This window comes from Lathyrus oleraceus, chromosome 3 (genome assembly GCF_024323335.1).
Source record: "Lathyrus oleraceus cultivar Zhongwan6 chromosome 3, CAAS_Psat_ZW6_1.0, whole genome shotgun sequence".
Lineage (NCBI taxonomy): Eukaryota > Viridiplantae > Streptophyta > Magnoliopsida > Fabales > Fabaceae > Lathyrus > Lathyrus oleraceus.
The window spans coordinates 244,339,642-244,454,971 of NC_066581.1; the positions used below are offsets into that span (position 1 = coordinate 244,339,642).

The window sequence follows — 115,330 nt, forward strand, 5'->3', positions numbered from 1 at the left end:
CATGGAAAAGGGTTACATTGAATACAAATGACCACTAATCCTTCTACCAACTCTTGATATCCGATGTGCTTTTGGCCGCTACCGGGGATGATGAATTGATGTCAACCCTTGTGCTCAAAGTTTCTCCAAATTGATGATCAGCAGAATGCAGTTACTTGCCATAATCCCTAATTTTTGCATAAGTTTCCCCAAGGTGGGGTACTCAACTTATCGGGAAATTTCTTTCTGTTTTATGTCTCTAACTTTTGCCTGGATCGCCCTTTCGGGTTTTCAATCCACCGAGACGCTCATTTTTGCCTAAGCCGCCCTTTCGGGTTTTCAACTTAGTGAGTTGTTCTTTCCTTTTTTAGGCGAAGTATTTCTTGACTACATCTGTGTTCACAGGATGAGTGAACTCTTCACCATCCATAGTTGTAAGAATCAAAGCACCGCCTAAAAAGGCTCTCTTAACAACATATGCGCCTTCATAATTAGGAGTCTATTTGCCTCTAGAATCTAGTTTGAAAGATAAAATCTTCTTGAGCACAAGGTCACCTTATCTGAACACACGAGGTTTGACCTTTTTATCAAAAGCTTTCTTCATTCTTTGCTGATATAACTGACCATGACACATGGCAGTTAATCTCTTCTCTTCAATTAAATTCAACTGATCAAACCTAGTCTGACACCGTTCAGCCTCAATCAACTTGGCTTCCATGAGCACACGCAATGAAGGGATCTCAACCTCTACGGGGAGTACTGCTTCCATACCATACACAAGAGAGAAGGGGGTTTCCCCTGTTGAAGTGAGGATGGATGTTTGATACCCGTGCAAAGCAAATGGGAGCATCTCATGCCAATATTTATATGTGACAACCATCTTCTGAATAATCTTCTTGATGTTCTTATTCGCAGCTTCAACAACCCCATTCATCTTGGGTATGTAGGGAGAAGAATTATGATGTGCAATCTTGAAGTCTTTGCAAAGAGCTTCCACCCAAATTATTATTCAAGTTTGATCCATTGTCAGTAATGATCTTACTTGGCACACCATAACAGCATATGATCTGATTCTTGATAAACCCCATAACCACTTGCTTGGTTACGTTCGCATATGATGCCGCTTCAACCCACTTTGTGAAGTAGTCAATTGCCACCAAAATGAAACGATGTCCATTCGAAGATTTAGGCTTAATCATGCCAATCATATCAATTTCCCACATGGAGAAGGGCCATGGGGAAGAGATAACATTCAATAGTGTCGGAGGAACATGAATCTTATCAGCATATATTTGACATTTGTGGCATTTCTTCACAAACTTGCAACAGTCAGATTCCATTGTCAGCCAATAGTAACCTGCTCGCAATATCTTTTTCGCCATCGCGTGTCCATTGGAATGAGTACCAAAGGAACCTTCATGCACTTCAGTCATTAACAAGTTTTCTTTGTGTCTATCCACGCATCTGAGCAGAACCACGTCGAAGTTTCTCTTGTACAGAAAATCACCATTCAAGTAGAAATTGTCGGCTAATCTTCTCAAAGTCTTTTTATCTTTCAAAGATGCCCCGGATGGGTAAATCTGACTCTGGAGGAAACATTTGATGTCGTAATACCATAGCTTCTCGTCTTTGATTTCTTCAATAGCAAACACATGAGGTGGTCTATCAAGACGCATCACAGATAAGTTGGGAACTTAATTCTAATACTTCACTACAATCATTGACGCCAATGTTGCAAAAGCATCTGCCATCCGGTTTTCATCTCGAGTGATATGATGAAACTCAACTTTTTTAAATAAAGTTGAAATCCTCCTCGCATAATCTCTATATGGTATCAAACCGGGTTGATTTGTCTCCCGTTCACCTTTGATCTGATTTACAATCAAAGCCGAGTCTCCATAGACGTCCAAATACTTGATCATGAGATCAATGGCCTCTTCGAGCCCCATAATGCAAGCTTCATACTCTGCCATATTGTTTGTACACTTGAAAGTCAATCTAACTGTAAATGGAAAATGTGTGCCTTGAGGAGTAATAATTATTGCCCCAATGCCATTACCATATTGATTAACAGCTTCATCAAATACCATGTCCCAATGGGAACCAAGTTTTGGCCCTTCTTCAAGCAATGGTTTATCACAATCTTTCATTTTTAAGTACAAGATCTCTTCATCAGGAAAATCATAATGTACTGACTGGTAATCTTCAATTGTTTGGTGAGCCAAATAGTCAGCCAAGATACTACCTTTGATCGCTTTCTAAGATCGGTATTCGATATCATACTCTGATAATAACATCTGCCAATGGGAAATTCTCCTAGTTAAAGCAAGCTTCTCAAATATATACTTGATTGGATCCATTTTGGATATCAACCAAGTGGTATGATTTAACATATATTGACGCAAACGCTTAGCAGCCCAAGCCAATGCGCAACAAGTCTTCTCAAGCATAGAATACCGAGTCTTACAGTCGGTGAACTTCTTACTGAGGTAGTAAATTGCAAATTCTTTCTTTCCAGTCTCATCTTGCTGACCTAGAACACAACCCATACTGTCTTCGAGCACAGTCAAATAAATGATCAATGGTCTTCCTTCAACAGATGGAGACAAAATCGGAGGTTCAAGCAAATATTCCTTGATACTATCAGAAGCTTTCTGGCAGTCTTCGGTCCAATCACAAGACTGATTTTTCCGAAGAAGCTTGAATATTGGCGCGCATATGGTAGTCATGTGTGAAATGAATCTTGAGATATAATTCAAGCAGCCGAGAAACCCTCTGACTTGCTTCTCATTTTTGGACGCAGGCATCTCTTGTATTTCTTTGACCTTGGTAGGATCAACTTCAATACCCTTCTCGCTGACAATAAAGCCCAACAACTTACCGGAACGAACACTAAAAGTACACTTATTGGGATTCAAGCGGAGTTTGTACTTCCTCAAACGCTGGAATAGCTTCAACAAATGCTCAACATGTTCCTCTTCATCAATTGATTTAGCAATCATGTCATCGACATAAACTTCAATCTCTTTATGCATCATATCATGAAAAAGAATAGTCATTGCTCTTTAGTAAGTTGCACCAGGATTTTTTAAACCGAAAGGCATCACTCTATAACAGAATGTTTCCCAATGTGTAATGAATGTGGTCTTCTCCATATCTTTGGGTGCCATCTTGATCTGATTATATCCGGAAAATCCATCCATAAACGAAAAGACTTTGAATTTAGCAGTGTTATCTTCCAACATATCAATGTGTGGCAGAGGGAAATCATCTTTCGGTCTGGCTTTATTCAAATCTCTATAGTCGACACACATGCGGACTTTTCCATCTTTCTTTGGAACAAGCATAATATTGGCCACCCATTGCGGATACTCGGCAGTCACAAGGAAGTCGGCGTCAATCTGCTTCTGCACTTCTTCTTTGATCTTCACTGCCATATTAGGATGCGTTTTTCTCAATTTCTGCTTGACTGGCGGGCATTCTGACTTCAACGATAATCTATGCTCCACAATCTCATAATCCAACCCAGGCATGTCTTGATAGAACCAAGCAAACACATCTGAATACTCTCGAAGAAGATCAATCAATCCATTCTTCGCATCTGGACACAGTCGAGACCCAATCTTGACTTCCTTCACATCATCCTCAGAACCCAAGTTGACTAACTCAATCTGCTCTTCAAACAACTGAATGGCTTTTTCATCATGCTCAAGAAGACGAGATAATTCATCACTTACTTCTTCCTCACTTTCCTCCTCGGCCTCAAACATGGGGAATTCAAAATTTGGAGAAGGAGAAGGATCATTGTATTCAATGGGGTTAGGAACCAGCCTGCATAATGATTTGATATTTTGATTTTAGAGAAGTGAATTTGTGACCAAATATTATGCAGATGGACAATTATATTGTTTATTTATGTTTTTTGTGATTACCATTTTCAGAATAAAGCAAAAAGTAAAAACAAACATCATAGATATGGATGAATAGAATTAATTTTATTAATAATCAATTTGAAAATGTCCAAACAATGTTTGTTTCTCCCTTAGGCATAGGAGAAGGATTTTGAAAACATATAAAAGAAATTACTTAGATCGATGCAAAATAATAGGAACATCAACAACAGTCCAATTGTTGCAAGCCTTTCCATGCGTCACAAAATTGGTGTAGTCTTCCTCTTCATCACCCGCTAGCACAACAGCTAAGTGTTGTTCATTGCCATGAATGAACCCTCAGCTATGGAAGCTAAGTTGCATATCTTCAGACCTTGCAGTTGATGAACCTTGCTGAAAACCCATACCGGTTCTGCCTTTGTTGTCGGAGACCTCTACCATGCGCCCCCACTGATCAACATTGCCTTCTTCTACAATCTTCTTTGCATCCTTCAATAAGGACATTGGTGCCCCAACTCTCTTTTCAGAAGCAATAGATAAGGCTTGGAACAGAGTTCTTACCTCATCCTTAGCTTCAACATAAGATAAAGATGACAGGTGGCTAACCAACAACACCTTCTCCCTACCAGCGATTACAAGCTTTCCATTTTTCACAAATTTGAGCTTCTGATGCAATGCGGAGGTAACAACTCCCGCCTCATGGATCCATGGCCTTCCCAACAAGCAACTGTAGGTTGGGTGGATATCCATTACTTGAAAAGTAATCTGGAAGTCACTCAGACCTATCTTAACTGGAAGGTCCACTTCACCTATCACTGTTTTGCGTGAACCGTCAAAAGCTTTGATGATTACACTATTATACCTCATAAGCGCTCCTTGATATGATAGCTTTGACAATGTTGACTTCGGAAGCACGTTCAGCGAAGACCCAGTGTCAACAAGCACATTCGACAAAGCATCGTCTTTGTAGTTCATAGAGATATGCAAAGCCAAGTTATGATTTCTGCCCTCCTTAGGGAGTTCTTCATCATAAAAGCTGAGATTGTTGAAGGAAGTGATATTAGCCACAATATGATCAAACTGATCCATTGTAACATCATGTTCCACAAAAGCTTGCTCGAGAACTTTCTGCAGCGCTTCTCTGTGTGCTTCTGAGTTCATGAGTAGAGACAACACTGAGATCTTTGAGGGGGTTTGGAGCAGCTTCTCCACCATATTAAACTCACTCCTTTTGATCAATCGAAGCACCTCATCATCATCATTAACCTTCAAATCGCTGGATTCACCATACTTACCCTTTGAAGCACTAATCGGATCTACAACAGGCACTTCTACCTTCTTACTAACAACAGATTCTTCTTTATCCTTTGGGAACACCGGCCCAACACACACGACCACTTCGAGTCACCTTGGTAACATCATCAATGCTCACCACAGAACTGGTCGTCGGCAACGGGACCTCTTGACCATCCTTCATCATTGTAGCATTATACTGATACAAAACAACTTTATCAGATGAATACGGGACTGGACCCGCTAACCGTATAACCAACGGCGATACTGATCTTTTGCTGACGTTGTTACTATTGTTGCTGTCGTATTGAACTACCAATCTCTCTGGCTGCTTGAAAATGGGCACTATGACATTTACATCATCATCTACATGACGAGATTGAACAATCTGAATCATGCCTTCATCCATCAGTCGTTGGATGTCCCTTTTCACAACTTCACAACCCCTTGAATTAATACTGCAAACAGCACAACCATCATGGTCATGCTCACAATCACTCACCAAGCAAATGTCCTTATGCATATGCACTAAGGATCTTCAGATAAAACGAGCATCAAAAACCTTAAACTCGCCAGGACAATCACCACCATATTAATAGAAGAATTTCCATGGGCGAGTAACGGATTTGCTTTCACGTTCAGCGCATGGTCCTCAAAGGACACCATTCCACTCTTCGTCATCTTCTAAACCTCATACTTAAGTGGATAGAAAATTTCTATATCATGTCCGGGTGCCCCTTGATGAAAACAACAATGGAGTTCAGGTTTATACCACCACGGAAGTGGTTCTAGAATTTGCGACGGGTTTCTTGGTTGGATTAGGTTCTTGAGAACCAAGGATGGATACAGTTCTGCATATGACATAGGAATTGGGTCAAAAGAGACCTTCTTCCTCTCGAAGTTTTGTTGATGATGATTGTTGGTATTATTGTTGTTGTAGGTGTTTGCTCGTTGTTGCGGTTGTTGTTGTTGACGTTGTTGTTATTGAATTCGTACTGATTGATTATTAGAAAATACTGGAATAACTAAAGATACTTGATGATGGTTTTGACGGGGTGGTTGACCCTTCCTGATCTGAGGCCTTCTTTGCCTTCCACTGATTACTACATTAGCTTCGCTCTCCTTCTTCTTCCCAAAGTTATTGCCATACCTCTTACTTGACGATGCTTCATCTTTTGACAAACGTCCTTCTCGGACACCTTCCTCAAGCCTCATCCCCATGTTTAACATTTCGGTAAAGTCACTAGGGGCACTAGAAATCATACGTTCATAGTAAAATGAACTCAGGGTTTTCATAAAGACCTTTGTCATCTCTTTTTCCTCCAAAGGAGGAGTGATCTGAGTAGCCAATTCCCTCCATCTTTGTGCGTACTCCTTGAATGTCTCTTTATCCTTCTGAGACATAAACCTCAGCTGGTCTCTATCAGGCGCCATATCCACATTGTACTTATATTGCTTGACAAAAGCCTCTCCCAAGTCGTTGAAAGTGCGAATGCTTACACTGTCCAACCCCATATACCAACGGAGCGTAGCACCGATCAAACTGTCTTGGAGGTAGTGAATTAACAGTTGATCATTGTCAGTTTGGGTAGACATCTTGCGGGCATACATCACTAGATGACTGAGTGGACATGTGTTCCCTTTATACTTTTCCAAGTCAGGCACTTTGAACTTCATTGGGATCTTCACATTTGGCACTAAACATAACTCAGCAGCAATTTTCCCAAACAAATCCTTACTCCTTAGTGTCTTGAATTCCTTGCGCAACTCAAGAAACTGATCCTTCATTTCGTCCATTTTCTCGTAAACATCCGGACCCTCAGACAGCTCGGAGTGATAAATGGTATCCTCTACACGAGGCAAGGTGTTCACAATGGAAGGTGGCACAGACATGACCGGGCTAGATGTCGGCATGGAAGCAAAGGTAGGCGCGAAGCCTTCAGGCATAAAGTTGGATGGCATTCCCCACGGGAATCCGGCAGACATGGCAGGCGCAAAGTGAGAGGTAGTAGGCATGGCAAAGGTAGCCACCTCTAAAGTAATCGCCCTCTGAGGAGGAGTTGCAGACGTTGGAGAAGATTGACTCTAAGCAGCCAACATTGACTCCATCATGGCAGTTAGTCGGGCGATCTCGTCCTTCAGTTCTCTGTTCTCTTGCTCGAGATGTTCCATGATTCTCAGATGATTGACGTGAGTTTTGTACCGATGAGTCAGCTTATCTGAAGCACAGAAGAACACCAATGAGACATCTGGCGAAAGAGAAACCTGCTTATGCAAATGAAGCATGAAATGCAATGCTTGTTTGTTTATTTTTTATTTTCAAGGAACTTACTATATAGTTTGCATATATATATATATATATATATATATATATATATATATATATATATATATATATATATATATATATATATATATATATATATACATATATATATATATATATATATATATATATATATATATATTACAATAACTGTAACATTTTGATATGACCAAAAATCTATTTTTATTTATATAATTGGAAGGATTACAATGAATACAATTTCAGAAACCAATTAAAAATACAAGAGAAAGGGAGACTAGTCATCCTAAGAATCCCTAACAACCATGTCAGAAGATCTGACTGAAGACGCGTACTTCCTTCGAATGTGTCGAATCTCAGTCTCAAAAGAAGCCTTCATCTGAGTCTTCTCGAGGACAAGCTGATCAATAATCTTCTTCCAAGCAACGGAAGGCTAAGGCATGCTAGAAGATGAAACCTCTGGCTCTCTCTGTCTCTTTGTCACTCGGTCTTCAAGTAGCTCAATAAGTGAATCTTTGTCCTTAGACTCCAACTACAACTCTTCATGTTTTTTTCTCAAAGCACGGAAATGCTCTTCCCACATATCCTTCTCTTGCTTCATCTTGGTAAGTGAGTCTTCAAACTCCTCTATATCTTGGTTAGGGAGAGTTAATGGCTCAACCACAACCATAGACATAGGTCTTTCACAAGGATAAGGCATCTTCAACTCCAAAGCTCTCTTCTTCACCCAAAGAGTGTAAGCTTCCAAAGCTACACAATTGCATGGACCAAGCTCGGATCTTCCTTCCTATGCACATTATGCCAAGCATGCACAATCTTCTTCTTCAAATGTTGGGGATCTTTACCCTCTTGATAGAAAAGACCTTCTAACAAAGTGTTACTAGGTTTGTCTCTCAAGGGGAACCCAAGTTGACGACGAGCCAAAGCAGGGTTGTAGTCAATTCGTCCTTGTGTACCAATGAGAGGTACATAAGAGAATTCACCACAACTATCAATAATGTCCAAACTGCCCAAAGAAGGAGCATACCAAACTATATCATCATTAGTGAGAGACATAAGTCTTTGAGACCACTGTAGACATTGTTTGTTCTCCACAAAAGCAGGCGTTTGAGGCAAGTGCGAAATAAACCACTTGTACAGAAGAGGAATGCAACAGACAATGGTTCCACCACCCTTAGAATTCCTTAGATGCAAAGAGAAATACATATCACCCAACAAAGTAGGCACAAAATTCCCAATTAAGAAAAGTCTAATAGCGTTAACATCAACAAAACCGTCGATGTTAGGGAACAAAGCTAGACCATAAATAAGCAACATAAAAATAGCTTCAAAATCATCCACACTACCGGCTTGAGCAAAAGCAGTAGCTTCCTTGATGAGGAAATCAGATGGCAACCCAAACAATCCTCCTTTCTTCACCCAATGAGCCTCTATCTCATACTTCTTCAAGTGAAGAGCTTCAGCAATAAGATGAGATATGGGAATCTCTTCCAATCCATTAAAAGGTACTCTACTAGAAATAGGTATCCCCAAGAGATGAGAATATTCCTCCAATGTAGGAACAAGCTGAAAATCCGGGAAAGTGAAACAGCGGTAGAGAGGATCATAGAACTACACTAGTACACTCAAAAGTCCTTCAACCACATCAGCAGACAAGATAGACAATAGCTTCCCATGTCGTTGTTTGAAGTCCAAGGCATCTAATACAAAGGGTGCTATCTTCCTTAACTCTTTCAAGTCGGGACATCTGAAACTGTACTTCTTAGTGTTCCTTCGTCCACAATTCATGTTCTGAAAATATTTGCAAATAATATCTCAGTTCCTTGAAATTTTCGTGTGATGAATGTTATGATGCGCATGAATGCAACAATCACAAATAAGGGATCACACACAAGGCAAACAATCAAAGGTCAAGGGATGAATCAAGTCATTGTCAAGATCAATCATCCATTTTGGTGGATTATGGTTTACACCTTATCAACACCCAAGTTCCATTGATATTGATAAGACTTGATTGGTGTCGCAACCTGAAAAAAGGAGATGCGAAAAAACAACCGGCGAGAAAGAAATGACAGAAGAGTCGCCACCGTGCGTTATTTATCCCAAAGGAGGGAAAGGAAACGCTCGAAGTAAACCTGGAAAAAAGGAAAGGAAAAGACAAGGTCTCGCAACCAAATCTTGGGTTCGGGAGCCGATTATGCGAAGGGAAGGTATTAGCACCCCTACGCATCCGTAGTACTCTACGGGATCCATGCTTGTTGTTCTTGTCTAAAGGGTATGTGTATATCTAATGTACTATTTACTAAAAGGGGGGTCAAAAGAAAATGACTCGCACGGATGTTGCATCCACTGCATACGTATCTCATCTGAATATGAGAATAAGAGTCTTCGTAGCTCGGCTACCTATGGGGTTAAGGAGGAGTGTGCTCGCTAAGACATCGCGTCTTATGCCTACGTATCTCATCTGGAATGAGAATCAGAGCAAGCCGTAGTTCGGCTACCTACGGGTTAAGGGTTTGGATGAACGATGTTACTACGCAATCTACCAGATGCTTGACCTTTGGAGACTTACTCGCCTGTAGTAGAAGGAGTAAACGTGTTCTTAGGAGAAGAAAAATCAATGAGTTTGTTGTGTTTTAGGAATGCTCATGCAAAAAGGAAGTCCTAGACGAAGGAACAGTGCTACCTTAATTGACATGCAAACGGGAGACTATACGAAGCCTAGCAATCCTATGGGGAGACGATCACACCATACAAAACAAACATGCATAAAGTAAAATGCCAACAAGGGGGCTTAAACATACGTGGGTAGGGCTTTAGTCAAGAGGGGTCATATCAACCTCGACAAACAAGCCATGGAATAGGTAATCAAACGGGCTCTTAACCACTGACATTGACCGTCAGGGTGAGCAGATCAAAAGGGTAATGAGGATAAGACCTCATAGCTCTTAACCCTGGCCAGGGTGAGCTCATGACAAAAAGTGGGGATTCAGAAAGGTGGAACCCTTTCCACTGACGACCGGACAAAAGATCTTAGGTTTTTGTTCTGGAGCATCGACACGTAGTGTGAGCATAAAGAACGACACACTGAATAACGGGGGATTGGCTACTAATCCCTTTTATCCGTCAATTGCCTCTTCGTGGAGGTCTTTGGGCACAAAAGTAAATAAACAAAAGAAAACATTGCCTCCTATCGAGGTCTTCCAGCTAAGAAAGCGGTAAAATACGGGAAAGATGTAAAAGTACCACACGGATAAAGATCCGAAGTAACAGCAACTAAAGAGACAAAAACCCGGAGATCTCTCAAGCTGGCACCATCAAAGAAAGCAAGTCAGCACAGGTAATCGAAATAAACCTCCAAATGGTATCCCACAAATAAAGTGGAATGCCAAGCAAGCTATCCTTTCAGGAGTCATGTGAGCCCTCACAAAAAAACTCAACAAACAGGTTAGAGTGACAAGATGGGGCGCAATCAAGAGTTGCCCCAAATCAAAATGTAACCACATGAATCATGCCATTAAAATTCACAAAAAGAGCTCACAAAAAGAAACCAAGTGTAGGAGGCCTAAACCTCTTGTCAAACACATGCATCAAAAGGGTATCAAAAATTTCAGGTTGAAAGTATAAAATAGTGGAAATAGGGAAAACCTGATTGGAGAGATCGAATGAAATTGAATTGCCCGGTTGGGTTTGCAAAGCAATCTGAGGGTTTATATGAGATGGAATTGGCTTTTTGCAGATGAGTTCCTTTCAGTCTCTGGAGGTTGCTCTGAACTCTGTTAGCTCTTCTCTCACTATCTTTTTCCCAGGGTTTTTTGGGAGATGGAAGTCTAGAATTTATAACCTAATTTTTGTGACTTTGTGGGCTCAAAAGAGAGAGGTCCAAGTCCAAGATTTTTCTGTTATATTTTATTTATTTATTTATTTATTTATTTATTTTTATTTTTATTTTATTTTTTTCAAAACGCGTGGGCTTCGCCTAGCGAGCATGACAGTTCATGAACAAACTTTTGCTCCTTCAAGATTAACGTTTTGACTGATGAATAGACCCCATTTGAACATGTTGGAAGTATCTCAAGCCATTTCCTTGTGTTGACTGATCACCCAGATAGGACCCACAAAGTGTCTTGGATGATATTCAAGCTTCTTGGATCTAATTCCGATTGACATGATGAAATGCAATATGAAATGTTAAATGACCTAAAAATGAATCCATGAATGAGGGGGGAAATTTTTGGGGTATTACAATTGGATCAACCAAGAATCAAGGGTTTGTTGTAAGTCACGAGCATGAAGTCTGGGTAAGAACCATCCCAAAGGAGTGAACTAAGGATAAAACCTGTAGATCATGTTCTAAAAAGTTCCCAGAGTCTTAATTCCATCTATCGGATATTACAGGTTAAGATGACTGACTCATTGACCCATAATATTCTCAAGAGAAACTCGTCTGAGTGTAGTATCGTGTAACAACTGTTATCAAGTCTACACTTGAACAGTCTCTGCACTACATCCTAAATAGGCCAAGAGGGGGTAAATGTTCTACAGTCCTCAGCTTCTCGGACCCAAATTAGAGATAGTAATGCCTAACCATAAATACTTGTGTGACATTTCCAAATCCAAAAGGGTCTTCACTGAGCAGATGGATCTCAAGCCAACTTATTAAGGACTAATCCACACAAGTCGAACGTGACTATACCATCCTCCTATCTTAATTGCACTCAAGTTCGGGTTAGAACTTATCTCACCACTCAGAGATCACCAAGCACAACAAACAGATTACATCATACAAATATACATACATCACATATATACAATTATATACACACAAAAAAGTAGGCTAAACCCACTAGAGACTACTGAAGGAGAAGAGCGATCCAAAACGCAACGGAATTTAAAATTTCTCCTTTAGTGATCCTTAAGAATAGGCATGATCAGTGATGGAATCATTAACTCTTGTGGCGATTGTAACCTTTGATGCAGATCTACGGAGCGATCACGAACATTAAACGATGACAACGCCTCTACTCAGTCCACACGAACGGATTCCTTCAATCTCAGTGCTAGCTGCTACAAATGAAGGCTTTGAATGAGTGAGAGAGAGAAACAAAATTCCAACTGCATAAATGCTTCTGCACAAGGGTTCTATTTATAGAACCACTTGTGTGGGCTGCAAGCTAAAAAGTCCACTTAAGTGTATGTGGCCCATATCTTATAATATGCCAAAATCACTTAAGCGCGTGGTACCTTACCATATTTCGTATTCTACTTAAGTACACCGTACCTTACGATGTTCTACAATTCACTTAAATGCACCGTACCTTACGGTGTTCCTTAGTTACTTTATCTCTCATCAATCCGTCCTTTTGTGTATGACCCTGTAGGTTTTCGCGGCATTCGCAATTATATTATATCACGTATTTAACATAATAAACAGTGAGCGGTATCTAGCAACACATCACTACTACCTAAGACACAAAAATGTCATGTGATCTGACAAATCCTTTTGTGATAATACTTATGTGTATAATTACCCTTTTGCCCTTATGTCTATATTGAACACAAGGCGTAAACCGTGTCATCCTTGTCCAGTTCAATATTGGGCCCATAGACATTTACCCTGTTACGCAGGATGGGTAAGTTCCATCTAGGTCACTCATGTCCCTTAGCATGCTTCGTGGAGTACCCATCAACTGTCTTTATGGTCATCCAGTTACGGACAATGTTTGATCAGCAATAAGGCACTCGACTCTACATCTAGGATCCATAGTGGTTTCAGGTCGAAGGGTGGTATACACCATTATCACCATGAGAATAACTTATGACACTTTGCATAACATTCTATATAGTATTCTCATAGCGGGTCAATCCAATATAAATATTACTCTTAATATCCATACATATGTTTAAGACTTGATAACTCCTTATCCATGATCCATGAGATGTGATCATCAGTCTATATACATAATAGTCTTAATGCTTTAATGTTATCCCACTTCACAATAAATCTCGACTATGGATACTTTAAGAATAGTGTTCTTATGTTTAATGTGATCTCATGATTAAGTCACACTTGATACATTAAACGGACTATCTATTCTAGGGACTTTATTAGACAAACATAATAAAGAAAAAACCTTTTATTATTAATAAATAATTTGATACAAGTATCAAAAGTATTGGCCTCTAGGGCTTACACCAACAACTACTCCCCAGCAGAGTCGCCACTTAATTTCTGTAATGGTAAATTCATGATCATCAAGTTATGGATAAACTAGACATCAAATAACAAGAGTCGCCACCGCGATTTTATTGTTTCCAAGGCAAAAGGGAAAAAGTATGAACAAAACCCAAAAGTAAGAAGTTTTCAAATTAAAACTAATAAAATGTCAGAGATTACAGGTAAGGGGGTTGCTTACACAGAGGGAAGTTGTTAGCACCCAAAGTGTCCTAGGTACTCCTAGGGATCCCTTTTGTGTATGCATATGTATTTTGTACAAAAATGATGTTTACAAACAAATAGAGTGAGGGGATGAGAAAAGAATTCATTAATTATATTTTTATGTTTGACAAGACCTTCGGACTTGTGCCTACGTACCAACATAAAAATGAGGGATCAAAACCTCGTTGTTTGTGATACAAATTTCAAAGTGGATGCATTGTTTTTAACAAAATTAAGTTTGAAAGGCACAAAGGCCTAAAAATGGTTTGAATGAGTTAGCTCTTTTTGTCTTTTGAAAGTTTTGGTGAAGTATACTTAAGTCTATTTACAAGTTTGATTAAGAAAAGAAGTTTGAAAATGCAATGGCATAAGGCCAAAGTTTCTATCTTGCAAAGTGGTCAAAATTTAGAAAAATAACAAGTTCAAACAAAGAAGTTTTTTGAAAGGAGGAAGAGATTTTGAAATTAAAGAAATGGGTAGGAGATGAAGAGACTAATCCTATGCACAAAATTAAAAGTTAAGAGTTGAAAAGATATGACCAATGGGTAGCAATCCAATAGGCAAGAATGCCATATATAAACCCAAATTTCCTTGGACATTTAGAATCAAGCAACACACAATACATAATATATTAATTTTGAAGAGCAAGGCATCAAATAAAGATAGCCACATCCAAGCTTTAGCCACTCCATGATCTTCCTTAAATTAGCCCATGTAGCATATGAATTCCACAAGTCACAGGTTCAAAATAACAGCTTCACAATGATCATATTGCAGATGAACTCAAAGGGATCTTGAATGATGTATCAGATGAAGTTTCAAATTGCAATCACTTGGTTTCACAAAAGTTGGCATTGGCCAAGTCCTTTAGCATAGGGAGGTTGCCTAAATTCTAAGTCCAATTTGTCCAAGATCAAGTCAACAGTCCACACAAAAGTTTTTTTTAGGGTTTTTGTTCTTATTATGTACATTAATGGTCCAAGACCATACAAACAAACAAAATATATACAAGCAAGATATATCACACAATATGGTCCAAATGGACAAAAGGAAAATGACATTAACATAAACAATTAGAATGGTATAAATAATGGCAAATGAATAGAACTTAAAAAATAAAGTGCATTAAAATAGAGGACTTGAAATAAAATGTTAGTTGTTAATGAGTTAGAAGTTAGTATTGTTTTGCTTTTGCTTTTCATTTTAAGTCATTCTTTGGAGAACACTCAACCCACTTATCACAAGCATGGATCCTTGAGCCAAGACATCTTCCAAAGGAAGGAAAAAAGGCCAAGTTTCCACACAATACCATGAAAGAGGGGAGACTTATAATCTCACTAATTAGAATGCTATGCCTTTTTGTGTCAAAAATTTAGCACTATGTTAAGCAATCGTGATTGGACTTATGTAGAAGTCACAACTATTTGAAGTCGGGCAATAGAATTTTAGTGTTAATGCATGTTAGAGACATAGCATAATGGACTATGCTCATGAAACGTACTACACACAAAAAGAATATGCAAAAGAGGTAGCCTAATCTCATCCATACTTATGTTGATTTTGCAATCAACTAGCCTTAGGACTTAGAGATATCATAGGCCAAATGAGACGAATGCATAAAGAAGGGGAATGAGATGAAGAGGGAAGGGAATGAATCAAAACTCAAATTGGTCAAAGGATGACTTTTACCAAATTAATATCATTCATTCATTTTGGGAGATGGAATGTACATTCCATCAATCCCCTAAATCTAATGATATTAACTTAACAAAGTCAAATCAACCTTGACCAAGGCCCAACAACATGAGTCAAACTTACACAAATCATCACAATAGATCAACACAATTATTTGGCATTTATTCAAATTAAAAATACTAAATTAAGGCATTTAAATTAAATATGGTTTGTCAAAATCCTAAAACCTCACCAAAACACCAAAGAAATGGCCATGAGATTTATCATAGGTCAAACAAGGTCAAAGGACCTTGGAGAAAAAATTTCAGAATTTTTAAAGACTTAAAAGTATTTTTAAACAATTAAAAATATTCACAGAATCAATTAAATCATGAAAAATATTAATAATGATCCAAAAAATAATTTTAATTCAGAATATGAAAGAATAAATTATTTGAAATTTTTTGGTGAAACTCTCATATTTTTTGTATCAATATTAAAATTAATATGAATTAATGAAAATCAAATGAATAAAAAAAACAGAAAATCAAAAAAACGTGGACCACTTGATCTCCCTCATTAATTGAGGTGGCAGATCAAGTGGTCTGAAACGCGCGTTCCACCAAACACACGAGTCAGCGCGATGTACTAAGGGTAATCACAATCAGCGCTCAGGATTAAAACATTTTGAAAGGATCCTATGGCTGGGAGACGTGCCAACGCACCGCCGGAGCTGTAACTCCGGTCTTCTTCTCTGGTGGACCTCACCGGGCTGGTCTACCCTCAACCATCACCAAAATAAAAAAGGAGGACATGATCTGGAAAAAATGGCGTAGAGCACGAATCTGACCTCAATTTTAACTAACTCCACATATATAGAAAGATATGAGGAGTTGAATTTTGAGGTGTGTCAATTGAGTTCCTTTGATTTGACCTCTAAGAAACTCAATCTTCTTGCTTACATTGGTAGGACTTCAGACAACCAAAGATCCAAGAGAATTGATGAGAATTGAGTGAGAATCGAAGAGATGAAGTTTTCTGAAAGTTACCTTCAATGCTGTGCGGAACTTGAGGTTGCTTGCTTCACACACGATCTGATCACACTTGAGAATCTTGTAGGGAGTGGTTAGTAATGGTTCAAGGCTTTGGATCCTGGAGTTCTTGAATCTCCAAAGTTGAGATTCAAACTCAATTTTCAGATTGAAAATTATTAGGTTTTCCTTTAGAATGAGAGGGTTTCAATGGGGGGCAAAGCTGGCGTGCAAGGTGTGCTTCAAATGAGCTCAGAGGCCATGTATTTATAGCATTTGGGAATTAATAATTTCACACTTGAAAATTTGCTAAATTTGGCAATGTGATGCACAAGCTTGCATGAGCGTGTACATGCCCATGAAGCAATCCATTATGATCCATATCCAACTGTTCTGAAGTTCAAATGATGCTTTATTGGCAAGGCAATGTGAAATGGAGTTTTGGACATTTGATTTCCTCCAATGGTGCAACTCTATTAAAGCCATGTGCACTCCCTAGCAAACTTCATCCAAAATGCATGAACCCTGGTTCTTTGGAAATCTTGGATCAAGGGGAACAAGTTTGATGTTGAACACTTTTTCATTTGGAGTATGAATCATGGTGAATTTGAAGGTGGAAGTTTGGAAATTTTAACATGTTGAAAAAATTTCTAAGTGTCAAGCCATATATCTCAATATTCCACCTTGCTTGACTTTTTATGTGAGCTTCAAATGAGAAACGTGTCTTCATAAAAGTTGTATCTCTTTCAAAGACCTTAAAAATGGTCACTAATTTCATGTCATTTGGATTTATAATGATAGAGTTATGCATTTTTGAAGTTGAGGAAAATCACTTGTTCAATGGTATAGGTCAAAAAGGACCTATAATGTATCCTCATATCACATGCTCATAAAAGTTGATTTAGCTCTCACTCAAAACATAAAAGCTGAAGTAGACATCTTGAATTTTATTTTGAAACTTTGAAATATTTAATCTCATAAAAATTGAGCAAGTTATGGCCTTGGAAAGTTGACTTTCAAATTAGGGTTTAGACAAAATGACCTATAATGTTTCAACATAGAAAATGATTTTCCAAGCAAAAATAACTCTAGGTCTAAACATGAAAGTTGTTTGGAATGTCATTTAGAGTAACGTTTCTCTTGGGTTCATTTTCATATGGTGAAAATTGTAGGAGATAGGGTCTAGGGAGACCCGGTTTTGATCAGATGAATTCATCTGGCCAACCACCATCAACCAACTTGCTAACCTTCAATTCTCTTAACTTTATTGGCTCATTGTAGATCATATATGCATAATATGATGAATTTTGAAGTGTCCCTTAAGAAATTTGATCAATTGGTGAGATAGCTTATTGGAGAAGTCACTCAAGATACCCAGTCAAACTAGGGTTTCCAAGGCAAATCACTTCCAAACTCTTGAAGAATGCTTGATCAATATCACATGTAGAGATCATTGGGACTCATATATGATGCTTAGAGACATTGTGGATCAATATTTGATTATGCTCTTTTTCATGAGGGTCTTAAACCCTAGATATGAACTTGATAAATCAATGTGATCATGCCCTACCTACAAAAGAGTTAGGCCAACGCAAAGACATATTTTTGTATTTTGGTTAGTAAAAATGATAATATACAAGTATGATACAATCACATGGTGCTTGGTAATCTCTCCCAAAACAAACCCAGAGAGAGAGGGGGTAAGGAGGATGCCAAGGTATGATCCCAATGCTAGTGCTTATGATGAGATTGGATGAGGGATCTTAGGGTCAAAATTGGGGTCTTACAAGGTAGAGTGAGCGTTGATTCGAAGGTAAAGACGAAGGTTTTGAATCACGGCCATGGCAGAGAGAGTTTTCGTTTTGGACGGTAAGGAGTAACCAAGTTGCGACCATGGCAGAGGGATAGGTTATCGTGAGAATGGAAGGGATTGATTTGGATCGTGTTTTCTATGGAAGAAGGGAGGGAGACAGCGTTTCCACAAGAAGAATAAGAAACAACCGTGTTAGATTTTTGGGTTTACTCTTGCCTTGTTAGGTTAGTGGTTAAACTGGGTCGGATCCGACCCGATCCGCCTCTCCAAGCCCACCCGTCCTCCCTTTTGGGCCCAACTTTTTTTTATATATAATTTTTTTTGGATAGTTCTTATACTTATATTAGCGTATGGATACATCTTCCAGCTAGTTTCCTGTGGCATGGTGGTTGATGCATCCGCTGCTTCCCACCAAGCCCTTGGTTTGATCCTTGGCCTTGGCAATTTCTGGTTTCATTAATTTATTTTCTTAGAATCGTCATTCTTTATTTTATTTTCCTTTCGTAATTATTTGATTTAGATTAATCTTTTTTTTCGTATCCCCTATTTAATTAAAAAAAACATTGTTTGTTTTATTCTATTTTTGTTTATTTTTATTTTTATTTTTAAATGCGTAAAAAAAAAGAAACTTATTTATTTGTTCATATATTTATATATTTATTTATTTATTTATAATTGACTTATTTTGGGTCCTTTTATGTCAAGTCTTTGTGAGGGTATCCATTCAACTTCCTCTGATTTCAAACTTCCATGCTTCATTCATTTTAATCTCAAACTTTTACATTAACCTTTTCTTTTAAATTTTTCATAAGTAAGTTGGAATAAAAAGACTACCTGGATGAAATATCCAGTCGTAATCCCGAATATTAGGCCCAAGTTGTAAGAGCTTGTAAGCCCTATGTATTCGTCTTCTCTTCAAAACGCTCTAATATTCAAACCATTTTCTTAAATAAAATTGGAAGAAAAAGATTACATGGATGAAAGGTCCAGATGTAATTTCGAAAGCTAGGCCCAAGTTGTAAGAGCTTGCAAGCCATAAGTGCTCGTCTTCTCTTCAAAACACTTTTAATTATTCAAACTTCTTTTCTCAATAAAATTGAAAGAAAAAGATTACCTGGGTGAAAGGTCCAGATGTAGTCCCGAGTATTATACCCAAGTTGTAAAAGCTTGCAAGTCATAAATACCCGTCTTTCAAGCCCAAAAATGCATTTAACTAATCAAACTCTTTTTTCGTTGTTGTGCAGTTGATAAGAAAAACCTTTTTTTATAAACGAAATAAATCTTGCCTTAAGGTGATGTAAAGCAATGCTTCGTCCATAATTGTTGAGTTGAGATAAGTGACGTTTTTCCGAATGTTAATTTGTAAATCCATTTGATGTGATGTATACGTTCACTCCTCGTCTGTTTTAGGTAAAATAATGTTTCTCGTCGATTAATACAAGATAGATTTCACTAAAATCAAACAACAAACAAACATTTTCTATCCAGAACTACGTAAGCCTTGAGTTCTCTATTGCACCTGGAGATACGTAGGAGCAGAATTTATAAATCTTGTCGGGCCCATTAACAAAAAAACTTAGGTTTAGTCCCCTTCGTTGTAAAAAATCCAAAAACATCTTCTCTTTTCTTTTGACCTTATTATTCTTTCCCTCATAATAACTTGAGAAGCCTAACATTAACACTAGCACGCACAACTAACCTAATGGGTCCCGTTGACTACAACGGACGTGAGGGGTGCTAATATCTTCCCCTTGCGTAATCGACTCCCGAACCCTGATTTGGTTGTGACGATTGTCATACTCCAAAATTCACCCTACACCTTCACAATGTTCATCTAGGTCACTAACTTAAGCAATTGCATGTTATTAAGCATTCATTTTATTGGAATAAGCATGGCCTAACACAAGGGGACGAGTGACTTGAATTCATATCTTGGTGCTTTCTCCTAGTGGAAACTAGGGTTACCCAACAACAAGGAGATGGTCTTGATGCTTGAGCAGTACGCCTATGGTGTGTTAATTGTGGCTTCTTGAGGAAGCAAAACCCTAGTTTGGGGGATCCTCACTTGGTCAGGGCTCCATAAACCCTGATCAGGTCAAACTCCTATTATGTGGCCTCCTAACCCTAATTTCAGCTGGCACATCATCATTCATGATGCTTGATCCCCTTGCTTGGTTAAATTGCATTCAACAACTTCTTGTTCCTGATTCATTCATGTTGAGTTCTTGGTTGTGTTTCTATTCACTATGCTCATAACCATTGATTCCAGTATCAGTTCTTGGGCTCACTTCTTTCATTGGCTCCCTTTCCTTCGATAGCCTTTCATCTAGACCACCCTCATACTCAGTGTCTAGTTCATGGTTTGCTTAAGTCTATTTCAGTTGGTTGCTCTCACCCAAATCCCTTGTCATGCCTTCAGGTTTGGTCTATGTTAGGTCGTAGTTCATGGCACATCTTGATCCTTTCTAAGTCCTTTGTTTCATGATTGTCATTGGGTGTCACTCATGATTAGTTCACTCAATGTCATAATATTCATTTCACTTTATTCCAATACATGTTCAAGACTCATTTATTCATATAAAAACTTCAAATTCATTCATTTCAAGAGCCATTCAGTTCAAATACCAATCCAAGTTCATTCAAATGAGGAAATGTCATTCATTACATGATCATAAAAAGTTCATTACATGGAAAATATACAAAGAGAGGTGTGTTGACCAATTGTTGACTTTGGTCAACAGTTGACTTTTTGGTCAACTTTGACCAAAGTCAACTCAAACCCTTCTCATCCTAGAATCCAAATCCTAACTCTAATTCTAAGGTTGACTTTTCATTCTTGGTCCTTGAGCTTTCCATGTGTGCATGATGCTTCAAATTCAAGTTTGGTCACTTGGTAGCATGCTTTGAGCAACCACCTTCACCATTTACATTCATGGCCTACAAAGGAGACCAAAGCCATTCAACAGCTTCACACAGGGCTTGGCATCCAAAGTTATCAAGCAATGTAAAGGTTTAGGGTACTTTGTCACCTTGTTGAACGAGTTGTCATCATACCTAGCAAAACAATGATCTACAAGTCAAAATCAGAACAGAATCATGGTCGTGATACAAAGAATCAACATGACTTGATGTTGAACTCATTCATGACATGTTCCACAAACCCTGCAATGCCAAGCCACTTCCAAAGCAGACAACAGGGAGACAGACCATGAGGAAACAAGGACAGTGTTGTCGTGTGTACATGACCAAAGTTTGCGCCCCATAAGCATGCCAAGGTTAGCCATAAATCAGCATCCAAAGTAATGAGTATAAAGAAGGCTGACCAATCATGAATCTCTGTCATGAGCACGAGTAAACTTACATGAACCATTGCCAACAATGACTAGACATGTAAGGCATCATGCTGCAAAAAGGTGAGCCATGTAGCTACATGCTACAGACATGTAAACTACTCCACAAAAAAGACCTTGATCAGAACATGAATGGAGTTAACAAACATAGACCAACATACCAGAAAAAACATGGCTGCAGAGTTCCTGCATCTGCATCAAACTCGTATGACACTGGCTACAATATTAAAGGCGGGCAATGTACATGGCCACATGTTGCAAAACATACACTGACATGAAAACCTTGAATCAATGCGTAATATGAATCCATCATTACTTACCATCGTATGAACAAGCCATGATAAGCAATGCAGTGGCGACAGTCCATAACCAAGCCATAACTACAGCCTAATCCTTCATAAAAACCAACCACTGAATGCGACCAAACCAAACTTGCAAGGAAGCCACAACTATAAACTGCTACGCCTAAGTCATAATGCACATGAGTAAAATCTACAAGCAACTATCAACTGATCACAATTGAACCAGAACCAAGGCAATACCACAAGTTGCTACACATCCAGCATGTCATGAAATATTGCAAAATATTGCAACACCTTGTTGCAATACATTCTAACCAATCAGACCATGAATGAATATGCATTTCTATCATAGACAATACCAACCTGCAAAAGAGGACCAAGGTGATTCCAATGGCTACACCAGAAAAATCCATGACAGTTGGCGATGCAAGTCAGGCATGGATATAACCTGTTGTGCAGAACCAGGTAAAGCCAACAATTGTGCCAAGCTGGATGTCTTAAACCTTACAAGTTGGAAGCATATGCTATCTGTATTGGCCATGAGCTTAAGGTTGCAGTCATACTGCGGAATGGCAGTGAATATATACCTGTTGCAGACCTGTACTTGACCTCACAACCACCATCATGAGCACCCTGACACAACAACCATGAACACTAAACAAACCTCAAAAGGCCTGATGCAAGTCAGTGAGAAACCTATAGGCAATGTTCAGCACACCACCATTAGTAATGCTGCAAAATCTAAGTCATTTCAAGTGGCAATAAACCAACTGCATGCTAACACTCTAAAGGACCATTCAAATGGTGATCCTTCCATTGCAGCAGTTAATGCCTTACAGAAGCAATCACAGTCGGGTCTTACCTAAAAACAATCTCTGAGTGTGGCCAAGCTAGTGTGGAGTGAGGTTAAGGTCCAGTTCATGTCATAAGCCACTCCACTGCAACTTCAGAGCTACCTGCAACCAATGGACATCATGTGGAATCATGTGGATTCAAGGGTCATGTGAAGGCAAACTTTATGCAACAAATCCTAAGTCATGACAGGACACCATATAGCATACCAGCACAGACCTACAATCAAGCCAAGTTCCAAAAACAGTTCAAGCCAAATCAATGCATCTGTCTAGCTAGCAAATAACATCATTTATGTGCACCAATAAGCAACAACACAACATCACATAGAAGTTCACAAACCATAAAACAAAACTTTTTTGTCATCAATCCTTTTTTGCTAACCCACACAAAAACAGGTCCGCAAGTAATACAAACCGAATCAGCAAGTAATGGCATACCTGAAGAACCATTCACATAAGTACAACTGGCCCCTGTAGAAGGAATAAAGTAGAACCTGCAATGAAGCCCACAAGCCTATGCAGTCCTTGGATAGACCCCAAGCTCTACAATGCAATGAGGCAAGCTCAAAGTAGAGGGAATGAGCAGTACCAATTCAGCAACCATGTCCTGCGAAACTCAAATCAATGATCATCCAAGCCAAACAGTCCATGAAGCAAACAATCCAGTTAATGAATCCAAACCAGTTTGGTTCAAAGCAAGTACCCAAAGTTGGGTCTTCAGCAAATAAGTCAAGGATTGAAGCATGCTATTCATTTTTCTAAATCCCGCGTGACTTAATTCATTACTAAAACTCACATTCTCATTCACTTAACTGCCAGCTGGACGAATCAAGCGTAACAACTCAGACTCAATTCCCCAAATTACCCTCTTGGATCACGCTATAAAAGAGGCAATCATTGCCAATCATTAGGGTCAGAATTTTTCTCATCCAAAGAATCCTGCAATCATTCCCAACCCCTAGTACACGCTCATTTTCATTGTTGTGGGATCTTCATCACTCGAAGCTCTACACGGCAGAGCAAAACCACCGCTGGAAGCTTTAAAGCTCGACGATCTCCATCACTCACATGTTTTGGATACGGAAGGAATATTTCAGCATTAAGAGAAGAAGAAGAGAGGCACTCAGAAGTGGATAGGAGGTGTACTTGTAATCTTCGTTATCATCGTCGTCATATCCGTCATTGTCTCCGACAGGTAGCTCTCTTAATCCATATGCTCATGCTTTGATTCGCTTGCCACAATGTTGTATCATATTAGATAGATCGAAGCCATAACCTGATGGTGTTGTATTTTCACAGTACTGCGTTTAATTGGTTGAGAGGTTCACCTAGGGTCTCCGTATGAGACCTGGTATGCTAGCGGTGTTTTCCACAGAGTGTGGAGGAGAGGCGATGCCTGTCGCTTAGAATAACATTTTTGCTTATGTGAATAAGCGCTTTTTTGTTGTTTTTCTCTTATCTGCTTTCAGTAGATGTAATGCAATGGATTTGGTAGGGCCTAAGGCCCAAGGCAACCTGCACCGTGCACCCCCTTCCTTTGGCCAGTACTCCCTTTCTGCTTGGGCCTAGGAGATGATTTTGGGCCCACACTGAGTGGCTTGATCGTTAGTGTTAGATTAATGGTATTAAATAGTTTAATTAAGATATAACTCGAATTGTAGATTAACGGTTCAAATTTTAGAATGTTAATGTTGCAAATTGTTTGGATTTTTTAGGATTTTAATTGTGTTAATTGATTGAATTTTAGAGTTTCATTTTAATATTGGTCTTAATAATTGGTTTGGTTAGAATTTCACTTGATGTTACTATTGCATTTGTTTTGGTTTTGGAAGTTGATTTTTATGTTGATATTTGGTTGATAATATTTGAATTGTTTTGATTTTGATTAATCTTTAACATTAACAACTAACATCTAACTTCTAAATTTCCGCATTCTAATTTCTAATTCTTTACAATTCCGCTCCTGACTTTTAATTTCCGCTCCTAACATTTATTTTTTTGTCATTTACCATATGCACTTTTATTTTTATTTCACTTTTATTTTGCTTTTTATCATATTGTGCATCATTCATCCCATTCTAAAATGAATCTAAAAATGGTTAAGACTTTAAAAAATGAAAAAAGATAATAATTTCCCAAGCATGGAGAGAACTTTGGACAATGGACTTAGAGACTCATTAGGACCCTTTGCAAAAAGACCTTGGACAAATGTGACCTAACATGGAAGAAGCGTGCAAGAATCAAGAAGAATTTGTAATCTTTTAATGGTAATCTTTTACATGCTTTCCAATTTAGAACACAATTGCACACACATGGATTTCTCTTGGGCTACCTAACAATGAGATCTTTTATTTCCTGCACTCCCTTGTACTTTACATGTACCCCTCTCCCCTTTTCGATGTACGCATTTACCTGCTTTCTTTTATTGCTTGTTAGCTACTCCTTAGGCATTAGGAACGTTCACCATTTCACAACCAATAATCAAACCCTTGATCCAACGTCAAGTGGTCCCTTTCTTAAATCAAAAACAATAAACAAACCCTTGATCCAACGTCAAGCGGTATTTTCCAAATCAAATCCAAAAACACAATAAATGGCGATTAGGATTGTACGTCACGAGCCTTAAGCGATAAAGAAGGGATGAGACTGGAGTTTTCCTACACTCACTCTGAATGCTTCGAACACAAGACGTTTGGCTTGACCGTTTGAGGTATTCACCTTTATTCATAGTCTTTAGTGCAATCCGAAATCAATAACACTTTCTTCAAAACTTAAAAACAATTCAACACATTCAAACCTTTTGTTTGAGCCTTAGGGCGACACCATCGAAAATCTTTCTTCAAGGTAATAAAATCAACAAAACAAACACAAATAATTTCAAACCCACGAACTACGAAGGCTTTGATTTCTCACTTTAACAAGTGGGCATACGTAGGCACGAGGATCCATTCCTTGGCGAGCACACTAATTTAAAATCTACCTCCATCTCCGTAAACCTTTGGCAAGCAATCATTCGATAAATAACACACGTAAGCGCAAACATCCTAGATGGTTCCCATGGAGTACCATGGATGTGAGGGGTGCTAATACCTTCCCCTTGCATGACCGACTTCCGAACCTGTTCGTAGTTGTGATGACCATACTTTGGGGTTTTCTCGATATTTTCCCATTCCTTTGGAATAAATAAAAACCGATGGCGACTCTGTATTTTTCACGTAGCGACAGCTGGCGACTCTGCTGGAGACTACCTCCCTAAGAAAGTCAAGCCTAATCTAGGTTGCTTCCTCACATGTGTGTATGTTTATCCTTTTGATTGCTTGTTTTATTTATTGCCTTTCGCATTAAATTTTGTAATATATTATGTGGTTCCACGATTCAATAATAGTGATGGATACTACTTTCATTGCAAGTAACCTTGTGGGAAAGACTCTCTACCTAAGTCTAGAGTGTAAACTTGAGATAGGAGAGGTTGAGTAGTATGGGCCACCGAGAAGCTTTTCTCGTAAGGGTCGATACGAGAACCTCGCTTAGAGTAGATTCTTTTAAGGACGTTGACGACCGTCAAGCTTTTGGCGTAAGCGATCAATGTCTTCATTAGGATCCATGACTCTAAGGACCTTTGTAGAACATCAAACCTATGGCCTATTAAGATTGATGGTCGCGTAGTGCAGGTCCCCGAGAAGCTTTTCTCGTGTGGGTCGGTACGAAGATCTCACTCAAAAGAGATTTTCTTGTTGGAGTTGACGATCGGCAAGCTTTTTCCGTAAGCGGCAAACAGTCAAGGAAGTCCGTGACTTTGAGACCCTTGTCTAGAACCCGATGTTGATGGTCGCGTAGTGCGGGCCTCCGAGACTCTTTTCTCGTATGGGTCGGTACAAAGATCTCACTCAGAAGAGGCTCATTTGAGGGAGTTGACGACCGGCAAGCTTTTGCCGTAAGCGGCAAACAACCAAATGAATCGATGATTTTGGGGTCCCTATCTAACCCTAGACTACAACCGGTGAGATCCCGATTGAGGAAAGCAATCAGTGTTTCCCTCCATCCGTATTTTGAGACTTTGATCCTGAACCTGTTTGCGTGTATAACTTGTGAAGGCCATGCTTATGAACCAAATCATCCATGCATTCATGCATCATAAATGATAAAAGAAGATATAATACTCATGCATCGTTCATATAACATCCTGCATTTCATGAGACCAATCTCATTATCACTTGGCCTTTTGACAGACAAATTACTTCCCACAAAGTTGATTGCCCGATATCTGTCTTGAACTAGAAGCATGTCGCAGACCACCATGGAAGAATTACGAAGAAATCAAGAAGCAATGAAGGTTGAAATCAACCAGCTAAAGACTCAGATGAGTCTGATCATGGAGATCCTGCTGTCGATGTTGAGGAAGGAAGGCAATCTCGTGCCAACTGTTGAACCAGAAATGGTCACTCTAGTGAACATGCCTGACCCTCTTCCACCTCAAGAGCAGCCTCGTGGATTTCATCCACGTCCTGAACCTCCAAGGGCTCCATATCAGCGGCCATTTCCTGTTCCCCGACCAAGGCAAAGGAACCCTGTGCCGAACCAATATCCAAATCAGCAATGGAACTTCGCTTAACAAAGAAGACAGGGACCAAGAAAGCCTCCAAAGCAGTTTGATCCAGTGCCCATGTCGTATGGTCGACTCCTACCTCTATTGGTTAATAGCTCATTGGTGCAGCTGAGGGAGTTTAAGGCCCCTCCAACACCTCTTCCTCCAGATTATGACATGAATGTCAATTGTGAGTATCACTCTGGAACACTTGGACACTTAATCGAAGACTGTAAGGGCCTCAAGTACAAGGTACAAGACTTAATTGATTCAAGGGCTATTATGTTCACACCGCAAGGCCTGAATATAGTGAACACTCCCATGCCTCCACAAGAGAGCACATCTATAATGCCATGATCAGTGCAAGTGGAAACTAGGGTAGATTTGAAGGGTCTGCACCTATGAGAAGGGTTTGAGAAGGGTCTCCTTGAAGATGGTCGTGATATCTGCCGTCAGCCTAATAATTCCAATCTGAGGATCTGAATAAGGTCGAGGATGCCCATAGCATTAGTTTGGTTAAGACATGTTCATGTGTGATATTCTTGATTGTCATTTGTAACATTCATTTGTAATAAACTTATTTGTTTTTGAATAATAATGACATTGAAATGAATATGCATGTTTTGAATAAATCCATTCGTGTTCACTCATACTTTATCTTGTCAATATTCAAATGTCAGTTTTTGGAGGAGGATGATGAAATTAAAAACACGAATCAAAATCACTACTCGTATTCTTTTGAATAAGACCTTGTTGATGATGTAAGGCATTGTTTCAAATCCCAAACACCGGTGATATAAGGAAGATAATCCCTAGTTAACCCCTTCGAGCCAAGGAGTAGAAGTTTCTTTCTATGCATTAAAACCCTCAATCTCAAACCGGGGTAGGGTAGTCATCAGTCAGTTTGACCAAGCGTTCAAACTTCAAAAGAGAAGTGTCCTATCTGAGGAGCAACCATATCTTATCCCTCACAAGAGGTCGGAAAACACCAAATTCCAAACGGTTGTCCCTCACCCACAGAGGCACGAGGCGATCACAACCCATTCTAATCAAACAGACTGATGTCACACGATTTGTTTCGAAACAAAAAGAAACAAAGAAAGAAAACAAAAACAAAAAAGAAAGAAAGCTCACTAAGTTGAAAACTCGAAAACGAGTGACTTAGGCAAAAATTAGGGCATCCCTGTGGATTATAAATCTGAACTAATCCAGCAAAAGTAGGGAAATCGGAAAAAACAAATCTACAAAAGAGGAATCAAAAGAAAATCCTCAGCAAGAACAAATTTGTGTGGCTACAAACCAAAGAAAAGAAGGACGACTGCCACACCGAAAACCTCGTGGGTCCATTAACCTTTTCACTTCAAATCCCTTTTGGAAGAAGAGCGCTTGTATCAAACTAGATTAACGTAGGACTGGAGAACATCACGAAGAGTGGATGGGTTTAGGATAGGTTCGAGCCTTATATCCTTTTCTTTCTGAAATCGTGAACCAGGCCACGTTACAACCCTCAAAAGACCTAATTGAAGCAAAGGTTTATTTCGAAGGCGTACTATAGTTAGAACGATCGTGTTAAAACTGGCTCCTCATCAATTTACTCATATGTGTTGATATTGATATGACATTCTCAATTAGTGATGCATTCATATATGTCATAATTTCAGTGAGCATGCTTGGATTTCAAAACTAGCATAAACATGACATTGTTATTAGCATTTCTAAAAAATGAACATGCGTTACTCATGAGTGAGCATTTGATGTCAAGAGACTTCCCATAATGAACGTGCCTTGGAAGCTCGATACTCCTAGAAGAGAAGGATGCCTAAAAGGCTTTGTTAAGCATAGGAAAATTACTTCAACTAATTGAATCATAAGACAAAACACTTGAGAACTCTATCGAGCAGAAACAGGTCGCCTTGATTTGATCGTACTCAGAGAGATAAAACGCCTAAGACTCCGTTGAGCAGCGCCAAATTATTTTTGATCGATCACAACGAGTGCTGAGAGCCTAAGACTCCGTTGAGCAGCAACCAGCCACCTCATGTGATTATATCAAGGAGCAAAATATCCAAGAACTCCGTTGAGCAGAAGGGCAAGATGTTTCATATTTCAATCAATCTGAGACAGTTATGTCAAGAAATTTCAACAAGATCCAGTCAATCTAAAACAGTTAGGTCGAGATTCAGCGAATCTCTCCAAAGATCAGATAGTCAAGGAAGTAAATCACTCTCGTTGATCGCATCAGAAGACCAAGCGCCTAAGACTCTGTTGAGAAGCGCCAAATTATTTTTGATCAACCACAACGAGTGTTGAGAGGCTGAGACTCCATTGAGCAGCAACCAACCACTTTGTGTGATTATATCAAGAAGCAGAATATCTAAAGAACTCTGTTGAGAAGAAAAGACAAGACACTTCAATTTTCAGTCAATCTGAAGCAATCACGTCGATGAATCTCTACAAATCAATTGATCTAAGGAAGTTGCGTCGAGGTTCGACAAACCTCTACGAGATATTAGTCATGGGCATTCCCTCATAAATCGGCCAGCAGAGGCAGAAGCTTATTCCAAGACCTACATTGGGGAAATCTACCTCAGGAATCCGAGAAATCAATCTTCCGATATAGTTAATCAGAGGTATACAGTTCAAGAAACCGGGGCAGGTCAGATTGAGATGGCTATCATGAAAAAGTTGCTTCATAACTTGTGACTAGGGCAATACATGCAGATTCCCAACATACTGGGGCATGGCTAACTAGAAAAGGAAGATCCTTTATTGACTGTTGAGACTGTTCAGAGCAAGATCCATGGTACATAAGATACTCCTAAGTTCAAGGTGAATGTCAGGGAGTCACGCTAAACACATCCCCTAACCCTTCAGCAGAGAACACTGATCCTAATTGATAAATCCAGTGGTTACTGGTACCCAATGTTCTCAATCTCCAGACATTTCCTACCATACCGTCTAACCAAAAGCATGACCACGCATCAGCATTGCATAATCAATCATTCATTACATTGCATTACATCATAAAATGCGTAGCATATTCCTTTAAGGTGGAGCATTACACCTTGCAAAATAAACATGCATAACTTCATAAAAGTCTTTCTCGAAAGCATAAAAGAATCCTCCGTTGAGACATTCTTCCTCCCCAGTTATGAATAATCTCCTGAAACCCTCGAGTGGTATTCCCCGCAGGTTTTTCGAAACTCTCCCTGGGGTTTCATTTTGCAAATACCTTGGAAATCTTCAACCAGTTGCCTAGGAGGTCCCCATTTCTTTTTCAATACTCGTCTGTATTGATCTTCAACACTCGTCCGTGTTGGTCCTCTTTTCAACACTCGTCCGTGTTAATCATTTCTTTGTCAATACTCGTCTGTATTGATTTTTCAACACTCGTCCGTGTTAATCATTTCTTTGTCAATACTCGTCCGTATTGATTTTTTCAACACTCGTCTGTGTTAATCATTTCTTTGTCAATACTCGTCTGTATTGAATTTTTCAATACTCGTCCGTGTTAATCATTTCTTTGTCAATACTCGTCCGTATTGATTTTTTCAACACTCGTTCGTGTTAATCATTTCTTTGTCAATACTCGTCTGTATTGATTCTCAACACTCATCCGTGTTAATCATTTCTTTGTCAATACTCGTCCGTATTGATTTTTAACACTCGTCCGTGTTGTTAATTTGTTTCACTACTCGCCCGTAGTGATCTTTTACACTCGTCCGTGTTAACCTGTTGCAATACTCATCTGTATTGATGTTCAACACTCGTACGTGTTGTTACCTTCTTTCAATACTCGTCCGTATTGACCTTAAACACTCTTATGTGTTAATCATTCGATTGTCAATACTCGTCCGTATTGATCTCCAACACTTGTTTGTGTTGACACCTTCTCTTTCAATACTCGTTTGCATTGATCTTCCACACCAGTCCGTGTTGATTCTCTTTTTCAATACTCGTCTGTATTGATCTTCAACACTCGTCTGTGTTGATGCATTCTTTTTCAATGCTCGTCCGTATTGGTCTTCAACACTCGTCTGTGTTGATACCTTATTTCAATATTTGTCTGTATTGATCTTAAACACTCGTCCGTGTTAATCATTTTGGTTTCAATACTCATTCGTATTGATCTCTAACACTCGTCCATATTGTTACCGTATTTCAATACTCGTCCGTATTGATTTGCAACACTCGTTCGTATTAATCATCTGATTTTCAATACTCGTCCGTATGGATCTTCAACACTCGTTTGTGTTGATCATTTCTTTTGATACTCGGCTGTATTGACTTCCAACACTCATCTGTGTTGTTACCTTCTTTCAATACTCGTTTGTGTTGATCTACAACATTCGTCTGTGTTGGTTCTCTTGTCCTAAACACTCGTCTGTGTCGATCCTTTCTCCTTTTAATACTCTCCCGTACTGATTCTCAACACTCATTCGTGTTGTTATCTTCGTTTTCAATACTCGTCCATATTGATCTTTAACACTCGTCCGTGTTAATCACCCATTCTTTCAATACTCGTCCGTATTGGTCTTAAACACTCGTCAGTGTTGTTACTTTGATTTGCAATACTCATCCGTATTGAGCATCCACACTCGTTCGTGTTGGTCCTTTTTTCAATGCTCGTCTGTATTGATTTTCGATACTCGTCCATATTGAATTGATTCACTTGTCCGCGTCGATCCTCTTTTCAATACCCGTTGTATTGATCGCAACGCTCGTCTGTGTTGTTAAACCCATTTTGATATTTACTTGTATTGGTATCCATCACTCGTCTGTGTTGACCTCACCCTCCTTCTTGATCTTTTGTTCGGAAGACTTTTTCCTAGTACATAGGAGTTGTTGCCACCTATTGTGCGAGAAAATCGTATATCCCCAACAAGACGCCTCCTTTGACTTTGCAAACACCTGTTTCTTTTACCGTCACAGGATCCTGCGGGAATACCTCGATCACCTGTTACATGCCAAAATATGATAGGGGAGGTAAGAAAAAAAAAGATGAAAACAGAAAATGGAAAAAGAAAAAAGCTTAGAGAAAGGCGAAAAAATAATCAATCATTTTGCATTAGCATACTGCATACGTCATGCATATCTAACCGCTCGTATACCCATTTACCACATAACCTTCCAATTCCCAGCAGCTTCCCTGCACAAACACTAGCTTGTTCATCCCACATATCCCAGTGAAGAAGACCCTCCTTGTGACCTACCTTCACATTGCTTTCCATTTGTTCCGCGCGGGCAAATTTCCTGTTATTCAAGTATTTAATCATCTCCTACCTAGATTGTTGGAAGCCGTTGCTATCCGTACATTCAGGTTCGAAAAGATTAAATAGGGGCAGCTGTCATACCCCAAAATTCATCCTACACCTTCACAATGTTCATCTAGGTCACTAACTTAAGCATTTGCATGTTATTAAGCATTCATTTTATTGGAATAAGCATGGCCTAACACAAGGGGACGAGTGACTTGAATTCATATCTTGGTGCTTTCTCCTAGTGGAAACTAGGGTTACCCAACAACAAGGAGATGGTCTTGATGCTTGAGTAGTAGGCCTATGCTTGGTGTGTCAATTGTGGCTTCTTGAGGAAGCAAAACCCTAGTTTGGGGGATCCTCACTTGGTCAGGGCTCCATAAACCCTGATCAGGTCAAACTCCTATTATGTGGCCTCTTAACCCTAATTTCAGCTGGCACATCATCATTCATGATGCTTGATCCCCTTGCTTGGTTAAATTGCATTCAACAACTTCTTGTTCCTGGTTCATTCATGTTGAGTTCTTGGTTGTGTTTCTATTCACTATGCTCATGACCATTGATTCTAGTATCAGTTCTTGGGCTCACTTCTTTCATTGGCTCCCTTTCCTTCGACAGCCTTCCATCTAGACCACCCTCGTACTTAGTGTCTAGTTCATGGTTTACTTAAGTCTATTTCAGTTGGTTGCTCTCACCCAAATCCCTTGTCATGCCTTCAGGTTTGGTCTATGTTAGGTCGTAGTTCATGGCACATCTTGATCCTTTCTAAGTCCTTTGTTTCATGATTGTCATTGGGTATCACTCATGATTAGTTCATTCAATATCATAATATCCATTTCACTCTATTCCAATACATGTTCAAGACTCATTTATTCATATAAAAACTTCAAATTCATTCATTTCAAGAGCCATTCAGTTCAAATACCAATCCAAGTTCATTCAAATGAGGAAATGTCATTCATTACATGATCATAAAAAGTTCATTACATGGAAAAAATACCAAGAGAGGTTTGTTGACCAATTGTTGACTTTGGTCAACAGTTGACTTTTTGGTCAACTTTGACCAAAGTCAACTCAAACCCTTCTCATCCTAGAATCCAAATCCTAACTCTAATCCTAAGGTTGACTTTTCATTCTTGGTCCTTGAACTTTCCATGTGTGCATGATGCTTCAAATTCAAGTTTGGTCACTTGGTAGCATGCTTTAAGCAACCACCTTCACCATTTACATTCATGGCCTACAAAGGAGACCAAAGCCATTCAACAGCTTCACACAGGGCTTGGCATCCAAAGTTATCAAGCAATGTAAAGGTTTAGGGTACTTTGTCACCTTGTTGAACGAGTTGTCATCATACCTAGCAAAACAATGATCCACAAGTCAAAATCAGAACAGAATCATGGTCGTGATACAAAGAATCAACATGACTTGATGTTGAACTCATTCATGACATGTTCCACAAACCCTGCAATGCCAAGCCACTTCCAAAGCAGACAACAGGGAGACAGACCATGAGGAAACAAGGACAGTGTTGCCGTGTGTACATGACCAAAGTTTGCGCCCCATAAGCATGCCAAGGTTAGCCATAAATCAGCATCCAAAGCAATGAGTATAAAGAAGGCAGACCAATCATGAATCTCTGTCATGAGCACGAGTAAACTTACATGAACCATTGCCAACAATGACTAGACATGTAAGGCATCATGCTGCAAAAAGGTGAGCCATGTAGCTACATGCTACAGACATGTAAACTACTCCACAAAAAAGACCTTGATCAGAACATGAATGGAGTTAACAAACATAGACCAACATACCAGAAAAAACATGGCTGCAGAGTTCCTGCATCTGCATCAAATTGGTATGACACTGGCTACAATATTAAAGGCGGGCAATGTACATGGCCACATGTTGCAAAACGTACACTGACATAAAAACCTTGAATCAATGTGTAATATGAATCCATCATTACTTACCATCGTATGAACAAGCCATGATAAGCAATGCAGTGGCGACAGTCCATAACCAAGCCATAACTACAACCTAATCCTTCATAAAAACCAACCATTGAATGCGACCAAACCAAACTTGCAAGGAAGCCACAACTATGAACTGCTACGCCTAAGTCATAATGCACATGAGTAAAATCTGCAAGCAACTATCAAGCTGACCACAATTGAACCAGAACCAAGGCAATACCACAAGTTGCTACACATCCAGCATGTCATGAAATATTGCAAAATATTGCAACACCTTGCTGCAATGCATTCTAACCAATCAGACCATGAATAAATATGCATTTCTATCATAGACAATACCAACCTGCAAAAGAGGACCAAGGTGATTCCAATGGCTACACCAGCAAAATCCATAACAGTTGGCAATGCAAGCCAGGCATGGATATAACCTGCTGTGAAGAACCAGGTAAAGCTAGAAATTGTGCCAAGCTGGATGTCTTAAACCTTACAAGTTGGAAGCATATGCTATCTGTATTGGCCATGAGCTTAAGGTTGCAGTCATACTGCAGAATAGCAGTGAATACATACTTGCTGCAGACCTATACTTGATCTCACAACCACCATCATAAGCACCCTGACACAACAGCCATGAACACTAAACAAACCTCAAAAGGCATGATGCAAGTCAGTGAGAAACCTATAGGCAATGTTCAGCACACCATCATTAGTAATGCTGCAAAATCTAAGTCATTTCAAGTGGCAATAAACTAACTGCGTGCTAACACTCTATAGGACCACTGAAATGGTGATCCTTCCATTGCAGCAGTTAATGCCTTAAAGAAGCAATCACAGTTGGGTCTTACCTAAAAACAATCTCTGAGTGCGACCAAGCTAGTGTGGAGTGAGGTTATGGTCCAATTCATGTCATAAGCTACCCCACTGCAACTTCAGAGCTACCTGCAACCAATGTAGATCCTGTGGAATCATGTGGAGTAAAGGGTCATGTGAAGGCAAACTTTATGTTGCAAATCCTAAGTCATGACAGGACACCATATAGCATACCCGCACAGACCTACAATCAAGCCAAGTTCCAAAAACAGTTCAAGACAAATCAATGCATCTATCTAGCTAGCAAATAACATCATTTATGTGCACCAATAAGCAACAACACAACATCACATAGAAGTTCAAAAGCCACAAAACAAAACCTTTTTTTATCATCAATCCTTTTTTGCTAACCCACACAAAAACAGGTCCACAAGTAATACAAACCGAATCAGCAAGTAATGGCATACCTGAAGAACCATTCACATCAGTACAACTGGCCCCTATAGAAGGAATAAAGTAGAACCTGCAGTGAAGCCCACAAGCCTTTGCAGTCCTTGGATAGACCCCAAGCTCTGCAATGCAATGAGGCAGCTCAAAGTAGAGGGAATGAGCAGTACCAATTCAGCAACCATGTCCTGCGAAACTTAAATCAATGATCATCCAAGCCAAACAGTCCATGAAGCAAAAAGTCCAGTTAATGAATCCAAACCAGTTTGGTTCAAAGCAAGTACCCAAAGTTGGGTCTTCAGCAAATAAGTCAAGGATTGAAGCATGCTATTCATTTTTCTACATCCCACGTGACTTAATTCATAATTAAAACTCACATTCTCATTCACTTAACTGCCAGCTGGACGAATCAAGCGTAACAACTCAGACTCAATTCCCCAAATTACCCTCTTGGATCACGCTATAAAAGAGGCAATCATTGCCAATCATTGGGGTCAGAATTTTTCTCATCCAAAGAATCCTGCAATCATTCCCAACCCCTATTACACGCTCATTTTCATTGTTGTGGGAGCTTCATCACTCGAAGCTCTACACGGCAGAGCTAAACCACCGTTGGAAGCTTCAAAGCTCGACGATCACCATCACTCACACGCTTTGGTTACGGAAGGAATATTTCAGCATTAAGAGAAGACGAAGAAGAGAGGCACTTAGAAGTGGATAGGAGGTGTACTTGTAATCTTCGTTATCATCGTCGTCGTCTCCGTCATTGTCTCCGACAGGTAGCTCTCTTAATCCATATGCTCATGCTCTGATTCGCTTGCCACAATGTTGTATCAGATTAGATAGATCGAAGCCATAACCTGATGGTGTTGTATTTTCACAGTACTGTGTTTAATTGGTTGAGAGGTTCACCTAGGGTCTCCGTATGAGACCTGGTGTGCTAGCGGTGTTTTCCACAGAGCGTGGAGGAGAGGCGATGCATGTCGCTTGGAAGTGCGTTTTCGCTTATGTGAATAAGCGCTTTTGTTGTTTTTCTCTTATCTGCTTTCAGTAGATGCAATGCAATGGATTTGATAGGGCTTAAGGCCCAAGGCAACATTCATCGTGCACCCCCTTCCTTTGGCCAGTACTCCCTTTCTGCTTGGGCCTAGGAGATGATTTTGGGCCCACACTGAGTGGCTTGATCGTTAGTGTTAGATTAATGGTAGTAAATAGTTTAATTAAGATATAACTTGAATTGTAGATTAATGGTTCAAATTTTAGAATGTTAATGTTGCAAATTGTTTGGATTTTTTAGGATTTTAATTGTGTTAATTGATTGAATTTTAGAGCTTCATTTTAATATTGGTCTTAATAATTGGTTATGTTAGAATTTCACTTGATGCTAATATTGCATTTGTTTTGGTTTTAGAAGTTGATTTTTATGTTGATATTTGGTTGATAATATTTGAATTGTTTTGATTTTAGAATTTGATTTTCATTAATCTTTAACATTAACAACTAACATCTAACTTCTAAATTTCCGCATTCTAATTTCTAATTTTTTACAATTCCGCTCCTAACTTTTGATTTCCGCTCCTAACATTTATTTTTTGTCATTTACCTTATGCACTTTTATTTTTATTTCACTTTTATTTTGCTTTTTATCATATTGTGCATCATTCATCCCATTCTAAAATTAATTTAAAAATGGTTAAGACTTTAAAAAATGAAAAAAGATAATAATTTCCCAAGCATGGAGAGAAATTTGGACAATGGACTTAGAGACTCATTAGGACCCTTTGCAAAAAGACCTTGGACAAATGTGACCTAACATGGAAGAAGCGTGCAAGAATCAAGAAGAATTTGTAATCTTTTAATTATAATCTTTTACATGCTTTCCAATTTAGAACACAATTGCACACACATGGCTTTCTCTTGGGCTACCTGACAATGAGACCTTTTATTTCCTGCACTCCCTTGTACTTTACATGTACCCCCTCCCCTTTTCGATGTACGTATTTACCTGCTTTCTTTTATTGCTTGTTAGCTACTCCTTAGGCATTAGGAACGTTCACCATTTCACAACCAATAATCAAACCCTTGATCCAACGTCAAGTGGTCCCTTTCTTAAATAAAAAATAATAAACAAACCCTTGATCCAACGTCAAGCGGTCTTTTCCAAATCAAATCCAAAAACACAGTAAATGGCGATTAGGATCGTACGTCACGAGCCTTAAGCGATAAAGAAGGGATGAGACTGGAGCTTTCCTACACTCATTCTGAATGCTTCGAACACAAGACGTTTGGCTTGACCGTTTGAGGTATTCACCTTTATCCATAGTCTTTAGTGCAATCCGAAATCAATAACACTTTCTTCAAAACTTAAAAACAATTCAACACATTCAAACCTTTTGTTTGAGCCTTAGGGCGACACCATCGAAAATCCTTCTTCAAGGTAGTAAAATCAACAAAACAAACACAAACAATTTCAAACCCACTGTAAGACCCCAATTTTGTCCCTAAGATCCCTCATGGCATCATATCATACCATATCATTGCCTCAAGGATCTTTGTGCACCTTTGCTTCCCTCCTAGTGGGTGGGTTATCTTGTGAGTGTGGTTCTTGATCACCAAGCATGTATTGCATTTGTGTATCATTGCTTTTCATCTATCTATTAACCAAAGGTACAAAAATATTGTCATCTAACCATGTTACTTGCAGATGAAGCCAATTAGGTCAAATCAGTCAAAGTCAGTCATTGAGATAGATGGTGGCCATTCTTGAAGAATTTGGGCACCATGATCATTCATCAAGAGTTCATATGAGTTGTGACATCATTTTGAATCAAGGTCTCAAGTGGTAGGGGCTTGGAATTCATCAGAACTTGGTTCAGTCAACCAAAACCCTAGCAAAGTCAACTGTGGTCAACTGTGCATTTAATCAGTGATTTGATGGTGGGAATTGGTCTGAGAGGTCTCATTCATGTCCATATAAGCCTCATATAATATGTCAAACATCCACAGTGAAGAATTTGAGGTCAGACAACAAATTTCCAAAAATAGTAAGTTGACCTGTAATTGGATTTTGCCAAAAATGGAAAGTTCTTCTCCTCAAAATTACTTCATCATACAAGCTTCAAATGAATTTTTGCCCAACATTAAGTTGAAGATCTTGTTCTCCCATTTCCAAAAAGTCCAAGAACACTCATTTCTCATTTATGGTGGCAAGTTATGATCAAATCATTCCCAAAAAATTTTGAACTTCAAAGTGGCATATCTTTCAAACCATTTGGCCAAATTGAGTGAGGTTTTTTGCTACAAGTCATATTTGATGTTCTCTATCCAAATCCTTCATCACAATTCACCAAAAATCAACCAATCAAAATGGCCTTTTTTCAAGTGGCTTGAATTAAAATGAGGGAGGTGAAAAAGTGACTTTTCAAATTAACCATTTCCAATGCCTTTTACCAATTGTAAATGTTCAGAAATTACATTTTGGATGTGCTTAAAGCCCATTTCGCACTGTAGCTCATGCACATGCAATTTGACTTAATTTCACTAATTGGCAAAACACTTCATTAAGCTAATTCTCAATTACCACCTCATTAACCAAGCTTATGCTTCATTAATCAGAGTATATATTGGACATTTTCTGATAGAAAACCCTAGCCACTATTCACCAAACCAGATCCAAATTCATTTTCTCTCAAACTCTCTCACTTTTTCATCTTAACTTTTTTCTGAAAATCTTCAAAGAATTCGTGCCTTGATTCTTTGTGCCATCATCTGCCAACATTTTTGGAGCTGTAGCAAACATCATTTCATCACTGTAGAGCAAGAATCGTGACTGTTACTTCCAAGCATCTCACATGGCAGTTGGATCTTTGAGCTGGAATTGAGGTAACTAGGCTTTCAATACTCATTCATTCATCATCTGGAGCATTAAGAAGTTGCTGTTTCAACTAATCAAGGCCAAACAACCACTGTTCCATCACTGTCTTGCAGATTAGGTAAAAATTCGAATCACACTATTCTTAAAATGTTGACATGCTTATTAAAGATCTTGCCATGCTGATTATTTTGAACTTTAAATCGTGTGAAATGGTTGAGTATTAAGGAAGTTATGTTGACATGAAGTTTTACATATGGATGATATTTTGCTCGATTCTTCCATAATAACATGAGTTAGTGTAAATCAAGGTTGGATTCGTGATGTGCATGGTTTGCTGGTTTGATTGGTATGCTTGTTTCCAAATTCTGGGAAAAAAGTTCATCACGATTGATGAACATGATGAACAGTGACAAAACCCTAATTTCCTTCAACCCAGGTCGTGTTTGGCTTGCTGGTTTTTCTTTTTGCATGTTTGTTACTGTTGCATTGCCATGAAACGAATTGCTGCATGCCACCTCACTAAGTGAAACGCGGCGTTTCACTTAGTGAGTCCAAATATTACAAGTTTGCCACTGCCGGTTTTAATAATTATTTAAATCATTTTATTTTTCAATTTTTATTTCATTTGATATGCCAATCTTCCAAAAATCATAAGTCACTCATTTTTAATCCAAATTTGATGGGATTTTTTCTGGAATGCTCCTCATGACCTCTAGTTTTTTATGATGATTTTTCCAGATTTTTTGCATGTGTGGATTTTAAAATGTGCTAGGGTTTGTTCATGTTGTCCATTTTATATATGCCTTGCCAAATTGTTTGTGAAATGATGATACTTTATCCAATGCTTCTCAAATTTTTTGTGCTTAAACTAGACATGTTCATGGTGATTTTGGTGTAGAGTTTGTGAATTTATCATTGCTGGTTATTGAGATATGATTTTTTGAATAGGGGTGTGACAATTTGTGTCACACCATTCATGTCCAACTTCATTATTTTAATTACCATGCTTATTGAACTCAAATTGGTCTGGATTTTTGCATGAACATACTTGTGGATGTTTAGAATACATGTGAATTTTTCTGGAATTATTGATGGCATTTCCTATTTGATTGGAATTTTCTCCCCTGTTTGGTCATTTGTTGACTTTTTGTGACACATGATGTTATATGATTTGTGAAATCCTCATGCATTATTGGATGGACTTGAAATTTGACATGTGAATTATAGACATCTTAAAGTTTGTCATGGTTTTGGTCCCATTCATTTATCATATGTTGTCACTGTTTTATGATTTATTGAAGTTGGTGCATGTTTTGTTGCTTTGTATGAGTTTACTTGAACTTGCTTTGACTTTCTGAATTTCATTGGCCTACTTCCCTTGATCCAAATGAGCTGAAATTTGGTATGCTTATCATGTTATGGATGATGTTTGCTCATGATTTATTTGAGGATTTATTGAAATGTTTGTGATTGGGTTTGACTTGAATCATTCTGTTGACTTCTTTGAGGTTCTATATGACATGTTTTGACCTAATTTGTTTGTGAAATGATAATGATGAATGATATGAACATGAAACCACTTGGGTTTGTTTCTTAATTGTTTGAACTTGATTTTGGATATCTTTCACTTTCTGTTTTGGATTTCTTATCTCTTTTTGACCCTAGGCTTGTCCTAGTGGTCTTGTTTCTCATGTTTAAGTTTGCTTTTCAGATTAAGAAGCAAATGCTTCAAGGAGATTAATGAAAGTTGGTTGAGTTTGATTGATTATCATGAACTAACTTGTTTGTTTTGTAGGATGCTTAGCTCATATGCTTTGAGCTTTGTGCATTGCACACTTGACTGATTGTGTTGATCCTTATCTTATATTGGTTTTGAATTTGAGTTGTATACTGATTTTACTTGATTGATTTCAGGTACCTTTAGTTGCTAATAGTTCTTTGAGAACTTGCATTGCTTTGCTTGATAGCATTTGCATTGAGGTAGAATCTCTTTTCTTCATGTAGTCTGGAAGACCTGGCCTGTTACTTGGCCAGGCAACTGTCTGAAGTCCTCCTTAAGAGGCGATGTTTTTGCTTGTTTACTTTTGTCCCAAGCAAGAAAAGTCCTTTGAATAAGGCAATTGGTAGACAAAAGAGATATGTAACCTATCTCCTACTATTCTGTGAGTCACTCACCTTGCTCACACTACTTGTGTTGATGCATAGTGAGTAAAAACCCAAGATCTATCGAGTCTAACTTGTGGAGAGAGTTCCTACTTTCTGAACTCCCACACCTTCTGATATTCAATGCTCTCCCTGACCAGGGATAAGAGCATGAGGCACACCCCTCATATCCTTTCATCTGCTTCACCTTGGCTCTCAATGTCAAGGTTAAGAGCACCATTAACCCTATTCCAGTTGGCTTTAATGCCTAACCCTTTGTATGAGCCTCATTGTTTGGTTATAGAGTGTGCTGAATGACTTTGATTGATTGATGACTTAGTTCATTTGTATATGTCTGCTTGCATGCTTTATGCATTTATCATCATTAATTGCTCATTAGTGCATGATCATTTCATTTGTCTTCGTGACATATCTTTGTTGTTTGCCCATTGAGGACAATTGTAAGACCATTCATTGGCCATTGTTCCTATGATATGGAAGTGAGTATAAGACCATTTTATTGGCCACTCATCTTCTCTTTGCTTGATGCATTTTGTTTGTTGTATGTGAGGATGCGATTGTAAGTCCGTGTAATTTGGCATTTGTTTTCCTATGATCATATGTTGGAGGTTAGAGTAAGCCCAGATAGATTGGCATCTGACATCCAAGTGTTTGCTTTGTTTTTGTTGGAGATTGGTATAAGCCCAGATAGATTGGCATCCGGTATCCACTTTTTTTAGTTTCTTTGTTGAGGAGATTAGTATAAGTCCATAGAGTGGCCTCTGATATCCAGCTCTGTTTTAGGAGATTGGTATAAGTCCAGTGATTGGCATCCGGTATCCGCTTTGGTTGACTTTCCTCTTTTTGCTTTGCTTGTTTGTTTTGCTCATTGCCTATTCCAAAGGACACACTTGAATCATCTTCTATATGATCTCAAGAGGTGAACCTTCTAGGAAGTTTTACACTCCATCTTCATCCATTCATCCATTTTGTCCTAAACCTTTTCACACATTACTTTCAAAACTTGAGATAAATATTGTGCAAACATCTTCATGCTTTTAAATTAAAAACCTGGACCCCAAGTCCTTGACTTTTTTCAAACTCCATTTCATAATACTTCTTTTGAATCAATCTTAATCATACTTTGACCCTCCTTTTGTGAATAATCATAATCAATTAACTTCACCCATTCAATTGTTTCGTGGCTTTGTCCATTCTTGTTAAGCTTTCATACATTAGCCATAGGTTTGATTTATCCTAGTTGGTTGATGTCAATCTCACCTATTTGTCCTTAGTTGATTGAATTGTAAGTCTTCCTTGCTTATTATAGGGTTAACCCCTCACTAGCAAGTTGAAGCTGTTCTCACATGGTGGACTTGTTGTTTGTATAAGGTTGAGTTTTCTCCCGTGGATAACGTAAGACCTCAGGGCTTGTGTTTAAAATTGAATCCACTAACTTTTGGAAATCTTTTAGCCGAACTACGGCGTTTTGATCCTTACCTTTGATGGAAGGTACGTAGGCAACGGGTTCATCCGTTCGAACACAAAAATAATTAAATTGTATATTCTTTTCTCATCATCCCAATCATGTTTGCACAATAAATATTTCATAACAAATAACAATTTTGTACAACAAGTGTGAAAAGGGCTCCCTAGGAGTACCTAGGACGTAGTGGGTGCCTAACACCTTCCCATTGCGTAATTTACCCCTTACCCAGACTCTCTGATCTTTTAATTAGTTTTCTACGCGTAAAACTTCTTAGGCTTTTGTTCGCTTTTTAGCCAGTCCTTTGGATAAATAAAAGTGCGGTGGCGACTCGATTCATTGTATGCTTTGCTTATGGTTTAATCAATAAATCATATAGCGACGAATACACCGCTACAGAAAAGTGGCGACTCTGCTGGGGAGATGATCCTTGGTGGTATTGCCTACTCTTCACCCTTGTTGTGTGATATATTATTATTTGTTATATGACATATTTTTGTACCATTTGGGATAACTGTATTGATTATAATGTTTGAATTGCTTGATATACAATTGTTGTTTGCTTTGGTGATCTGTGAGATGAGTTCTATACCTGAACTCGAGTGCACTCTAGGATAGGAGAATGGCATAGTCTTGTTGACTGGTGTGGAGTATTCCTTAGCCAGTTGACTTGCGAGTCCATTCACTTGGTGGAGGTCATGTTGGATTAATAATGTCACACAAGTTATTTGTGGTTAGGCATTATTCTTTCAATCATGTGGCGCAGAAGCCAAGGACCGTAGTTTACCAAGCCCATCTTGGCCTATTTTTAGGAACGTAGTGCGGAGGTCGTTCAGATATAAGTTCTGATACGATTGTTACGCGATACTACACTCATAAGAGTTTCTCTTGAGAATATTCTTGGAATACGAGTATTCGTTCCTCCGATAATATTCGAAAGATGGAACGATGATTATGGGAACCTCTGGTAGAACATGTCTGGCAGGTTTAAACCCTAGTACACTCCCTTTGGGTGGTTCTTAACCGAGACTCCATGCTCGTGACTCTCAACAAACCCGTGATTCGTGGTTGAGTCGTTCAGACAACCTTAATATCAATGGAACCTGGGCGTTGATCAGGTATAAAACCTAAATCCCCCAAAACGGATGGTTGATATTAAGGATGTTCGAGCCGGTTCATGTACCGTTAATATCAATGGAACTTGGGTGTCGATAAGGTGAAAACCTAAATCCACCAAAATGGATGATTGATATTAGGGATACAATGAGCTTTCCCATGACCTTTGTTTGGTGTGACTTGTTTGATCCTTGAGTGTGATTGTTGCATTCATGCATTCATGCATTCATCTGCACTTCATGTCATCAGAAAAAAATCAGAAAATTTTCAAGGAACTTAAAAGGGTTTATTTGCAAAATTTTCAGACATGGAAAGACCAAAAAGGCATACGAAGAAGTACAGCTTTAAACAGCCCGATGTAAAAGAGTTAAGGAATCTGACATCTTATGTATTAGATCCCTTGGGTTTCAAAGCTCGCTATGGGAAGCTTCTACCTCTGCTGACTACTCAGGTTGACGAAGGGTTGATGAGTACTCTGGCCCAGTTTTATGATCCGCTGTATCATTGCTTCTCATTTCCGGACTTCCAGCTGTTGCCAACTTTGGAGGAGTATTCTCATCTCATTGGGATTCCGATTCTAGATCAAGTGTCGTTCAGTGGCCTAGAGAGTATTCCGGCTGCTCGAGAGATTGCCAGCTTGTTGCACATAGATGAAGATCTGATTAGGGCTAATCTGACTACCAAAGGCGGAATTCAGGGTTTTCCTTCCGAGTTCCTCATTGCCCAAGCTACCTTTTATGGGAAGGCCATGAGTGAGGATGCCTTTGAGGCTTTGTTTGTGCTGCTCATCTATGGATTGGTCTTATTTCCCAACTTCGACAAGTTCGTGGACATGAACGCCATTAGGATCTTCTCAGTTCTTAATCCCGTTCCGACTTTGTTGGGCGATGCCTATGTCTCTTTGCATTTGAGGAACGCAAAGGGTGGAGGAGTTATTGTCTGCTGTCTACCCCTGCTGTACAAGTGGTTTATTTCGCACTTGCCGCAGATAGTTGCTTTCAAGGAGAACAAGGGATGTCTACGGTGGTCTCAGAGACTTATGTCTCTCACCAATGATGATATCACTTGGTATGATCGTGTGTATGATACCGTCCAGATCATTGACTATTGTGGTGAATTCCCTAATGTGCCTCTTCTTGGCACATGTGGTGGGATCAGCTACAATCCTATTCTCGCACGACGTCAACTTGGGTTCCCCCTAAAGGATAAACCTCATAACATTCTGTTAGAATGTGTGTTCTTTCAGGAGGGTAAAGATCCCCAAGGCCTGAAAGCCAGATTTGTCCGTGCTTGGCGCAGTATTCACAAGAAGAGTAGGAACGAGTTGGGTCCAAAGAACTGCATTGCTTTGGAGCCATACACCTCTTGGGTCAGACAGAGAGCTGCCGTGTACTTGATGCCATACGATCATCCGAGACCTACACCGTTGGATGTGGCTGGGCCTTCAACCCTCCCTACCCAACGTGTAGAGGAGTTGAGAGAAGAAGACCTTTCACGTGCTTGGATCCGTGAAAGAGAAGAATTGCTTCAGCAGCTTAAGGAAAAGGACGCTATGATTGAGTTCCTCGAGCATCGAGTGATCGACGACCCGAACGACACTTGGACCTCTCTGCTTCCTCAGTCTTCCAAATTCTGGAAGAGGAGGTATGATCGACTTGCAAAGGAGAAAGCAGACATGGAAGCGGCCTATGAGAGAGAGATCAAGAAGTTGTGTACTTCTCGTCTTCCAGCATCCCGAGCTTCTAGGGATCCATAGGATGTTTATTTCCCTTTTCTCTTTGTAATGATCAAAAATGCTGTACTTCTTTGTCTCGATATATTGAATGAAATATTTTCCATGAGAAATTAAAATGCTTTAACTATTCAAAATATTTGCAAACAATACCCTAAGGGTTCCTTGAAAATAAACAAAGCATCTGCACAAGCATTTCATGCATCATTTTCGCATAAGCAGGTACCCCTTGTTTCTGGTCTTCTTGTCCTAACTCTTTGTTCTTCATTTATTTTGAAGACAAGCTGACTCACCGGTATTATACTTGAGTCAATTCTGCGAGAGTCATGGAGCAGCTAGAACAAGAGAACAGAGAATTGAAGGAAGAGGTCGCCAGACTTGGCGCTTCGATGGAGCAACTCCTCGCTGCTCAAAATCAACCTGCTCAACCGCCTGCAACTCCTGTCCAGAGGACGGTCATTTCAGAGGTCTCCACTTCGACTGTGCCAGCCAGTGCTCCGGTGCCCAATGCTATGCCAGCCGGGTTCCCTTGGGGAATGCCTCCAGGTTTTATGCCTGATCGGCCTGCGCCAACTTTTGCTCACATGCCGGCATCTAGCCCGGTCCCTGTTCCCGCTCCTCCTGTCGTGCATACCATGCCAAGGGTAGACGACACCATCTATCACTCCGAGCCATCTGAGGGCCCGGACGTTTATGAAAAGATGGACGCCATGAACGACCAATTCCTTGAGCTGAGAAAGGAATTTAAGACTCTTCGAGGTAAAGATTTGTTCGGCAAGTCTGCTGCCGAGTTGTGCCTTGTTCCCGGAGTGAAGATTCCGATTAAATTCAAAGTACCTGACTTTGAAAAGTATAAAGGGAACACCTGTCCACTCACTCACCTGGTCATGTACGCCAGGAAGATGTCGACCCAGACTGATAATGATCAGCTTCTGATTCATTATTTCCAAGACAGTCTGTCTGGTGTCGCACTCAGATGGTACATGAGTTTAGAATGTTTCTCGTCGATTAATACAAGATAGATTTCGCTAAAATCGACCAACAAACAAAAATTTTCTATCCAGAACTACGTAAGCCTTGAGTTCTCTATTGCACCCGGAGATACGTAGGAGCAGGATTTATAAATCTTGTCGGGCCCATTAACAAAAAAACTTAGGTTTAGTCCCCTTCGTTGTAAAAAATCCAAAAACATCTTCTCTTTTCTTTTGATCTTATTATTGTTTCCCTCATAATAACTTGAGAAGCCTAACATTAACACTAACGCTCACAACTAACCTAATGGTTCTGTAGCGGTGTATTCGTCACTTTATGATTTATTAATTAAATCAAAAGCAAAGCATACAAAGAAATCGAGTCGCCACCGCACTTTTATTTATCCAAAGGAATGGCTAAAAAGCGAACAAAAGCCTAAGAAGTTTTACACATAGAAAACTAATGAAAAGATCAGAGATCGGGGTAAGGGGTAAATTACGCAATGGGAAGGTGTTAGGCACCCAAAACGTCCTAGGTACTCCTAGGGAGCCCTTTTCACACTTGTTGTACGAAATGTTATTTGTTTATGAAATATTTATTGTGCAAACATGGATTGAAGGGATGGGAAAAGAATGTACAAGTTATTATTTTTGTGTTTGAACGGATGAACCCGTTGCCTACGTACCTTTCCATGGAAGGTAAGGATCAAAACACCGTAGTTCGGCTAAAAGATTTCCAAAGTATGAGTGGGTTCATTTTAAAACAAAAGCCCTAAGGTCTTTCATTATCCACGGGAGAAAACTCAACCTTATACAAACAACAAGTCCACCATGTGAGAAAAGCTTCAACTTGCTAGTGAGGGGTTAACCCTATAATAAGCAAGGAAGTCTTACAATTCAATCACTAAGGATAAAAGGTGAGATTAACATCAACCACTAAGATAATTGAGATCTATAGCTAATGTATGAAAACTTATCAAAGATGGACAAAGCCACAAAACAATTGAATGATTTGGATTAACCAATTAGAATTTATTCACAAAAGTGGTCAAAGTATGATTAGAATTCAATTCAAAAGAAGTATCATGAAAATGAAGTTTGGAAAGTCAAAGGCTTAAGGCCTAGGTTTCTAATTTGAAAAGACATGAAAATGTTTGCACAATATTTTCTGGTTTGAGCTAACATGCAAAGATGGAGGTTTAAAGAAACAAAAGGTGGGAGGGTGAGGGAGTGTAAAACTTCTTAGATGTTCACCTCTTGAGATCATATGTAGATGATCCAAGTGATTCCTTTGGAATAGGCAATCAGCAATGATAGATAAACAAAGCAAATAGGTATCGGATGCCAATCAATGGACTTACACCAATTTCACAAACAAAGATGGATACCGGATACCAATCAATGGATTTACACCAATCTCCTAAAACAAACATGGATACCAGATGCCAATTACTGGACTTACTCCAATCTCCCAAAGCAAAACCAAACATGGATATCAGATGCCAATCAATGGACTTACACTAATCTCCTAAAACAAAACAAAAGATGGATACCGAATGCCAATCAACTGGACTTATACCAATCTCCAAGGAAGGATCATGGGAAACAAATGCCAATAAATGGACTTACAATTGACTCCTCACACACAACAAGCAAAACAAAACCATAAGCAAGAGGAAACAAGTTGCCAAGAAATGGTCTTACACTCGACTCCAAGGAAATAGGATGCCAATAAATGGTCTTAGTCCCAACTCCTTCCAAATCATAGGAAACAACTGCCAATAAATGGACTTACAATTGACTCCTCAATGGACAAGCAAAGGTGTCACAAAGATATGAACAATGATCATGCAATGATGTACAATTAATGATGATAAATGCACAGAGTCACACACAAGCAATTATGCACAGATGAATCAAGTAAGCAGACAAACAAGTCAATTAGCACACACTATATACAAGCAATTAGGCTCAAACAAGGTTAGGCTTTACAACCAACTGGAATGGGGTATGTTGTGCTCTTAACCCTAACATTGAGAGTTAGGGTGAAGCAGATGAAATGGAGATGAGGGGTGTGCATCATAGCTTTTATCCCTGGCCTGGGAGAGATTTAAAAGAAAGTGTGGGAGTTCAGAAAGTTGGAACTCTTCTCCACAAATGATTGGACTCTATAAGATCTTGGGTTAGTATCCACAATGCATCAACACATTGTGTGAGCAAAGTGGATGACACACTGAATAGCAGGAGATGGATTACACATCTCTTTTATCTTCCAATTGCCTCATAAGAGGACTTTTCCTGCTTGGCACAAAAAGTAAACAATCACAAGCATTGCCTCTTAAGGAGGACTTCAGACAGGTGCCTGCCCACATAACAGGACAGGTCTTCCAGACTACATGAAGATTAGAGGTTATACCTAAGTGGTTAAGCAACCAAGCAAAGCAAAGTTCAAAATGAACTTAAAGCAACTTATGTACCTGTGGAAACATCAAAAAAAATCAATACAAAGTTCAGACAATCAAACAACAGTCAATAAGCAACAAACAATCCCAATGTACACAAATGTGTAAGCCAAAGGTCAAACTCAAATGAGTCAACATAAACCTACAAAACACACAAAGATTAGTAATCAAAGGCAAACATCAATGCTCAAATGATGGAGCATCAACAACTATGGAACTTGAATGTTCAACCTGAAATCAAAGCTCAAATGTGAGAGGCAAACCACTAGGTCAAAGCCTAGGGTCAAAGATGAAGAAAAAATTCAAAACAGAAGCTGAAAATTAACATGAATCAACTTCAAACACATCTTGAAACAATCCAAAAAGTCTCACATCAATATCATATACCAAAAGCATTTCATGATCAATTGAAGTTCAAGGCAATTTTAAAGCTCAAAAGTGACCAACCAGAATGAAAAATCTCAATTAAATCAGAAATGATTCAAATAATTCCAACAAAATTCATACTTATTCACAACATTCATAACATGCATCACACAAAAAATCAGGACAATTGGAGATCATTTGGCATGGAAAATTCATCACATAAGTTGAACAAGCAAAGGTGTGACACAAATTGTCACACCAACTTAACATGATCATAAAACAAAAATGATAAATGGTAAAAATACCAAATCAACACCAAAATATCAAGCAAAGTGTCTAGTTTCATCATGCAAATTTTCAGATTCATTGGATTAAAAACCAGCATTTCACAAATGAATAAGCAAGGCAAGGTACAAAATGGATACATGTTCACATTCCCTAGCACAAAATGAAATCCAGCTAAGCACAATTTATGGAAAAATGATCAAAAAATAATAGACAGAAAATTCAACACAATGCAAAAAACCTCATAATTTTTGGATCAATTTTCAATTAGATATGATTTTTGCAAGATGAAGAAAAATTAAAAAATATATGAAGCAAGCACATGAATACATGGAGGGAAATGAAAAAGAATGAAACATTTGAAATATCTCGCTTGCCAGGAATCGAAGTAGGTTACATTTTGAAATGCAAGTGGCGCCAGAATGCAACGTGGACCAATCAGCAAACAACCCTAGGCTATCACATGCATGGCAACAGAAAAGTGTGGGCAAAAGGATCCAAAAGCGTGGCCAAAGCAAATTCGCAGCAAACACTATGAACATTACAACAAAATCCGCAGGAATCTGGAAAAAACTGAAGAACACATGAAGAACACGATGAAGATCATGAAGATCTTCATCTGGATTTTCCAGAAAATCTCAAAGTGTCCAGAAATTAAAAATGAGCATGGCATCGTGTAGATCTTTCATCATATATCAATAATCAACAAATATTTCATCAAGAAACCAACACACATGCATGAATCGAAGAGAAGAAGATTCAACATCAAAACTTTAAACAAGCAGATCTCACTCAAAACAGCATGGATTTTCATGATTCGAAGCTCAAATTACTCAGCATCAAGAGATCTATAACAACATCACAACAATTTTAAGAATTAAGAAGGTTGATTCATAACCTCTTGAAGAGCAGATCTGGATTCCTCGAGCTATAGGCCTTGGTAATGCTTCAATACTCCTCCAGGATGCTTGTATGAGTGATTGGGAAGAAGATTGAAGCTCAATTGTACACGATCTCACCAAATTCTGAATTCACCATTGTTGCTTCAAGCTTGGTGAATGCTTCAATGCAGCTCTGTTTCTACTGATTCCACGTGCCAATCTTCTTATGAACTCTTCAGGAACAAGGATCAAGCAATGGAAATAGCTTTGATGTGAAGAAATTGCAAGAAAAAAGTGAGAGAAAAATTTGGTGTTTTGATCTAAATCTGAAATTGTGATTGTTGTTATGAAAAACAGTTAGGGTTTTTGTATATATATGTCATGTTAATCCAGTTCTAATCATGTTTAGGCCAATGGTAAGTGTAATTAACAAAAATGGAGTGTAAGTGCAAATTTGGTTTTTCCACCCTTATGCATGATATGCATGTGAACAGTGCACGAAAATTGTATTCATTTTCACTCAAAATTCTGTTTTGGAGCCAATGGTGGTGGGAAAAAGATCAAATAATGCACCAAATTTAAACTTCATAATTTCCCTCCAAAAATCAAGTGAATTGGCAAATGTTCATGCGATGATAATTGGTGTAATGCAATGCATGATTTGGAAACTATAGGTCAAAATAAGAACAATGCAAAAAGAGCCATCCAAATTGGAGTTTTGGTTGAGAAGTTATGCCCATTTGAAGTTTCATACACACTTTGCCATGTTTTGATCATATCTCCTTAACCACACATGAGAAATTGATGATCTTGGACTTTTTGGATATGGGAGAGAAAGATATACAACTTTCATGTTCAACAAAATTTCATTTGAGGCTTTTTCAGTGATGTAATTTGAAGTTGAAGTTAGGTTAAAACCTTTCCATTTTTGGCAAGTTTGAATTATAGGTCATTTTCTATTTTTGGAAAGTTGTGACCTGACTTTAAATTCTTCAATGTTGATGTTTGAAATGTCAAATGATACTTGTTTGAACATGAATGAAGTATTTCTAATCACTTCCCACCTCCAAATCCACAGTTGACTTGGCAGTTGACTTTCTAGGTCTTCAGATGACCTGGCAATGTTCTGATGAAATTCAAGCCTCTACCACTTGGGATTTTGATTCAAAATGGCATCATAGCTCATATGAACTCTTGATAATGATTGTGGGGTCCAAATTCTCAAGAATGGCCACCATCTATTGCTCAATGACTGCCTTTGACTGTCTTGACCTGTGATTGCTTCATCTGCAAGACAAGGGTTAGATGACATATTTTTGTACTTTTGGTTAGTGATAAAAGGAAAAGCAAATGATATACAAATTCAAAACATGCTTGGTGATCAAGAAACACTCTCAAAAAGATAACCTACCCACAGGGAAGGAGGCAAAGTGCACAATGATCCTTGAGGCAATGAAATGATATGATATGATGCCATGAGGGATCTTAGGGACAAAATTGGGGTCTTACAGATGCCCCTATTTAAGGTCATTCTAGCCGGAGAAGTGAAGTTTAGAAATCTTCATCTCGACGCGGTAGAGTGGGCTTAAATAACAGTAATGAGACAAATTTTGGTCCCTAAGAGACCTCATGATGCAGATGTATGCATGCAAAAGAAACAACACTCTGTGGGGAATATGGGTCCTCAACGAAGGAAAGACGATCCATCGGAGTAATACACTCACTAGGAACAGAGATTCTAATAGGACTCTCATGGGGATAAGAAAAAGAAAAAGAATGCGTGAGCAGGACACGACTCTGAATTAGGGTAAAACTGACGCTGCGTGAACAAGACACGACTGGATTAGAGACCTCACTGGGGAGTGAAGGACTCAAACTGGGAACAAACGAAGAATTCTAAAGGAGGACACATCCATTGGAAAGACTCAATCTGACTCAAACTATCCACAAAGGATACTTCGGATGAAAATCCGGACTCGGACTGGGGAAAAGATTCACACAGAACCTCCCTGCCGGGGAAAACTGCATATATTGGGGAAAATGCCAATACAGCAAAAGGGTAAAAAACACCACAAGAAACTCCACTGGAGAAGGTCTAACAAAAAGACTCTCCTGAGGAAGCCACAAAGAATGAGGTGTTATCGGTATAAGGGTAACAAACTCAGGAAGAGTGAATATCTAAGACCGGTATAAGGGTGAGAGATATCAATCAACCAAACATCTGAGAAAGACCTGAAAAAGGTACATCAACTCAGGAAAATCTGACTCCACAGGGGACCAAGGTCATAATAGGGAGAAGAAAGGAAGGAACACCAGGGATACCGGTTACTAGGTATATAATAGGTGACCTACCGAAACGTGAATTGGTATATATGCCAAAACACTCATCATCCGAAAGGAGGGCTTGAAAAAGCAAATCGACTTACAGGATGGACATTCGAATCCACAACGGGAAAACGAATCTTACTCAGCTGGGAAAACAAACCCATAGAGCGCATGAGATATAATATCCATTACCGTCAGAACGTGGATAGTATACTCGCATGAGATATATCATCTATTACCGTCGGAACGTAGATAATATACTCGCATGGAAGGAAACACCAGGGATACCGGTTACTGGGTATATAATAGGTGACCTACCGAAAACGTGAATTGGTATATACGCCAAAACACTCATCATCCGAAAGGATGGATATTCGATTCCATAAAGAATACGAATCTTACTCTACTGGGGAAAATCAACAAAGGACTCCAACCAAAGAGCACATGAGATATATTATTCATTACCGTCATAACGTGAATAATATACTCGAAAGGAAGAGACACCAGAGATACCGGTTACTGGGTATATAATAGGTGACCAACCAAAAAGAGAGACAATCGTTACCAACAACAACAGGGTAAACGAAAGACAAATCACAGGGGATAAATTGCAAGCATCCGGCAATTATCCAAGAGAATAACAAATATTCGATTCCACAAAGGAATAACGAATCTTACTCGACCGGGGAAACACAACAGGTTTCGACTGAAGAGTGCATGAGATATATTATCCATTATCGTCAGAACATGGATAGTATACTCGCATGGAAGATTATCCACAACCGGTTACTGGGTTAATAAAGGATAAATCGACCGAAAAGAAAGGCATCGGGATACCCAACTAGGTATATAAAGATGACCGATCAAAGGGAGCAACAATCATTACCAAGCAAAAGGGTAAATGAAAGACGACCCACTGGGGATGAATTGCAAAAACAACAATTATCCACAAGGACTTGCTGGGGATACAATTGCTAGCAAACGGCAAATACCCAGAAGCAAGGGGGGAATATCAACATCGAATATTGAATGAAGATAACCACAAGGAGTAACCATCATCGGCTAGGATGAACAAAAGGTTAACTCTGCAAAGGGGAGAAATTAGGGTTTACAACTACCGAATACGGGGTAGAATACCAAAACTCTGGCTAAGGATAAAATTGCTAGCATCCGGCAATTATCCACAAGAAAGCACGGACTCCGCCAGGGATAAAACCACAACAACATAGGATTTACAACTACCGAATACGGGGTAGAAGACCACAAAATCCACCATCAACTAGATTGAACCACAAAGGTTACCTCTGCTAGGGGAAAAGAGATAGGACTTACAACTACCGAATACTGGGTAGTAGCCAACAACTCTGATGAGGATAAAAAAGATAGGGTTTACATCTACCGAATACGGGGTAGAAAACCAAAACGTCCGCGTGGGAATGAAAGACTCACAATTCCGCACGGGAAACAAAATAGGGTTTATAACAAACCACCAACTGCTGAAGAGCAGAAAAAAACTAGGATTTACGACTACCGACTACTGGGTAGAAAATCATCGACTCTTGCTGAGGAATGAAAGGTATATAACCACAAATTCCGCCAAGAGGCAAGGAACATAGGACTTATAACTACCGGTATAAGGGTAGAGGCCCAAAAGATCCCGCTGGGGATAAGATGAACTATTGCCGATTACTGGGCAATTCATTCATTTATTCCACAGGGAAGCACAAGAGACAGTTGAAAAAAGATGCCAATTCAGGATCAAACCAAAAAGGCAAACTGAAACATGACTCATCCTAATGAGGATATAACTCAATAGGAAAATCCATCCCAATACATGTGTTGGGAGGAAACGGAAGAAACCGTCATCCACGAGGACATATCTCAGTGGGGAACTGCAGAAGGAAAGACAGACACTTTCTGCTTATGGGGCTGACTCTATATTGAGAGATTTAAACACCCGACATCTGCTTGGAGAGATCTATTGGAGAGATCTATACCACCCATTAGCAGGAGACAACAAACCAAAGATATATGGCAAAAAATGCAACATGAATATCTGAATGTTGAAAGTATGCATGAATATGCGTGATTTATGTTTGATGAATGCTGACAAAACAGACATATCTAACACAAACAAGCCCAGGAATCAAACGCCCGGTACTACACTTCCAGAGGGAAAATCCAAGAACCAACTGGAAAGCCAATCTACTGGAGATCTACATGCTGAAAAGCAAAGATCTGCGGGGAGGCAAAAGATGTCAGAGATATCAAAGAAATCACAAAATCTCTGAGTGATGGATCATCAATCAACCCAATTGGGGAACAGAAAGTCACAACAGGCAGAAACTGCCACAAAGACAAATGTGTTGGGGGAATGGAGAAATCCCGAGATTTCTGCAGGGGGATCCTCAGTATCAACTGGGAAACAAGAGTTCACTGCACAAGCAGGAAATGCCGAAGAGAACAGAACACACAAGTAGAATCTAGCCGCTCAATCAACTCTACTGGGAATACTGTCAGCCACTCCATTGGGGATAAACCCACTGAGGGAAAAAAAAAGATCACACAAGCAGACTCTACAAGAAGCCACTCTACTAGGGATCAAAAGCATCAGGGAATCAACCAAATCTCTGGATGATAGATCACCAACCGACCCTACTGGGGAAAACAGAGATTTCAACAGGCAGAAACTGCCACAAAACAACTCTGTTGAGAATACCAACTCTTGGCGGGGATCCTGACTCCGTTGGGGATACCAGCTCTATTGAGGAATCACATAGATACAATCCACCATACCACCAATCTACTGGCGGTTCAACTGGGGATGAGGAGGAGAGCTGGGGATCAACCACCAAATGCTGAACCATCCAAGAAGAAATCCACAACTGCTGAGGAGGAAAATAATCACTGCTCCGCTGAAGGGATAAGAGGTAAAAACCTCAACAAGCACTCTGATGGGGAGATATAGCATAAATGCAGTATATCACATCAACAACTCTACTAGCGACCGTGCTGAGGAAAGTGGTAAAGTACCGGGATGTCAACCCATCCACCACTGAATCTTCCAAAGGAAAACAACCATGCTGAGGAGAGAATATTGTTGGAGAGGACTATGAAGTCTCAACAAACACTCTGCTTGGGGAACAACCCCAACAAAAGCTCTGCTTGGGGAACAACCCCACCAAGAGATCAGGATAAAGAGGATACAACCATGCCAGGAATATGAACAAATGTCTTACCTGTTGGAAATCATGCCACCCTCGGGAGAGCACTGAGAAATTCTTAAGTATCCTGTCATCATTGTGAATGTTCACTTTGTTTAAAACAACAATTTTGAAAAAATTTATTTGTTTAAAACAATGACATTTTATCAATTAAAACATGCAAAACATTTGTTGAATTGAAACAAATAAGAGTGCAAATAATTGGATAAAAGCTCAAATTGATTTGATGGAATGGTAGCCTGCAAATGGCAAGACTCCATAGATCTATACAAATTTGAAATCAGTGATATATATTGGAAGAGGGCTACATTGAACATAATGATCCTTTCTCTACCAATTTGAATCTCGATGTATTCGAAGCTTCAGTCGACGACGAATCGAGAATCTCTGACGAAAAGACAGTTGTGGAACAGAAAGTCTTGTCAGGATGCAATTACTTGCCAAATCCCTAATTTTTGCCTAGATTTCCCCAGGGTGAGGTACTCAATCTAGCGGGATGCAAATTCATTTTTCCAATGTCTCTAACTTTTTCCTGGATTACCCTTGCGAGTTCTCCACCGAGACGCTCATTTTTGCCTAAGCCGCCCTCTCGGGTTTTCAACTTAGCGAGTTATTCTGTTTTTCTTTTATATATTTTTTTTAGGCAAAGTATTTCTTGACTGCATCTGAATTCACAGGACGAGTGAAATCCTCCCCATCCATTGTTGTAAGCATCAAAGCACCGCCTGAAAGGCTCTCTTAACAACATATGGACCTTCATAGTTTGGAGTCCACTTGCCCCTGGAATCGGGCGCGAAAGACAAGACCTTCTTGAGCACGAGGTCACCTTCTCGGAACACACGAGGCTTGACCTTCTTATCGAATGCTTTCTTCATTCTCTGCTGATACAACTAACCATGGCACATGGCAGTCAATCGCTTCTCTTCAATCAAATTCAATTGGTCGTAACGACTCTGAATCCATTCAGCATCAGTCAACTTGGCTTCCATCAAGACTCTCATTGATGGGATCTCCACCTCTACTGGGAGAACAGCCTCCATGCCGTAAACAAGAGAGAAAGGGGTTGCCCTTATTGAAGTGCGGACAGATGTATGATAGCCATGCAAAGCAAATGGAAGCATCTCGTGCCAATCTTTGTACGTAACTGTCATCTTCTGGATAATCTTCTTGATATTCTTATTAGCAGCTTCAACAGCCCCATTCATCTTAGGTCTGTAAGGAGAGGAATTATGGTGTGCAATCTTGAATTCAGCGCACAACTCTTCCATCATTTTATTATTCAGATTAGATCCATTATCAGTAATGATCTTATCTGGCACACCATAACGGCAAATCAACTGGTTCTTGATAAACTTCACAACCACCTGTCTGGTCACATTCGCATACGATGCGGCTTCAACCCATTTGGTGAAGTAGTCAATTGCTACGAGAATAAACCTGTGCCCATTGGATGCTTTCGGCTCAATCATGCCGATCATGTCGATTCCCCACATAGAGAAAGGCCATGGTGATGAAATCACATTCAGAAGTGTCGGAGGAATATGAATCTTATCCGCATAAATCTGACACTTGTGGCATTTCTTCACATGTTTGCAGCAGTCAAACTCCATTGTCAGCCAATAGTAGCCTGCTCTCAACATCTTTCTTGCCATGGCATGTCCATTGGAATGAGTACCAAATGAACCCTCATGGACGTCAGTCATTAACAGGTTTGCTTCGTGTCTATCCACGCATCTGAGTAAAACCATATCAAAATTTCTCTTATACAGCACTTCACCACTGAGGTAGAAACTGCCTGACAACCTTCTCAAAGTTTTCCTATCTTTCACAGATTCCCCCGGCGGGTAGACCTGGTTCTGGAGGAAATTCTTGATATCAAAATACCAAGGCTTGTCATCATTCACTTCTTCAACTGCAAATACGTGAGCTGGTCTATCCAAGCGCATCACGGCAATGTTGGGAACTTCATTCCAATATTTGACCACAATCATGGAAGCAAGCGTAGCAAGCGCATCTGCCATCCGATTATCCTCTCGAGGAATATGATGAAAGTCAACTTCGGTAAAGAACGTTGAAATTCTCCTCGCGTAATCTCTGTATGGAATGAGACCTGGTTGATTCGTCTCCCATTCACCCTTGATCTGATTGACAACTAGGGCCGAATCACCATACACATCGAGATGCTTGATTCTCAAATCAATACATTCTTCCAGTCCCATAATACAGGCCTCATACTCAGCCATATTATTCGTGCATTTGAAAGTTAGCCTTGCTGTAAACGGAATATGTGTGCCATGAGGAGTAATGATTACTGCCCCAATTCCATTTCCATACTGATTCACAGCGCCATCAAACACCATCGTCCATCTGGAACCAGGTTCCGGACCTTCATCAAGTGTAGGCTCATCACAATCTTTCATTTTCAAATACAGAATCTCCTCATCTGGGAAGTCGTACTGAACAGCCTGATGATCTTCAATCGGCTGGTGCGCTAAATGGTCAGCCAAGATACTACCTTTGATAGCTTTCTAAGCTCGATACTCGATATCATACTCAGACAACAACATCTGCCAACGGGCAATCCTCCCGGTTAAAGCAGGCTTCTCAAAAATATACTTGATCGGATCCATTCTGGATATCAACCAAGTTGTATGATTTATCATGTACTGGCGCAAACGCTTAGCAGCCCAAGCCAAAGCACAGCACGTCTTCTCAAGCATAGAGTATCGAGACTCACAATCAGTAAACTTCTTACTAAGGTAGTAGATAGCAGATTCTTTCTTCCCTGATTCATCTTGTTGACCGAGTACACAACCCATCGAGTCTTCAAGAACAGTCAAATACATGATCAGAGGTCTTCCTTCTACAGGCGGAGACAAGATCGGAGGTTCAGACAGATACTCTTTGATACTATCGAAAGCTTTCTGGCAATCCTCGGTCCAATCATGGGATTGATCTTTCCGGAGGAGCTTGAATATCGGCGCACATGTGGCAGTCATGTGGGATATAAATCTGGAAATATAATTCAAGCGGCCAAGAAAACCTCGGACTTGCTTCTCAGTTTTGGGTGCGGGCATCTCTAGTATTGCTTTGACCTTTGCAGGATCAACTTCAATACCTCTCTCGCTGACAACAAAACCCAACAACTTGCCGGAACGGACTCCAAATGTACATTTGTTCGGATTCAGGCGAAGTCTGAACTTCCTCAAACGCTGAAAAAGCTTCAACAAATGTTCAACATGTTCAACTTCCTTTCGGGACTTAGCAATCATATCATCAACATAGACCTTTATCTCCTTGTGCATCATATCATGAAACAAGGTAGTCATAGCACGTTGATACGTGGCTCCGGCGTTCTTCAAACCGAAGGGCATCACTCGATAACAGAATGTTCCCCAAGGTGTGATGAATGTTGTCTTCTCCATATCCTCGGGTGCCATCTTGATTTGATTATAACCGGAAAATCCGTCCATAAAGGAAAAGACTTTGAATTTAGTTGTATTGTCTACCAACATATCAATGTGTGGTAGAGAGAAATCATCTTTAGGACTAGCTTTATTCAAATATCTGTAATCAACACACATACGGACTTTTCCATCCTTCTTAGGCACAGGCACAATATTGGCCACCCATTGAGGATATGTAGAAGTCACCAGAAACCCCGCATCAATTTGCTTCTGAACTTCCTCTTTGATCTTTACTGCCATATCTGGATGAGTTCTTCTGAGCCTCTGCTTCACAGGCACGCACTCAGGCTTCAAAGGCAGGAAATGTTACACAATATCTGTATATAAACCTGGCATGTCTTCATACGACCAAGCAAAGATATCGGAATATTCTCGTAGCAAACTGATCAACCCCTTCTTGACAGACTCTTCAAGAAGTGCCCCAATCTTCACCATACGAACACAATCTTCAGACCCCAAGTTGACTGTTTCCAGATCTTCGAGATGCGGCTGAATGATCTTCTTCTCGTGCTCAAGGAGACGGGTAATCTCATCAGGAATCCCTTCAACATCATCTTCCTCTGCCTCGAATACAGGGAATTCAAAATTAGGAGATGGCGTTGGATCATTATGTTCAATGGGTTTTAGAATCAACCTGCATAATGATTTTGGATAATAAAAAACTTTAGAATTTAAACAAGCAAATCATTATGTAGATGAAAATGATTGCTTTTATTCTTGTTTTTAGGGTTTTTTGTGATCACTGATTTCATGCAAAAGCAAAAAGTGAAAACAAATGGAAAACAAATGTTTAACAATGCATTAATTGAATGAAATATCATTGTATAAATGTTGCCAACAATGTCATCACTTCTCCTTTTGGCATGGGAGAAGGGTTTTGAACAAAGTGAACAAATTACGCTGACTTATGAATGACCGTAGGAACATCCACAGCGACCCAATTGTGGCAGATACCGCCAGGGATAACGAAGTTGCTCAAATCCTCTGCATCCTCTTCCAGAATAGCAGCAGCTTCTTCAGCTTGATCAGCATGGATGAAACCTCCACTCGTGAACAACCCTTGCTTGTTGAATTCCCCAGAAGAATAGCCAATGCCAGCCCGGGATTTATTGTCTTCAAGCTCGATCATCTTCCCCAAACCAGCAATTGCACCACATTCAAAGGCCAGCTTCGTATCACGGTAGGAAGCAAATGAAGGAGACTTCTTCTCAATTGGCTCAGCAATAGACAAAGCTTGGAAAGGAGTTCCAACTTCATCCTCAGCATTAATATATGAAAAAAAAGACAAGTGGCTAACCAGGAGAGCCTTCTCTCCCCCTACCACAACCAGTTTCTTATTCTTGACGAATTTCAGCTTCTGGTGTAAGGTGGATGTCACGGCACCAGCCTCGTGAATCCATGGTCTACCAAGGAGACAGCTATAAGATGGGTGGATATCCATAACCTGGAAGGTAACTTGGAAATCGCTTGGTCCAATCTTGATTGGGAGATCAACTTCCCCAATCACAGTCTTACGCGACCCATCAAAAGCTTTCACAACAACACCACTCTGCCTCATGGGAGGCCCCTGATATGACAATCTCGAAAGAGTGGTCTTTGGCAATACATTTAAGGATGACCCAGTGTCCACCAATACATTGGACATGGCATCAGTCTTGCAGTTCATAGAAATATGTAAAGCCATGTTGTGGTCTCTTCCCTCCTCAGGGAGATCAGTGTCACAGAAACTCAAAGTGTTGCAAGCAGTGATGTTTGCAACTATACTGTCAAAATGTTCAATCGTGACATCGTGATCAACATAAGCCAGGTCCAAAACTTTCTGCAGAGCCTCCCTATGGGGTTCTGAATTCAGCAGCAAAGATAACACGGAGATCTTGGACGGCGTTTGTAGAAGCTGGTCTACAACGTTGTACTCACTCTTTTTGATGAGCCTCAGCATCTCATCACATTCTTCATTCACAATGCCACTAGGGCCAACAGAAGAAGCAGGAGTCTTTTGTACAGAGGAGGGTTTGGCAACAGGTGCCGGGTTCGGAACATTCACCGCAGTCCCAACCGGACGCTCAGCAGAATCAGAAACAACATGAGGCTTCGGGGGTGCAGAGAACACACGACCACTACGGGTCAACCTGCTCACATCAGCAATATTAACAACGGAAGTTGAAGGCAATGGCACTTCTTTCCCATCTTCCACAGCAACGGGATTATATCGAAAAGGGATAGCTCGATCCGAAGAATAAGGCATAGGGCCTGCATGCTTGATCACTAATGAAGGAGAGACCTTCGACTTGCTACCATCATAACGGATGACAACAGGCTCGGGTAATTTGAACACAGGAGAAATCACATTTACTTCTGGTTCGTGTTCATCAATATTTCTGTTCTGAAGAATCTCAATGGTACCCTCATCCAACAGCTCTTGAAGCTCTCTGCGCACCTGACGACAACCCAACCTATTAACAGAGTAGATACGGCATCTGTCATGGTCGTGCTCCATATGACTGTACTGACACAGCAAACGATGCAACTCGACCAATGACTGTCGAATATGGCTCACATATTTGACTTTATATTTGCCAGGGCAACCCTGGACCATGTTAACCGACTTCCCATGCTCGGGCAATGGGTTCTTCGTAACATTCAGGCCTGAGTCCTCAAAGCTCAGAATGCCGCATCGCATAAGGTCTTGAACCTTGGTTTTCAATGGATAGCAGTTTTCAATGTTGTGACCCGGAGCACCGGAATGATAAACACAATGTTGATCGGGCTTATACCACCACTGCGGGTTAGCAGGTACAGCCGGAGGATCCCTGGGAGTAACCAGTTTCCGCTCTATCAAAAAGGGATATAGCTCAGCATATGACATAGGAATTGGATCAAAACTGATCTTCTTCCTATCATAATTCAAATTAGCCTGATTACTGGTGCTGCCATGAGGCTGGTAAGCCTGTTGCTGTGGACGATGTTGCTGTTGATACTAAGGTTGTTGCTGATGCTGATGGTTGTCTCTGAAGACAGGTGCTATATGAGCCACCTGATGCTGATGACGCACCGGCTTCCTCTTATCAGAGGATATTCTAGGCTTAGCATGAGATTGCACAGAATGTGCCTCCCCATCTTTCTTCTTAAACGCCCCATATCGTTTAGAAGAGCTCTCATCTTTAGACAACCGTCCTTCACGGACACCTTCCTCCAAACGCATCCCCATGTTCACCATCTCGGTGAAATCAGAGGGAGCACTCGCGACCATCCGCTCATAATAAAATGAACTAAGAGTCTTCAGAAAGATCTTAGTCATCTCCTTCTCTTCCAGCGGAGGAGTAATCTGAGCTGCTAACTCTCGCCACCTTTGGGCGTACTCCTTGAATGTCTATTTATCCTTCTGAGACATGGCCCTGAGTTGATCACAGTCAGGAGCCATATCAACATTGTACTTGTATTGCTTGACGAAGGCTTCGCCAAGATCATTGAAGGATCGGATATTTGCGCTATCAAGGCTCATATACCACCGAAGAGCTGCACCAGACAAACTATCCTGAAAGTAATGAATCAGAAGCTGATCATTATCAGTCTGAGTCGACATTTTCCTGGCGTACATGACCAGGTGAGCGAGAGGGCAAGTCTTCCCCTTGTATTTTTCAAAGTCGGGGACTTTGAACTTGACCGGAATCTTCACACCGGGAACCAGGCATAACTCGGCAGCAGACTTGCCGAACAAATCCTTCCCTCGGAGAGTCTTCAATTCCTTGCGGAGTTCAAGGAATTGGTCATTCATAGCTTCCATCTTTTCATTAACATCTAGGCCCTCAGACGGTTCAGAATGATAGATGGTGTCGTCTACCCTGGGAGTGGTATGCACGACAGGAGGAGGCATAGCAAGGACCGGGCTAGATGCCGGCATAGAAGCAAAGGTAGGAGTTGGAATATCTGGCATGAAACCTGGAGGCATACCCCACGGACACCCGACTGGCATGGCATTCGGCATGAAATGGGCACTGGCAGCTGGCACAGTCGGAGCAACCACTTCTGATATAACAGTCCTCTGGGGAGGAGTTGCAGGAGGTGGAGAAGGTTGATTCTGGGCAGCCAACAATTGCTCCATCAGAGCATCCAGTCTAGCGACTTCTTCTTTCAGCTCTCTGTTCTCTTGTTCAAGTTGATCCATCACTCTTGCAGAATTGGCTCTGGTATAGTACCGATGAGTCAACTTGTCTTCAAAATAAATGAAGAGCACAGAATTAGGCCACAGACAAGAAGACCAGAACAACACCTGCTTATGCGAAATGATGCATGCAATGCTTGTGCATATGCTTTGTTTTTATTTCAAGGAACTTTTAGGGTTCTATTTGCAATTTTTGAAATATTAAACATTTAATAGCATATGGAAAATATCTCATCAAATATATTCGAGACAAAGAAGTACAACATTTTTTATTATTACAAGGGAAAAGGAAAATGAACATCCTATGGATCCCTAGAAGCTCGAGATGCTGGAAGACGAGATTCACAAAGCTTCTTGATCTCTCTCTCATAGGCTGCTTCCATGTCCGCTTTCTCCTTAGCAAGTTGATCATACTCCCTCTTCCAGAATTTGGAAGACTGAGGAAGCAGAGAAGTCCAAGTATCATTCGGATCATCTATCACCTGGTGCTCGAGGAACTCAATCAGAGCGTCCTTCTCCTTGATTTGCTGAAGCAACTCTTCTCTTTCACGGATCCAGGCACATGAAAGGTCTTCATCTCTCAACTCCTCTACGCCTTGGTTAGGGAGGGTTGAAGGCCCAGCCACAACCAACGGTGTAGGTCTCGGATAATCATACGGCATAAGATACTCAGAAGCTCTCTGTCTGACCCAAGAAGTATAAGGCTCCAAAGCAATGCAATTCTTCGGACCCAATTCATTTCTACCCTTCTTGTGAATCTTGCGCCAAGCATGGACCATCCTGGCTTTTAGGCCTTGGGGGTCTTTACCCTCCTGAAAGAACACACCTTCTAACAGAATGTTATGAGGTTTATCCTTTAGGGGGAACCCAAGCTGACGACGTGCTAAGATAGGATTGTAGCTGATTCCACCACATGTACCGAGAAGAGGCACATTAGGGAATTCACCACAATAATCAATGATCTGAACAATATCATACACGCGATCATACCAAGAGATATCGTTATTAGTGAGAGACATGAGTCTCGTAGACCACCGTAGACATCCCTTGTTCTCCTTGAAAGCGACCGTCTGCGGTAAGTGAGAAATAAACCACATATACAATAGAGGCAAACAGCACACAATAACTCCTCCACCCTTTGCATTCCTCAGGTGCAAAGAGAAATAGGCATCACCCAACAGAGTAGGAACGGGATTAAGAACTGAGAAGATCCTAATGGCGTTCACATCCACAAATTTGTCGATGTTGGGGAACAATACCAACCCATAGATGAGCAGCACAAATAAAGCCTCAAAGGCATCCTCACTCATGGCCTTCCCATAAACGGTAGCTTGAGCAATGAGGAAATCAGAAGGAAGACCCTGAATTCCACCTTTGGTGGTCATATGCGCTTCAATCAGGGATTCATCTATGTGCAACAAGTCTGCGATCTCTCGAGAAGTCGGAATACTCTCCAAGCCACTGAACGGCACCTGATCCAGAATAGGAATACCCACAAGATGAGCATACTCCTCGAGCGTAGGCAATAGCTGAAAGTCCGGAAAAGAGAAGCAGTGATACAGAGGATCATAGAACTGCGCCAAAGTATTCATCAACCCTTCGTCAACCTGAGTAGTCAACAGAGACAGAAGCTTCCCATAACGAGCTTTGAAACCCAAGGGATCTAATACATAAGATGTCAGATTCCTTAACTCTTTCACATCGGGCTGTCTAAAGTTGTACTTCTTTGTATGCCTTTTTGGTCTTTCCATGTCTGAAAATTTTGCAAATAAACCCTTTAAGTTCCTTGAAAATTTTCTGATTTTTCTGATGACATGAGTGCAGATGAATGCATGAATGCATGAATGCAACAACCACACTCAAGGATCAAGCAAGTCACACCAGACAAAGGTCATGGGAAAGCTCATAGTATCCTTAATATCAATCATCCATTTTGGTGGATTATGGTTTTCACCTTATCGACACCCAAGTTCCATTGATATTAACGGTACATGAACCGGCTCAATCATCCTTAATATCAATCATCCGTTTTGGTGGATTATGGTTTTCACCTTATCGACACCCAAGTTCCATTGATATTAGGGATGTCTGAACGACTCAACCATGAATCAGGGGTTTGTTGAGAGTCACGAGCATGGAGTCTTGGTTAAGAACCACCCAAAGGGAGTGTACTAGGGTTTAAACCTGCCAGACATGTTATACCAGAGGTTCCCATAGTCATCATCCCATCCTTCGAATATTATCGGAGGAACGAATACTCGTATTCCAAAAATATTCTCATGAGAGACTCTTATGAGTGTAGTATCGAGTAACAATCGCATCAGATCTTACACCTGAACGACCTCCGCACTACGTCCTAAAATAGGCCAAGATGGGCTTGGTAAACTAAGGTCCTTGGCTTCTAAGGCACATGATTGAAAGAATAATGCCTAACCACAAATGACTTGTGTGACATTATTAATCCAACATGACCTCCACCAAGTGAATGGACTCGCAAGTCAACTTGTTAAGGAATACTCCACACAAGTCGACGAGACTATGCCATTCTCCTATCCTAAAGTGCACTCGAGTTCGGGTATAGAACTCATCTCACAGAGATCACCAAGCAAGCAAGCAATGGTATATCAAGCAATTCAAACATTACACTCAATACAATTATCCCAAATTTGTACAAAAATATGTCATAAACAAATAAACAATATCATGCAACAAGGGTGAAAAGTAGGCAATACCACCAAGGATTTTCCCCAGCAGAGTCGCCACTTTTCTGTAGCGGTGTATTCGTCACTTTATGATTTATTGATTAAATCAAAAGCAAAGCATACAAAGAAATCGAGTCGCCACCGCACTTTTATTTATCCAAAGGAATGGCTAAAAAGCGAACAAAAGCCTAAGAAGTTTTACACATAGAAAACTAATGAAAATATCAAAGATCGGGGTAAGGGGTAAATTACGCAATGGGAAGGTGTTAGGCACCCAAAACGTCCTAGGTACTCCTAGGGAGCCCTTTTCACACTTGTTGTACGAAATGTTATTTGTTTATGAAATATTTATTGTGCAAACATGGATTGAAGGGATGGGAAAAGAATGTACAAGTTATTATTTTTGTGTTTGAACGGGTGAACCCGTTGCCTACGTATCTTTCCATGGAAGGTAAGGATCAAAACACCGTAGTTCGGCTAAAAGATTTCCAAAGTATGAGTGGGTTCATTTTAAAACAAAAGCCCTAAGGTCTTTCATTATCCACGGGAGAAAACTCAACCTTATACAAACAACAAGTCCACCATGTGAGAAAAGCTTCAACTTGCTAGTGAGGGGTTAACCCTATAATAAGCAAGGAAGTCTTACAATTCAATCACTAAGGATAAAAGGTGAGATTAACATCAACCACTAAGATAATTGAGATCTATAGCTAATGTATGAAAAGTTATCAAAGATGGACAAAGCCACAAAACAATTGAATGAGTTGGATTAACCAATTAGAATTTATTCACAAAAGTGGTCAAAGTATGATTAGAATTCAATTCAAAAGAAGTATCATGAAAATGAAGTTTGGAAAGTCAAAGGCTTAAGGCCTAGGTTTCTAATTTGAAAAGACATGAAAATGTTTGCACAATATTTTCTGGTTTGAGCTAACATGCAAAGATGGAGGTTTAAAGAAACAAAAGGTGGGAGGGTGAGGGAGTGTAAAACTTCTTAGATGTTCACCTCTTGAGATCATATGTAGATGATCCAAGTGATTCCTTTGGAATAGGCAATGAGCAATGACAGATAAACAAAGCAAATGGATACCGGATGCCAATCAATGGACTTACACCAATTTCACAAACAAAGATGGATATCGGATACCAATCAATGGATTTACACCAATCTCCTAAAACAAACATGGATACCAGATGCCAATTACTGGACTTACTCCAATCTCCCAAAGCAAAACCAAACATGGATATCAGATGCCAATCAATGGACTTACATTAATCTCCTAAAACAAAACAAAAGATGGATACCGGATGCCAATCAACTGGACTTATACCAATCTCCAAGGAAGGATCATGGGAAACAAATGCCAATAAATGGACTTATAATTGACTCCTCACACACAACAAGCAAAACAAAACCATAAGCAAGAGGAAACAAGTTGCCAAGAAATGGTCTTACACTCGACTCCAAGGAAATAGGATGCCAATAAATGGTCTTAGTCCCAACTCCTTCCAAATCATAGGAAACAACTGCCAATAAATGGACTTACAATTGACTCCTCAATGGACAAGCAAAGGTGTCACAAAGATATGAACAATGATCATGCAATGATGTACAATTAATGATGATAAATGCACAGAGTCACACACAAGAAATTATGCACAGATGAATCAAGTAAGCAGACAAACAAGTCAATTAGCACACACTATATACAAGCAATTAGGCTCAAACAATGTTAGGCTTTACAGCCAACTGGAATGGGGTATGTTGTGCTCTTAACCCTAACATTAAGAGTAGGGTGAAGCAGATGAAATGGAGATGAGGGGTGTGCCTCATAGCTTTTATCCCTGGCCTGGGAGAGCTTTAAAAGAAAGTGTGGGAGTTCAGAAAGTTGGAACTCTTCTCCACAAATGATTGGACTCTATAAGATCTTGGGTTAGTATCCACAATGCATCAACACATTGTGTGAGCAAAGTGGATGACACACTGAATAGCAGGAGATGGATTACACATCTCTTTTATCTGTCAATTGCCTCATAAGAGGACTTTTCCTGCTTGGCACAAAAAGTAAACAATCACAAGCATTGCCTCTTAAGGAGGACTTCAGACAGGTGCCTGCCCACATAACAGGACAGGTCTTCCAGACTACATGAAGATTAGAGGTTATACCTAAGTGGTTAAGCAACCAAGCAAAGCAAAGTTCAAAATGAACTTAAAGCAACTTATGTACCTGTGGAAACATCAAACAAATCAGTACAAAGTTCAGACAATCAAACAACAATCAATAAGCAACAAACAATCCCAATGTACACAAATGTGTAAGCCAAAGGTCAAACTCAAATGAGTCAACATAAACCTACAAAACACACAAAGATTAGTAATCAAAGGCAAACATCAATGCTCAAATGATGGAGCATCAACAACTATGGAACTTGAATGTTCAACCTGAAATCAAAGCTCAAATGTGAGAGGCAAACCACTAGGTCAAAGCCTAGGGTCAAAGATGGAGAAAAAATTCAAAACAGAAGCTGCAAATTAACATGAATCAACTTCAAACACATCTTGAAACAATCCAAAAAGTCTCACATCAATATCATATACCAAAAGCATTTCATGATCAATTAAAGTTCAAGGCAATTTTAAAGCTCAAAAGTGACCAACCAGAATGAAAAATCTCAATTAAATCAGAAATGATTCAAATAATTCCAACAAAATTCATGCTCATTCACAACATTCATAACATGCATCACACAAAAAATCAGGACAATTGGAGATCATTTGGCATGGCAAATTCATCACATAAGTTTAACAAGCAAAGGTGTGACACAAATTGTCACACCAACTTAACATGATCATAAAACAGAAATGATAAATGGTAAAAATACCAAATCAACACCAAAATGTCAAGCAAAGTGTCTAGTTTCATCATGCAAATTTTCAGATTCATTGGATTAAAAACCAGCATTTCACAAATGAATAAGCAAGGCAAGGTACAAAATGGATACATGTTCACATTCCCTAGCACAAAATGAAATCCAGCCAAGCACAATTTATAGAAAAATGATCAAAAAATAATAGACAGAAAATGCAACACAATGCAAAAAACCTCATAATTTTTGGATCAATTTTCAATTAGATATGAATTTTTCAAGATGAAGAAAAATTAAAAAATATATGAAGCAAGCACATGAATACATGGAGGGAAATGAAAAAGAATGAAACATTTGAAATATCTCGCTTGCCAGGAATCGAAGTAGGTTACATTTTGAAATGCAAGTGGCGCCAGAATGCAACATGGACCAATCAGCAAACAACCCTAGGCTATCACATGCATGGCAACAGAAAAGCGTGGGCAAAAGGATCCAAAAGCGTGGCCAAAGCAAATTCGCAGCAAACACTATGAACATTGCAACAAAATCCGCAGGAATCTGGAAAAAACTGAAGAACACATGAAGAACACGATGAAGATCATGAAGATCTTCATCTGGATTTTCCAGAAAATCTCAAAGTGTCCAGAAATTAAAAATGAGCATGGCATCGTGTAGATCTTTCATCATATATCAATAATCAACAAATATTTCATCAAGAAACCAACACACATGCATGAATCGAAGAGAAGAAGATTCAACATCAAAACTTTAAACAAGCAGATCTCACTCAAAACAGCATGGATTTTCATGATTCGAAGCTCAAATTACTCAGCATCAAGAGATCTATAACAACATCACAACAATTTTAAGAATTAAGAAGGTTGATTCATAACCTCTTGAAGAGCAGATCTGGATTCCTCGAGCTATAGGCCTTGGTAATGCTTCAATACTCCTCCAGGATGCTTGTATGAGTGATTGGGAAGAAGATTGAAGCTCAATTGTACACGATCTCACCAAATTCTGAATTCACCATTGTTGCTTCAAGCTTGGTGAATGCTTCAATGCAACTCTGTTTCTACTGATTCCACGTGCCAATCTTCTTATGAACTCTTCAGGAACAAGGATCAAGCAATGGAAATAGCTTTGATGTGAAGAAATTGCAAGAAAAAAGTGAGAGAAAAATTTGGTGTTTTGATCTAGATCTGAAATTGTGATTGTTGTTATGAAAAACAGTTAGAATTTTTTATATATATGTCATGTTAATCCAGTGCTAATCATGTTTAGGCCAATGGTAAGTGTAATTAACAAAAATGGAGTGTAAGTGTAAATTTGGTTTTTCCACCCTTATGCATGATATGCATGTGAACAGTGCACGAAAATTGTATTCATTTTCACTCAAAATTCTGTTTTGGAGCCAATGGTGGTGGGAAAAAGATCAAATAATGCACCAAATTTAAACTTCATAATTTCCCTCCAAAAATCAAGTGAATTGGCAAATGTTCATATGATGATAATTGGTGTAATGCAATGCATGATTTGGAAACTATAGGTCAAAATAAGAACAATGCAAAAAGAGCCATCCAAATTGGAGTTTTGGTTGAGAAGTTATGCCCATTTGAAGTTTCATACACACTTTGCCATGTTTTGATCATATCTCCTTAACCACACATGCGAAATTGATGATCTTGGACTTTTTGGAAATGGGAGAGAAAGATATACAACTTTCATGTTCAACAAAATTTCATTTGAGGCTTTTTCGGTGATGTAATTTGAAGTTGAAGTTAGGTTAAAACCTTTCCATTTTTGGCAAGTTTGAATTATAGGTCACTTTCTATTTTTGGAAAGTTTTGACCTGACTTTAAATTCTTCAATGTTGATGTTTGAAATGTCAAATGAGACTTGTTTGAACATGAATGAAGTATTTCTAATCACTTCCCACCTCCAAATCCACAGTTGACTTGGCAGTTGACTTTCTAGGTCTTCAGATGACCTGACAATGTTTTGATGAAATTCAAGCCTCTACCACTTGGGATTTTGATTCAAAATGGCATCATAGCTCATATGAACTCTTGATAATGATTGTGGGGTCCAAATTCTCAAGAATGGCCACCATCTATTGCTCAATGACTGCCTTTGACTGTCTTGACCTGTGATTGCTTCATCTGCAAGACAAGGGTTAGATGACATATTTTTGTACTTTTGGTTAGTGATAAAAGGAAAAGCAAATGATATACAAATTCAAAACATGCTTGGTGATCAAGAAACACTCTCAAAAAGATAACCCACCCACAGGGAAGGAGGCAAAGTGCACAATGATCCTTGAGGCAATGAAATGATATGATATGATGCCATGAGGGATCTTAGGGAAAAAATTGGGGTCTTACAGGTTCCCGTTGAGTACAACGGATGTGAGGGGTGCTAATATCTTCCCCTTGCGTAATCGACTCCCGAACCCTGATTTGGTTGTGACGACCATAATCATTGTCGCTCTTTCTTGGGTTTTATCGATATTTCCCCTTTCCTTTTTATGATCAAGTATATAAGAAGCACACAATATAATCTAACATGTCCGAATAACCCTAGGCAAAGCCATCACACGACTCACCTCATTCTAACTTATTCCACTCCCACACCACAAAGTGAGTATCCGTCCAATCATCATACGGTGGGGTTAATCGGGCTCAAGGAAAATTTATAGTGGAGTAAATCATAGAGACTTCTCTCTATACTATAGTTCTCTCTGTTAGCTTCCTAACGCTTCCAATCGTGTCCAAAACGGATTTACGGAACTAAAACTACAGTCGTTTTAACCTAATCAGAATTCTAGGTCAAAACTCACTCAATTGCACATAGATTGACCGATTATTGTCAATCTAATACATATATATCATGGCATAAGTTAATGGACTCCTAAGATGTTATAGAAATAAGGAACAAGTGGTTTTAGGCAAACCAAGGTTGGACCAATCGATTACACTAGGAGTCAATCGATTGTGTGAAGTTACTGACTTCTATTTTTGGTGAAATTAGACAAGACCAATCGATTGAGCATTGTAGCCAATTGATTGACATCAGCAAGATTCAGCCTTTTCTTCACAGAATCATGAACCAATCGATTCTTTATGCAACTTTTCTGCAACCAATCGATTGACACCTGCAGAATTTCCAAAATTACCTCTTCTAAACACTCTTTCTTCCATGTTTAACATCCCTAAACCATCCTAACTTATACCCATTCATGTCTTCATATTTTCTAGCATAGATTCATGAATTTTATCACTATCCAACAACAATTAACATCAACCAAACACAACATCATGGTCCCAACACAACAACACAACAACACAACATAACTCACACAAAAGTATGTAGGAATCATGGTATGAGACATAGAAGCATGAACAACAACAAATTCACAAAACCTAATCCCACTTCCATGAAGTTCCTCCCCCCAAGCTACAACTATCTAGGAACTCACGTTAGATTGATGAGGATGATGAAGAAGATGATGAAAATGAGATGATTGGTGGTGATGATCATGATCTTCATGAGTTTTTTCCTTCTTCTTCCTTCCTTCCTCTTATTCTCTTCTTCCTCTTTCTCTTTTCCTCTTTCTTTCTTTCTTCCCTTAATTTTTTTTCTCTTTCTGATAACTGTCTCTTTCATTCTTATCTCTTCCTACTTCTTCTTAACTATTACTTTCCTTCTTTGTTTTTATACCACACAAATATATATAACATATAAATAATATATATTATAATATTAGGTAATATTACAAAATATCTCAATTGATATTTTGTCTTCTAGTACCAATTGACCAATTATTAATGTTACCAAAATATCCTCTCTTGTACTTATTAATATTGGTCTGTCTCTTTTATTAATAATTAATCTCTTCAGAGTTCACTGAATATTCTATTGGTCTCAACTAACAACATTTAGAGCACATAGAAGCTCAAATTATCTTAACTAACAACAAATAGATAGGAACTCAATTAATCTCAAGTGATAACTAATTGATCATTTAAAGGAATACATGATATTTCATAATATACTAGAACTTATAATAGTGATTGTCATACCCCAAAATTTGCCCATTAATCTTGCAAAACATTTCTCGAAGCACTCCAACTTATTCTGCAAGGCACTGACCTTAAAGGAACAAAAGCCCAGCTCACTACAGACCCAATCCAGAAAATGGCCCAAACTGGCCTGCTCGCTAGGCGAGCAACTCCTTCGCCTAGCGAACCTTCGCTACACGCTCGCCTAGCGAAGCTTGCGAACATCAGAATTTTTGGGCTTCATTCTGAGCCCATTAGGTCACAACAAGAGCATTATAAATAGCCAAGCTTCAGTCAGAAAAGGGAGGACGCAAACGGAGAAAGGAGAACCCTAGCAAGCAGACTCTAACCCTCACGGGAGGCAAACCCTGAAGGAACTTGGCGGCATCAAGGTTTACCACTGCCCAATTCAATCCGATTTTGCCGATTCGAAGTCGCAATTTAGTTGCAAACAGGTTTTACATTGCTATTACTGCCTTAGGTTCTTAATTTGCATATTGCATTATGATTAAATTTATGAAAATATCTTAAGTTTGGCATGTGAATTTTAGTATGTACCTGAATACCTTCAATGATTAACCATATAATTGCTGTAATGAAAGCCATAAGGCATAAAATTGGTTGAAATTGTACTGATATCAAAACCAGAATCCGCAGCCGCTCGCTAGCACATCGCTAAGCGAGCATGCAGCGAGTATTCGCTAAGCCTTCGCTAGGCGAGGCAGGAGCGAACGTGACAGTAGCTGATTTTTCTGTTCTGATTTTTCACTCATGTTTCATCATAGCCATGCATCATTTACCCGACCCTATTTACTGTTGTGATTTTTTTGTGTGGTGTAATCCTCGATTGCACCCTGATTTGGTGTTCTGACATGTTTTGTTGAGTTTTGTAAAGGTTCACATATTCCAGGAAAAGATTGCTTGTTAGGTATTCCACTTTATTTGTGGGATACCTTTGTGGAGATTCACCCTGAATTACTCAATTGATTTTAATGTATTAATTTTATGGCAAAGATCCACCCTAAATTGCTTAATTGATCTTAATGTATTAATTTTAATGGGGGGATTCCTCCTAATTACCTAATTGATTGTAAAATACGGCCTTTGAATATGTGATCTTGGACCTCTCCCTGTTGCTTTATGGTATTACGGTATTATGGTCATGTCCCGCGAATGTGGGGATACACTTAGCCAAGACCCTTCGATTAAATCATCATAGCCCCTCGGATGTTGCCTTCGAATATATGATTTTGTCCCTCGATGACCCTTCGGTGTAGCCTACGGTTAAATGATGATAGTCCCTTCGAATGCTAAGGTATCCTTACAACCGTTGCTTTCAATGACCAATCGATGACCCTACGATGACCCTTTTACATCCAAAGGATAAAACCACTTATTTCTCAATAATAAGGACGGTTTTACCCTCATAAGGATAGGAAATACCCATAAAGACCCTAGGAAGGTATAACTCTTAATTGCTTACTCACAAATCGAAATACTTTTCACACCTTACACCTTTTCAAAACATCTTTTAGAAAATCACCACTTGGTATACATTCATGCTAGAATCATTACCGAGTTATATTTTTCTAAACAACTTTCAAAACTAAACGAGATAACCACTTTGTATACATTCATACAAGAATCATTACAAAGTTAAATTCTCTTTTCAAAACACTTTCTAAACAATGCACAACCACTTTTTCCAGATAAACATAAGTGATCAAGCAATTAAGAGCCCATGGATAACCATGGATACAAAGGGTGCTAACACCTTCCCTTTGTATAATGTACCTCCCGAACCCAAAGTCTAATTAAGGTCTTTCCTGTTCTTTTCCACCTTTCCTTATTGGATAAAAGAAAAGTCGGTGGCGACTCTTGTTATCCGCGACATTGCGATTAAAAGCAAAACACCCGAAGTCAGTTCACCGTATGACAGAACTGGCGACTCTGCTGGGGATGATAAAAAGGAGAGGTTGCCTTAAAAACAAGATCACTTATTCAAATTGTCTGATTTACTTTTAAGGGATTGCTTGGGTATTTTATGCTTGAGTGAAAGATCCTACACCCGGATCTAGTGTACCTTAGGTAAGTAGCAAAAGATCATCGCGACTATCCGGCGTATACTGGAATGGTCAAAATGATGGCTACGGTTAATGTGACACTTTGGATGTCCTGATGTTCCTCATGTTTACTTGAGGAAAAATTTGGCTTCCGCGTGGTGTCATCAAAGCATTAACCAGACCTTTAGAACCCTAATTGACTCATCCTAGCCATTAGACAGTAGTGAGATAACTGGCTTCGGTTCCGACTGGGGTTGGTTGATACTCGATACTACACTCTTTGAGATTGGACTTTAGGGAAGCTTTGGTCAACTACTTGGTGTTGCACTGAAGTGGACCTAAAGAAAAATCGATGATTTGAGATCCTTCTAGAACCCAGTTACTATTCTAGGACAGGTTGAACCAACCAAACTTCAGTGGGGAGGGTATTTACCTATGGAACTCATGCAAGCCTTAAAACCTAAGAATGATTGTTGTGTGACTTGTTTGTGCTTGTTACTTATTTAACATCATAACATCATAACATCATAACATCATAACATCATAACATCATAACATCATAACATCATAACATCATGACATTGTACTAACCATTTCAAGGACTTAGGGATTTAGCTTTGCTCTGTTAAACAGGTTATGGCTTCCAGGAAGACCATCCGGATCAATTTTGTAGCCATCTCTCCTCAACTCAAAGATTTAGTGTCAGAACTTCCCGATCAGGCTCAGTTCGTCATGAAACATGGTCATCTCCTCAATTTGGTTACCACTGATTTCAGAGAAGATATGATGAGAGTCCTATTCCAGTTCTTCGATCCTAAACATCATTGCTTCACCTTCCCAGATTATCAGTTGGTACCCACATTAGAAGAATTCTCCAGGATGCTTGGGATACCTATTCTTGATCAAACACCTTTCAGTGGTTTAGAAAAGATTCCGAAGTCTGAAGAAGTTGCCGCAGCTTTACACATGACAAAGTCCGACATTGAAGCTAATTGGGTAACAAGAAGTGGAGTTAAGGGTTTACTTGCCAAGTTTCTGATAAATAAGGCCCGAGAATTCTTAAAGATTATGAATGTCCATGCTTTCGAAGACGTCCTAGCATTACTAATCTATGGTTTGGTGTTATTTCCTAATCCAGACCAATTCATAGACATGAATGCTATTAAGATATTTCTCACTCATAACCCTGTGCCTACCGTGCTTGGAGACATTTTGCATTCCCTCCACACTCGTACTATGAAAAGGCAAGGGACCCTCATGTGCTGCATACCGTTGTTGTCTAGGTGGGTTTATTTCGCACCTTCCTCAATCAGTCTTGAAGAACGAGCAGAATTTGAAATGGTCTCAAAGGATAATGTCGCTCTCCCATTCAGACATCTGTTGGTGTCCTCAGTTCAAGGAAAAGGTTACCATCATTGACCGTTGTGGCGAGTTCCCCAATGTGCCACTCCTAGGAATAAGAGGAGGTATCACTTATAACCCAGCTTTAGCCCTACGTCAGTTTGGTTATGCTCGAAGAGATGGTCCACATGAAATAATTATCCAAGGCACGGTATTTGACTATGACAACGATTCCCAAGGTCTCCGTCAAAGATTTGTACGAGCTTGGGGCATGGTGAAAAGAAGTACTTTAGGACCGAAAAACTCTATTCCTATGGAACCTTATCTCAGATGGGTACGCGCCAGAGCTCATGAACTTGTTATGCCATATCTTGCAGTCGGACCACTAATTGTTGATCCAGAAGTGGAAGGAGGTACTCCTCAGATCGTTCCTTATCCAGATATGCCTACCGATGTTGAAGAGTTAAAGAAACCCTGGGTCCAGTTGAGAGAGGAAAGGGATACTTTTGAAGCCCAGTTCTGTGCCGAGAGGAAGAAAGTGTTAGAACTTACCAGCCAGCTTAATGAGGAACGAAGACTCAATGCATATCTTCGTCCGAAAAGAAGCCGTCCCTGGGAGACTTGAGCTTTCATTGTATTTTTATTATTATTTCTTGTAATGAACAATGATTAAAGAAATTATTAATAAAAAGTTCCTCTCTTTTTGGTGGTTTACGCAAAGTTAAATTCCAAAAGTCCTTGAAAACATTTCATACATTGCATAGCATAACATAACATTGCATAACAGGTATTCTAAAAGATCAATATTCTCACGATCTCCCTTCCAAACAGAAAAATGGACCTCGAACAAACCGTCAAAGATCTCCAGGCTCAGAATGCTCAACTCCAGGAGATGATCTTGAACTTATCCAAGGGGCAGGAGGAACTAAAGGCTCTATTGCTCGAGAAGAAAGACAAGAAACCTGTGAGTTACATTAACCCGGGAAGAAGGCTTAAAGGACAGGCTGCGGGAGTCAAGATCAGACTTCCAAAGGATCAAGAAGAGGAGACAGAAAATGATTCGGAAGATGAGAATGCTGATCCTCTCAACCAGGAGGACGACGATGAAGATTATGAAAATGAACTATACTCTCCAAAAGATGCTAAATATAAGTTGCTGGAAGAACGCATGCTAGCTATGGAGGGTCAGAAGGCGCCCGGTCTGGATTTCGAAAGCTTGGGTCTGGTCTCCGATGTGGTCATTCCTCGCAAATTCAAGATCCCCACTTTCACTATATACGATGGGGCATCTTGTCCTCAGATGCATCTGAGAGCTTATGTGAGAAAGATTCAGCCGTATACCACTGATAGGAAACTATGGATCCATTTCTTCCAAGAGAGTCTGTCTGGCACACAGTTGGAATGGTATTATCAGCTCGAGAGCTCTAACATCCACACCTGGACTGATTTAGCGACAACTTTCTACAAGCACTACCAATACAATTCTAAATTGGCGCCTACTCGGCTACAGTTGCAGAATATGACTATGGGCTCTAAAGAAAGCTTCAAAGAATATGCTCAAAAATGGAGAGATTTGGCTGGCAGAGTCAAACCCCCCATGACTGATCGAGAATTAGTGGACATGTTCATGAGCACACTGACTGGCCCGTTCTACAGCCATCTATTGAGAAGTTCCTCATCGGGTTTCACTGAACTTATATTGACAGGTGAGCATGTGGAACGCGGCATTCGAAATGGAAAGATACAGGCGGCTACCTCTGATCCTCCGGAGACTCCTAATGACATCGCTGCCCCTCTGCCTAACCATGACGAGACTGTCAATGCTGTGGAAGATGCTGATAGCGATTGCAACCTGGATAGCTGGATTTTCCCAACAATTGGTGACAGACTCAATAATTGGAAGGCTGAAGACACTATCCCGATTTCCTTTAGTCAGGAATAATTGTTATTGCTTATTTAGTGTATCAAATTTGGTTAAATGTCTTGTCATTTTCATAAGCATATTCATATTCAATAAATCAATGGACTTTTTGCATTCAAATATTGCGCTCTTTATCTTTCCTGTCATTTCTTTCAAACAAGCTATGTTTTCTTGCACACACTCACGTAACAATTTGCCGATCCATATCCACTCTGGATCCTGTTGGTAATAACTCTGCTACTGTTCATTATGACTTTGAAAATCCGATCTACCAAACCGACGATGGGAGTGAGGAAGATTGTGAAGTCCCTGGAGAACTTGCCAGACTGGTACTGCAAGAAGAAAAGACTATACAGCCGCATGAGGAATCAACTGAATCTAGGTACTGAAGTAGACAAGAACATTACTGAGGAAAAATCAAGAGATAATATGGAATGATGAATGTCAAGAAGCTTTTGACAAAATCAAGAAGTATCTCCAAGAACCTCCAATTCTGATGCCACCAGTTGAAGGAAGACCTCTAATCATGTATTTGACCATGTTAGAAAATTCAATAGGGTGTGTGTTGGGGCAACATGACGAGTTTGGTCGAAAAGAGCATGCAATATACCACCTTAGCAAAAAGGTACCGACTGTGAAACAAGATATTCACAGCTCGAGAAAGCTTGCTGTGCTTTGGCCTGGGCTGCTCGCCGACTAAGACAGTATATGTTGAATCATACCGCTTCATCTTAAGATGGATTCTATCAAAGATCTATTTGAGAAACCTGTTGTCTCCTGAAAGAGCTATCACTGATAATGGTGCTAATCTGAACAACAAGATGATTACTGAACTCTGCACGCAGTTCAAAATAAAACACCATAATTCCAAAGTGGCGGCTTGGTAATAAAGCGTATCATTCTACCACAAGGTGACTCTAGAGGCAAATGGACCCCCACATACGAAGGGCCATTTGTAGTTAAGAAGGTATTCTCTGGTGGAGCCATGATACTTGCTACAATGGATGGCGAAGACTTCCCGCATCCCGTGAACGCGGACATAGTTAAAAAATACTACGCATAAAAGAGACCCGCTAGGTCGACGTACCTAGGCAAAAGTAAGGGCATCCCGGCGAACCAAAAGGGTTCGGGCAAAAATTAGGGATAAACATATAAAATGTACACCCGGCAAGTCGAAAACCTGAAAAGGTGGCTTGGGCAAAAAAGGGTATCCTGGTGGACTGAAAACCTGAAAAGGAGGTCCAGGCAAAAATTAGGGATTAAAAGCGTATGACTATGTCCCGTTCTCAGACAGCTTCAAGGGACTGAACAAGCCAATCAATTCTATCCGACAGCAGGAGATGAGACGCTTGAAGACATAATGACAGTAGTAGAATTAAAATCAGCAGGGCTTTTCCTTCATAACTTTCTTTATATTCTCGACAATTTCCTCTTACTAGGATTTATGTCTCCATGTACACAAATTGCCTGTTTATAGGCCCTCTTTCAAAATCAATATAATTTTATTTCCGAAAAGATGCTTTTGTTTTACTTTTTATGTTTTGTTTGCATAAACGTCCATTGATTTAATTTGAATTGATATGTGCATTTGAATATGATCGATGTGTACCAAAAATGCATGCATAAAATAGAAATAGCAATTACTATGAGACTTCAGGATCGAGGAGAAGGTCTAACCAGGCTTTCCAATGAATCCGTTACCAAGTCTATTCCCCGGCAAAACCAGCTATTTCCCCAGAAGAGGTCAGAATCACCAGACAGGCTGATCATCTCATCCATCCCCAGCCAGGCTCTGTTGAATATTTCTGCCACCAGACAGAAACCAAGTCCCCCCCAGCTGAGAAAGGGCCATTAACACTAATACCTCCAACCAGTATCTCAGGATTTATTTCCTCCAGTGAAGTCGCCAGGAAAAACTTCTCAGATGCATAATTCATTCATTACATCATTTCACAGCATACGCGTGCATACAACATTCGCATTTATTTTCGCAAGCATAAAACATCTCATGCATCATGACATGGCATGAAGTTAACTTTTCTTTTCAGGTTAATTATCCTCCTAAGGATGGTATCTTTAAGCCCATCCCGGCCATTTATTGCAAATACAGCATCTACAAATACGATCAGATACAGTCTAACGTACGATTCATTCTGATTCAGCTCAACATATGACTCCTTCCACTCAGATACGATCTAACGGACGATCCATTCTGACCTTCAACTACTCCAATACGGTCTAATTTACGACCCAGTTGGACCTTTCATTTCTCAGAGACTACCTAGCGTACGGTACATTCTGACGTGTAGCCTAGCATACGACTACCCCTCTCGGATACTGCCTAATGGATGGCCCCTTCTGCAACTCAGATACAGCCTAATGGACGGCTCATTCTGCAATTCAGATACGATCTGGCATACGATCCATTCTAATCCTTATTTCTTCGGATACAGCCTAATAGACGGTTCCTTTTGCAACTCCAATACGGCCTAGCGTACGACCCATTTGGATGTTAATCCCCTCAGATATGATCTAGCGTACGATCCAGTCTGGTATTTCATCCCCAGCGGAGTCCTCCGCCTAACGGACAACTCATTCTACTATTCAGATGCGGTCTAGCGTATGATCCATCCTGATCCTTTATCCCCAGCGTGTAACACACTCTGACTCCCCAGCGAAGTCGACAGCATAATGGAGGACTCACTATACGGTCTAACGTACGACTCGATATGACACCCATGTCTTCAGATATCGTCTAATGTACGACGCACTCTGAAGCTCTCATCATCAAACTACCTGGATGGCATCTTTAAGCCCATCTCCATTAACAGGTGCAAAATTTTGGGCATTCTAATGTTCAATAATCTTCCACCTCCAGACCACGAATGGCGCATTTACCATTCTAACTCTCTCGGTTCAAGAATCTTGAACAGGGGCAGCTGTCATACCCCAAAATTTGCCCATTAATCTTGCAAAACATTTCTCGAAGCACTCCAACTTATTCTGCAAGGCACTGACCTTAAAGGAACAAAAGCCCAGCTCACTACAGACCCAATCCAGAAAATGGCCCAAACTGGCCTGCTCGCTAGGCGAGCAACTCCTTCGCCTAGCGAACCTTCGCTACACGCTCGCCTAGCGAAGCTTGCGAACATCCGAATTTTTGGGCTTCATTCTGAGCCCATTAGGTCACAACAAGAGCATTATAAATAGCCAAGCTTCAGTCAGAAAAGGGAGGACGAAAACGGAGAAAGGAGAACCCTAGCAAGCAGACTCTAACACTCACGGGAGGCAAACCCTGAAGGAACTCGGCGGCATCAAGGTTTACCTCTGCCCAATTCAATCCGATTTTGCCGATTCGAAGTCGCAATTTAGTTGCAAACAGGTTTTACATTGCTATTACTGCCTTAGGTTCTTAATTTGCATATGGCATTATGATTAAATTTATGAAAATATCTTAAGTTTGGCATGTGAATTTTAGTATGTACCTGAATACCTTCAATGATTAACCATATAATTGCTGTAATGAAAGCCATAAGGCATAAAATTGGTTGAAATTGTACTGATATCAAAACCAGAATCCGCAGTCGCTCGCTAGCACATCGCTAAGCGAGCATGCAGCGAGTATTCGCTAAGCCTTTGCTAGGCGAGGCAGGAGCGAACGTGACAGTAGCTGATTTTTCTGTTCTGATTTTTCATTCATGTTTCATCATAGCCATGCATCATTTACCCGACCCTATTTACTGTTGTGATTTTTTTTTGTGGTGTAATCCTCGATTGCACCCTGATTTGGTGTTCTGACATGTTTTGTTGAGTTTTGTAAAAGTTCACATATTCCAGGAAAAGATTGCTTGTTAGGTATTCCACTTTATTTGTGGGATACCTTTGTGGAGATTCACCCTGAATTACTCAATTGATTTTAATGTATTAATTTTATGGCAAAGATCCACCCTAAATTGCTTAATTGATCTTAATGTATTAATTTTAATGGGGGGATTCCTCCTAATTACCTAATTGATTGTAAAATACGGCCTTTGAATATGTGATCTTGGACCTCTCCCTATTGCTTTACGGTATTACGGTATTATGGTCATGTCCCGCGAATGTGGGGATACACTTAGCCAAGACCTTTCGATTAAATCATCATAGCCCCTCGGATGTTGCCTTCGAATATATGATTTTGTCCCTCGATGACCCTTCGGTGTAGCCTACGGTTAAATGATGATAGTCCCTTCGAATGCTAAGGTATCCTTACAACCGTTGCTTTCAATGACCAATCGATGACCCTACGATGACCCTTTTACATCCAAAGGATAAAACCACTTATTTCTCAATAATAAGGACGGTTTTACCCTCATAAGGATAGGAAATGCCCATAAAGACCCTAGGAAGGTATAACTCTTAATTGCTTACTCACAAATCGAAATACTTTTCACACCTCACACCTTTTCAAAATATCTTTTAGAAAATCACCACTTGGTATACATTCATGCTAGAACCATTACCGAGTTATATTTTTCTAAACAACTTTCAAAACTAAACGAGATAACCACTTTGTATACATTCATACAAGAATCATTACAAAGGTAAATTCTCTTTTCAAAACACTTTCTAAACAATGCACAACCACTTTTTCCAGATAAACATAAGTGATCAAGCAATTAAGAGCCCATGGATAACCATGGATACAAAGGGTGCTAACACCTTCCCTTTGTATAATGTACCTCCCGAACCCAAAGTCTAATTAAGGTCTTTCCTGTTCTTTTCCACCTTTCCTTATTGGATAAAAGAAAAGTCGGTGGCGACTCTTGCTATCCGCGACATTGCGATTAAAAGCAAAACACCCCAAGTCAGTTCACCGTATGACAGTGATCATAATTCTTCTTAAGTCGATGAATCATGAAAACTCTTGCACAATAACCACTTGTCATTTGATTTTTCAAAATTATGTCGCAATCTATAAAGATGACATAAAGATTACTTGGTTGGTTACATCTCACTTGGTACCTAATTAGTAGTTGGAATGGCTACCGACATTGCCATCTAAAGTTAGAAAAATGTTACCACATTGTAATAGAGATCATACAAAAATGTTGTCCTTTCTCTTTCACTTCTATATTTTATTACATTATCTTTAATGGTATTTTTATCGTATCCCCAACGATCTTACTTTGTTATCCACTGCTTCTTTTAGTTGCATTTTTTTTAAACAATGATTTTTTTTTTATTCTTAATTTTTCATTTTATTTAAAAAAAAATTATATAATAAATAATTAAGAATAATTTTGAAATAACATTCAAAAGCAAATAATTTTTAAAAAAATGGAATTGGAGTTGTTTCCAAGGTAATTCATGTCCCAACTTGTTACAATGATTAGGCAGGCTGTTATTAATATTTTCTTATTCGACTCTCAAATCTCTATGACTTCACATAAAAATATATTTTATCCGTTTCAGAATTTGATGATGATGGTTGTTACTTCATTCTATGCATTGTGGCATTTGTGTTCTTCATTGTATTTTGCATAATAATAATGAACCTCATTTTTATGATCAGAGTTTAACAAAGTTTGTTGAGTTAGATTCAATACATAGGAGGTGCTAAAATAGCTAACATTCCCTTCTTTTTTTAGGGTTTTGGCTATTGACTAATTTGACTAGTTTATCGGAGGCAGAAGACCGGATGAAATACAAGAATCCTAAAGAATCAAATGATGTTAGGAATGAAGATCTTTTTAACCGGATGAATCTCGAGGAGAAAATCGGTCAAATGTTATAGATTGAGCGCAAGTACACATCTGAGAATGTGCTCAAAAACTATTTCATAGGTAAAGATAATGATTTTTTTAGAGCGCAATTATATTAATTCAATTAGGAACTACTTCTAAATAATTAACTTTTGATTAGGGAGTGTTTTGAGCGAGGGAGGGAGTATTCCAGTTCCAAAGGCTTTTGCTGAAAACTGGATTTATATGTTGAATGAATTTCAGAAGGATGCTTTATCAACAAGGCTTGGAATTCCAGTTTTTTATGGGATTGATGCTATTCATGGCCACAACACCGTTTACAATGCAACTATTTTTCCTCACAATATTTACCTTGGAGCTACAAGGTAATTATTCTATTGCTTATTCAAGTCAATAATAGTGTTGTTCTTATAAATGATGATCATGGATATTTCAATTTTACTGCCAGGGATCCTGAACTAGTCAAGAGAATTGGAGCTGCAACCGCACTTGAAGTTAGAGCAACAGGAATTCAGTATGCTTATGCACCATGTGTAGCAGTAAGTAAATGTCTCCAACTTCTAATGTTATCATTATACTGAGATTTTAGCGTTGTTTTATATTTCTTGATAGGTCTGTAGAGATCCAAGATGGGGTCGGTGTTATGAAAGCTACAACGAAGATCCTAAAGTAGTTTAAGCTACGACTGAAATCATATAAGGATTGCAAGGGGACATCCCTGATAATATGCTAAGGGTGTTCCTTTTATTGCTGGAAAGTAAGCGTCTAGAAAACAAAACAATTATTAGTCGTGTCGATGTGTCAGTGTCATGCTATTGATTTTGGCTTTGTTAGAGTGTTAAGTTTCTGAAATGCTCTTGTACTGTTGAACAGAGAAAAGGTTCTAGCTTGTGCTAAGCACTATGTCGGTGATGATGGAACAATCAATGGGATTGATGAGAGTAATACTATTATAGATCGAAATGGATTGTTGGAAATTCACATGCGAGGCTACTTAAGCGCCATTAGCAAGGGTGTGGCAACTGCCATCTGGGTGATGCCCGTCACCCTCCACCTGAAGGCAAAAATTGCATTTATTCCAAGGGAGTCCCCTTGAACTCCATATTTAAACCCCAATCATCTCAACACATCCAGAAAAGTATATCACATGTATTAATATCATTCTAACATGCTAATTCAAAGAATCATACAAATTAATCATTCAATTTTATCAATTCATGTTCATGCTCATACTTTCAACAATTCCAACAATGGCACACAAGCATACATATATAAATAGAACCATACATGCATAAATTCAGTCACGAAAATTAGATAAATATACATTTAATCATCAAATTCTAGAATTACATACATCAACAATAATCTATGAACAGTTCATACAATCCATAAAGAGAGTAAGGACTTATCTTTTTTACCCTTCATGTTATACACCCATATTAAATCTCTTTCTCCCATTACCTTAGATTGCTTGAAAAATTCAGATTTGGATCAAGGTTGTTCTTCCCTCTTCAAGCCCTAACCTTACCTTGCCTCTTTTCTCCTAGTTTTGTTTTCATGTACTCTTTGTCATACCCCAATTTTCCCCCATTTTTTTCCATTTTTATTTTTTTTCTTTTCTTGCTCAAGCTAGACTTATCTGATACACCATAAAAAGTTTCATCTAGTCTACCTTACATTTCATTTTACTTAATGGTTCAAAGGTTCTCCGTTAATCTTTATATTTTGTTAGTTTATGACTTATAGTTGACTATCGATTGACTTTGATCATTTCAATATTGTTAACCATACTATGGCTAATATTGACATTTACCATTAATGTATTTTCCACGCATTTACTTTTATCATAATTGTTAACTTTATCATTACCATTGACTTTTAATTATTATTGAATTTTTATCATTAATTGGATGTTATTGACTTTGAATCGTTGTCAACATTAATCATTGTTGACTATTTCCTTATTTTTTTTACTTTGACCATGTTTTGACTTTTGTTGACTTTTTAGAAATAAAAGGAATATCTTCACTCATGAGTAATTGAAATACATTACAAGCATCATAAGCTTTATTACAAGGAAAGATATCAATTACAAAAAAAAAACTACAAATTTTTGTATAGTTGACTTTTTGGTCAATTATTCACCATTGACTCCTGAATTTTCCTAGACCTATTCTACAAACATTTGACCAAATAATTAATCATTATTCATCAAAAATCAATTATTCAATTATTATGTTACAAATGCTAATTTCCAACAACTCAAGATTTCATCTTCCATCAAGCTCCATTTTCATGGTTTTTTCTTCATTCTCTGGTGTCCCCTTAAGTTCATTCTTCCACCACAATGCTCACTTTGCTACAAGAAAGAAGTTACACCAAGTTAGAGATTCATATCATGTATTAAAATCATCAAAATGCTATGGAAAACTCAAAAAAAAATCTGCACTACTTCACAAAAATTCTGCACTATTCCTCAAATTCAATACAAATTTTTTCAACATTTTCCAACATTGATTCATGCTCAAAAAGTCAGAATTTGATCCATAAGTTTACACCATTCAAAAGTTCACTTTTTCAATGTAAAATCACTTCTCAAAAGCACTTAAAGTCATGGAATAAGTCACCAAAAAATTATGGCAAAAGTGGCAAAAAAATCAAAGTCAAAAGCATTCAAAAATTCCAAGTTTCATGCATAATCACCAATGACCTTCTATCTTACATTCCAACTTGGTACTTTTGTAAAAATCAAGCATCATTTGTCTCTAACTATCTATGTATTCACAACCATTTAATTACATAATTAACCCTTAACTATCATAACTACCAAACTAACACAAATTCCAACTTCTATTTCCAACCAAATCTCTATTCAATCATAGTCATTCATGAAAATAAATCCTAGGATTGGAAGTAGTGATCTGCAACTAAAACTTAAATTAATTTCCAACTTTTGATAAATCTCTTAGTTGGATCACAATCCAAGAATCTTCATTCCTCACAAAACCTTTAATTACTTCACTACCCATAAACTATCTAGGTCAAATCAAACTTTAGTCAACTACTAACTTTCAAACTAACACATATCATAACTACCATTTTGGGGAGCATTCTTAATCCTTGATAAGATTCTCCCTAGGATCACTATCCGAGGGCTAAAATCATTCCATCCATAATCACCCACTTCTTTTGAAAAATTATAAAAACTTACTATTTTTCATCATTCTTCAAGCATAAAAACCATGAATTCATAGCAAAATTATTATGTCAAAATTCCTCACCATCACCTAAAATCTCATAACCAAGTTGATGGAGTTTCATCACTTAAAACTCCACTCAATTGAGCATAAACCCCTACCATTTTTCCATAACCATCTTCATTTTAAACTCATTCAAAATGCAATATTTCCATCACCATTAACATAATTTTGTATTACTTCTATCAAGAATTCAAGGGCTTGGATCAACATCTATCAAAGATTTAACCTTTTTATCATATATTTACCAATCAAAAATTCATCAACATATTCATCATCTAAAGTTTAATTCAATAAAGTTTCAAGCATCATCAATATTCAACAATAATTTACCAAAGCTTTCCATTCAAGAGTAATCATTATCATCCATAATCATATGTTCATCAAAAGCTTGAAAATTAATTGGACTAAAGGAGCTTACTTTGAATTTTTTCGGGTTTCTCGTCGGCAAATTTGTCAATGATTCTCAACACTAACCGGGGAAAACCTTCGCTCCGTCAATAAAATATTTCACCTATCTTTTCTGCATTTTACATTACCGTTTTTGAATAGGTTGAAACATTATATCGAGCACCTTGCGCACAATAGCGAAATCTATATTTTTCTTCAATTTCATCGACAAATTCTCATCTCACTTATCATTATAGAGTTATATGATTGCTCTTTGTTGTGTTCAAATAAAAGTTTATATAAAACAATGCAGGAACGAGAACCATTAAATCGGGACTGAATTGCGCGAAATTTTTTTTGCATGACACGCGGAAACATATGGACTAAACTAGAAAGTTCTACACCAAAAATTCTGCACTACACGCAAAAAATTCTACACTAAATCGGAAAATTCTGCACTGCACCCGTAAAAATTATGCACTACATGCGGAAAATTTTGCACTAAATGCAAAAAAAATCTGAACTCATAAAATTCCAATTGAGTCGTATGTACATAATGTTTGTTCCTATTTTTCTTCAATTATTCATACTGAGTTTTATATTTCTATTTTGTGAGTGATATATATATATATATATATATATATATATATATATATATATATATATATATATATATATATATATATATATATATATATATATATATATATATATATATATATATATATATATATATATATATATATATATATATATATATATATATATATATATATGTTGCTAATAACGTGAGTCATAGAAGCACGTATGTAATTATATAGTAGTAATTATATGAATATTACTTAAGCACTTGACAAACTATCAACATTTAAACAACTTTTTTATTTTACTATATGTCCTAGTTTAATTGGTAATGAGTTTAAATGAGAGAAATAATTATATGCTTTTGTTTGACTCATTTTGTCCTTTTATTCATTTTTTTATTAGCAACATTATGTGACTAACTTTTATTTTTTAGGTGATTAATTTTGCTAATCAAGATGAATTAACTTTCAAGTGATAAATTTTGGCAACTAATTTTAATTAGTTTAATTTTAGTTTTTAACTTGAAGTAATTCAATTGCTATGTGATTCATCTTCCTTTTTTTGTTTAGTCATTTAATTAATTCTTTTGATTGATTAATTGATTAAATGCATGACAATATTAGGAATTATTCTCATTTGATACCACAATTTCACCATGTCATTTTCTCATCCATATAAGACTAAAACTCTTTTGTAATTCTCATTTTATTACCCTAGAAAGATAGGCCAATAAATGCATGACAACATCAAGCTTCATTCCCCATCTTGGTATCATATCTCTTTCTTTCAAGCATATCTCTCTCTTAGTACATTCAAGATTAAAGCCTCTTTTTGCAAATAATTTGATCCAACGTCAAGTATAAACTAAAACACTTAATAAATATGATGTGAATTGTACGTCACGAGCCTTAAAAAATGGAAAAAAATGAGATGAAACATTCCTATCCTCATTCTGAATACCTTTGGATACGAGACACATGATATAGTTGTTCAAAGTATTCACATTCACTCATAGACTTTAGTGCAATTCAAATCAAGACAATTTTCAACATTCGTCTTTGGACTAAAATCAATTACAACCAACATCAAAGATATTTCATATTCTTTCTCTCTCAACTCCTTGGTTAAAACACCAACCTCTTTGGGTTAAACATCATCTCTTGGTTAAAACACCTCTCTTTGGGTTAATCACCATTTATTAGTTAAAACAACTCTCTTTGGATTAATCACCATCTCTTGGTTAAAACACCTCTCTTTGGGTTAAACACAATCTCTTAGTTAAAACACCTTTTTTTGTGTTAAACACCATCTCTTGGTTAAAACACTTTTTTTTGAGTTAAACATCATATCTTGGTTAAAACACCTCTCTTTGGGTTAATCATCATCTCTTGGTTAAAACACCTCTCTTGGAGTTAATCACCATCTCTTGGTTAAAACACCTCTTTGTGGATTAATCACCATCGCTTAGTTAAAACACATATCTTTTAGTTAATCACCTTCAATTTCAGTTCTTTGTTATGACACCACTTTTACAATTTCTGTCATTGGTTAAGACGCCACTTTTACAATTTCAGTTCTTGGTTAAGACACCACTTTTAACTTCAGTTCTTAGTTCAGACACCATATTTAATTCCTTTTCCTTGGTCCAAACACCGCTTTTTCAATTCTTTATCCAAACAACAATTCCTTTAAATAAAAGAATTGTTATAATACATTCCTTAACAGTCAGACTAACAACTTAGAGCATCCAAACCAGGATCAAAACAACTAACATTAAAATACTTCTAGGATATGATTATAACATCGTTCCCTAAAATCAACCAACAAATACTTATTTTTTTACCCCATTAACTATGGAACTTTAATTTTCTCATTGCATTATGGGAATACATAGACACATGATTTCGAAATCTTGGTGATCACATAAATTAAAAAAATTATTTTTCCCTTAATTAAAACTAATCGCAAGTAACCTTTAGATAATAACATCAATCCGCGCAAAGAACAATCAAAATGGTTCTCGTTGAGTACAACGAATGTGAGAAATATTAATACCCCCCTTGAATAATGGACTTGATATTTTTCCTTTCTATTAGAATAAATAAAATTCAGTGGCAACTCTATTGTATTTCGAGTGTGCGATGCCAGAGTATTTTTTGTGACGCGACACTCTTTTTCGCCAAAATTCTACTAACCACTATTTATCTCTAACCTAATTTTTAATCTCTTAAAATTATACTAAGGCTGAACTTATGTTACAACTTTCACCACTCCCCTCATATTCTCTAATTTCCTACTTTCCACTCAAAAATCTTCTTTTCTAATTTATTTTAATTATTAATCAAAATAACTATAATTCTAATTATTTTTAATTATTCTAATCCTTCTACCACTCTACCAAGGCTCTCACTACACCCCATCAAGGTCCCTCATACACATACAACTCACTATACTTATTTGATTAAAGCATACTAAATACCAATTAATTAAATAAAAAAGACGATTAATCTGATTAAATAGATTAATCAAATTTCAGGATGTTACAAAGCGCATTACAGGTTGCCTGATTGAGCTTCGATCACCTCACCCAAGTTGAAATCCATGATCTGACTCATTTAACACACGTGACATGCGAGGTGTCCAAGGAATAACGGTATGGAAATATCGACCTGAGGGAAACTTATCTCTCCCAAGATTTGAGAAAGAATGAAACTTCCTCTACTAACAAGTTTTTGATCGGAAATTAGGCAAATAGTTTCATTGACTTTCTACCCCGACCCAAGGAGTCTTATATTAAAACCCCAATCTTAGAGTTGGGTAGAATCGATCACTAAAAAAACATAGAATCTCTTACAATTCCTATGTATGTGAGCAAATTTTCTAAACTATTGTATTTTTAGTGAATACAATAAATAAAATTAACTTTTTTTATTTATTGAACGAGTTGATTTATGTATAAAACAAGAGAGTAGATCTATTCCATAAAATATATTTGCATTTGAACCATATATTTAAAAATAAAATAAAAAATAAATAATTTAAATGATAGAATTTGAAAGATTAAAATGCTCAAGAGAGAGAATCATAAAACTCATTCATCAATTGTTGACTAAACTATTGAATATACTTGTAATAGTGATCATAATTCTCTCGATGAATCATGAAAACTCTTGCACAATAACCGGTTGTCATTTGATTTGTCAAAATTATGTCGCAATCTATAAAGATGACATAAAGATTACTTGGTTGGTTAGATCTCACTTGATACCTAACTAATAGTTTGAATGGGTACCTACATTGTCATCTAAAAATAGAAAAATATTACCCAATTGTAATAGAGATTATACAAAAATGTTTTCTTTCTCTTTCACTTCTATATTTTATTACATTATCTTTAATGATATTTTTATTATATCCCCAACGATCTTACTTTGTTATCGACGGCTTCTTTTAATTTCATTTTTTTTAAACAATGATTTTTTTTTATTCTTAATTTTTCATTAGTTTATTTAACTTTTTTTTTATATAATAAATAATTAGGAATAATTTTAAAATAACACTCAAAAGTAAATAATTTTTTTTTAATATTTTTTTTGAATTGGATTTGTTTCCAAGGTAATTCATGTCCCCCACTTGTTACAATGATTAGGCGGGCTATTATTAATATTTTCTTATTCGACTCTCAAATCTCTACGATTTCACCTAAAATTTATTTCATCCGTTTCAGCATTTGGTGATGATGGTTGTTACTGCATTCTATGCATAGTGGCATTTGTGTTCTTCATTGTATTGCATAATGATAATGAACCTCATTTCTATGATCAGAGTTTTACAAAGCCTGTTGAGTTAGATTCAGTACATAGGAGGTACTAAAATAGCTAACTTTCCCTTCTTTTTGTTAGGGTTTTGGCTATTGACTAATTGGACTGGTTTATTGGAGGCAGAAGACATGATGAAATACAAGAACCCTAAAGAATCAAATGAAGTTAGGGTTGAGGATCTTCTTAACCGGATGAATCTCGAGGAGAAAATCGGTCAAATGTTACAGATTGAGCGCAAGTGCGCATCTGACAATGTGGTCAAAAACTATTTCATAGGTTAAGATAATATTTTTTCAGAGCGTAACTATATTGATTCAATTAGGCACTAATGCTAAATAATTAACTTTTGATTAGGGAGTGTTTTGAGCGAGGGAGGGAGTGTTCCAGTTCCAAAGGCTTCTGCTGAAAACTGGATTGATATGTTGAATGAATTTCAGAAGGATGCTTTATCAACAAGGCTTGGAATTCCAATTTTTTATGGGATTGATGCTATTCATGGCCACAACACCGTTTACAACGCAACTATTTTTCCTCACAATATTGGCCTTGGAGCTACAAGGTAATTATTCTATTGCTTATTCAAGTCAATAATAGTGTTGTTCTTATAAATGATGATCATGGATATTTCAATTTTGCTGCCAGGGATCCTGAACTAGTCAAGAGAATTGGAGCTGCAACCGCACTTGAAGTTAGAGCAACAGGAATTCAGTATGCTTATGCACCATGTGTAGCAGTAAGTAAATGTCTCCAACTTCTAATGCTATCATTATACTGAGATTTTAGCGTTGTTTTATATTTCTTGATAGGTCTGTAGAGATCCAAGATGGGGTCGGTGTTATGAAAGCTACAGCGAAGATCCTAAAGTAGTTCAAGCTATGACTGAAATCATATCAGGATTGCAAGGGGACATCCCTGATAATATGCTAAATGGTGTTCCTTTTATTGCTGGAAAGTAAGCGTCTAGAAAACAAAACAATTATTAGTCGTGTCGATGTGTCAGTGTCATGCTATTGATTTTGGCTTTGTTAGAGTGTTAAGTTTCTGAAATGCTCTTGTACTGCTGGACAGAGAAAAGGTTCTAGCTTGTGCTAAGCACTACGTTGGTGATGGTGGAACAATCAATGGGATTGATGGGAGTAATACTGTTATAGATCGAAATGGATTGATGGAAATTCACATGCCAGGCTACTTAAGCGCCATTAGCAAGGGTGTGGCAACTGTCATGTTATCTTACTCAAGTTGGAATGATGTAAAAATGCATGCTCATCATGACCTTATTACTGGTTTCCTCAAAAATACTCTCCATTTCCAGGTAAAAATAATTTGTTCATTGAAAACTCGAGATTATCATGTATGTAAAATTTCAAATACTAACCTCTTAACATTTTCTTCAATTATGACAGGGCTTTGTCATTTCAGATTATGAGGGTATTGACAGGATCACCACTCCGCATCGTGCAGACTGCACTTATTCACTTAAAGCAGGAGTCTCCGCCGGCATTGACATGGTAGTTTAGGCCCGAAGTATACAATGAGGAAACATTTTATTACTTTTAACAAATTTTGCTTGGGTTAGCATTGCAGTTCATGGTTCCAAAGTTTTACAAGGAATTCATTGACGGTCTAACAACATTGGTGAAAAATGAAGTCATTCCTATGAGTCGAATTGATGATGCTGTGAGAAGAATTTTGCGCGTTAAATTCATGATGGGAATTTTTGAGAACCCTTTTGCTGATTATAGTTTGGTTAATTATCTTGGGACTAAGGTTTGCTATTTTCCTTTAGCTTCATTAAGTTAACAACTAGATATAAGTTATAATTTTATAAAGATCACCCTGCAATCATCTCTTTTATGCTTATTGAAATTTTGAACAGGAACATAGAGAACTTGCTAGAGAAGCTGTAAGGAAATCCATGGTCCTTCTAAAAAATGGCAAATCTGATGAAAAGCCTTTGCTACCTCTTCCTAAAAAGGCTCCGAAAATACTTGTGGCCGGAAGCCATGCAAATAATCTAGGATATCAGTGTGGTGGCTGGACCATTGAATGGCAAGGAGTCAGTGGCAACGATATTCTCGAAGGTATGATTCATTTTGATTGATATGTACGGTCGCTATAAAAACGTCGTACAATGTCGACCAGACATATTCGTTAGATCATTAAAAATGTTTGATTTTAATCATAACTAGTAGTTATCATCGGCCCTTCTTATTCTTGTGAACATTCTTGATATGATCAGGGACTACAATTCTCGATGCTATAAAGAACACGGTTGATCCAGAGACGGTAGTGATCTACGAGGAGAACCCTGATATAGAATTTGTTAAATCCAATGGATTTTCCTACGCTATAGTCGTAGTAGGAGAGAAACCTTATGCTGAAAGTCATGGTGACAACATGAACTTAACAATCCCAAACCCTGGTCCCGAGACGATAACAAATGTCTGTGGAGCTTTAGAATGTGCGGTTGTGATTATCTCCGGACGGCCTTTGGTTATCGAACCGTATGTTGGTTTGATGGATGCAGTTGTTGCTGGTTGGCTACCAGGTAGTGAAGGACAAGGTGTGGCTGATGTTTTGTTTGGTGAGTATGGTTTCACAGGAAAGCTTCCAATAACATGGTTCAAAAGTGTTGATCAACTTCCAATGAATGTTGGAGATGCTCATTATGATCCTCTTTTTCCATTTGGGTTTGGCCTTACTACCGAACCTACTAAGGCTATTTATTTTCAGTAGCTATCATCTTGAACTCTATATATTCATTAAAATGAAAGACATTGAGAGTGTGGAAGGTTGATTTTTAACATTTGGCATACATTTTTATTAGCAGTGTACAATGATATTTTTCTAGCAAATCTCTGATAATTTTCTTGGGCATGTTTTGGTCTAAACCTTTTCAAAGCTCTAGGATTCACAATGCGTACACAATGAATTCAATCTCTTGAGATCTTTTGTTTTGTTTTGAAAAATACGAAAAAAAAGGTGGTGAAGGAAGCATATGCTTTCATATGTGTAAGTCATGCTTCTTTGGCATCCCAAGTTTGTATCTGGTATTTTAACTTAGAATGAATGGGAGTATAACTCAAGTTTTTCTTAAAAGATAATGCTACTTTTTTCTTGTAAAAAATTACAACAAAAAAAGGTTTCATTTTATAAGTTGCCCCCTTATTAATAAACATTACTGTTAGGTCTCTTAGATACATTGTTGTTAATCAATGTAGTCCTTTATATTCATTTTTTATAAAAAAAAACGCTAAGATTGACTTATTTGGAATTATAGGTTGCATTTGATTAAATTTCATCTTCCATGAACATAATCTCAGAAGATCTATGAAAGCTTTTGCATTTTTTTTCTAGGATCCATGCTTGTTCATCTTCTTAGCTTGGTGTTGGTACTTGCAGTAAGTACAATAAATGCTACCTTGTTTGCGATAAGGTCCACAAGAGAACTTATTTTGTTCAGACATGTAAAAAGTGAATGGTTTTTTCAATTGTCTAGCTGACTATTTGTAGACTTAACTCTAATGGAGGAGCCTGTGGGAAAATTGGGTCTTCCGCTTACAAAGTCGGTCACACGTCTCATGGGTATGCCTCGATTAAGAAATGATTGGGGTGAGTCACCCTATTATGTTGGAAGTGGCATCACTCTAACCCAAACTAAAGTTATTCCTTGATGGATTCTTATTCCACTTGCTTGGGGCGTGGCTCACTAGTTCCTCCATGAGAGAGACTGGGTCGGGATGGATCACATGCTCGTCATGTGACCTCTCCCTCCACTACCTAGGTACTCGCCTTGTTACTTAAATGTTGGAAAGTTGGTGTGTAAAGGCCTTTGGGATTCTATTGAAGATATCGCAGTCCACAATCCCTTAAGCACGAAGTCAATAATGGTGAATTGATTAAGGCATGACATTCCACTCCACAGTCCCTCGAGTACGAGACATGTAAATGAGAAGTGATTAAGGTATGATATTCTAGTACACGGTCCCTCAAGTACGAGGCTTGTAAGGGAGACGTGATTGAGGCGTGTTTACTCATGCAAATGGTCAAGTTTGATTTGTTCAAGGTCGTCCGAGAGGGACAGATAGTCGACAAGGAAGATGATGGTCTTAGTTAATGTATTGTTACCACTTTGAGCTTTTTTTTATTAAAGGAACTTTATGATTTTGGTGAGTTGTTTTTGGAACTTTGTTCCTCTCGTAAATTTTGTATCTCTTTAGTGGTATGGTGAGGTGTCATATGATATAACCATAAAATTGTGGCTTTCAAGAGCGATATTTTTAAACGGGAGGTGGGAGACATCGTAGGCGAGAGATAGAGAGTATGATGAACTTAGTTAATAATAAATTACATAGTGGGCATGCCTCATGTAAATGTTTTGATCAAAGGCCCTTTACCTCATCAAGATTCTTCGAAGATGATCATGTTGGCCTACTCAGTCTGTCCATTGGCTTGGCGATGCACGACTAAGAGAAATTTATTTTGAATCTCAAGTTGATGGAAGAATTATACCACTATGGAGCTGGAGAACTGAGTTCCATTGTCTGAGAAAATGCACTTGGGAAACCTGAATCTAAAAATTATTCGCTTATAGAAAAAGTGCCTTACTCTTTCCGCTGCGATACTAGATATTGCCTTTGCCTCCATCCATTTGGTGAGATAATCTACACCCACGGGTAGGAGTTTCAACTACCCTGGCGCCAAGGGGAAATGACCTAGGATGTACACACCCCACTAATAAAATGGTTATGGGGAAGGTTATAAATTAAAAACTTTGGTCGGGGTGTGATGTTGGTTTGAGTGTTTCTAGCATTTGTCACACTTATTAATGTAGTCAATATCATGTTTTTGTATACATGCATTTTTGACACCATGAGATTTAGTATGCAGAATGATTCTTTCGACAAATGACGTCATGAGATTAACAGTTTAGTTGATGAGTGTTGTTCGACACTTCGACAAAATGATGGTTCGACAAAGTGATATTTGCAGATGGAAAGACGTCTTTGACAGGCATGGATGATGTTACAGTATTTTGACAATTCGACAAAGTCTGGAGAGAGACGTCATTTCGACATAAAGTGAAACTTTAAATTTAAAATAGTTGTGACGTTTGGCAGAAGACGCGTGGAAGCATCTGGCGAAAGGAAGAAAGCCAAGTGTCACAGTTTTAGGATTTGTTCGTTAGTAACAGTTATTTTGTTTGTATATAAATAGGATAGTTGTTATCAGAAAAAAGTGTGTGAAAACTTGTACAAAATTCCTGCAAATACTCAAAGTACCTGTGTGAGAGAAAAGAGTCATATTTGGAACATGTACGTGTAAACAAACACCAATTCTTTCAAAGTTTTATCTTATAAAATTCAAAGTTCTTTACCAATTTTCCTTTACATTTACCAGTCATTTATCTTTCTGCATTTCCTTTTCGACACTTTATACTTTGTCAGTCATATTCCGCCATTTTATCTTAATCTTGTTAAGTTTACTTTTATTTAAGCATTTGTTATCAATACCTTTCGACACGAAAGACTTAGTGAATATAATGAAAGATACAAAAGTTGTTCTAGAGATTTACAAAGTTATTTAGATTTGCACATGTCCTAGGATTTGTGTGGTTGATCCTGCAAGTAACCCAATTCGACAAGTTTTGGAAAACCAGAGGTTGTTCGCCAAAATCGACAACGAACAAATTGGCACGCCCAGTGGGACAGTGCAGAAATCTAAAACTTAGATAAGCGTTAGTCAAGGTTTTTTCTTCGTTGCATGAGACTAAGAAGCGGTAAATTAGCCGTATCTGACGTAGAAAGACCTAAGAGAACAAGAGTAAGAAAAATGGCGAGTCAGCCAAATAATCCAAATAATCCCAATCCAAGTGAAGCCATCCCAGTATCCAACCCTATCCCTTCGACAGGAGGAAATGTGGGATTAGTCCCTGTGTCAGAGGCTGTGCCTTCGTCAACAGGGTCAATACCAGCGGTTTCAATTTCGCAAAATGCGCCTAGTTCGTCCATTAGGGCGCAACAAATGCCTATTGGGACGCCTCCTCCTATGGGAAACACTTCTAGGCCTTTTGTGACGAATTTCACCATGCCTCTGCCTGGTAGGGAATAACCATTTGGAATGCCAACTTCGGTAATGGCAAATTTACACAATTCCCCGGTAGTATATTCTGATTCTATGGCCAATATGTCTTCACCTTTACAAGGGTCAGGATATGGCGGAAACATGAATAGACTAAACCAACAACCACTTTACATGCCAGCGATAACAAATAATTCGGCGCAAGTAATTAGACAAAAAATGGACGAGAGTAATCATGATATGGTCCAAATGTTGACACAACAAATGGGGGAGGTGTTCAATCCTCTAATACAAAACACCACCCAAACAAACCAATTGTTGGCAGCGCAAATGACGCGCATTGCGGACTTTTTTGGGGTCCCTCAAACTCGACACAGAGAACAAGTGGTTCAGAACCCAGCGGTAGCGGTCCAGGAAGAGCCTACGATAAATCAAATATCGTTAGACAATCCTCAGACAAACGTCAGAAACCAAGAGGATGTGGTCGAACAGCCTCGTGTCGAAATCCCTGTTCCACAAGAGCCTAGAAGGATAGTTATCCAGAGAGGCCAAGACGCGGATGCTGTGTTGCAACAGCGAATCCGGTATAATCACTTGCCTGTCGAAAACAATTTAGCGGCCATGGTCGAAACGATAATGGCACAAAATGGGGTGAACATGGGATTACAAAGGCCCAGTTACGCTTCCCCACTATCGGAGTATATTCTGCAAGAGGAATTGCCCCCAAGATGGAAAGTTCCTAAGTTCACCAAGTTCTCAGGGGATACTAGTGAGTCCACCATAGAACATGTAGCACGTTATCTGATCGAAGCAGGAGAGATAGCCCGTAATGAAAATTTGAAAATAAAATACTTCCCTAGTTCCTTGACAAAAAAACGCGTTTATTTGGTTTACATCTTTGCCTGCAAACTCAGTGTATACGTGGACCCAATTAGAGAGGTTATTCCATGAACAATTTTACATGGGACAAACCAAAATAAGTCTGAAGGAATTAGCCAGTGTTAAGAGAAAACACTCAGAACCAATAGATGATTATTTAAATAGGTTCAGATTGCTAAAGGCTAGATGTTTCACTCCGGTGCCAGAATATGAGTTAGTCGAAATGACCGCAGGGGGACTAGATTATTCTATAAGAAAGAAACTAGACACCCAGTATCTAAGGGATATGGCGCAATTAGCAGATAGGGTGAGACAAGTCGAAAGGTTAAGAGACGAAAAATTCAGAGCAAATAAGAACAAAAATGAAAGGGTGGCCTATGTAGCGGCTTGTCAAAATGATGAATACGACGAAAACGAACCAAGTAACTTTGACGAACAAGAGATTGACTTAGCAGAACTAAAGCAAGGCCCACCTTATTCGTGTAAAGTACTAACTCCGTCGAACGGAAACCCAGTCGAAACCAATGATAAGTTCCCCAAAAGAACTTACACGTTCGACATCACCAAATGTGATGAAATTTTCGATTTATTGGTTAAAGATGGTCAATTAATAAAACCACCAGGCACTAAAGAACCGCCTATGGAACAACAGAAAAAGAGAGGTTTTTGTAAATACCATAATTTTTTGGGCCATAAAACGTCTCGTTGTTTCCTTTTCAGGGATCTCGTTCAAAATGCTATCCGTGACGAAAGGCTGAAGTTTGGTGATAAGCCAAAACAACAGATGAGGATTGATTTGAATCCCATGCAGCCAGTTGAAGCCCATTACGATGAACCATCCATTGTGAACTTGGTGGAGGTTGAAATTGCTCTTGATGGCAATCTCGAAATGGTGGAAACTGCTGGAGGTTTCGACACAAATATCAACATGGTTGAGATTGCTGATGATCTCGCAAACCAGAACGAAATTGAAGTTACTGAAGGCTTTGGCGACCAGAAAAAGATGGAAACTACTGAAGGTTTTAACAAAAAGGACAGTGACGATACTGCTGAAGATGTTATGGTTCGACAAGAAGAGAATTGGGACTGCTTGGGACAGCCAAGTGGGAAGTACGATTATCTCGTGAAATACAATGCGCCGGCAAGCTCTCATATCGACATCAACACAATCCAACCAACCGGTTGGGGAGATGTACCTTTGAGCAACAATGAAAAAACATTTGAGACAATTGAGAATCTCCCTATTACCAAAAAGAAGGTCACTGAAGACCTCACTGTTGAAAACAAGGCTACTGAAGGCCTTGATTCTGATCAAATGAAGACAGGTGATGTCGTAAACTGTGTCAACACTATGGGACCTTTCAGTGAAGAAGTCACAAGAATCAAAGCAGAAGCTGTGAATGGTCCTATGAAGCCCGTGACCAGTGGAATCCTGCACAAGATAACGGAGGACCCCAAAAGAAATTGGAACAAGTGTTGTTGCAAACATAGTCCCAGGAACATATCTTGGTGTTGCTGCCCAGAAAAGGAGTTCGACCAGATACCAAGAGATGTCGAAGTCGAAGAAGAAAGACTCATTAGGAAAATGAACGAATTGAGCATTGCTGACGAACGAAATGTTGGGGTAAATATGGTGGAAGTATCTCAGAGAGACCAAGCTGAAGTAGGTGAAGATCATCGTCGAAAGGAGTACCAAAGGATGGCATATCCTAAAGAAGAGGAAAATCTCGTGGAATTCATCAAGAGGTGCCAAAAGATGAGGACCGAAGTGATGTTATGCCCACGCTGCAGTGCAATCTTCGACAGGAAGGCAACAACCAATCTAGAAGCAGTGGATAAAGCCAAGAGGAAAGAGAATTGGGGGATAACAAGATATGACCCAAGGAGAAGTGATCATCATCAATGGAGGCATGGAGAAAGACACCATAACACTTACAAACCATCTAACAAAGCAACAGATGACAAATGGGTTCAACCCATTAGAGATGCCCAAGGGCAGAAAAAATGGAGAAAATTTGAGGTTCAGAGAGGCGCTTCGATGGAAGGCAAGAAGGAAATGGAAAAGCACAAGCCAAGACCATATCCTTCAGAAAACTACAAGGGAAAAAACCCTATGTCAAGATCCCAATGGAGAAGATTCCAGAGGCAGAAGAGGGCAGAAAAAGAGGCTGCAGAAAAAAGCGTGAATGGAAAAGACACTGACAGCAAAGATAAAGCAGAATCTAGTAATAATATTCAGATAGTAAGCAGAAAAGAGACTTCCCACCAGATCAATCCTGACAGCATTGTCGAACCAGTGGCGTCGAAAGAGAAGATGCAAGAAGACGATGAAATAACGGACAACTTCGAATCTGACTCAGAAGCGTCCTTTAATGTAATCTGCAATGTGGTTTCTGTCCTCCCTAGAGATTATGATAGAGTCATGGAGGTCGAAGACGAGCAAGATGAAATGGAAGAGGAAACAATGGCACACAAGCCCTTTGCTACTACGTCATGAACAAAGGATGCGTCGAAGAGCAAAATGCTTTCTTCGAAAGGCCAGATGATTCCATGAAAGCACATTTAAAGCCTTTGTTCATAAAAGGAAAGGTGGAGAATGTTGGTGTAAACAAGATACTGGTAGATGGCAGAGAAGCAGTGAATTTGATGTCCCATTTCATGCTGAAGAAGATTGGGAAGGATGATTCAGACGCAAAACCCCATAACATGGTGTTGTCGAACTACGAAGGAAAAGTAGGAACCACTATGGGCGTTATCCAGGTGAATTTGACTGTTGGAACTATAACAAGGCCAACAATGTTCATGGTCATTACTACAAGGGCGAATTACAACCTACTACTTGGAAGGGAGTGGATTCATGGTGTAGGAGCCGTACCTTCTTCAATGCATCAGCGAATAGCCATTTGGAGGCCAGACGGGATTGTCGAAAACATTGAGGCTGATCAAAGCTATTTCATGACAGAAGTAAACAATGTCAACAGTCAAAGTTTCGACAAGAACCTGGTTCACATACCTCGGTGCAGCCCAGCAGAGTTCGACCTAAAAGAAACAGACAACGCCTACTGCTCCATGTACCTTCATCCTACACATGGTTTCCAGTGGGACAAAGAAGTGATTGGCGAATCTTACATGTGGGGAACTACTCATATAGCGCCAACAGGATGGGGAAGTGAATTTGACGATGACGAGTAAAGAATCAACGCTCGAAAGAATTATGGCTTACATAGCCGAAAACAAACTCAAAGAGGCCCTTGAGGCTGAAGTAAAATATATGGCTGTCGAAGCCAACAAAGAAAATTCCAACGAACAATGTCCCCAAAGAGACGTTGCAGAAGATCATGATAACAACCAAATGGGCGAATGGAAACACCAAAGACTTGACGCCATTTATGATGACAAACCTATGGGGTTCGAAAAAGATCCAGTGTCAACTAACGAGAAGATGGTGGCGCAAGATCCATTAGAAGAAATAAATTTAGGAGTAGGGGCAGAAAGTAGACCAACCTACATAAGCGCAAAAATGGATCCCCAGTTTAAGGTCGAAATAGTCCAGTTGCTGAAAGAGTTCAAAGACTGCTTCGCATGGGATTACGACGAGATGCCTGGTTTAGATAGAAGTTTGGTCGAATTGCAGCTGCCAATAATGGAAGGAAAGAAGCCAGTAAAGCAGACTCCACGACGCTTCGCACCAGAAATTCTGTCGAAAATAAAAGAAGAGGTCGAAAGACTTCTAAAATGCAAGTTCATCCGCACAACCAGGTACGTCGAATGGATTGCAAATATTGTTCCTGTAGTTAAGAAAAAAGGCAAACTTAGGGTATGCATTGATTTTCGAGACTTAAATTCGGCTACCCCAAAGGATGAATATCCCATGCCAGTGGCAGAAATGCTTATAGATTCTGCAGCAGGCCATGAGTACCTAAGTATGCTAGACGGATACTCTGGCTATAATCAAATTTTTATCACTAAAGAAGATGTTCCTAAAACAGCATTCCGCTGTCCCGGAGCAATAGGAACGTACGAATGGGTAGTAATGCCTTTTGGTTTAAAGAACGCTGGAGCAACCTACCAACGGGCTATGAATTCCATTTTTCATGACTTTATTGAAACTTTCATGCAAGTGTACATTGACGATATTATGATTAAGTCTGTTTCAGGGAAAAGTCATATAGATCATCTTCGACAATCCTTTGAAAGAATGAGGAAGTTTGGTTTGAAAATGAATCCACTTAAATGTGCTTTTGGTGTGCAGGCGGATGATTTCTTAGGTTTTGTGGTCCACAAGAAGGGGATCGAAATAAATGAAAACAAAGCTAAAGCCATAATGGAGGCGAAAGCGCCATCAACAAAAAAGGGGATGTAGTCTCTGCTAGGGAAAATCAACTTTCTCAGAAGATTTATCTCCAACCTTAGTGGAAAAACGCAAGCTTTCTCTCCTCTACTTCGACTAAAGAAGGAAGACTTCGCATGGGGGCAAGAACAACAAGCTGCCTTTGACAAAATCAAGGAATACCTGGCTAGTCCTCCAATTCTAATGTCTCCTTGTAGAAAAAGAAGTATGAGATTGTACATTTCGGCATCAGACAGAACATTAGGAAGTATGCTGTGTCAAGAAGATGAGAATGGCGTCGAAAGGGCCATCTATTATCTCAGCAGAGTCCTAAATGATGCTGAAACTAGATATAGTATTATAGAAAAACTATGTTTATGTGTATATTTCTCTTGTATGAAATTAAAGCATTATATAAAGCCTGTTGATGTGTACATTTCTTCCCATTTCGACGTAATAAAATATATGTTATCTAAATCTATTTTACATAGTCGAATTGGAAAATAGGCTTTAGCATTAACAAAATATTCTTTGAAATATTTGCCTTTAAAGGCTGTGAAAGGACAAGTGGTTGCTGATTTTATAGCTGACCACTCTATAGATGAGAACGTAGAGTATGTCGAATTAGAACCATGGAAATTGTATTTTGACGGTTCCAGTCATAAGAATGGAACTGGTGTTGGGATGTTGATTATTTCTCCCAACAAAATTCCAACAAAATTCAAGTACAAAGTGGAAAGTCTGTGTTCAAATAATGAAGCTGAATATGAAGCTTTGATTGCTGGACTTGAAATCTTGTTGAAATTGGGGGCAACAAGAGTCGAAATAATGGGTGACTCCGAACTGGTGATAAAGCAGTTGACTAAAGAATATAAATGCGTGAAAGAAAATTTGATCATGTACTTTGTAGTAGCCAATAGACTTCTCAAGGAATTCGACAATGTGGCCTTTAGACACATCCCCAGGGTGGAGAATCAAGAGGCGAATGATCTTGCTCAACTGGCGTCTGGATACAAAATGTCGAAGGAAAAGTTAGAAGAGGCTATTGAAGTCAGAGGAAGAGTCGTATCCACCAAGTTGTCCCCATCGAATTTGGAGTCAATAAGATTAGGATACGGTGACGAAGAAAATTTTGAAATATTCAATATAGATGATTTAGGAATTGCAGATTGGAGAAAGCCTATCAAGAATTATCTACAAGACCCAAATCAGAAAGCAGAAAGAAAGATAAAATACAGAGCTTTAAGTTACGTACTTTTTGGAAACGAATTTCTCAAAAAGACTGCAGAAGGAGTCTTGTTGAAATGCTTAGGTGAAGATGAAGCCTACATAGCTTTGTCGAATGTGCATAGTGGAGCGTGTGGCGCACACCAAGCAGGTCATAAAATGAAATGGTTATTATTTCGATAAGGAATGTATTGGCCAACAATGCTGAAGGACTGTGTCGAATTTGCAAAAGGATGTCAGGAATGTCAAGTACATGCAGGCATACCCCATGTTCCTGCAAGTGAGTTGCATTCAATTATAAAGCCTTGGCCGTTTAGAGGTTGGGCTTTAGACTTGATCGGTGAAATTCAACCAGCCTCTTCAAAAGGGAAAAGGTACATTTTGGTTGGGATAGACTATTTCACTAAGTGGATTGAAGTTATACCATTGGTAAATGTGGATCAAGAAGCAGTTATAGATTTTATCCAAAAGTACATAATTTACAAATTTGGGATACCTGAAACAATAACAACAGATCAAGGATCTGTGTTCACTGGTAAAAATATGCAGAAATTTGCACAGGAAACAGGGTTTAAACTCCTTACTTCGACACCTTACTATGCTCAAGCCAACGGGCAAGTTGAAGCAGCCAACAAGGTAGTGATAAATTTAATCAAGAAGCGTGTGGGGAAAAAACCTAGAAATTGGCATAAAATTTTAGATCATGTTTTGTGGGCTTGTCGAACGTCTCCAAAAGAAGCAACAAATTCGACTCCATTCAAGTTGACCTATGGACATGATGCAGTTTTACCAGTCGAAATATATTTGCAGTCAGTTAGAGTGCAAAGGCATCATGAAATCCCATCAGATATATATTGGAGTATGATGATGGACGAATTAGTTGATCTAGATGAAGAAAGGTTGCGTGCGCTAGATCTAATAAAGAGACAAAAAGAAAGAGTCGAAAAGTTTTACAATAAGAAAGTAAAATTCAAGACCTTCTTAATTGGTGATCTTGTTTGGAAAGTGATCCTTCCTATGGATCGAAAAGATAAGTTAATAGGAAAATGGTCTCCTAAGTGGGGAGGACCTTTCCAGATTTTGAAAAGTTTTTCAAATGACGCGTACGAGATTGAAGAAATAGGGAAAGATGAAAGAATCCTAAAGATAAATGGCAAGTATTTGAAAAAATATAAGCCAATATTGCAGGAAATAAAAATAACAGTAGATTAATTGTAAACATAATTGTGATAGCTTTGCCAAATAAAGAGGGCACTAAAGTTATTACAAAGAGAGCCTCAAAGGGCTAAGAATTGTTAAATTAATTCGACTACAAATTGAGACTGGCAAAAGTTTCCTTCAACGTGGCAAATTTCTTCCTCTGAAACTGGAGTCGATGATCACAAAGACTTTTGTGAGTGGAGAGAGTCTCAATCTCTTGACTAAGTTGTTGGGACTTTTCTGCATGTCGAATACCCACCTTCAGTTCGTCGTCAATCTCATTCTGCTTAGGTTGCTGTATGGATGCTTTGTGTTTTTTCTCTTGGGAGATCTTTTCTTGAAGTGCTGCTATTTGTTTCTCCCATTTCTGGATATTATCATCACAAGCAGCAACTTCTTTGATGTAAGTTTCAGAAAGCTGCTGCAGCTTTGAAACTTTGTCAGTCGAAGTCGCAACAGCATCCCATTCAGCAGTTTGAGTTTCAGATTTGGAGGAGATTTGCTGTGAAAGATCTCTTTGACGATGAAGGTCTGCAGTCGCCAAGTCAATAAGGGTCATCAGCTCCATCACAAAACTGTCAACCTCAGCAGAAGTTTCTAAGACATTTACTTGTTTCAGAATTTTCTTGAGTTCAATATGGGCTAGGGCGTTTTCTCCCAAGACTTTGAACAAGTCAACATCAAGGATCTTCGTTTTAATCTTGGTCAAGATGTTGCCAAGTGATGGTGCTTCAGAAGTGGCCCCAGAAGTAGTCGAACTGCTCTGCGAAGAATCTTGAAAATTAAAACGAGCGCTAAGCATAGCCTTCAGATATTCTAAGGGCTTCTGCACTTTGAGACTTTCAAGCTCCTCGCGAGAGAAGCTAGTCGAACCAGTTGATTTACCACTTCCTTGAGTCTGGTCAGGAGCGGGTTGAGTATTTCGCCCTGAAGTTTTCCCAACCTCTGTTTGCTTCGACTGGTCATCCCCATCTTTGGCAGTTTCGTCTTCATGGTCATCTTCGACCCCAGCTTCCATGTCAGTATCTTCACCCTGATTCGTAGCATCTAACCCTGGATGAGGAGGAGATTCATCTTCAGAAGCTTCACCCATTGTAGCGTCGAATTCTGCTACAGTTTGCCTGTCATGATCACATGTGGGGATATTTTCTTCTTGGACTGTTTCTTCCAGAATTTTCTCAGGTGTTCTTTCGATAGCCACTTGTTTCTGCAAAATAATTCTAAGTTAGAAGAAAGAGATGCAAAGAAGATGAATATATACGGTCGAAATAAAGATTTACCTCAGGAATCTCAGTGTTAAAGCTAGATTTCCCACTCTCCGTATCCTTCGACTGAGGGTTAGCAGGGGGAGTACTTGCAGAATCCTTCCTAGTTGATTTAACAATGGATCTTTGGGAAGAGACCTTCGTGATTTTCTTCTTCTTCTGGGGAGGGGGGATTAGCTTTGGAGATTCGTCACCATATTCTTCATTAGGAACTTTATCCTCTTCTTTCTCCTCTTCACTCTTTCTCTTTTGGACTGATGGGGGTTTTCGACTTACCTAGTCATGCAGACCAAAGCCAGTTAGTTTCTTAAAAGGGAAAAGAATAAATGAGAAGAGTTAAAGTTTTGTACCTTTGTCGAAGGTTTCTTAGCAGCACTGGGCGACACTTCGACATGAGTTTTCTTGGTAGGAATCCTCACGGCTAAGGAAAGAAAGGAGATTCAGAAACGAATATAAGAGACACATGATAATACAGTTAGAATGACAAAAAGGAAAAATCATGTTTTCTGTGAACACCTTCAAGAATGGGATCTTCCACGTGAACGTGTTCTATTCCAATATGAAGGTGTCCTTGGTATTTGTCCAGATGATACTTAGTCGGAACCACACGCTCAGCAGGTTTGTTGTACTGTTGACGAAGAATTTTCATAAAGTCCCCACAAACGAACCAATCTGGAAATGGAGGGCTAAATGCCATGCCAAATTCAGCAGTTGGCAGAGGAGGAAATTTTGGTGGATGACAACTGAAAGCCAGGTCATAGCGCGCCTTTGGTCGAACATTTGAAGGCAATGACAATTTTTCAAACTTCTCTGGCAATTTACGTTTTAATTTTGTTGCTGCTTCGTGTATGGTTCGACTAAGATCATCAGGTCTATACGCAGTTTCGAAATATTTTTGAAATTTTTGTATTTCTCTAATGTGTCTTTGAATACCTTTTTTGGTCCGATCCTGCACAAAAGCAAAGGCATTTGTTAAATGTGTAGTGAAAGCTGCTACATCAAAAAATCTGTTGGAATAATAATCTTTCCACCATTCATCAAACTCAGGAGTACATAGAAAAGATGGTCGAAAGATCACTGGTCGAATGTCAAGAAAGTCATCAGTCAGCTTCTTCGACAGTTCTCTGCTCTCATCTTCAGTATGAAGGGAGTTGTAGAAAATGATGGACCCTTTCTTGGGGAATATGGGTCGAGGTTTTAATTGGATCAGGCCAAACTGTCTAGAAACAAGATTGGGTTGATAGACTATCAAAGCGATTTGGGTTTTAGTGGCGTTACGATAAGAAAAAAGGAGCCTAGGGGTTAAAATTGATTCCCAAACATTCAGAAATATATTTCCTTCTGCATTTCCAAAGGCAGTTGTTGGGTAAACCATTTAGGTCCAATTTTTCTATCAGCAAAAGGTGCCATGGTCGAAGTAAACTGATACCTTTTGGCAAACATCATGACATAACTTTTAATAGCTTGTCGAAGGCTAATCCCTTCATCAGTTGGCGTTAGTTGCACCAACCTTGGCCATTCGACAGTCCTGCCTTTCACTTCTTCTTCATCCACCTCTGGCTCTACAGGGAGAGAAGCTTCAAATGTGGCATTGAGCCATAATTGTAAAAGCCAGAAAGGTCCTGATAAATTGATTTTACCTTGGGTTTTGATGGTTTTCAAAAGATGTACGCTCTCACTCAGAGATTCGTAAAGATTCACCAAAATCATTTCACTCAAACATAGTTTGGTGCCTGCGTGAAGCTGATTGGCCATGGTGATGAATCTCTTGGCAACTTGGAGGGAATGAGAGCAGAACATATATTTGGATAGCCACAGAGTCAAAAAGGCTATGTGTTCGACATCCGAAACTTCCGGTACTCTTGTCATGATAGTAAGACGTAAATAAAGAGTATGGGGCAAGGCTGGTGTCGAAAGCGATGGTATCTCCGTTTAGGATAGTGGGGTCGAAATCTATCCCATTGGGGTGAAGGCCAACGATGGCTGCTACGTCGAAGAGAGTGGGCGTAACCATCCCACAAGGAAGATGAAAAGTGTTGTAGGTGCTGTCCCAAAAATAAAGCGAAGCTAAAAGCATATTGGGGCAAATATTGGGTCCTACTCTCGACAGTTGAATAAGGTCGAAAATACCTACTTCTTTCCAGAAATCCCCTTTAATTTTCTCAACTTTATTTAGCTAAGATAAGTAGTCTGAAGGGTCTTTCGACCATGGACAAGTTCTAAATATTCTGGTGTAATTCAAATAAGTTAAGTTCAACTCTCCATCATCAGTCGAACTCGGTGGGTCATTTTGTTCTACCGTTTTCTCTTTAGGTTGAGGTTTCACTCCAGCACCTATGGGTTTAGTATGGAAATAGGTTGGAAAAAATTCTTTTAAACGATCTGGTTTAATCTCTGGATTCGGAAGTGGACCTAACATAGCGTGACAGTTTCTAGAAATAAGAACAGGAATTAATACCTGAGATTTGTAGATACATTCTTTTTCTCTCTCATTTGGAGGTTCAGGAACATATTGCTGGTTTCCAATAGTCATTGGTCCCTTCAAATCATGCGCAGGAGAAAGAGTTGAATCCTGATTCTTCTTGGAATGTTTGCTGCTGGAAGATTTGTGAGGAGCCATTGTTGGGAAGAACAAAGGAATTTTTCTCAGGAAAGTTGAAAATTTAAGAAATGGGTATGAAGAAAGGAGTTCTGAGGCGTTAAAAGAGTTCAGAGAAAATGGTTTATGGGTATTTATAGAAGGAAGATGATAAAAATGCTTTGGGATGTTAATGATGATCGTGGACACGTGGCCGATTTTCATGGTGATGTTGAAGAGGTGGAAGTTGAAAAGAGGCCATGATGTTAGGAAATGATGAATCTGTATTGGAAATTGAGATTACAAAAACTTGGGAATAATGAAATTAAATGACATGGCATCAAAACACTGGTTGACAACAAATGATTGTTTCTCCAAAACAGTCGAAACATCTTTGCTGGGGGGCAATTTGTATACATGCGTTTTTGACGCCATGAGATTTAGTATGCAGAATGATTCTTTCGACAAATGACGTCATGAGATTAACATTTTAGTTGATGAGTGTTGTTCGACACTTCGACAAAATGATGGTTCGACAAAGTGATATTTGCAGATGGAAAGACGTCTTTGACAGGCATGGATGATGTTACAGTATTTCGACAATTTGACAAAGTCTGGAGAGAGACGTCATTTCGACATAAAGTGAAACTTTAAATTTAAAAGAGTTGTGATGTTTGGCAGAAGACGCGTGGAAGCATCTGGCGAAAGGAAGAATCCCAAGTGTCACAGTTTTAGGATTTGTTCGTTAGTAACAGTTATTTTGTTTGTATATAAATAGGATAGTTGTTATCAGAAAAAAGTGTGTGAAAACTTGTACGAAATTCCTGCAAATACTCAAAGTACCCGTGTGAGAGAAAAGAGTCATATTTGGAACATGTACGTGTAAACAAACACCAATTCTTTCAAAGTTTTATCTTATAAAATTCAAAGTTCTTTACCAATTTTCCTTTACATTTACCAGTCATTTATCTTTCTGCATTTCCTTTTCGACACTTTATACTTTGTCAGTCATATTCCGCCATTTTATCTTAATCTTGTTAAGTTTACTTTTATTTAAGCATTTGTTATCAATACCTTTCGACACGAAAGACTTAGTGAATATAATGAAAGATACAAAAGTTGTTCTAGAGATTTACAAAGTTATTTAGATTTGCACATGTCCTAGGATTTGTGTGGTTGATCCTGCAAGTAACCCAATTCGACAAGTTTTGGAAAACCAGAGGTTGTTCGCCAAAATCGACAGCGAATAGTTTCATAATGGCCACCCAGTAATAGCCATCCATTATAACTTGTGATCCAAGAGCCTCCCTCCAATGTGACTTCCAGAAACGCCTTCATTCAGATCCATCAATAGCAAGGTGATTTCATTATCTCCCAAGAACCTTAGAATTGGGGAGGCATTTTTAATCTTGTATAACTTCCTTGAATCTTTAGTCTACTTTGTTGAGAATCTTCCTATCTTATTTGCTTCGTCTTTGTATAGGGGGTTCATTCTTGGTCAAATACTGAACGAGTGGTTCCACTGAGCTTGTAATGTTAAGAATGTTGATGAAATTGGCTACTTTATTTTCTGTGCTAGGAACAACCAATGTTTCATGTATAACCGTGTTATTATGGCTAGGCTTCTTAATGCTGGTGAGATTTGATAACATATCATGTTGAGAATTCTCTTCCATGGGCATGTAGATTACCTCGAAAAAATTGAAATGTTTTGCAAAGCCTTGTACCTTTTGGAGGTACTTAATGAATTGTGCCTCTTTTTTTTTATAATCGCTCGTGACTTGGTTAGTAACCAGCTGGTAATCACTTCTAGTTATGAGCTTTGACGCACTCATCCCTCTAGCCAAATTCATCCATGTAATCAAACTTTTGTTCTCTTCATTATTGTTGCTTACTTTGAACTCAAACCTCAAGGATTTGTTCTATGAGGGTATCTCCGAGGAGTTCTGGTACAATTTCTACTCCACTTCCTTTTAGGTTTGATGCACCATCTAGAGATAAAGTCCACACATGAGAGGCTTCCTCTTTGTATGGGGATTTGAACTCAAGCAAGAATTCGATCAGCACTTCATATTTTATACTGTCATACTCTAATAGTTTGATAGACCATGAAACCATCCTTTTGGCCAAGTTTGATTTCTTCCATACTTAGAAAACCATATATTTCATTTGCACCATGGCTATGTGTTTCTGAAAAATAGGGCCTTAATTTCCTCGTCGTTATTACCACTACAAAACTCAACCTTTCTATCTTTTGATATATCAACTTTGCACCTTTTTATACTTTACTAATGAAGTAGATTTGTTTCTCGGCGCCTTCTTGTTCCTGAACTAGCACCAAGATCATAACCTTATATGTCACTAATAGGTATAAAAAAAGCGATCCCCATATGTTGGATGAGTTAAGATTGGAGGAGTTTCTAAGAAGTTCTTCAATATAGAAAAGGCTTATTCCTACTCTTTGGTCCTCTTAAATTTTTATTTCTTCTTCAGGGCGGCAAAGAAGTGAAATTCACCGTCTCTATCATAAGAGAGGAAACGGGAGATAAGAGTTAGGCATCTTGTCAATTATTGGACTTCTTTAGTTATAATCGGGATCCTCATATCAATGGTGGTCTTCACTTATCCTACTTCACTTTTGTTCCTCTTCTTGTCAGCATGAACCCTTAGAATCTTTCCGTTTGGACTCCGAACGAACACTTGGTAGAGTTCAAGCGCATGTTGTATTTCCTAAGCGAGTTCAAGATGTCTTTTATGGCATCACAATGGTTACCCTTATATGGGGTCCTCACAACCATTTCTTCTTTGTAAACCTCAAGGTTCTATGCTTCTGACTTGAAAAGACAACGTCCATCAACCTTTGGCAGGTGGCGTAGGCACTCTTGAGGTTGGAAGGCATGACTTCATAATAATAATTGCATTTGTTTGTAAAGAAGGTGATTTGTGTGTGTCTAGATGATCTTTATTGATCTAGTTGTATAAGGAATAGGCATCCATGAAACACAACATCTTATACCTAGAGAAGCCATCAATTAACCTATTAATAATGGGGAAAGAATAAGGTCATTGGGACACGTCAGATGGAGGTAAGTGAAATCTATACACATCCTCCACTTTCTTGACGACTTCTTGAACATCAGTACATTTTACAGCCATGGGGGATACTTGATTTCTGATAAATATTACCTCCCTTATTTTTTACCTCTTCATCAACGCACTCCCTTCTTTCTTCACCCATCTTGCGCTTCTTTTGAATCACTATTTTAATTAAAGTGTTGAGAGCGAGACATTGGCATACAACCTTGGTGTCAATCCCAACCATGTCTGAGGGAGCTCAAGTGAACTATGTTTTGTTAGAGCAGGGTGGTGAATTCTCTCTCTCTCTCTCTCTCTCTCTCTCTCTCTCTCTCTCTCTCTCTCTCTCTCTCTCTCTCTCTCTCTCTCTCTCTCTCTCTCTCTCTCTCTCTCACCTATCTGAAATCATTTTAGATCTTAGGTGGACATCAACCTTTCCTTAGTGTATTTTGGTATAGAATCCATGTTGATAAATTCACTATGTGGGGATCAGGAATTGGTATAGCACAGATGGCCATCATCGCCCTCTTTATTCTTAGACTATTTTGATATTGACATTCCTTAACATTATACCTCGGTTTTTTGTTGGATGAGGTGAAAGTTTTATCATGAAATGTATTATTTGTAGTAGTGTTTGTTACGAATTAGCTACTTATAACAAGTTACAATGGCTTTTAAATGATATTGAAACACATTTTTACTAACTAAATCAAATATTTTGATTTGTTAGATGTTAAACTCTGGACATGAATTTAAGTTTAATATTAAAATATATTGTCGAATCTTAATATTGTCCTATTTGTTAACCGGCTGAGAAATCGTCTATTAGACAATTTGACTAATTTCACGTTGTTTATACATAAACAACATACTCAAAGTGATAGATGATAATATTAATTATTGGCTAAAAATATAAATAATTGATCAAAAAAGTGATAGATGATAATATTAATTATTGGCTAAAAATATACATAATTGATAAAAAAAAATGCAGGATAATTAAATCTAACCCCAACAATCTCAACTCCATATGTTAAAATCTTACTTTCATTCTCTGATTTTTTTTACTTAGTCACCAAATTATCAAACTTTTCAAACAAGTGTACTTAAAATTAAAGAAATTATTGAACAACTTCTAATTGGAGACGATATAAACAACTACTTACTTTTATTCTACTAACAAAATGACGCCGTTATTGGGGACTTGCATTTAGAAATTGAAAACAACTTCTATATATATATATATATATATATATATATATATATATATATATATATATATATATATATATATATATATATATATATATATATATATATATATATATATATATATATATATATATATATATATATATATATATATATATATATATATTTCTATATTTCTATATTTCTATCATGCTACTAAGTATCTGGCAAGACTAACATTTAAGTATCTGGTTAGAT

At 38.7% G+C, this 115,330-nt stretch overlaps 2 protein-coding genes and 1 pseudogene across 4 annotated transcripts; all 3 read left to right on the forward strand.

The window, feature by feature from the left end:
• The first annotated feature begins 27,593 nt into the window (after positions 1-27,593).
• LOC127130669 (uncharacterized) lies at positions 27,594-86,289 on the forward strand (annotated as a pseudogene).
• A 6,750-nt stretch (positions 86,290-93,039) lies between these two features.
• On the forward strand, positions 93,040-96,050 carry LOC127126626 (uncharacterized). 3 transcript variants are annotated; one of them, XM_051055583.1, is made up of 10 exons: positions 93,040-93,167; positions 93,328-93,522; positions 93,601-93,805; positions 93,889-93,979; positions 94,053-94,198; positions 94,315-94,558; positions 94,650-94,754; positions 94,831-95,013; positions 95,123-95,327; positions 95,486-96,050. In XM_051055583.1, exons 2-10 carry the CDS (start codon positions 93,375-93,377, stop codon positions 95,980-95,982), a joined length of 1,824 nt encoding a protein of 607 aa, XP_050911540.1. In that variant the 5' UTR covers positions 93,040-93,167; positions 93,328-93,374; the 3' UTR covers positions 95,983-96,050. The 3 variants fall into 3 exon arrangements, with proteins under 3 accessions (XP_050911540.1, XP_050911541.1, XP_050911539.1); XM_051055584.1 differs by having other exon boundaries at positions 93,053-93,291; positions 93,370-93,522; XM_051055582.1 differs by having other exon boundaries at positions 93,069-93,211.
• A 6,649-nt stretch (positions 96,051-102,699) lies between these two features.
• LOC127130670 (uncharacterized) lies at positions 102,700-105,456 on the forward strand. Its single transcript, XM_051059639.1, has 3 exons — positions 102,700-103,209; positions 105,044-105,150; positions 105,447-105,456. Exons 1-3 carry the CDS (start codon positions 102,700-102,702, stop codon positions 105,454-105,456), a joined length of 627 nt encoding a protein of 208 aa, XP_050915596.1.
• Positions 105,457-115,330: the final 9,874 nt, after the last annotated feature.

Bases quoted from the DNA above. Each gene is read 5' to 3' on its own strand.
- LOC127126626 (XM_051055582.1), top strand. From the start codon at position 93,184: ATGCATAGTGGCATTTGTGTTCTTCATT. The intron at 95,014-95,122 runs GTTTGCTATTTT...AATTTTGAACAG, and splicing joins TTAATTATCTTGGGACTAAG to GAACATAGAGAACTTGCTAG. The intron at 95,328-95,485 runs GTATGATTCATT...TGATATGATCAG, and splicing joins TGGCAACGATATTCTCGAAG to GGACTACAATTCTCGATGCT.
- LOC127130670 (XM_051059639.1), top strand. From the start codon at position 102,700: ATGAACAAAGGATGCGTCGAAGAGCAAAATGCTTTCTTCGAAAGGCCA. The intron at 103,210-105,043 runs GTTCACATACCT...ATTGGAAAATAG, and splicing joins AAAGTTTCGACAAGAACCTG to GCTTTAGCATTAACAAAATA.